The sequence below is a fragment of the Thalassophryne amazonica genome, chromosome 17, assembly GCF_902500255.1.
Source record: "Thalassophryne amazonica chromosome 17, fThaAma1.1, whole genome shotgun sequence".
NCBI lineage: Eukaryota > Metazoa > Chordata > Actinopteri > Batrachoidiformes > Batrachoididae > Thalassophryne > Thalassophryne amazonica.
This window is the reverse complement of record NC_047119.1, coordinates 62,688,948-62,833,126: the sequence shown is the minus strand read 5'-3', so window position 1 is coordinate 62,833,126 and position 144,179 is coordinate 62,688,948. Positions and strand designations below refer to the sequence as shown.

Here is a 144,179-nt window from a genome sequence, read left to right as displayed (position 1 = left end):
TCTCTTTCAGCCATATTTTCACTGCTTATTCTTAATACTAACCTTACTGTTTCGTAATAATTGTCCTCCCTTTATTCTCTCGGTTGCTGAGATTGTCGATTCCACCACTGTCATCTCCTTGACTTCAGCTATGGTCCTTGTCGTCTCGAGTCGTCTGCCTCTCAAAGCCTCTCTTGGCGCCTTGAGTCAGGGATGAGTGACAGACTACTTGGCTATTCAGCGCTAATTCCAGAGAATAATTCCCAATCAGCTGCTCCTTTTCCCGCTTCTCCCCTCAGGAGCCTCACGGTTGATGATCCCATTCTCTCTTGTAGATCACCATTTTGCACGGTATACTCTCATACCTGCTTTCTTGATGATCCGATCCAGCAGGCTCCCTCGCCTGCTTCCCTTCCTCGTCGTTTCGTGACGATCCAGCAGGCTATCCCCGTCTGCTTCTCGTCCCAGTCCAGACGATCCAGCAGTGACACGTCTGCTTCTCGTCCTTGATCCCAGCTCCCTGGGATACTTACTCCTGTTGACTTTACTTCGTCCTTCTGGTGGTCGCCTCCAAATTTTCACACCTCTGGAGGACAGATATGTTTCAAGCCGTTACTGGACCTATACACGCCATCAGCCGACACTCTCCACAACACTGTCTCCTTTGGTGATCCACTGAGGGGCTTTCCACCTACCCAATGGCAAAGACTCTCCTTTGGCCAGGATTCTTCCTCGGACCCGACTACACTTTGTCAGGTCCCTGTTCGGGCGCCACGTGTCAGATCCTGCTTTTTAGATACACGGCACACGCTCACCCTCTGATGAGTGTGTTTGTGTACAAAACCAGCTCTCCGTCTCTGGGGTCCAACCTTCGTGTCTCCATGGGTATTACCCGGCAGGGCTGCACAAAGGCTGTTCAAGCTGGTAGCGAGGAGATTCGTCTAGCTGCTCACACCCCGGTCGAATAGCCTTCTCAGGAACCAGGATACGAACCGGCCACGCCCGTTAACGGCAGCTCTCCTCTTATGTATCAGGGCTCTTGGAATGTTGCTAGATTTTAAATTTAGTGACTCGCACAGCGAGTCCCCAGGATGTGTTTATTTCATTAAAAACCAGACTAACCTTTTAGAGCCTTTTGATGTTGTACACCCAATAAACTTTAACTTTTACACCTTAAGAAGCATCAATAATCCAATGTCCGAGCCTTAACACTTTAACTGCATGCTTGGAAATTTATTGCAGGTTTTGCAAGTGCCAATAACATAATCAAAATAGATTATATGGTGATAATCTTTTATGGCTCCAATCCTCTCACTCCACGATTCCAATTGATGCTCACAAGATGGTCAAGTCTTGTGATTTCTTCGTAGCAGGGGAGTAGTGTCAACAGCACCTCTCCCTGGAAGAATAACCCCGTTTACTGGTATTTCAACAGGTTATATATGTTCTTGACTCCAGTCATCCTCAGATGATCTTGGTTACCATGGGGACACTGTTGACTCAAAACCTCCTCCCTTCTCCTTCCGCTTTACTGGAAATCCCCGCAGCCCCTACCAGTAACTTATTTCTCAAGTTCCTCTTTTCTATTAACAGTTCAGCTTTCTGAGAATTCATTCTTTTAAATCATTTCTTTATAATCACATCAATCATATTCAATCATTTCATTACAACTCTCTTTCACATAAAAACAATTCATATGATCATATACAAACATTTTCATTCCTTATTATTCATTTCATATTTTACCAACATCTTAATCATTTGATCAGTTGTTTAACATCAGCCTTTCTTGCCCTGCTTGCGACATCTTCTTCACTTCCTCTTTTTCTCTGACTCTGCACTCTTTATGAAAAACAACTCATATAATCATTCATTTCACTTATTCGTAAAATACTTTTTCTAATCAACTCTTAATTTTAACACATTAATACTTCATTTGATCATACTTGTCATGTTAGAATCATTCTTAGACATATTCCATCGTCTTCACCACCGAGTTCATTCCGTGGGCCTCCCCATTTGTAATGGAAAAGTCCGGTATGACCTCACTTACTCCTGGAAGGTACCAAACACTGTGCAATTTAATCCAACAGCATGTATATTAATTCCATGTCACGTATTATATTCCAAGATGAAAACAAGCTGAAAGCAAGCTTAAAGTCATCTTTCCTGACAAACTGCAAGTGCAACTTAAAACTCTACCATGCAAAGTGAAAGACAAACATTAACAGCATCCAGAAACTCCACCACCTTCTCTGGGCCTGAGCTCGTTTGAAATGGACAGACGCAAAGTGGAAAAGTGTGCTGTGGTCTGATGAGTCCACATTTCAAATTGTTTTTGGAAATCATGGACGTCGTGTCATCCGGACAACAGGGGAAAAAGACCATCCAGATTGTTACCAGTGCAAAATTCAAAAGCCAGTATCTGTGATAGCACCATCAATGCTGAAAGGTACATCCAGGTTTTGGAGCAACACATGCTGCCATCCAAGCAACGTTTTTTTCAGGGACGTCCCTGCTTATTTCAGCAAGACAATGCCAAGCCACATTCTGCACGTGTTACAACAGCATGGTTTCGTAGTAAAAGAGTGTGGGTACTAGACTGGCCAGCCTGCAGTCCAGACCTGTCGCCCATTGAAAATGTGTGGTGCATTATGAAGCACAAAATATGACAATGGAAACCCTGAATTGTTGAACAACTGAAGTTGTACATCAAGCAAGAATGGGAAAGAATTCCACCTACAAAGCTTCAACAATTAGTGTCCTCAGTTCCCAAACACTTATTGAGTGTTGTTAGAAGGAAAGGTGATGTAACACAGTGGTAAACATACCACTGTCCCAGCTTTGTTGAAACATGTTGCAGGCATCCATTTCAAAATGAACAAATATTTGCACAAAAACAATAAAGTTTATCAGTTTGAACATTAAATATCTTGTCTTTGTGGTGTATTCAATTGAATATAGGTTGAAGAGGATTTGCAAATCATTATATTCTTTTTTTATTTACATTTTACACAACGTCCCAATTTCATTGGAATTGTGGTTGTATTACACTGATCATACGCCTTCTCCAAGTCCACAAAACACATGTACATTGGATGGGCATACTCCCAGGCCCCCTCCAGGGCTCGGTTGAATGAAGAGCTGGTTCAATTGTTCAACGACAAAACCTGCATTGTTCCTCTTCAATCACAGGTTCGACTATCGGCCGAACCCTCCTTTAGACGTAACGAGGGAGGCTGAGTAGTGTGATGCCCTGTAGTTGGCACACACTCTCTGGTTCCTTTTTTTAAATATGGGGGCCGCCATCCCATTTTGCCACTCCTTGGGCACTGTCCCAGACCTCAACACAATGTTGAAGAGATGTCTCCAAGACAGTCCCTCCACACCCATGAAGAAATGGAATTCAATCAACAGATAAGCTAGCATGGTTATTTTATATGAAAAAAGTAAATAAACCAGCATGGTTGTTTTACATGAAAAAGTACTTGTCCCTTACTCATCTTTTTCCAAACAATCGGTTTCCACTTTTTTTTTTTAAGTAAAGTAAACTTGTCAGATTTTACAGTGTGTCACAGTGGGACTTGGGGTGGATGTCTAGCAACTGAGTGAGGTCCCGTGGAAATTTCCTTTCCTAATGCCTCTGACATCATGCCAACACTCCTGTTTTTCCCTGCATTTCTCCTTTTTTTCATACCATCTGGGTATTTGGGTACCAAAATACAGTTTCAATAAAGGTGAAGCTCTCGATCTACTGGTCAATCTTCCTACGCTCACCTGCGGTCATGAGGGTTGGGTCATGATTGAAAGAACTAGATCGCGGGTACAAGCGGCTGAAATGGGTTTCCTTAGGAGGGTGGCTGGTGTCTCCTTTAGAGATAAGGTAAGAAGCTTGGTCATCCGTGGGGAACTCGGTGTAGAGCTGGTGCTCCTTCACGTTGAAAGGAGCCGGCTGAGGTGGTTCATTTTTTTTAACTAAAGCCAGCTTGTCAGGTTTTACAGTGCAGGTTTACTCAGAGGGCTCTGGTTCGATCCTTGGACTGTTGTGAGAAAGCAAAGAACAGCTCTTGCAGCTCGTGCTTCCTTAAATATGGACTTGAATCCAAATTTACTGGAAACACCAAATTCCATCATCAGTTTGGATTCAGTGTGTCCTGTTCTGGATCTCTCTGGGACTGAGGACAAGGTGAGTGGATTATGTGGAGATTATAGCTCTTCATGACATCATAGTGACTTTTTGAAAAAAGAGATTGGAAACTTGTGAGGCTGATTAAAATGTATTTTAAATCTTAAGTCTCAGGGGGACATAAGCATTTAAAATAAATATGTTGGGAAGGTGTCGTAGCACGGACCCACAACAGGGGGCGCAAATGAACGGACAATGAGTAAGCCAAAAGGTAACAATTTAATGTTGTGATATTACACAACGAAACGTGTCTTAATTTCACAGTCAATAAACACCAGGTGAAGTGTGGGCAGGCTCGAAGATAGAAGACGCCCGACGAGAGAGAAGCCGCGTCCCACACGGCTTCCACCACCAACGGCCTGAAGAACACCGGAGCCGCCAAGTCCCGAGTCCCCAGGTGGCCTCTGTCTTCGACTGTCGACCCTGGTACTGCTGGCAGAAAGCAGAAATATGATGTGTGAGTGTGAGTCCGCACACTCAGTAATCTATAGTCCAGATACCGTTAGGAGGGAGCACCTCCACCTCCAAATCACACACACTCGTGCAGCTCCTGTTTGTCCCTCTTCTGGGTCTTCACAGGAATGCGACTGCACACAGAACAAAGTTAGACAGCGTATTAGTCAGCAGAGAAATTACCTTGGTTCTGGTAGTCGATTTCTCGGCGGGGAGGTGGAGTTGCAGTCCGGCTTTTATGGTAGTGATGATAACGAGTGACAGCTGGTGCAGAGGATGAGTGACAGCTGTCACTTCTTCTGGGTCTGGCGCCCTCTCGTGCTTGGAGCCCGCACTCCAAGCAGGGCGCCCTCTGGTGGTGGTGGGCCAGCAGTACCTCCTCTTCAGCGGCCCACACAACAAAATAAATTAATATAAAAAAAAAATGCAAGTCCATGGACTCATAAGGGTTAAGGGCATGTTTGGTTTGTTACAGTGTCAGTGTGTCTGAATTTGTTCTAGATACAACCATGCACAGCAAACTGAATTTGTTTTACAGAATGAATGCAGCATGATAGTCATGTGACACTTTTTTTTTCTTGTTCCTGGTCTGTGGCAGTGAGGTCAACTAAAGTTGGGCATGCTTCAGTTCAAAACAAAATCATTAATGAACAGAAATCTTTAGTATGAGGAATGTGGCTTTTTCATAGACCGTTAAAATCTAACAGTTCCTATAGGATCAGAACCAGACCCAGAGATGCGACCTGTCAGCCAGGATACAGTCATCCACAGTGTTCACAGAGCAGCACCGACATTCTCATGTGGCACCACACATCCAGAATATTTTTTGAGTCTCGCAGTACAGCTGTTTCTAATGAGTGCCAGTGGTGGAATGGAGAATTAAACCTTTTTTTTAAATCAATATATTTTATTGAATGATAGAAATATTATAGACAAATATACAAAACCACACCCCAAAAACAGTGGAGAAAAATGATAAACGGATATGGATTTGAATCACGTGTGATTGCATCGGCCAAGCTTGAACCTTCATGCGCATGCGTGAGTTTTTTCACGCCTGTTGGTTCCGTCATTTGCCTGTGGGCAGGTTTTGAGTGAGCACTGGTCCACCCCCCTTGTCAGATTTTTATTGTCAGAGAAATGGCTAAGAGGCTGCTGCATTGCTCCATGAATTTTTTTTTCAAAAACTGTTAGAGACAGCCGGTTGGAAACCATTCGAAAGATTCAGATGGATTTCGGTGAAGATTCTGTCGGTGTCACATGGATTAAGGCGTGTTAAAACCTTTTTAAAGATATATATATATAGATATATACTGTCCACAATAAAAGGCCACTTTAAAAGGTTCAGTTTTGTTTTATTGGGGGGGGATACCAGTCAGTATCTGGTGTGACCACCATTTGCCTCATGCAGTGCAACACATCTCCTTTGCATAGAGTTGATCAGGTTGTCAATTGTGGCCTGTGGAATGTTGGTCCACTCCTCTTCAATGGCTGTGCAAAGTTGCTGGATATTGGCAGGAACTGGTACACACTGTCGTATATGCCGGTCCAGAGCATCCCAAACATGCTCAATGGGTGACATGTCCAGTGAGTATGCCGGCCATGCAAGAACTGGGACATTTTCAGCTTCCAAGAATTGTGTACAGATCCTTGCAACATGGGGCCGTGCATTATCCTGCTGCAACATGAGGTGATGTTCTTGGATGTATGGCACAACAATGGGCCTCAGGATCTCGTCACGGTATCTCTGTGCATTCAAAATGCCATCAATAAAATGCACCTGTATTCTTCGTCCATAACAGACGCCTGCCCATACCATAACCCCACCGCCACCATGGGCCACTCGATCCACAACATTGACATCAGAAAACCGCTCACCCACACGACGCCACACACGCTGTCTGCCATCTGCCCTGAACAGTGTGAACCGGGATTCATCTGTGAAGAGAACACCTCTCCAACGTGCCAAACGCCAGCGAATGTGAGCATTTGCCCACTCAAGTCGGTTATGACGACGAACTGGAGTCAGGTCGAGACCCCGATGAGGACGACAAGCATGCAGATGAGCTTCCGTGAGACGGTTTCTGACAGTTTGTGCAGAAATTCTTTGGTTATGCAAACCGATTGTTTCAGCAGCTGTCTGAGTGGCTGGTCTCAGACGATCTTGGAGGTGAACATGCTGGATGTGGAGGTCCTGGGCTGGTGTGGTTACACGTGGTCTGCGGTTGTGAGGCTGGTTGGATGACTGCCAAATTCTCTGAAACTCCTTTGGAGACGGCTTATGGTAGAGAAATGAACATTCAATACACGAGCAAGAGCTCTGGATGACATTCCTGCTGTCAGCATGCCAATTGCACGCTCCCTCAAATCTTGCAACATCTGTGGCATTGTGCTGTGTGATAAAACTGCACCTTTCAGAGTGGCCTTTTATTGTGGGCAGTCTAAGGCACACCTGTGCACTAATCATGGTGTCTAATCAGCATCTTGATATGGCACACCTGTGAGGTGGGATGGATTATCTCAGCAAAGGAGAAGTGCTCACTATCACAGATTTAGACTGGTTTGTGAACAATATTTGAGGGAAATGGTGATATTGTGTATGTGGAAAAAGTTTGAGATCTTTGAGTTCATCTCATACAAAATGGGAGCAAAACCAAAAGTGTTGCGTTTATATTTTTGTTGAGTGTATATATATATATATATATATATATATATATATATATATATATATATATATATATATATATATATATATATATATATATAAAACTGCTGCACAACACTGTCTACTCAAAGTCATCCATTAATTGAAACATTTAGGAACAGATCCAGAAGTTAATGAGAGATTTATAATTTCCAGCACAGTCGGTCGGAGAATGTGCCACAGGTCCTTAAACAGTTTTGTTTGTATAGGATCGAATAAACAGGTTGTGCTTTTAGTAGACGTCACAAGCCTCGTCAGCGCGTCTAGCGAGATACCATCAAAATCTGTAAATCTGGGTAATACCTCAGTGGGCGCATCCACCTCAATAGCAGTATGCGGTGGATGGACCAAAGCCTGCTGAGATATGCTCAACCTAATATCCTCGATTTTCTTCTCGAAATAGTCCAAGAAGTCCTGTGCTGAAAAGGGAGAGTGAATAACAGGTGGCTGTCCATGAGAAATGTTACAGTTTCAAACAAAAACTTTGAATTATGCTTGTTTTTATTGATCAAATCAGAATAATAGGCGCGCTTTGTAGTCAGTAGTGCATGCTTATAATCTAAGATAGCATCACGCCATGCAAGGTGGAACACCTCTAATTTAGAACTGGGCCATTTCCGTTCCAAACCTCAAGCCTTCTGCCTAAGGTCACACAAGTAACCATTGAACCAAGGCGACTGTGCCCTGTGAAGGTGTGGCCTTAAAAGAGGAGGCGCAACCTTATCCAGTGTAGCCTTGAGCGCTGAATTCAAGCCATCCGCAAGACTATCCACTGACTGAACATTCTCCAAACCTGAAGCCAAAATTTCAGGCAGTCTGGCTTCGAGTTCAGTCATAGTTGAAGGATTAATGCGTCGCCGCAGAGATAGACAAGGCTTTCGGTCCACTAAACGCAGCAGCATAAATGCACACCTAATAAATCAGGAAAAATGTCAATGTTTGTGACAGCAAGGCCACGTGTGAGAACAAAATCAAGGGTATTTCCACTAATGTGCGTTGAATCCTGAATGCATTGCTGGAATCCCAACGCATCCACAAGTTCCATAAATGATTTGCAAAGAGGATCAGAGGGCTTATTTATATGAATGTTAAAGTCACCAATAATCAAAATGTTGTCCGCACTAACTGACAGACTAGAGATGAACGCACCAAATTCATCTAAGAATTCAGAATATGGGCCAGGAGGCCTATAAACAGTGACAAAATAACATGACTGATTTCCATACTTCTGACCCTGACAATATGTAGCATCATGAGCAGAGCGGAGAGTCAGATGCTCAAACAAATTATATTTATGACCCCCAACAGTCAATAAGGTAAACCTGGATTTATAAATAAAAGCAACACCCCCGCCTTGCTTCACACCACGAGACATGTGACCAAATGTGTACCCTGGTGGGCAGGCCTCATTGAGAGGAAGAGCAGCTGTGGGTTTGAACCAGGTTTCACATAACCCAGTCATGTCCAAGTGATGAGCCATAATTAGATCATTGATCAACAGTGATTTTGAGGACAGTGATCTGATGTTAATGAGACCCAAACTAAAGACTTCTGTCGGTTTGACAGACTGACATCTTTGAATAGGCCTGAGTAGCTTAAAATCTACTCCACGTTTTCCATCCAGCGGCCAGAGAGTGTCAGAATCCGCTGTCGTCATATCTGGACTACAAGTCCCAGAAGCTGCAGCGCTCTGATGACGTGGGCGCTGAGCGCCGATGCGCTCAGCTGACCAGATAACCGGCACAGACGACCCAGTCCGATGGAATGCAAACTTTCTCCGGGAGCCTCTGTGGACGCAGCAACGTCGGCGGAGCAAACCAAGCTCTCTGATTGTTGTGAAAGTGTTGGAACACGGACCCACAACAGGGGGCGTGATGAACGGACAATGGAGAAAGTAAATAACAAGTTTTACTGTCGTGAAAATGCACAACCAATACAACAATTGACAATTTGGGTTTGCACCGAATTCCACTGGTGTCGTGTGGGCAGGCTCGAAGGTAGGAGACGTCCGTCCAAGTCGAGCCGGAACCACCCAGATTTCCCCTGCCACCGAACCCTGGAAATACTGGAACCGCCAAGTCCCGAATTCCCAGGTGGCCACTGCCTCCGCTCGTCGGATCCGGTACTGCTGGCAAGAGAACAAACACACAGGTGTGGATGCGGCTGCACCCAGTACACAGAGAGGGAAGAAGCTGACTCCACCTCACGTCAATACTGCAGAAAGGTGAGTACTTCTCCAAGCAATTTAGCTCACAATAAGCAGCTGTCCTGCAAAGGTTTAACAAATCTTTTAGCCAGTTAATCAGAATATTAGTGCAGAGAACGTTACCTCAACGTAAGGCGATATCTCGGCACTGAGGTGGAGACGCCGTCCTCCTGATATACCTCTGTGCTGAGTGGAACAGCTGAGTCTGGTGATGGGTGACAGCTGTCACCCAGGCTACTCCCATAAGGCGGCAGCGCCCTCTGGTACCTGGAGCCCGCACTCCAGGCAGGGCGCCCTCTGGTGGTTGTGGGCCAGCAGTACCTCCTCTTCAGCGGCCCACACAACAGGACCCCCCCCTCAACGGGCGCCTCCTGGCGCACGACCGGGCTTGTCCGGATGGCGACGGTAGAAGTCGGCCAGGAGGGCCGGGTCCAGGATGAAGCCCCTCTTCACCCAGGAGCGCTCCTCGGGTCCGTACCCCTCCCAGTCCACCAGATACTGAAAACCCCGGCCCATCCGACGGACGTCAAGGAGCCGGCGGACAGTCCAAGCCGGTGCTCCGTCGATGATCCGGGCAGGAGGCGGCGCCGGACCCGGGGTGCAGAGGGGTGAGGTGTGAAGAGGCTTGATCCAGGAAACATGGAAGACTGGATGGATCCGCAGTGAGGCCGGAAGCTGGAGCCTCACTGCGGCGGGGTTGATGACCTTGAGGATCTTATAAGGTCCGATGTACCGTTCTTGGAGTTTTGGAGAGTCAACCTGTAGAGGAATGTCCTTGGTGGACAACCAGACCTCCTGCCCAGGACGATACTTGGGGGCCGGGGCTCGCCGCCGGTCTGCATGTTTCTTCGCCCTCGTCCGGGCCTGCAACAAGGCAGAGCGGGCGGCCCGCCACACCCGACGGCACTTCCGTAGGTGGGCCTGGATCGAGGGCACACCGACCTCTCCCTCAACCACCGGAAACAAGGGGGGCTGATACCCCAAGCACACCTCAAACGGGGAGAGGCCGGTGGCTGATGACACTTGGCTGTTGTGGGCGTACTCGATCCAGGCCAGGTGGGTACTCCAGGCCGTCGGGTGCGCGGCTGTCACACAGCGAAGTGTCTGCTCCAGTTCCTGATTCGCCCGCTCTGCCTGCCCGTTGGTCTGGGGGTGGTACCCAGACGAGAGGCTGACCGTGGCCCCCAGTTCCCGGCAGAAGCTCCTCCAGACATGTGAGGTGAACTGGGGACCGCGATCGGAGACGATGTCTGATGGTATGCCATGCAGACGGACGACGTGGTGGACCAGGAGGTCCGCTGTCTCCTGGCCGTTGGGAGCTTCGGGAGGGCCACGAAGTGGGCCGCCTTGGAGAAACGGTCCACTATCGTGAAGACGACGGTGTTTCCCTGGGACGGCGGGAGACCCGTGACGAAGTCCAGACCGATGTGGGACCAGGGGCGATGAGGCACGGGCAGTGGCTGTAGCTGCCCTGAGGTCTTCCTGTGGTCGGCCTTGCCCCTGGCGCAGGTGGTACAGGCCTGGACGTAGTCCCGGACGTCGGCCTCCAGGGATGCCCACCAGAAGCGTTGCCGGACGACTGTCACGGTCCTTCGCACCCCTGGGTGACAGGAGAGTTTGGAACCGTGACAGAAGTCCAGGACCGCAGCCCTAGCCTCTGGTGGGACGTATAGTCTGTTCTTTGGTCCGTTTCCGGGGTCCGGGACACGGGTCAGGGCCTCCCGGACGGTCTTCTCCACGTCCCAGGTGAGGGCGGCCACGATAGCGGACTCCGGGATGATGGGATCCGGGGGATCCGACGGTTCCGTTTTGACTTCGTCTTCGTGCACCCGGGACAATGCATCCGACCTCTGATTCTTGGTCCCGGGACGGTAGGTAATCCGGAAGTCAAAACGGCCAAAGAACAGTGACCAGCGGGCTTGCCTGGGGTTCAGCCGCTTGGCGGTCCTGATGTACTCCAGGTTCCGATGGTCAGTGAAAACCGTGAATGGCACGGCTGTTCCCTCCAACAGATGTCTCCACTCTTCGAGGGCCTCTTTCACAGCAAGGAGTTCCCGATTGCCGACGTCATAGTTCCGTTCAGCGGGGGTCAACCTGCAAGAAAAATAGGCACACGGGTGAAGGACCTTATCGGTCTTCCCGCTCTGGGAGAGCACCGCTCCTATCCCTGAGTCCGAGGCATCCACTTCAACCACTAACTGGCGGCTAGGATCGGGCTGCACCAGAACTGGTGCAGACGAGAAGCGCCGTTTCATCTCCTTGAACGCAGCTTCGCACCGATCCGACCAGGTGAAGGGAACTTTTGGTGAGGTCAGGGCTGTCAGGGGGCTAACTAGCTGACTATAGCCCTTAATGAACCTCCTATAGAAATTAGCAAAACCGAGGAACTGTTGCAGCTTCCTACGGCTAGTGGGTTGGGGCCAATCTCTCACCGCCGCAACCTTGGCCGGATCAGGGGCGACGGAGTTAGAGGAGATGATAAACCCCAAGAAGAACAAAGAAGTGCGGTGGAATTCACACTTCTCGCCCTTCACAAACAGGCGGTTCTCCAACAACCGCTGCAGAACCTGACGGACATGCCGGACATGAGTCTCAGGATCCGGGGAAAAGATGAGTATATCGTCCAGATACACGAAGATGAACCGGTGCAGGAAGTCCCGCAGGACATCATTTACCAACGCTTGGAAGGTCGCGGGAGCATTAGTGAGACCGAACGGCATGACCAGTTACTCAAAATGGCCCAACGGGGTGTTAAATGCCGTCTTCCATTCGTCTCCCTTCCGGATCCGAACCAAATGATACGCATTCCTAAGATCAAGTTTGGTGAAGATATTGGCTCCATGCAAGGGGGTGAACACCGAATCCAATAGGGGCAACGGGTATCGATTGCGAACCGTGATTTCGTTCAACCCCCTATAATCAATGCATGGACGAAGCCCGCCATCCTTTTTACCCACAAAAAAGAAACCAGCACCCATCGGAGAGGTGGAATTCCGGATCAACCCGGCAGCTAATGAGTCCCGGATGTAGGTCTCCATTGATTCACGCTCCGGCCGTGAGAGGTTGTACAGTCTACTGGACGGGAACTCACTGCCTGGAACCAAATCAATGGCACAATCATACGGGCGGTGGGGAGGAAGCGTGAGAGCCAGATCCTTGCTGAACACGTCAGCGAGGTCATGGTACTCCGCCGGCACCGCCTTCAGATTGGGCGGGACTCGGACCTCCTCCTTAGCTTGGGAGCCGGGAGGAACCGAGGAACCTAGACACTCCCGATGGCAGGTTTCGCTCCACTGAACCACCACCCCGGACGGCCAATCGATCCGGGGATTGTGCTTTAGCATCCATGGAAACCCTAAAACCACACGGGAGGTGGCCTGAGTCACAAAGAACTCGATCACCTCCCGGTGGTTACCTGACACCACCAGAGTTACTGGAGGTGTCTTATGTGTGATTGGTGGGAGTAGGGAGCCATCTAGCGCCCGTACCTGCACAGGCGAGGTAAGAGCCACCAGAGGGAGCCCTATCTCCCTGGCCCATCTACTGTCAAGCAGATTCCCCTCAGAGCCCGTGTCCACCAGTGCTGGGGCCTTCAGGGTTGAATCCTCAAACAGGATCGTGACTGGGAGTCGTGTAGCAATGTGGGTGTGTCCCACGTGAATATTTTGGCCCACCCCTGGCCCAGTCTCTAGCGGCGGGCGTTGGAGTTTAACCGCTCGGGGCAGTCGTTTGCGAGATGCTCACTTGAGCCACAAACATAACAAGCTCCGTGGGCCCGCCTCCTTTGTGCTCCAGGTGCCCTAAATGTTGCCCTGCTCGTGTCCATAGCTTCGTCAGCAGGGGGAGCCATAGGCGCACGGAGCGCAGGAACAGAGGAGCGTGGGGAGGGCGGAGCTCGATCGGACCCGGAAGGGAGAGGGACGACGCGTGCCTGGCCACGCCCTTCGCCTCGTTCCCGACGGCGTTCTTCTAACCGGTTGTCGAGTCGTATAACTAGATCGATGAGCCCATCTAAATCCCGCGGTTCATCCTTAGCCACCAGGTGCTCTTTTAGGACCAGAGACAGTCCGTTTACAAAGGCAGCGCGGAGGGCAGTGCTATTCCAGCCGGATCTCGCCGCCGCGATGCGGAAGGCGACTGCATAGGCAGCTGCGCTCCGACGCCCCTGTCTTATTGACAGTAGTGCGGTTGAAGCGGACTCTCCTCTATTGGGATGATCGAACACCGTTCTGAGCTCCCGTACAAACCCATCGTATTTATGAAGGAGCCGTGAGTTCTGCTCCCAGAGCGCTGTAGCCCAAGCGCGTGCCTCCCCGCGAAGCAGATTTATCACATAAGCTACTCTGCTAGCGTCAGTCGCGTACATCACGGGACGCTGTGCGAAGACGAGCGAACACTGCATCAGAAAGTCCGCGCACGTCTCCACACAGCCTCCGTACGGCTCTGGAGGGCTTATGTATGCTTCTGGGGATGGAGGAAGGGACCGTTGAACGACCAGTGGAACGTCACTTCCGCGCGCAGGGTCCTCGGGAGGGAGAGCCGCAGCGGCGCCCGAAGGGCGCGCCTCCACTTGTGCGGCGAGAGCCTCCACCCTGCGGTTCAGGAGAACATGCTGCTCGGTCATTAAATCGATCCGAGAGGTGAAAGCGGTGAGAATCCGCTGCAACTCACCGATTACCCCTCCCGAAGCCTCCGCCGCGCCTTGGTCTTCCATTGGCCGTTCAACAGCCGGTTGACGCCCCTCGGGGTCCATGACGCTGGCCGAGATATCCTGTTGTGAAAGTGTTGGAACACGGACCCACAACAGGGGGCGCAATGAACGGACAATGGAGAAAGTAAATAACAAGTTTTACTGTCGTGAAAATGCACAACCAATACAACAATTGACAATTTGGGTTTGCACCAAATTCCACTGGTGTCGTGTGGGCAGGCTCAAAGGTAGGAGACGTCCGTCCAAGTCGAGCCGGAACCACCCAGATTTCCCCTGCCACCGAACCCTGGAAATACTGGAACCGCCAAGTCCCGAATTCCCAGGTGGCCACTGCCTCCGCTCGTCGGATCCGGTACTGCTGGCAAGAGAACAAACACACAGGTGTGGATGCGGCTGCACCCAGTACACAGAGAGGGAAGAAGCTGACTCCACCTCACGTCAATACTGCAGAAAGGTGAGTACTTCTCCAAGCAATTTAGCTCACAATAAGCAGCTGTCCTGCAAAGGTTTAACAAATCTTTTAGCCAGTTAATCAGAATATTAGTGCAGAGAATGTTACCTCAACGTAAGGCGATATCTCGGCACTGAGGTGGAGACGCCGTCCTCCTGATATACCTCTGTGCTGAGTGGAACAGCTGAGTCTGGTGATGGGTGACAGCTGTCACCCAGGCTACTCCCATAAGGCGGCAGCGCCCTCTGGTACCTGGAGCCCGCACTCCAGGCAGGGCGCCCTCTGGTGGTTGTGGGCCAGCAGTACCTCCTCTTCAGCGGCCCACACAACACTGATAGCGAGAATGTCCCGAGGGACGTTGTTGTTCAGGCTCCGTAGCTCAGCTGCAGAGTAGCTTAGCATCGCGCGTCAAGTGCATACCCAAAGTTAAAAAAAAAATCAAACTCAAGAGCACTAAAAACCAAGTTACAAACGAGAAAACTGGAGAAAAACCAGAGGAGCGGCTAACACACAACGCCAGTCTCACAGATCTGTAAACTCCATTGTGCTTTCATTTCATTTTACTATACTGTGTGCACAGTTTAATATATTGTGCCCTTGTTTTACTAAATTGTGTGCTTGTTTTACTAAACTGTGGTCTCGTTCTACTATAATATGTTCTTGCTTTACTATAGTGTGTGCACATTTTACTAAATTGTGCTCTCATTTTAAGCATTGTAAAATGAACACACATTTTAGTAAATCGTGCTCATTTTACTAAATTGTGCTCTCATTCTACTATATTATGTTCTTGTTTTACTATCTTGTGCACACGTTGCTAAACTATGCTCTCATTTTAAAATTAAGGCACATTTTACTAAATTGTGCTCTCATTTTACGACATTGTGTGCACAGTTTATTATATTGTGTTCTCATTTACTACAGTGTGCGCACATTTTACTAAATTGTGCTCTCATTTTGCTATATTGTGTGCACAATTTACTATATTGTGTTCTCGTTTTACTATAGTGTGCGCACATTTTACTAAATTGTGCTCTCATTTTAAGCATTGTAAAATGAACGCACAATATAATAAAACGAGGTCACAATTTATTAAAACCAGGGGACGATTTAGTATAATGAGAGAAAAATTTAGTGAACACTGTTATACAACATTGCAATAATGTCTTGACACATGTAAACATGAGCACGTTATAGTATATTCAAGATCTCAATCTACTAACCTGCAGCTGATCCTACTACAGAGTAGACGTCCGCTATAAACCATCACCTGAAAAATAAAAGGCAGCCTACGGTTAGCGTCACTTACCCATATAAACTATAATGTGTATAACTGTAATGCCTATAATATGCTCATGTTTTAAGGAATCCGAGGGCTCAATTAAAGTCTCAGTGACTGATGAATATATAAAAGATTATCATGCACGTCCACGGCTTTACTGTATAAATCTGGCAAAAAGAATGCATATGCATGTGTGGTTGCAGAGGTTTATGCATGAGGGCCCTGGTGTCTTTAAAACAGAACAATCCACACTGGGGACTTTTGCAATTTTACACTAGATGCTCTTCCTAATGGAAGTCCAGCTGTTACAAGGACAAGCATGACTATTTCCTGTCAGGTTTGATCAAAATTGAATTAGGCATTCTGAAGATAGTTTGCTAACATCCATACAGACCTGGCAACACTGGAACTTTGAAATTTGAAAATGGTCTGAGGTCTACCCAAATCTTTAATCTCTTTTTCTCTCTGTATATAAATAAATATATATAAAGCTTAGAATGTGTGTGTGTGTGTGTGTGTGTGTGTGTGTGTGTGTGTGTGTGTGTGTGTGTGTGTGTGTGTGTGTGTGTGTGTGTGTGTGTCTACAGCCCAAAAATATGTGTAAAGAGGTGGTGCATAGGTGACACAGTGGCTTAGTGGTTAACACCGATGCCTCACAATAAGGTTGTGGGATTGCTTCCCGCCCTTTCTGTGTGGAGTTTGCATGTTCTCTCTGTGTCTGTGTGAGTTTCTCTGGATACTCCAGTTTCCTCTCACAATCAAAAACTTGCTTATTTAGGGTCTGATCCTTTCTCCGCTCCCCATGCAAGCGTCTCGATATCTGGAGTTGGTCCCCGTGTGCCAGACTGTGGCTGCTCAATGCTCCTGGCAGGTGGATTGTGTCTAGCTGTTATTAGGATGGGTTAACTGTAGTGTGAACATTGCAACAGCTGAAAGAAGGAGCAACAATTTCCCATTTTGACAACGCACCAGTGTGCTATTTTATTTCTTCTCTTTTCGCACAATTCACAGACATTTTATATCAGCTTGGCCCTGCCCATTAACCTCACAGGAGTTTAAACTCAGTGCTCAAAACTACACTCGACATGATTGTGCCACGTTTGTTAAAACCGCGCTCCCCCAAAACACAGTCACCTTGGTTCAATGATTACCTGCATGACCTCAAGCGTAAGGCTAGAGGTCTAGAATGGAAATGGCGTAGTTAGAAATTAGAAGTATTCCACCTTGCGTGGCGTGATGCTATCTTAGAGTACAAGCATGCGTTACTGGCTACAAAACGGACCTATTACTCTGATCAACAAAAACAAACATAACTCAAAGTTCTTGTTCGACACAGTGGCAATACTTATTCATAGACAACTACCTGTACTTCGCTCTCCTTTTACAGCACAAGATTTCGTGGATTACTTTGAGAAGAAAATAGAAGACATTAGGTTGAGCATATCCCAGCATGCCTCAACACCCTGCTATTGAGGTGGGCGCCATTACTGAGGCATTACCTAGATTTACAGAATTTAATAGTATCTCACTAGGTGTGCTGACAAACTTGTAACGTCTACAAAAAGCACAGTATACTTATTTGATCTGATACCAATAAAACTGTTTAAGGACCTGTGGTCCACTCTTGGGTCGAATGTGCTGGAAATGATTCATTTCTCATTAAACTTCTGGATCTCTTCCTAAATGTTTCAAATCTGCAGCGATTAAACCATTACTTAAGAAATCTAATCTTGACCCTAGTGTATTGAAAAACTAGAGGCTGATATAAAATCTATCATTTTGCTCTAAAATTCTGGAAAAGGTGGTGTCACAACAGCTCATTGACTTTTTGAGCCACTGCAGTCTGCTTTTAGAAAATATTCCACAGAGATGGCTCTCACTAAAGTGGTGAATGATTTTCTGCTTGCAATGGATTGGACACTACTATGATTCTGATATTGTTAGATCTTAGTGCTGTGTTTGATACCATGGATCATCATATTCTACTCGATATGCTGGAGAATCATTTTGGGATTACTGGGAATGCCCTTATATGGTTGACATCATTCCTGACCAGTCGTTCTCACTGTGTTTTGTACAGTAACACTACCTCTAACCTTAGTGACATGAAACGTGGGGTTCCATGGGGTCCATCTTAAGCCCCCTGCTTTTCTCCCTTTATATAGCACCCCTTGGGCACATATTGCGGTGTTTTGGGATTACCTTTCACTGCTATCCTGATGATACTCAGTTATACTGTATATGCTGATAACTGCTGGTAATCTCATCCACATAAAATCCTTAGAAGATTGCCTTGCATCAGTGAGAATTTGGATGTCTAGCAACTTCCTACTTTTAAACTCTGATAAGACTGAAATGATGGTTCTTGGTCCAGTGAGACATCGGCATCAATTTGACCAGTTAACGCTTAGCCTAGGCTTGTGTGTCATACATCACACTGACAAAGTGAGGAACCTTGGAGTAATTTTTGATCCTACATTGTCCTTTACCTCCACATTGGATATATTACGAGGACTGCTTTCTTCCATCTGCGAAATATAGCGATGCTTCATCCCACCTTGTCTATAGCTGATGCTGAGACCCTGATTCATTACAGATTCTTCAGCTCACCACGTTCTTCAGGACGTGGTGGAGGATTTGCTGCGGTTTTTAAGAGCAGTTTGGATTGATAGGTGAGCACAGAGACCTTCTCGTCATTTAAATCTAAGATCTTAAAAGTTGGAAGACTCTGTCATTTTTACTGTTTTATTGTGCTGTCCACCTGGTCCATGCACCTCCTTCTTGAAGGAGTTTAGTGACTTTATACCTGCCACTCTGAAGCTGTCAAGACTTTTTATTTGGAGATTTTAATTTTCAAGTTGATGACACCTCAGATAAATCTGCTGCTAAATTCATTAGTCTGATGGAATCTTTGAATCTGGTCCAGCATGTTCCATCCCCACAGATAACAAAGGACACATCTTAGATCTTGTTTTTACTCTTGGCCTTAATATTGACTCTATTTATTCCAAGGACATTTTTATATCTGATCATGTTTATGCTCTTTTTTATTTGTCTCTTAATTTGGACAGTCTGTCTGCGCCGCTTGTGATCCGCTGTCCTATTTTTAATCATCTTTCTGCAGATGTATTTTCTGCTGCTTTTAGTCTCGATGAGATATTTATTTCAGATGTAAATATTGTAGTTCATCCTTTTAATCATCGTCTGTCTATTTTAGACAGAGTGGCTCCTTTTAAAACCAGACACGCCCCTTTGAATAACTCCTCTCCCCGGATGAATGACAGTATTCCCAGTTTTAAGAGAACCTGTTGGAAAGTGAAGTGTTTGTGGAAATCCGCAAATGCTCCTGGTCCACCTCCTTCATTTAAGGAGCTTTTAATTTCTTTTAACAACATGGTGGAACATGTGAAGGCTGCTTATTTTTCTAAACTAATTTTTAACAGTCGATGGAATCCAAAAATTGTATTTGACATAATTAGAGATATTGCTTCAAAATGGTCTTTTTCCTCCATAATTTTAGAAAAAGTGGTGACCAGGCAGCTTAACTACACTTTGGCTAAACACAATACTTGTATTCTTTCAATATCAATATGGGTTCCATCACTTGCACTCCACCGAAACAGCTCAAATGGTATTTTAATGCACAGAAATGCAGGTGACTATTTGATACTTGTACTTTTGGATTTGTCTGCAGCTTTTCACACTGTTCAACATGGTGTTTTAATTGAGAGACTAAGGACATGGGCGGCCCTTTCTGGGTCAGCCCTAGTTCGGTTTTTATCCTATATCTTTAACAGGAGTTTCTCAGTTGCTGCAGCTAAATGTACACCCTCTTCTTTCATTCTGTCCTGTGGTGTGCCCCAAGGTTCTATTCTGGGAGCTATTTGCATTGCATATTATTTGCATTGTATTTGCTCCTACTTTGACACATCTTGAGTTCTTTTGATGATGTCTCATATTTTTGTTATGCAGATGACATACAGCTGTACATCTCTTTTACGCCACAAAATTGTACTAAGGTATATATCCTTCAAAACTGTGTGAATGCCATAAAAAATTTGGATGGCTGCTGTCACTTAATACAGCAAAAATTGAAGTTCTTGTTTGTGCCCCTGAGGAGTTTGTTCTTTCAGTGATTAAGAACTTTGGCTCTCTGTTTAATTCTGTTCACTCAGCAGCCAGGAAGCTGGGTGTTACATTTGACCAGACTCTCAATTTTGACACACACGCTACCTGCCTTGTACAATCGTGCTTCTTTGATTTACGGAACATTGCCCGCCTTAGAAACATTGTGTTTCAACCTGAGCTGGAAATGCTCCTCCATGCTTTTATTTCATCACGTCTTGACTATTGTGTTATGTGTCGGACACAGCCCGGAGAACCGACCAGCGTTTGAAGGACCCAGTATAAAATAAGCAGAGCACGGTACAAAGGATAACAGAGTTTAATGAACATAACAGTGCTGTGACAAATAGAAAAGTGCGCGGTCTGGCGTGGTGGATTGCGGTGCGCTCCCAGCAGTGCTGACGGTCCGGAGCCAGAACTGGTTCGGACCCAAGGACCCCGCCGACACCCCCCAGGTGGCCGCGACAAACCGAGTCTGTGAAAGAAGGAATCATTATGCGAGTCCACACTCAACACACAGAGAGAACGCTCAAAGGTGTACAAACAGCAAACACTTCCTGGCTTAATTACTAATCAGCTTCCCACCCTGCAGGCATGGAACATCCAGTTCACAAAACTCCACAGCAGTGGAAGCTGATTAAATGACTACATACAGCTCAATATAATAAAGGTGTGAGGGACACCATATTTACTGACTGTATAAATGTTAGTCACAAAACCTAACATACCTCAGGAAGTGTGCTGACGAGCGTGAGACCTCACCCCCTCCTCTTTCACAGACCATGCATCAAACCTGGACGTTCTCTGCATCCACTGATGATGAGATGGCTCTCGAGACGACGATCTCACCCGTCTGGTCACAAGGTCGAGTCTCTGGCAAATACACACTGTGTACTCCAGTCTTAAATGCCACCATGTTCCAATCCATGTAGATGCACCACAGCTGTGAGTCCTGACGAGCCGCAGGTGATCAGCCTCAGGTGATCAGGGTGAGGTCCTGATAAACTCAGCTACACAGCCACTCAGTCCCAAATGCAAGCCACCTGGAAGGAAAAACAAGACAGAAACAAAAAGGCAGCCAGGCCCCCCAGCCATACAACAGTACCCCACCCTCACGGGAAGCCTCCCGGCGACCACACAAACCTGGCCCAGGAGAAACACCCCCCTCCAGGGACCATGGCTGGAAACCGTATCCGCATTCATCTTCCAACAGAATCTTCATCTAACAGAACGGTAGATGTCTTCTCTGGCTGCATCTTTGCCCTTGTTTCTATCAGTCAATTAGCACAGGTGTGGCCAGGAGTTCTTGAACCTGTGCGGTCAGCCTTTGTCCAACCATGTTCACAGTCTGATTAGTCATAAAACAAAAAAGACAAACACAAACAACCAAAACACCCCCCCCCCCCTCCCCAGAGGCCCGTTCCATCAAACCCCGGGAAGGGGAGAAAAGAAAAACCCAAACTTAAGTTTGCAAATAAAACTGCCAACACTACCCCCCCCCCCCCCCCCCCCCCAACAACATGCAGGGACCAACACCCCCAGAGGACATCCCGCCAGCTCCAGGAGTAATAACCACAGCCGAAGTCCCTCTGGGATCCAACGTCACCCACTGGGACTCCCAGCGCCTCCCAGAGGACCATTCCATCAACCCCAGGAGACGCCTCCCCTCATGACCAACGGACCCAGCTCCGGCCGTCCATGGCTAGATGGATCCACAGCCCTTTCCCCCCCAGAGGACACCACAGTCAAACCCTGAGGGCGGAAACTGGGGGAAAAACAAAAGGAGAAAAAAAAAAAAACATACAAACAAAACAACCCCAACCCCACCCCCTTGGCGCAGTGGAAACTGGAAGCACGTCCAGTGTCACCAACCGTGACTATACCCCAGAAGCCAACCGGGAGGAGTGGAACAGCGGTTATGGCAGACAGCACAAAATGGCGCCACTCCTCCGACTTCTAAACCAGCCACTAGCTGCGGGTATATCCCACTGCCCCAAACCTCAGCCACGCCGATGGCAGACGGCCCAAAGGCGTGCTGAAGCCGGAGGTGGAACAGGGAAACAACAAAAAAACATCCCCCCCCCCAGGTGCAGAGGTTACCTGGGAAACGCCCAGCATAACCAAACTGCACCACTCCAGCAACGCCGACACTACGGCTCACACGGCTGGAGCCAGAGGAGAAGAGAGGGAACAAAAAGAAAATACCCCAAACCCCCCCCCCCTCCCCTCCCGGGTGCAGAGGTTACCTGGGAAACGCCCAGCACAACCAAACTGCACCACTCCAGCAACGCCGACACTACGGCTCACACGACTGGAGTCAGAGGAGAAGAGAGGGCATAACAAAAAACAAAACAATATAAAAGAAAAGAAAAAACAACCCAAATACCCCCCCATGACCCCCCAGGGGACCGTCCCATCAAACCTCGGGAGGCGAAACCGAAAGAAACAAAAAGAAAGACCAACAGACTAACACAAAGTTGCTTGGGTCCTTTTTTTTTTTTCAGACAGACTGCAGGGTCACAACCCCAGACCCTAATAGTGAAAAACAAAAAATAAAATCCCACACAAAAACCAACTCAAAAAACACCCACACAAAATGAACACACACAAAACAAATAAGTAATTTATACCATCAAGCTCAAACAAATGGAACACACCTGTTCCAACTTAAGAGCTTGACGGTAATGTGACTCAGTCACCAAAAGAGGGAGCCAAAGTGCTAAAAATGAAAACCCCCCTTTGGTAACTGAGAAAACAAACTCATGCTGCCTTTCTGTGCGCAGCACACAACCAAAAATGTGATTCAACTAAATAACACCGGAGCTGACAACAGACGCAGTAGCTATCATTACCCGGGGAAACGGGGCTACGACTGTAACACAGGAAGCACCGCGACCCGTGCCACAGAGCTCCGCCGTGCGCGTGAACCCATTACAGGCACACTCTTGCAGCTCCCGTTTAAACCTCTTATCCGGTCGGAGCGTGACGCGAAGCCGTCGCCAGTCACACTCCACCACGACCCACGGATAAGGCACAAACACAGGAACACGGCTGCATGAGCGCTCAAATCAGTATTCAGTAATGGGTTCTCCAACGCGCACCATCCGGGCGGAGAGCACCCGCAACTGATCCGGATAACTTCTGAACGTCTGCTGCCGCCTTCCCAGCGCGTTACCGTCTCTGCTACCGCTGGGTCCGTGATGTTTGGCCAGAGACTACTGTTATGTGTCAGACGCAGCCCGGAGAACCGACCAGCGTCTGAAGGACCCAGTATAAAATAAGCAGAGCACGGTACAAAGGATAACAGAGTTTAATGAACATAACAGTGCTGTGACAAATAGAAAAGTGCGCGGTCTGGCGTGGTGGATTGCGGTGTGCTCCCAGCAGCGCTAACGGTCCGGAGCCAGAACTGGTTCGGACCCAAGGACCCCGCCGACACCCCCCAGGTGGCCGCGACAAACAGAGTCTGTGAAAGAAGGAATCATTATGTGAGTCCACACTCAACACACAGAGAGACCACTCAAAGGTGTACAAACAGCAAACACTTCCTGGCTTAATTACTAATCAGCTTCCCACCCTGCAGGCATGGAACATCCAGTTCACAAAACTCCACAGCAGTGGAAGCTGATTAAACGACTACATACAGCTCAATATAATAAAGGTGTGAGGGACACCATATTTACTGACTGTATAAATGTTAGTCACAAAACCTAACGTACCTCAGGAAGTGTGCTGACGAGCGTGAGACCTCACTCCCTCCTCTTTCACAGACCGTGCATCAAACCTGGACGTTCTCTACATCCACTGATGATGAGATGGCTCTCGAGACGACGATCTCACCCGTCTGGTCACAAGGTCGAGTCTCTGGCAAATACACACTGTGTACTCCAGTCTTAAATGCCACCATGTTCCAATCCATGTAGATGCACCACAGCTGTGAGTCCTGACGAGCCGCAGGTGATCAGCCTCAGGTGATCAGGGTGAGGTCCTGATAAACTCAGCTACACAGCCACTCAGTCCCAAATGCAAGCCACCTGGAAGGAAAAACAAAAGACAGAAACAAAAAGGCAGCCAGGCCCCCCAGCCATACAACATATTGTAAGTCACTGTTCCCTAACCTCATTAAGTCTTCTCTTGATTGCTTACAAATGGTCCAGAATGTGGCTGCAAGGCTTCTTATAAGTTAATCTAAGAGGCCTCAGGTAACATCTATTTTGTCCTCTTTGCACTGGCTCCCCATTCAGTTCAGACTACAACTTAAAATACTGGTGATGACTTTTAGAGGTCTGCGTGGTCAAATGCCACTTTCAATCAGTGAACTCTTTCACCCTTATGTAAAACACAGGTCTCTGAGGTCCTCCGACCAGAACCTGGTGGTTGTATCAAGTTCAAGGCTGAAGACCAAAGGAGACTGTGCATTTGAGGTTGTGGCTCCCAAACTGTTGAATGCACTGCCACTGTACCTACGTTCTGTGGACTCTGTTGGAACTTTGAACGAGAAGCTCAAGACCTACTTGTAAAAGCTTGCTTTTAACTAGTTTTATGTTACAGCTGTTTTTAATTTCTGTTTCTATTTAATTTTTTTCGTTGTAATACACTTTGTGATTTTTCATTGGAAGGTGCTATACAAGTAAACTTCACTTACTTACTTAATCTACATTTGAATGACTCCAGAGAAACTGACTGTTTTATCTGAGTAGGCAGATTGTTCCACAGAAAGCCCTGTGACCTGCCAATGTCTTTTTAACCTTAGGGACATATAGTAATCCTACATCCTGAGAATGCAGAACGCAGGATGATAAGTAAGTTTCAATTAGTTCAACCAGACAGAGAGGCGCTAGTCCATGAAATATTTTGTATGTTTAGTAACAAAACCTTAAAATCAGACCTCACAGGGACAGGTAACCAGTGAAGGGAGGCCATAATCGAGCTAATATGGTCAAAGTTCTAGCAGGAGCATTTTGAACCTGTTGGAGACTTCTTATGCTGGACTGTGGTAAGCCAGGGTATAGGACATTGCAGTAATCCTATCTAGAAGGGACAAAAGGATGTATCAGAGTTTCTGTGTTGATATAATTAATTCTGTGTTGAGCCTGGTTCTGCTGGAGGTTTCTTCCTGTTAAAAGGGAGTTTTCCTTCCCACTGTAGCCAAGTGCTTGCTCACAGGGGGTCGTTTTGACCGTTGGGGTTTTACATAATTATTGTATGGCCTTGCCTTACAATATAAAGGGCCTTGGGGCAACTGTTTGTTGTGATTTGGCGCTATATAAAAAACAAATTGAATTGAATTGAATTGAATATAATTATTACATAAAAGGGGACGCAATACAGAAGGTGGTAAAATAACCCTGGTTAAATAAAAAGAAAAAAATGCCACGGGATTCAAACCCACATGCTCTAATTACCAGACGGACACTTTACCACTGTGCTACAATCACTCTTGTAACAGAAACATGAAATGGCTAAAATCAACAAGCAGATAAGCGCATTTTCCAGAAAAAAGAAAAAAAGCAGTGTGATAACTGACCAAACAGAGCTTGGTACAGCGTATTTCTGTTGGTTTGTCCTGGTCGTGCGGCACACCACTCATAGCCCTCACTGCCCGACACGCGTGTCCTGTCAGACATGACATTTGGATCACGTGCTGTGTGTCCTAATGGACTGATGGCCCATTTCTCCTCCCATCGCAAAAGCGATATTTTTTTTATGTATTTCTACACAAGCATGTACACATGCATGTCCATTAAAACAGGACATGCACTGCAGCTGTGAAGCCCAGGACTGGAGTTGTCTCAACGCTGTGGGCAGCCAGCTACGCCTCCTGTCTTGTCAACGCACAGACCAAGATGTCACTCTGTGATCAGATGAGAGATGCCTTGCCTGTGGGTGTGTGCGAACAACACACACAGATGTGTTGGGGGTGAGCATTGGGGAGTGTGCGAAACACACGCACACGTGTTGTGGGGGGACACTCTGGCACGCCACATGTGCACTCGGCAACTTCACAGTGAATGTCTGCTGACTGTTTTCGTGCTAATAGCGCGAATGGCCACACATTTTCTAAGTGCCATGTGACCAGTTTTAGATGTCTGTGCCTCAGTTGGAATTTGGCCGACACCTGCCATGAAAGGGTTTGATGGGCTCGCACAGCGCACGCTCTGTCTTTCAGCCACTGGTGTGTGCAAATAGTTGTAGCAACAGGTGTACAAGGCGTTAGAAACAGCTACAATTCTACACGTTTTGCGTATGATTTCTGCCTCATGCGCACTTTATGTGCAAAATGACCAAATTCGCACAATGTGTGAAGGTTTGCGTTAGATGATCACACTGGTGTCTTTGTCTCACAGGGCCAATGACCATCATCTTGATGTTGTCAGAATTTAAAAGCAAGAAGTTGCTGGACATCCAGTTTTTCACTGAAGCCAGGCAATCCTCTAAAGTCTTAGTGTGTGTGAAATTATCTGCATTTATCGGCATGCACAACTGAGTGTCATCAACATACATACAACATATATTTGACCAAATATCCTCTATTTCTCTTCAAAATTAACAAGGAAATTCAGAGCAGTAAATGGAGGCTGTCCTTGAATAAGTGTGGCCACAGTGTCAAACAGGAACCTTGAGCTATGCTTGTTGTTCATCAAATCAGAGTAACAGGCCCATTTTGTAGCCAGTAGAGCATCCTTATAGGCCAGAATAGCATCACAAGTTCTAATTATGTCTTTTGTGCTCAAGACTCCCAGACTTATGCCTTTTTGTTTGTGTGTGTGTGTGTGTGTGTGTGTGTGTGTGTGTGTGTGTGTGTGTGTGTGTGTGTGTGTGTGTGTGTGTGTGTGTGTGTGTGTGTGTGTGTGTGTTTGTGTGTTTTTTTTGGGGGGGGGGGGGGGGGGGGGTTATAATAGATGGCCCTTAAACCAAGAATGGTGTTCTTTGTTAAATGTGTTAAGATGACCCACAAATAACCAGAAGTCAAGAAAGTGAAAAGTCTCCAATATTGCTAATCCAAGTTGTCAGCCACAACAACCTTTCAAAAATGGAAATATTGTTTTTTGAATTCCCCATTTCATACACTTTATCATTCACCAAATCTCAAAAAAGAAAAAAAAAGTTTAACAATATTACACAAAGAAACTATCTGTGAAACTTAATTCTTAAAATTAAAAGTAAAAAACAAAGAAACAGGCATAGCCTTGAAAACAGTCTGCTAATGGCTAAAAGCTTCACTGCCGCCAAGAATGTGAAGGTCATGAGGGAACAACAATGTCCTATTAAAACAAAATGACAAACTGGCAACAAATATTATACTTCTAACTACTGACCTGTTTACAACAGAAACATAAAGTGTTGTAGCAACACAAATGGTTATTGTAAGGATTGGGGTGGAGGGTAATTACTCATGTTATTGATGCCTCATGCTTGTAACAAACAGATAAAACTGGGTTTGCATATAGCTAAATAACAAACTGTATATACTTTAGGGCCCCTTCACACATAGTGTGAAGTTTGAAAGAAATAAAAATAAGAAAAATACATGCTGTGACAGTTCAGTGCACACAGGAACACAGCAGCTTTTCCCTGCAGCTTTTGCAGCTTTATCGGTTCCCAGCATCACTTCAAGGTGTCGCCAGTGGAACAATAGCTGTAGAAACATGCGCACACCAGCCAGGATTTTGGCGTGGAGCACCACACATTTCCACAGTCATTTCACTTTTGATACATCTGAATGTTAGCGTGGAGACGGACGTATGTCATGTTTTGTGTGTACGCAAAAACCGCGTCATGTGGAACAGAACTCACGTGGGTGACGTAACAGTCAGATCGCCTGCTGCGTGTTATGATCTGACGGTCCGTTTCAACCTGGGGGCAGCCTGTCCATGTGCGCGACATACATTAGTGCGCTCGCTTGCTCGCTGCAGCCCGTCGCCACAGTAATATATGTTTTCATTTATGTCCACTTGCTGACAGCAAACAGGCACACCTGCGTCACAGTGGTCAGTTGTTAGTCCATGTCTGTCCAAACACAGTTCTGTCCAGCTGGGATGTCCAGAATGACATATCTCCAAAGCTGCTTCAGTGGGCGCCCACACCTACTGCCAGTTTTTAGCGCACACACCAAAGCCACACTCGTGGGGCACTTAGAAAAGTTTCCAGTACAAGTTGCCAGTACAACAATGATTGTCTGCAGACTGTTGTCATGCCAAGAGTGCAAATGTCCATACATTTTCAAAGTTGCCATGCAAGCGGTGTTAGATGTTCATGCGTATCCCCTGGAATTTGGCCGACTCCTGTTGCGAGAGGGATCGATGGGCTTGTACAGCGCACACTCTGTCTTTCAGCAGCTGGTGTGCGCAAATAGTTGTAGCAACAGGTGTACGAGCCGTTGAAAGCAGCTACGAAATTAATGGTTAATGGTTGGCTCTCATTGCGGTGTTTTTCTGTATCTGTTAGCTGTTTAATCTGCGCAGTTAGATTGATCTAGTTATCTAGATTACGATTTGTTTCCCAGTGTAATCTTTACGTGCCTTAACTAAAGCACTCCTTCTGCTGAATCACCTCTAAATTATTTACACATTATTCACTTTGCGTGTTTTTAGGAATCCGCTAGCTTAGCGTAGCTACTAGCTCTTAGCCGATTTAGCATGGCGGCTTCTCCTGTCTCTCCTGCACTTTTCTGCTCTGGGTGTGAAATGTTTAGTTATTCCTCGGCCTCCTTTAGCAGTATCGGTACTTGTAATAAGTGTAGCTTATTCGTAGCTTTGGAGGTCAGGCTGGGCGAATTGGAGACTCGGCTCCGCACCGTGGAAAATTCTACAGCTAGCCAGGCCCCTGTAGTCGGTGCGGACCAAGGTAGCTTAGCCGCCGTTAGTTACCCCCTGGCAGATCCCGAGCAGCCGGGAAAGCAGGCTGACTGGGTGACTGTGAGGAGGAAGCGTAGCCCTAAACAGAAGCCCTGTGTACACCGCCAACCCGTTCACATCTCTAACTGTTTTTCCCCACTCGACGACACACCCGCCGAGGATCAAACTCTGGTTATTGGCGACTCTGTTTTGCGAAATGTGAAGTTAGCGACACCAGCAACCATAGTCAATTGTCTTCCGGGGGCCAGAGCAGGCGACATTGAAGGAAATTTGAAACTGCTGGCTAAGGCTAAGCATAAATTAGGTAAGATTGTAATTCACGTCGGCAGTAATGACACCCGGTTACGCCAATCGGAGGTCACTAAAATTAACATTAAATCGGTGTGTAACTTTGCAAAAACAATGTCGGACTCTGTAGTTTTCTCTGGGCCCCTCCCCAATCAGACCGGGAGTGACATGTTTAGCCGCATGTTCTCCTTGAATTGCTGGCTGTCTGAGTGGTGTCCAAAAAATGAGGTGGGCTTCATAGATAATTGGCAAAGCTTCTGGGGAAAACCTGGTCTTGTTAGGAGAGACGGCATCCATCCCACTTTGGATGGAGCAGCTCTCATTTCTAGAAATCTGGCCAATTTTCTTAAATCCTCCAAACCGTGACTATCCAGGGTTGGGACCAGGAAGCAGAGTTGTAGTCTTACACACCTCTCTGCAGCTTCTCTCCCCCTGCCATCCCCTCATTACCCCATCCCCGTAGAGACGGTGCCTGCTCCCAGACTACCAATAACCAGCAAAAATCTAATTAAGCATAAAAATTCAAAAAGAAAAAATAATATAGCACCTTCAACTGCACCACAGACTAAAACAGTTAAATGTAGTCTATTAAACATTAGGTCTCTCTCTTCTAAGTCCCTGTTGGTAAATGATATAATAATTGATCAACATATTGATTTATTCTGCCTTACAGAAACCTGGTTACAGCAGGATGAATATGTTAGTTTAAATGAGTCAACACCCCCGAGTCACACTAACTGTCAGAATGCTCGTAGCACGGGCCGGGGCGGAGGATTAGCAGCAATCTTCCATTCCAGCTTATTAATTAATCAAAAACCCAGACAGAGCTTTAATTCATTTGAAAGCTTGACTCTTAGTCTTGTCCATCCAAATTGGAAGTCCCAAAAACCAGTTTTATTTGTTATTATCTATCGTCCACCTGGTCGTTACTGTGAGTTTCTCTGTGAATTTTCAGACCTTTTGTCTGACTTAGTGCTTAGCTCAGATAAGATAATTATAGTGGGCAATATTAACATCCACACAGATGCTGAGAATGACAGCCTCAACACTGCATTTAATCTATTATTAGACTCTATTGGCTTTGCTCAAAAAGTAAATGAGTCCACCCACCACTTTAATCATATCTTAGATCTTGTTCTGACTTATGGTATGGAAATAGAAGACTTAACAGTATTCCCTGAAAACTCCCTTCTGTCTGATCACTTCTTACTAACATTTACATTTACCCTGATGGACTACCCAGCAGTGGGGAATAAGTTTCATTACACTAGAAGTCTTTCAGAAAGCGCTGTAACTAAGTTTAAGGATATGATTCCTTCTTTATGTTCTCAAATGCCATATACCAACACAGTGCAGAGTAGCTACCTAAACTCTGTAAGTGAGATAGAGTATCTCGTCAATAGTTTTACATCCTCATTGAAGACAACTTTGGATGCTGTAGCTCCTCTAAAAAAGAGAGCTTTAAATCAGAAGTGCCTGACTCCGTGGTATAACTCACAAACTCGTAGCTTAAAGCAGATAACCCGTAAGTTGGAGAGGAAATGGCGTCTCACTAATTTAGAAGATCTTCACTTAGCCTGGAAAAAGAGTCTGTTGCTCTATAAAAAAGCCCTCCGTAAAGCTAGGACATCTTTCTACTCATCACTAATTGAAGAAAATAAGAACAACCCCAGGTTTCTTTTCAGCACTGTAGCCAGGCTGACAAAGAGTCAGAGCTCTATTGAGCTGAGTATTCCATTAACTTTAACTAGTAATGACTTCATGACTTTCTTTGCTAACAAAATTTTAACTATTAGAGAAAAAATTACTCATAACCATCCCAAAGACGTATCGTTATCTTTGGCTGCTTTCAGTGATGCCGGTATTTGGTTAGACTCTTTCTCTCCGATTGTTCTGTCTGAGTTATTTTCATTAGTTACTTCATCCAAACCATCAACATGTTTATTAGACCCCATTCCTACCAGGCTGCTCAAGGAAGCCCTACCATTATTTAATGCTTCGATCTTAAATATGATCAATCTATCTTTGCTAGTTGGCTATGTACCACAGGCTTTTAAGGTGGCAGTAATTAAACCATTACTTAAAAAGCCATCACTTGACCCAGCTATCTTAGCTAATTATAGGCCAATCTCCAACCTTCCTTTTCTCTCAAAAATTCTTGAAAGGGTAGTTGTAAAACAGCTAACTGATCATCTGCAGAGGAATGGTCTATTTGAAGAGTTTCAGTCAGGTTTTAGAATTCATCATAGTACAGAAACAGCATTAGTGAAGGTTACCAATGATCTTCTTATGGCCTCGGACAGTGGACTCATCTCTGTGCTTGTTCTGTTAGACCTCAGTGCTGCTTTTGATACTGTTGACCATAAAATTTTATTACAGAGATTAGAGCATGCCATAGGTATTAAAGGCACTGCGCTGCGGTGGTTTGAATCATATTTGTCTAATAGATTACAATTTGTTCATGTAAATGGGGAATCTTCTTCACAGACTAAAGTTAATTATGGAGTTCCACAAGGTTCTGTGCTAGGACCAATTTTATTCACTTTATACATGCTTCCCTTAGGCAGTATTATTAGACGGTATTGCTTAAATTTTCATTGTTACGCAGATGATACCCAGCTTTATCTATCCATGAAGCCAGAGGACACACACCAATTAGCTAAACTGCAGGATTGTCTTACAGACATAAAGACATGGATGACCTCTAATTTCCTGCTTTTAAACTCAGATAAAACTGAAGTTATTGTACTTGGCCCCACAAATCTTAGAAACATGGTGTCTAACCAGATCCTTACTGTGGATGGCATTACCCTGACCTCTAGTAATACTGTGAGAAATCTTGGAGTCATTTTTGATCAGGATATGTCATTCAAAGCGCATATTAAACAAATATGTAGGACTGCTTTTTTGCATTTACGCAATATCTCTAAAATCAGAAAGGTCTTGTCTCAGAGTGATGCTGAAAAACTAATTCATGCATTTATTTCCTCTAGGCTGGACTATTGTAATTCATTATTATCAGGTTGTCCTAAAAGTTCCCTAAAAAGCCTTCAGTTAATTCAAAATGCTGCAGCTAGAGTACTGACGGGGACTAGAAGGAGAGAGCATATCTCACCCATATTGGCCTCTCTTCATTGGCTTCCTGTTAATTCTAGAATAGAATTTAAAATTCTTCTTCTTACTTATAAGGTTTTGAATAATCAGGTCCCATCTTATCTTAGGGACCTCGTAGTACCATATCACCCCAATAGAGCGCTTCGCTCTCAGACTGCAGGCTTACTTGTAGTTCCTAGGGTTTGTAAGAGTAGAATTGGAGGCAGAGCCTTCAGCTTTCAGGCTCCTCTCCTGCGGAACCAGCTCCCAATTCAGATCAGGGAGACAGACACCCTCTCTACTTTTAAGATTAGGCTTAAAACTTTCCTTTTTGCTAAAGCTTATAGTTAGGGCTGGATCAGGTGACCCTGAACCATCCCTTAGTTATGCTGCTATAGACGTAGACTGCTGGGGGGTTCCCATGATGCACTGTTTCTTTCTCTTTTTGCTCTGTATGCACCACTCTGCATTTAATCATTAGTGATCGATCTCTGCTCCCCTCCACAGCATGTCTTTTTCCTGGTTCTCTCCCTCAACCCCAACCAGTCCCAGCAGAAGACTGCCCCTCTTTGAGCCTGGTTCTGCTGGAGGTTTCTTCCTGTTAAAAGGGAGTTTTTCCTTCCCACTGTAGCCAAGTGCTTGCTCACAGGGGGTCGTTTTGACCGTTGGGGTTTTACATAATTATTGTATGGCCTTGCCTTACAATATAAAGCGCCTTGGGGCAACTGTTTGTTGTGATTTGGCGCTATATAAAAAAAATGATTGATTGATTGATTGATTGATTGATTGATACGATTCCTGCTTCAAACTTTTGCGCACTTAATGCGCAATTTGACCAAATTCGCACTATGTGCGAAGGGGACCTTAAATACACGAATACAAAAACTGGCTTATCAAACAAACATTGGAAAACTTAATTACCATTTTGTATGTTGTTGAAACTTTTTTCTACTGTTTATAGATGAAACACACTGAAGCAAATAAGTAGCAAAAACCCTTAAAAAGCCAAAAATTTAAATAATTGTTGAAAATTGACATTTGCATGAAGATGCAAACTGAAATGTTTGAACTGGCAGTTGAAAGAATAGCAACTGTCTCACTGTTATTGTTATTCAGGATTCAAACTGATGACCTTCTGGTTGCTCATCTCACATTTCTGAAGAATGTATGAAGTTTTGACTCATCTGTGCCATGTTGAGAAATGTTGGTTTGTCAGAATCCAGAAGATGGAGAACCACGCCTTACTTTTTCTGGGCAAGGCTCAAAATGTCTCAGTCGCCCCTCATACATCTCCAGCCTCTGGACCACCTGCCATTTCATTATACTTTAAAGCAAAATTCTGTGATCTGGTCAAGGGGCACATAGCTCTGAAAATCATAAAAAAAAAAGGTGTGCTTAAGCCAAAAACATTTGAGAATGACTGGAATATTGTATACGTTCCAACAGAAACAAACAAAATGATTTTCAGGTTTACAAACTTTATTAGTTTATTTAAACTGTTAAACTTTATTTTTAAAAAATGTTAGCTGATTTAAGTTAGCAGAGCTACATTTAGTGGAAGCTAATTGCCATGCTAATTGTTTCAAAAGTTAGCTGAAAAGCTAACCCTGTGAAGAAAAAGTTAGATAATATCTTGGACATCGCCCGGGTTAACAAGGTCCCCGTCAGTTGTTGAAGAACCAGGACACACTGATGGGACATGGGCTACTGGAACAAGATGTACATGGACAAGGACTGACAACATGGAACAGATGGCATGCTACTATGACAGAAGGCCCAGTGAGAGAGGTTACATACAAAGCATGTATGGACTACGGATGAACAGAAGGCCAACCTCCCACTGACCAAGAAGCACCTGGTAGCTCAGTGCTCTAACATAAATAGAAGAAAGCTGCTATTGAAACTGGAGATCCAGAGGCTATAGCAGTACAATACTGAGCAGTCTGAACACAAGGAGCAGAGCCTGGTAGGAAAGAGTAGTGTTAAGGAAGCAGAGGATCCCCAAATACCTCCCAGACTAAAGCAGACGGCAACATGACTAAGAGTACAACTTAATTAACTCAGCTCTACTCACCATCTCCAGCATTACAGATGCCAGTGAGCTCATAAATGTTACTGCCACAGCAATCCTTGACACACTTGGGTATAAGATTAAGAATACCCCCAAAAGGAGAGAGCCCTCCATAGAGAAGAAGATTGGAGGCCAAAATCCGGAAAGTCCGGAAGGATGTTAGTTAGCTAACAGAGATGCAGAAGGGCATCATGAGACACAGGTCCTGGATGGATAAGAACAACAAGATGTCCATAACAGGGACCCTGGAAACTGCTAAATAAAGGCTCACGGCTCTGGCTACTTGGCTGAAGAGATACACCAGAGAAGCAGAGGCCAAAAGAATAAATGTCCTGTTCTCCAATCCAGGGTGTACTCCCAGCTGAAAGGAGAAAACAGTAACACAAGAATGGACCTGCCCAGAACTGAGACTGAGCAATACTGGAAGAACATCCAGATCCGGGAGAAAGAGGCATCAAACAACACCAATGCCAAGTGGCTGGTGGACCTAAGAGCACATCACAGCCACCTCCCAGAACAATAACAAGTCAACATCATGAAGGCAGACATCCAACAACAAGTCTCAGGAATGAAGAGCTGGACAGCACCAGGACCTGAGATGATCCACACAAGACCAGCACTCCATGTGCACCTGGCAGTGCAAGTGGGTGGGCTACTAAAAGCAGGTACTGAACCACACTGGCTGACACAGGGCAGGGCGATCCTGATCATGAAGGACCCCCACAAGGGTATGACACCCTCAAACTACCAGCCAAATTGAGTAAGCACATGAGTCAACATGAGCACAGCTCAGAAAGTCACTGGAAACAATACCAGAGGGTCGAAGCACCAGCTACTGGTTGACTGAGCAGGACTCAAAGACAAGGCAGACCAACCTGAGCACAGCCTGGATTGACAACAGGAAAGCCTATGACTCAATGCCTCACACATGGATACTGGAGTGCTTGCCACTATACAAGGCTAACAGTGCACTGATAACCTTCATCAGAAACTCAATGGGACTGTGGAAGACATCACTGGAGGCCAACTCCAAGGCACTCGCACAAGTCACCATCAAGTGCAGAATATAAGAAGATGATGCACTGCCCCCACTGCTGTTCTGCATAGGCCTCAACCCCCTCAGCCAACTCATCACAAAGAGTGGCTACGGATATCGATTCAGAAGTGGAGTAACCATCCGCCACCTCCTGTACATGGATAACTTTAAGCTGTATGCCAAGAGTGAGTGAGACATTGACTCACTGAACCACCTCACCAGGATCTGCAGCGAGGATATCAGGATGTCATTAGGATTGGATAAGTGTGGCTGAATGGTGGCAAAGAGAAGGAAGGTCATCCAGACTGAGGGGGTGGAGTTACCAGAAGGCAGGATAGTGGACATATAGGACAGCTACAAGTACATGGGAATCCCACAAGCCAATGGGAATCATGATGACTATGCAAGAAGGTCAGCCACAGCTAAATACCTTCAGAAGGTAAGACAGGTGCTGAGAAGCCTGCTTAGTGGTAGGAATATGATCCGAGCCATTGATACATACATCCTACTACCACTCATCAGATACCCAGCTGGGATAATAAGTTGGCCACAGGAGGAGAAAGATGCCACTGATGTCAAGACATGAAAACTCCTCACAGTTCACGGAGGTTTCCACCCAAAGTCCAGCACCCTGAGGCTTTATGAGCAATGCAAGGAGGGAGGGCAAGGATTAATGAGTGTCAGAGCCACAATCCAGGATGAGACGAGGAGCATCCATGAATACATCAAAGATGGCCCCTCAAGATCAGCTGCTACAAGAACTCCTCAGGCAGCTGAAGAAAGATGGTGATAAGGAACAGGAGGAGGAGATATCATGGAAGACCAAGCCCCTCCATGGGACGTACCATCTACAGATAGAGGAAGTGACCGACATCAAGAAAACCTACCAGTGGCTAGAAAATATCAACACTTTTTTTTTGCATACCTCAGCAACCAAAAAATCTAGATGGATCACACTTGGTAGGAATAGATAGCTATCTAGAGGTGATTAGATTTTGGAGTACTTTAGTCAAAGGTCAAGAAAACCATGGTCTAAAAAAACAAACAAACAAAAAATCTTTTTTTTTTTTTTGTTTGTTTGTATATTTTAACAACCAAGAAGTCTAGATGGATCAAACTTAGTAGGAGGTGATTAGGTGATAAGGAAAATATGGTCCAAAAAAACACTTTTTTGTATAGCTCAGCAACCAAGAAGTTTAGCTGGCTTAAACATAGCTAGAACTTACTTGGGTAGGTGTCTAGACATGATTAGATTTTGAAGTTGTTTGCTTAATAGTCATGGAATCAGTGGTTGTTGTTGTTGCTGTTTTTTTGCAACCAAGAAGCCCAAATGGATGATCTAAAGCATATATGCATCAGCAAAAATATTTGATATTAATAACTTCATAAAGAATTCACACGTAGTCAAAAACACCACTACATTTGCTCATTTTCTGTACTCGTCAACTCCAGTCTAGAGTTACAGGGTGCTGGAGCCTCTCCCGGCAGTCCTAGGGTGAGCGGTGGGATCCACTTTGGACAGGATGCCAGTCTACCACTGGGCCACATATAGACAGACAAACTCATTCATATACACACGCACACTTATGGTCAATTTCCAAGTATCCAGGTCACCAAACCTGCATGTCTTTGGAAGCAGGAGGAAGCCAACACACCTGACAAGGAACCACATGAACATGGTGAGAACATGCAAACTCTACACAGAAAGGACCAGTAAGGAAGTGATCCCAGACAGTATTAACCATTAAACCAAGGTGCCGCCCAACACCATCACAGACGTACATGTACATTTACATTGTGGTGTGTAGTGCGTGCTGCGTATGCATCAACCCTGTGATGTCTTTCATTGTACTTTGTTTTATTTGTGAAATTGTTGTTGGTTTTATGGTCAGAGCAGATGGCCACCCCTCTGAGTCTGATCTGCTTCAGGTTTTTTCCTACAATCAAAAAATTCCTAATGGAATTTTTCCTTACCGCTGTTGCCTCTGTGCTTATTCTGAGGGTGGTGAGTAAGGTCAGATGTCACCCCTGTGAAGCACCTTGGGGTGATTTGTATTGTGATTTGACGCTATATACATAAACTTAAATTGAGTTGAATTGAAATTAATCATTAAAAAAATGCATTAAAAATGAGAAATTAAAAAATGAGAGAGAGAGATTGTGTGTCTCAGCATTGTCAGTGAATTCTCAGTATTAAAAGCCAAGTGGCCTCTGTTTACGTGTGTGTAATTTCGATCATGGAGAAACTGGGGGGAGCTGACATTTGTCGTTTACTATGTTTATGTATTTTGGAACAAGGATGAACACGGTGAAAACGGAAAGTTGAAATGACTAATATTGTTGGAGAAATTAGGGATATTATGCAATAAAAGTGAACAGTGTACGCTGATGTCACCATTAATCAGCCTCTGGTAACCTGACAAGCTCTGAACAAATAATCTCAACCTTGCCAGTTGTAAAACATGACGTCAACTAAATGTGCCAAATAACAAATACAATCATTCACAAAACTTTCTCATTTGAATTTCCTGCACTTTCATTTAAAATTATTATAGAAACTAGAGGTGGGCGATACTGGGAATTTTGGTATTGATACCAAGTAAATACAGGCTCACTATCGCCGATAGCGATACCGATACTTTTTCATATTTAAGCTTCATAGATCCAAAGGATCCAAAAGACCGAGGATAGAATTTCACCAAACATTGTACGTGACAACAAAATACTTTATTATCACAATCAACACTTTTGTTTAAAAATATCACTCAACACAACTTAAAACAAAATCTCCTGAGGTAGAGGGCTGACAAACCACAATACAAGGGGGCGCTGTTCCATGTTGTGTGAAACAGCGCAGCGCTGCTCTTACAGACAGAGAATAGACTTTGATGAATATGCGTGCGCAGCAGTCAATGCGTGTGGGAGAGAAAAAAAGCCTGAGTATTGATCTTTTTACACGAGGATCGTTCAATATCAATACCAGCATTGGTATCGATATTATTGATATTAAGATCGAACCACCCACCTCTAATAGAAACTTTGCATAACTTATTGCCACCCTTGAAAAGTGTCACCTACCTATTTTATAAACACGACCCAATTTTGCCTTAACTTTCTCCTTAACTGCACCATCAGAAACACTGAAGCTTTTTTTTTTTTTAAACCATGAAACCTGAGCTCCGCCCTTCCGGCGCCACCTGTCCACAGGTATCCCCTGGGCTTTTATTGTGAAGGCGGTGTTTCCAGTGTGGGAGGCGCTGGGCTGGGAGTTTTATGGCGCGCCGTGCGTCTGGTTGAAGCGCGCTCATGGCTTTGTGCTGGCTCTCCGCTCTGGCCGCGGGGCTTTTCTGCGCACATGTCCTGCAGAAACTTTGCTTTCCCTTCTTCTGGGCGGACGTGCGCTTCTTGCTGACGGTGATCTGGTACGGACTGATGCTGGAGCGCTTCAGGCTGACGCGCAGCGTGCGCACGGTCCTGGACCGCTTCATCCAGCAGGCACAGCGCATCCCCGACAAGCCGTTCGTGATCTACGACGGATCCGCGTACACGTACCGAGACATCGAGCGACGCAGCAACAGGATCGCCAACGTCTTCCTCCACACGGTGAAGCTGGCGAGAGGAGACTGCGCTGCCTTGCTCATGGGCAACGAGCCGGACTTCCTGTGCGTTTGGTTCGCGCTGGCAAAGATCGGCTGCTCGGCGGCTTTCCTCAACACAAACATCAAGTCCAAGTCCCTGTTCCACTGCATCAAGTGCTGCGGGGCCAAAAGTCTCATCGTGGGCGCAGGTGAGGGTCGCGGACCACACACTGACCCCCAAATATGTCAGGGTTTAAATCCAAATGGATAAATATTAAACAATAATACATTTAGAAAGTTTGAAGTTTGTTTTCATCAGTAATATTTCTGCACAAAAGCCTAAATTTAAGCAGTGGCGGCGCTAGGAAATTTTTGTTGGGCGGGCTGAGGGGGGCTCCACAAAATGTCGTCAAAATGAACAATATATAGTAAATTGCTTCATAAATACCAAGGTATATGTTTTAGTCACCCGTGCTCCTCTAAAATGTGGTATCAATGCACACACACATCACTTAGAATGACTGCATTCATCACTTTGCTCAGTTACGCAATATTGAGACATTCTTAATGCAAAACTGCAGCTGAGATCCACAAATATGTCAGTCGCTATTCACATTATTGGCAGAATTATTGGGGGGCTGAGGGGGGGGGCTTGGCTCATTATTGGGGGGGCTTAAGCTCCACCAAGCCCCCTTGGCGCCGCCACTGAATTTAAGTATAATCAAATAACAGACATAAAATTGTACATTTTTGTGTTATTTACGAGTGTTTATGACGCTTTAAAATGAAAGAGTGTCCCTTTATGACTTTTCTAAATAAAATTCCAAACGTAGGTTTTTGTGCACATGTTCACTTTTTGCATGTGCAAATTAAACCTTCATATGCATTTAATTAAATTATTTGCATTCAACTGCATTATGTTGAATAACATCATGATGCCGACCACTGAGCATTCCACTCAAATGCACCTAAACTCTCTTTCTGAGGACCACATGATGTGAAAACGCAATAAAACTTTCTGACCTGTAAATCTGGTCATGTTTTCTGCATAAATAAATGTTATCCATTCTTTGTGCTCAAACGCCAAAGCAGGGGCGAATCCAGATGGAATGGGAGCGTGGGGTAAGGATGTCCCCCCCCCACAACACCCCTAGATTAAAGGTCCAGTTTTGAAGCCTTTTTTTACTACAACTACTAATACTACTTAAAATAATAATAATTTCGACAAGTAAAATGTTTAGAGAAAATTTAAATGTTTGAAAAATGTTAGAAAGAATTTAATAGTTACATTTATTAACAATGTAGGTTAGAAATGACAAGTTTTACTGTTACAGTGTTGTCAACAGTTAAATATGAGGTCCAGAAAGAGGTTCTTTATTTTACTTTTTATAAAACAAGTATATATTTTCATTGAAGTCAAGAAAGGGTGACTATAAAGTGAGGCGGGGACCACTACGGCCATGACGGTAAGTGAAGGTTAACTTGAGCTATTAATTGATGAACAGCAACCTAACTTGTTCATAAATCAGACATCTGTGTGTGAGACAGACATTCTGATCTTCTGGTCCGAAGTAAAGTGCTGTCTAACTGGGTCACTCGGATATGAATTAAGGTTGGATATTATTTTCGTTTGTTCTAACTCTGCCAGTCACGTAACCTAGCCTACCAATGTAACCTGTGCAAATGGTGTGCATGGCTAGCTACCATGCTGTCGCCGCCAGGTTGTTTCTTTATTCTTTATTCTATTTGTATGATGGTCGTGCGTCGGTCATACAACGTATGCTGTTTTGCACAGTCTGCGGTGCGGTGGCGTGGTATAATGGCGTCCCTGTCTAAAATGTATTTTCCCAAGTCCTGGCATAATTTCACATACCTAACATTTTACTTTAAATTGAGAGTCATTCTCTAAGTTGATTAGCAACACAAATTGGTAATAAAAGAAATCATTGATGTTACTTGTAGCTTGTAGTGAGATAGACAACTGTCTCCATCTTCTGGCCTTTTTGTGTATTGCAGTTTCAAAAGTTCAACCTTTGTATCCAGTCATTGGTCCAGTCATCCAGTCATTTCTTGCTTTATATGATGAATTGTATCACACAAGTAATGATATATTATTTATAGTATAGCCTACAGTATTTCTATAACAAATGTTTTTATATACCGTAATTTCTATTTCTAAATTTAAGTAACAAGGCTGAATGAAATGACGGCTTATTATGTCTAAAAAGTAATGTGACCTACTGTCAATAGATTGTACTTTTGATAAGCCTATGATAACTGTCTTTCGGGAGAACTTTTCATAATGCTTCTTATAGTGTTAAAATGTATGTGTCTCCTGGTGCACATTGATCGGTTAAGGGACCAAAAAAAAAAACACACTGTCACAGCAGGATTAATTTTTTCCCCTTCGATACCTGGTGGTGTCCTGGTCTTGGTTAAAAATGCCCGGCCTGAAAAATTTCCCCATTCCAGCCCTGATGCCGACACATTGTGTTAGTAGTCCATGAGCCAAGCAGGTTTTCGGTACCACTTAAAGAGGACTAAACAACACTTTGAATCCAGCCACAGTGTATCATGGCCTACACAAAAATGTATGATAACCATCCCATTGTGGTAGCTGTAGCCAGGTAGGGCTCAGTGAAGAATTACACAGAGGTCAAACTGTAAAATGCTCCAATCATGTTGAAAACTATATCACATTACTTGTCTGGTCATAACGATTCCAAAAAGGTATAGTTTGGACTATCTGTGATGGAATGGTTTGGAGTTATGGGGTAAAAACAGCAAAAATTGTGACAAAGGTCAGTTTCAGTTTGTACAGGGGTCAAAAGTTAAAGTTGCTCCAATTTCAGTACCAAATGATGCAAATTAGTGGTTGAAATAAAAGGATTAATAAATGGAAAAGTTTTGACTGTGTTGAATGTTTGGTCTCCAAGGTAAAGGTCAAACAAGTTTAACATCTATTGGATTCTATGACATGTGACATATGTTACCCTGTAACATGATAACTAAGCATGACATATGGTGCAAACTATTCCTTATTAGAACCCTATTAACCCAAACAATAATTTGCATCATTCTTTTACTGAATTTTAGCAACTTTGACTTTTGACCCCTATACAAACTGAAATTGACCTTTGTCACCATTTTTGCTGTTTTTACCTCATAACTCCAGACCATTCCATCACAGATAGTCCAAACTATACCTTTTTGGAATCGTTATGATCAGACAAGCAATGTGATATAGTTTTTAGCATGATTGGAGCATTTTTATAGTCTGACCTCTGTGTAATTCTACATTGACCCCAACCTGGCTACAGCTACCACCCTGGGATGGCTATCATACATTTTTGTGTAGGCCATGATACACTGAGGCTGGATTCAAAGTGTTGTTTATTCCCCTTAAATGGTACCCATTTGGTCAAAATTGATGACTGGCTCATGGACTATAGTTGAAATCTAATTCCTGCAGAATTCCAGCCATTCCCAAATTTATGGCCCACTTTGAAATCTGGAAATCTTCTGGGGTGTCTCAAATCTTTAATCATAATTTTGAGCAACTCATCAGACTACGTTGAAGTATTTCCATATATTATGTGGTCTACAAGTCAGCAGGGATGGTGGCCAAGCGAGCACTTGGTTTCAGTGTGGAAGGTTCCTGGTTCAAACCCCTGCCAACCAATATTATATAAAAAAGAACGGCAACCTTATTTACAGCTTTATACACCCACCTGTTGCTCACTCGTCCCATCACCAACACCAACTGCTCCCCCAGAGGCGGATCCAGCCTTTTATAGGGGCCGAGCCCCCCTCCTGGTTTATCCAGACACAACACTGACTTTCTCTTCATGTTGCTGTTTCATTCTGCACACGTTTTGGATTTTACTTTTACTCAATACTTTTACTTAAAGTACATTTCATATGAGAAATTTACTTTTGATACTTAAGTACAGAAAATGTCAGCTACTTTTTAGACTTTTACTCAAGTAAAATTTTTAAAGGAGACTTTAACTTTTACCAAAGTAATTTTATGGTAAGATACTTTTACTTTCACTCAAGTATCACTTTGAGGTACTTTATACAAGACTGGCTGATCCCATGATGCAGTACATTGGTGCTCATGAGAAACCTGCCTCCTACTGGACAGTACTGTGAAATAAGTATTATAGCGACTAAATGTGTGCGTTCTTGTGGTGAACCGTATAATAAAAACGTGAACTTTTGTCTCTGGTAGCTGTTTGCTAATCTTGATAAGGCCGTTAAACATATGGTTAAAAAGACACATGACCCAATTTTCAAAAAGTGCTACAAACTGCACACAAAACTCCAGTTTGTCATCTGACTTTTGAGCAAGGGGAGCTTTGCAGACACTAGTGGGCGCTCTCACAGGCAGAATGTGTTTAGGACTCATGCACAGCCGTGAAGAATGTTTAATATCTGACCTGAAAACATAATATCACACAAATATACTGTGCCAGCGTGCTGCAGCTGCAGCTGCTTTCCAGCCTGCTGCAGCCGCCGCCGGCATGCTGCAGCCACCGCCGGCATGCTGTATCCACGGAATCGCGTGACAGGATAGCAGATGATCACATGATGCTCTGTAGGTGGACTGCACTTACCAGAGTCTTCCAGTGACTGGAGACACATTCATGGAATAACTCCTGGAGTTACTGTGTCTGTACGTCAGGCCTCCTCTTCACGTGTTCTGCAAACTGAAGCACAAGAACAGGAGATTCCTGTTGTCACTTTACAGATGCTTTACAGACTAAAATTATATAAATAAATAAAATAATACTTTCTGTATTTATTCGATGGGAAGACTGAATCCAAACTACAAACATGTTATAAATGCAGATTATTTTTAGTACTGAATGCCACACATTTATAGAGCTTGACAATTTGATCGTAAATTTGGTTTTGCCCTCAGTATTAGGATATTATTATGATACAGCAGTGGGTCATTTTATTGGGGTTAAAGGTCACAACAAGAGTTTGTGGTCATTTTCAGGAAAAATGTTTTTTTTTTTTTTTTTTGACTCAGCCTTGTGGTCTGTGAGTCATTTTTGCCTTAATTCTGCTTTCTAACCTCAGAGTTTACTGAGATCTAAGGAGTGTTTTTTTATTTTTGTTTGTTTTTGACCCTGATAATACTTTAGATCCTGACATGTTCCATTAGTGTCTGTAGAAACCCGGATCTTGTAAATAATGTAACATCAAAACACACACACACACACACACACACACACACACACACACACACACACACACACACACACACACACACACACACACACACACACACACACACACACACACACACACACAGAGCAACAGAAAAGCAGGGCATTGTCTATTACGTATAGTTTGTTTTCATGCTTGTTTGTTTGTTTGTTTTTTAATCAGGTGGTGCGATGTACGTAGAAAAGTCTCCTAAAACAAAGTCCAGTCAGTAGTGACATTATGAAATCCCTGATATAAATGTGACTTGTTGCGCTGGAGGTTGATGTCATCCGCTGGGACTTTGGGTCGTTTTACACACAGATAAAGCTCTTTGCTTGCACAGATTACACTTACAATCCCAAAATATCTGACAGTGAAACACCCCATTCAGTCACCGTGAAACACTGCTAACACGACCGTCCCCGCTTGATGCGTTCTTATCAGTTTGGAGCTCAACTCTGCTGTGACAGAAATAACATATCTATAACAGGCAAATCAGAGATTAATAATCTGAACCACAGTTTAGTAATCCTACATTAAGGTACAATTCCCCATTATGTACTCAGCCTCCAGAAGAAAAATAAAATGCTCACTGGCATAATTTATGTAAGGATTAAACAACGAGAAGCCATGCATTTGCGTCGTGGTGTTTTAGACTCTGTGTCATGCATTCAAACCGTATAATGCATGGCTTTGAATTGTCTCTGGGGTCCGAGGGCATTTTTTGGAGAGTTCACTCGCCTGGCATAAATGTTTTATTATTGCTGTTAACAGCTCTCCCTGCATCCCACAATCAAGCTTTATGTCTTTTTTTTCAGGACAACCTGTGCTTTCAGAATATATATGTTTTTGTTGTGTTTTATAAGTGTAATAAAGGTTTACAATCCAAAACAGGCAAGGAAAAAATAAAGCAAAAAATTATTTTCCACACACATTTATTCAAAACACACAGCAAACTACAATAAACAACTGTTTTGACACTTTATAAAGGTCATTTGAGGTCTTGTGTGAAAGACTGTACAACAAAAAGGTTCAAACAATAAACACAAATGCACATTTTGAACAATATATACAAACTGGTCTATGCGTTTTGTTGTCCATTGATATGGTAAACAGTGCTTTACGCAGAGAAAGCAACAGAGTTATCCAGTAAAATTCACATGCAAACTAGTGGAGCAATCCTGATAGTTACACACTCTTTGTTTGAGCACATGAGATTGTCATTAGAGGCTCTCCATGTGCTCCTGCTTTCACTGATCACTGTGAGTAATGGTGCTGGGCACACTGAGTATGTACTAATAGTATGTACTCATTGGAGCACCCAGGGGGTTATTCAAACGGGCTAACTAGTAACACATCACTCCTGAAAACGATCTTTGGCTTTTCACGTGAGGTAAGTCTGCCCTACGATTGGATTTTGGAAAACCATGTGACGGTGAACCAAATCCAATTGGACACTCACATTACGCATGTCATCACACAGCTTCTATGAGGAGTACAAAGATGGCTGATGGCTGGCTCGAAACTCCGCGGAGTTAACTTTTCAGCAAAAGAAAGAGTAAGTTTCTATCTCATATCATTCAAAAGTTATTTATAATTTACTAAAGCTTGGTCTTAGCTGTTGTATACAACGGCGTTGGCCCCAGAGGGTTAATCCGCTTATACCATGGTCCCACACAGTGAGTTAAGTTAATAGAACTTGATAAAAATGTGTGAGTATTTGGGACTATTTTATGTTTTGTCTCTGATGCGCTTACCGAGTCTGTGGGCTCGCGCCCCAGCGGGCCACTCACACCGCCCCCCTCTCTGCTGTATGGAGCTGTGGCAAACTCTGGCACCAGGTCCAGAAACTACGCTCGCTGTTTTGATGCGGAGCGCGCGGCAGCCCGCAAGGATAGAACCGTTCTCTTCTTCTTTCCCGTCTTCAGTCTTGTCCAGTTTGTCCAATGCTAAATCTTTATGCCGTTGCTTTTGCTGTTCTTCTCGTTTGCTCTCCTCCTCTTTCCATTCCTCAAACATTTTATTTTGACCAAAAATATTAAAATTCAATTGGAAATCCATGTTTTATCACATTTCATTCACCTGTCAAAACACAGCTGATCTGCGTCAACTGAGTTGCGCGTTGCTATGGTGACGACCAGAGTGGAGTGATTATAACAGTGACTTAACTCACCAACCTATGTGTGCGTATACAAAAAGTGCTGATGTCCACGTCTTTTCACAATTCCTGTGCTAGTCAGATGACATACTGGATCAAGACAGCGTCCAGTTTAAAAATCAACGGCACATTTCAGTATTACAGGAGTTTTTGTCATGGAAAGAGAAGCTGCTCCACCGCGTGTCGCGGTGCAGCCGCTCGGCGCAAAGCAACGTTGTGATGAAGCCTCACGGGACATGTTCTGGCATGTCCAGCTCATGCACAATCACAATCGGATATTCACACGACTGGAAAGCAACCGGAATCCGTCTGAAATCCACCTGAAAGCCGTCCTGAGAGACCAACACCAAGGTGGTTTTGTCCCGCGTAATGAACGGAGCCGTGACGCGTCCCTCCGCTTTTCTTTCCATGAAAAAAACTCCTGTAACGATGGAATGTGCCGGACAAAGTGCTGATGTCCACATCTTCTGCCATTTTGTGAAAGTCAGACGAGGTCCCGGATCAACAAAGCTTTCACGTTGGAAATGATCTGGTTGTTCCAGCGGGGTGTCAGCCTGTCGATGGGGGCTGGGAGCGCGCCGCGCTCTCAGCAGTTGTGGGCCGTCCTTAAAGCGGCAGTAACACCCCGTAATCTGTTTAATCCCCATAAAATCGTCCCTGAAAGCCATATTAATTTTTCGGACGGTGTCCACCTGGAGGTCTCTCACAGTTTCTGGAAAAAAATTGATGCAGCAAAGCTCCAAATCGTTCAGACATTTATTCGCAATAAAAAATAGACGAGAGGGGTGGACCACACCTCACTCAAAGCCTGCTCACAGGCGAATGACGCAACCGACAGGCATGAAAAAAGTCACGCATGCGCACGAGGGTTCAAGCTTGTCTGACGCAATCACACGTGATTCAAATCCATATGGTTTTTTAAAAAAAATAATAAGGTCGGATACTTTTCTAACAGACCTCGTGTGTGTATATATATATATATATATATATATATATACAGATTGATCATCCCTGCAATGAAAGGTGCCGTGCATCTGCACACCAATCACATGCTATTGCACAGCCCCATTCCACTATGTTATATTTATTTAACAGTGAACATATTTTTGCCTATTTGACTCCTTTGCTTCTTACAGAAGTATTTTTTCCTTGTTATTGTTGTTTATGCACCAGTAACACCAGATCAAATTCCTTGTATGTGAGAACTTACTTGGCAATAAATTTGATTTTGATATATCTATATATATGTGTTAAATAACTATATTTTTGTAGTTATATAGTTCTATGTGGGTTTTGAACAGCTTTTGCACTGCAAACCAGCAGCTGTATCTGGCAACACTGATGATGGCCATGCCTGAGCATTGCCTGCAAAACATGGGACAGGTTTGTGAGGAAGCATACAATAAAATAAAACTCGATCACATTCAGGGGTAACCGTGATGTTTGCTAGCCACTTTGTCATGGGTATAGACTGTGACTTTCTGGAAGGCATCTGTGAAAGTGAGAACAGAGCTTTATTGTCAGATTTGGTACAGAATATAGTAGAGAAACTTGAATCTTCAACTGGACTGGTTTGCTTGACGCAAGGACGTTTCGCTTCCAATCCAAGCTTCCTCAGCTAAATTTCTTGCTCTGGTAGTCTGACTTCTGTCTTGGCTCTTGTAAAGAAGAATAACAGAAGCCACAAAAGCTGGAGTTTTAATAGGTTTAAAACTACCGAGAGGCAGACTGCTATTGGCTAGTGACTAACAATTGCTCTAGTTAGCACCTGTTGTGCTCTAGTTAGCACCCTCCTAATGACAGGGCAGCTGTCCCTCTTAACGATGGGACTGACGCCTCTCCTGAAGCCTCTCTTGATGATGTGAATGACTCATTATCATGAATATACAGAATATATCTTTTTCAACTTCAGTCAATGTTTGACTAGAAGTAGATGCTTCATCTGCATTATTATTATTATTACCATGAATACATATGTGGCTGATTTACATCCAGTCTGCTCTGTGTGCAGACTCACATCTCAGAAGTTAAGCAGAGTGGGTGCTGATTAGTGCTGCCTGGGAAGACTAGAGGCTGTGTGTGTTTCTCCATGTACAGTTGGAATTATGTCAGGAAGGCTATCTGGTGTCGAAGCCCAATGCAGATCTGTATTGGAGCTGCTGTGGTCACCCCGAACAATCAAGGCCTGCCGTAAGAGTACTTAGGTATGGGTATTGATACTTTTTGGAGAAAAAAGAATCAAATTAAGAATAGAATTAACAATGCACATGCAATGACATACATATAGACAGAGAGCCGAACTAGAGTCAGTGGTAGAGACAAGATGCGATGTGTGACAAGAAGACCTGCCTTCAGTTCTCCACACAATGCTCCAAATGAGAGAGAGATCTAAATGTATTTCCTTAATTTCTCCAGTACCGAAAGCAGTACCATAAAGATGCATATCTTACCGATACTCCGGTCTTTAATAATTTAGCACCATGACTCGTTTCATATTAGCTTTCTGTGCCCATCCTTAAGAATAACAAGAACATATGCTCTCTGTTTGTTTTTCTGTTGTCATATCCGGAGATCTCCAGGTTGTTTTGTGCATAACTGTACATAGAAATATGATTTGTCCAATTATGAAAGTGATATTAGCCTCAAAAACTAGCATGGGTTTCCATGACCTGACCAAATCCTGTATTGTCCTCTTTCACATCAGCATAAGTAGCGTCTTTCTTTGTGCAGCTGTGTGATCACACTGAAGTTGCTATAGAGCTCCCCATGTGATGCATCTTCTGCATCATTTATAGTTGCATAACAGTCGATGATGCACATTGTTATTTTCTTGTGCTGTGGTCTGAACTTAGTGACAAACATGGACTGAAGGGTTCCTGAGATGAACAGGGATTTTTTGCTGTGTGTGGATGATGTTCGTTGTTATTCAGTGCAGGTCAACACCTGCTTTGTGGTCAATCCACACTTCTTGGAAGATGGATTAAATTCCATGTGTTCTGTCAGCCGCTCCCTAGATGCCAGCCATTGTGTGTCACTTAGTTCCAAATTCTTGAGGTTATAACGACATTTCCTTCACTTTGAGCGCCTTGGGGCAACTGTTTGTTGTGATTTGGCGCTATACAAGAAAAAAGTTGATTGATTGATTGATTGATTGACTTTGACTTCTGCTTTCTCATGTCCTCTTAGAAGATAATTCCTTTCACAAGTTTCTGGTTGGAGTCAGTTTTGAATATATTTGTGCTCCTGTAATCCAGTAGTAATCCAATAAATAGGTGATTAGCCCTTCCAGTTTCACCAAAGCCTACTTTGGTTGTTAATAATGATGTAACAGAGCACAGTTGATCCGTAATCACTGTAGAAGGCCCCCGGTGCGGAATATATACGAAACACAGAATAACTGTAAAGTGTACAAAACATTGTGGAATACAAATTTATCTTCATAGTGAGTTGTTTTCAAAGTAACGACTGCATTACCCTGAATACAGAGTTACAGTGAAATCAGAGTGAGTGGGGAAAAGCATGTTCACATGAATGGAGCATGTTCTCAGTGTGTCTTGTACAATAACACTACCTCTAACCTTAGTGACATGAAATATGGGGTTCCACAGGGGTTCGTCTTAGGTCCCCTGCTTTTCTCCCTTTATATAGCACCCCATGGGCACATATTTCAGCGTTTTTGGATTGCCTTTCACTGCTATGCTGATGATTCTCAGTTATACATGCCGATGACTGCTGGTAATCTCACCAACATAAAATTAGAAGATTGCTTTGCATCAGTGAAAAGCTGGATGTCTAGCAATGTCTTACTTTTAAACACAAGACTGAAATGATGGTTCTTGCTCCAGTGAGACATTGGCATCAATTTACCCAGCTAACGCTTAACCTATGCTCGTGTTTCATACATCACACTGACAAATTGAGGAAGCTTGGGATGATTTGATCCCATGTTGTCCTTTTACCTCTACATTTGAGATATTACGAGGACTGCTTTCTTCCACCTGTGAAACATAGCGAAGATTCTGCCCATCCTGTCTATGGCTGATGCAGAGACCCTTATTCATGCATTTGTTTAGTCTCGATTGGATGACTGCAATGTTCTTTTTTTCTGGTTTACCAGTCCAGCATCTCCAATTGGTTCAAAAAGCTTCTGCCAGACTTTTGACAGGAAGCAGAAAGTTTGACCACATTACACCCATTTTGGCATCTCTTCACTGGCTTCCTGTCTCTGTGAGATCAGGTTTTAAGGTTCTTCTGTTATCCTATAAAATTATTCAAGGATTAGCCTCTCCCTACTTGGTTGACCAAGTCAAGCCCTACGTACCGGCCCGGGTTCTGCATTCTCAGGGCGCAGGGCTACTTTGTGTCCCTATGGTGAATAAAACGCCTGTGGGCCACAGAGCTTTGTCTTATTGTGCACCTGCTTTGTGGAATGATTTCCATCCGTCCATCCATCCATTCATTTTCTTCCGCTTTAACCGGAGTCGGGTCATGGGGGCAGCAGCTCAAGCAAAGCCGCCCAGACCTCCCGATCCACACACACCTCCCCCAGCTCCTCTGGGGGACCCCCAAGGTGTTCCCAAGCCAGCCGAGAGACGTAATCCCTCCAGTGTGTCCTGGGTCTTCCCCGGGGCCTCCTCCCGATGGGACGTGCCCGGAAAACCTCTCCAGCGATGCGTCCAGGGGGCATCCGGAAAATATGCCCGAGTCACCTCAACTGGCTCCTTTCGACGTGGAGGAGCAGCAGCTCGACTCCGAGCTTCTCCCGAGTGACCAAGCTCCTCACCCTATCTCTAAGGGAGTGCCCACCCACCCTGCGGAGGAAACTCATCTTGGCCGCTTGTACTCGCGATCTCGTTCTTTCGGTCATGAGCCAAATCTCATGACCATAGGTGAGGATTGGAACGTAGATCTATCGGTAAATCGAGAGCTTTGCCCCCCTACTCAGCTCTCTCTTCACCATGATGGTCTGATACAGCGACCGCATCACTGCAGATGCTGCACCGATCCGTCTATCGATCTCACGCTCCATCTGTCCCTCACTCGTGAACAAGACCCCAAGATACTTAAACTCCTCCACTTGAGGCAAGGACACTCCACCGACCTGAAGAGGGCAAAGCACCTTTTTCTGGTCGAGAACCATGGCCTCGGATTTGTAGGTGCTGATTTTCATCCTGGACACTTCACACTCAGCTGCAAACCGCCCCTGTGCACGCTGAAGGTCCTGATTTGATGAAGCCAACAGAACCACATCGTCCACAAACAGCAGAGATGAGATTCTGTGGTTCCCAAACCAGACCCCCTCTACACCCGGGCTGCGCCTAGAAATTCTGTCCATAAAGATAATGAACAGAACCAGTGACAAAGGGCAGCCCTGGCGGAGGCCAACGTGCACTGGAAACAGGTTTGACTTACTACCGGCAATGCAAACCAAGCTCCTGCTGTAGTTGTACAGGGACCGGATAACCCTTAGCAAAGGACCCCGGACCCCGTACTCCCGGAGCACCCCCCACAGGGTGCCCTGAGGGACACGGTCAAACGCCTTCTCCAGATCCACAAAGCACATGTGGACTGGTTGGGCGAACTCCTATGAGCCGTCGAGCACCCGATGGAGCGTGTAGAGCTGGTCCAGTGTGCCGTGACCAGGACGAAAACCACACTGCTCCTCCTGAATCCGAGGTTTGACTATCGGTCGAATTCTCCTCTCCAGTACTCTGGAATAGACCTTACCGAGGAGGCTGAGGAGTGTGATCCCCCTGTAGTTGGAACACACCCTCCGGTCCCCCTTCTTAAACAGAGGGACCACCACCCTGGTCTGCCAATTTAGAGGCACTGTCCCCGACCGCCACGCAATGTTGCAGAGGCGTGTCAGCCAAGACAGTCCCACAACATCCAGAGACTTAAGGTATTCAGGACGGATTTCATCCACCCCAGGAGCCTTGCCACCGAGGAGCTTTATAACCACCTCGGTGACTTCGGCCTGGGTAATGGATGAGTCTGCCTCTGAGTCCCCAGTCTCTGCTTCCTCTTCGGAAGACGTGACGATGGGATTGAGGAGATCCTTGAAGTATTCCTTCCACCGCCCGACAACATCCCCAGTCAGGGTCAACAGCTCCCCACCCGCACCGTAGACAGTTCTGGTGGAGAGCTGCTTCCGCCTCCTGAGGCGTCAGACAGTTTGCCAGAATTTGTTCGAGGCTGACCGATAGTCCTCCTCCATGGCCTCCCCGAACTCCTCCCAGACCCGGGTTTTTGCCTCTGCGACGGCACGCGCTGTGGCACGCTTGGCCTGCCGGTACCTGTCAGCTGCCTCCGGGGTCCCACCTACCAACAGTGACAAGTAGGACTCCTTCTTCAGCTTGACAGCATCCCTTACTTCCGGCGTCCACCACCGGGTTCGGGCATTGCCGCCGCGACAGGCACCAGAGACCTTGTGACCACAGTTACGAGCGGCCGCATCGACAGTGGAGGTGGAGAACATGGTCCACTCGGACTCCATGTCTCCAACCTCCCCCGGGATCTGGGAGAAGCTCTCCCGGAGGTGGGAGTTGAAGATCTCGCTGACAGAGGGTTCCGCCAGTCATTCCCAGCAGAGCCTCACGATACGTTTGGGCCTGCCAGGTCTGTCCAGCTTCCTCCCATCCCAGTGGATCCAACTCACCACCAGGTGGTGATCGGTCGACAGCTCTGCCCCTCTCTTCACTCGAGTGTCCGAAACACGTGGCCGAAGGTCAGATGATACGACTACAAAGTCGATCATCGACCTCCGGCTCAGGGTGTCCTGGTGCCACGTGCACTTATGGACACCCTTGTGCTCGAACATGGTGTTCGTGATGGCCAAACTGTGACTAGCACAGAAGTCCAACAACTGAACACCACTCGGGTTCAGATCGGGGAGGCTCTGCTTCCTGATTACCCCCCTCCAGGTCTCACTGTCGCCACCCACGTGGGTGTTGAAATCCCCCAGGAGAACAATGGAGTCCCCAGTTGGAGCGCTATCTAGTACCCCTCCCAGGGACTCCAAGAAGGTCGGGTACTCTGCACTGCTGCTCGGCCCGTAGGCCGAGACAACAGTGAGAGACCTGTCCCCGACCCGAAGGCGTAGGGACGTGACCCTCTCATTCACCAGAGTGAACACCAACACATGGTGACTTAGCTGGGGAGCAATAAGCAGTGCGACCCCACCTCTCTGCCTCTCCCCGTGGGCAACGGCAGAAAAGTGGAGCGTCCAGCCCCTCTCCAGGAGTTTGGTACCAGAGCCCAAGCTGTGCTTGGAAGTGAGCCCGACTATCTCTAGTCGGTATTGCTCAACCTCCCGCACAAGCTCAGGCTCTTCCCCCCCCCCAGCGACGTGACATTCCACATCCCAACAGCCAGAGGCTGTGAGCGCTGACCGAGCTGCCGGGCCACCCACCCTCGACCGCCACCCAGTCCTCTCTGCACCCAACCCCCATGGCCCCCTCTGCAGGTGGTGAACCCACAGGAGGGCGGACCCATGTCGCCCTTTCGGGCTGAGCCTGGCCAGGCCCCATGGGCTAAGGCCTGACCAGCAGGCGCTCACGCGCAAGCCCCAGGCCTGGGTCCAGGGTGGGGCCCCGGCTCCACCATACGGGCGACGTCTCGGTCCTTGATTTTTTTACTGGTCATGGGAGCTTCTGAACTGCCCTTAGTCTGACCCATCACCTAGGACCTGTTTGCCTTGGGAGACCCTCCTAGGATCATCCGGGTACGCAAACTCCCCCACCACGATAAGGTGGCAGCTAGAGGGGGAGGAATGATTTCCCTGCGTCAATAAATCAGATTCTGCAGAGCAGGGGTCACCAACCTTTTTCCTGAAGGGCACCTGCCCTGCATGTTTTCTAACGCTCCCTGTTACACTCCCAGGGAGTTAACTCTATCAGGTGTGCTCAGCCAATCAACAGCTGGATGATGCCGCTTTAAAACAAAACAAAACAAAAACAAATAACAGGTGTGACTTGAGTAGTTTGATGTGGAAAACATACAGGGCAGGGGCTCTCCAGGTACAGGATTGGTGACCCCTGCTTTGTGACTTCAAATACTGACCATTATGAGCTTTTGTTCAAATCTGTATCTCAGGGGTCACCAATCCTTTTGGGAGAGTTAGAAAACATGCAGGACAGGTGCCCTCCAGGAACAGGGTTGGTGACCCCTGCTTTGTGACTTCAAATACTGACCATTATGAGCTTTTGTTCAAATCTGTATCTCAGGGGTCACCAATCCTTTTGGGAGAGTTAGAAAACATGCAGGACAGGTGCCCTCCAGGAACAGGGTTGGTGACCCCCGCTGTAGAGACTTTCAAGTCCAAACTTAAGGTACATTTATTCTCCCTCTTGTATGGTTAGCATACTACCATAGTGTGGTACTGTGCTTCCTATCCTTTTAAATAGATTCTATTAGTAAATGGAGCGGGTCTCAGCCTCAACTTTATCTCGATTATGGGTTTGTTAGTGAAGGTAAGGGCTAGTGGCTGGCAATCACCTTAGTGTTTCCTTTGCTTTCCTGTTGCTTAATGCTGATGAATTATACCTTAAGTGTAGTTGTTTTGTTTTGTTTTTTTTGGTTGACTGATTCTGCGTTTTTTTCTCTCTGTCTGAGGTGTGGATGACATCACGGCATCACAGGCTGGATTTAATGACTGCATAATTTCTAAAACGGATGTAGAACGTGGATTGGACTCTGCCATGGGAACAGGCCCACTGAATGGCATGAGCACTGCTGGATGACCCCTGCCTGTGGACTGGACACCTACATGGACTTCTCATTAAATGCATCTTCTTTTGTTGTGTTATGTTCTGTTTTGTAAAACCTTGTAACTGTTGGAAAGGCCTAAGCAGTGGGTCACCCCTCTGAGTCTGGTCTGCTTGAGGGAGTCATCAGAGGGAGTTTTTCCTTACCGCTGTCGCCTGTGTGCTTGCTCTAGGGGTTGGTAAGGTTAGACCTTACTTGTGTGAAGCACCTCGAGGCAGCTTTGTTGTCATTTGGCACTATATAAACTAAATAAATTGAATTGAATTTAATAAATCGAATAAATTAAAAGCAAATAGCCTCTGCCACCCAAATAAGATGAGAAATATTATTTCAAAATGTAATTTTCTTGAAATGCATCTTGTGTTTTGTAGATTTAGAAGAATGTCTCAACGGGATTCTTTCCAACCTTCTGGAAGAAAATATTCAGATCTGGATCATGAAGAACCAGACTGAGCACCAAGACGTGCACACCTTGTTGGATAAGATAGATGCTGCTTCAGATCAGCCGGTACCGGCTTCCTTACGAGCTGCCACCTCCTTAAAAATGCCCATCCTTTACATTTTCACCTCCGGAACAACAGGTGAGTGCCGTTGGATTCATCACTGCATTTTAGAGTCCAGATTGATATCTTCATTTCAGACGGCCCATGTTCAGAATGCACAAGTAGTGTTTTAAAACATAGTACAGCACACACCACAATAAAACGTTGTTACATTGTTTGGTGCATGCGCACTGAGTTCTCTGCAAGTCGCTCATGTAGAACGCCGTGGGGAGTAGCGCCTTTTAATGCGGGCGTGCATCCTCAGTGTAACTACATGGACGTGACTGAATCTATAAATAACACTGCAGCAAATGTCTGTAACTTACCCAAAGAAAGGTGGACAAAGACATTTAAACATGTCCCAGATGTGAAAATCAGAACAATAAGACAAGATTTCGTAGATAACTTTGGTGCCATCAGCTGTAATCTTGTACGCACTGGGCAGACATTTTTGTCATAATTTAATTCATGAACATCATTCAGTATTACAACAGTATATAACCCAATGTTAAAATACCCTCGGCCGTATGAGCATTGTGTTCTTCATATTTTGCAGTTGTTTAATTATTAAGATCCTATTGTCTTGTGTACAATTTGTACATGTTCAATAAAGCCCCTCAATCAATCAAAAACAATATTTATATTTTAACGCTGTCTGCATAAGACTGTGTGTGTGTGTGTGTGTGTGTGTGTGTGTGTGTGTGTGTGTGTGTGTGTGTGTGTGTGTGTGTGTGTGTGTGTGTACATGAGCTTTTGACAAGAACTGAAGTTGTGCAAATCAAGGAATATTTGTAGATCCACTCTGTGCATTTGAAGGTATTAATGAGACAAATGTAACTTCATAAAAAGTTAGATTTGAGTTAGCGGAAGTTAGCATGCGTAGTGATGTCCATGATTTCGCTCCAGAGGTATTATTAGCTTCCAAAAACAGCATTTTCAGTTTTAGAAGTGTTTATTTCTTGCTAGCTTTTACATAATATATGACAAAGAGGTTATATTTACACACAAACAGAACAGAGTTTTGCAGCTAGCTAAACCAGCCTATGACGTCATCACACTAATGTTGGCGAAATGTCTTCTAAATGACTTCAGAGATGTTATTCAGTTCCAAAAACAGCATTTTCAGTTTTAGAAGTGTTTATTTCTCACTAGCTTTTACATAATATATGAGAAACATGTAAATTAAGCGATTTTAAACAGACCTGCCACTGACATCATGGCGCAGCTCTACTCTGATTGGCTGTCACCCCGCCATTCCAAAACGAAATTGGACAGATTCAAACAGAATGTGACATTTTAACCTCTTAAAATAGGTGATCCATCTTTGAAGTTGTCCAAGGTGTCTGTCCCAAGAATGTTCCCTGTGAAACAGCGGGCTTTTCCATCAGGAAGCATCATTAGGCAGATTACAGAACACTATAAAAACGCAGCATTCCAATCATTCATCAAAAACATTAACGTGTACTGTTCCAGTCATCATGAAAAAAAACACCAACTCAGTATTTTTCAAGTGATTGAAAGCAGCTGAACGTCTGGCAGAGGGCGTAGTTTACTTTTGTTTTGAGGCGAGTTGCTAGGCCAGCACTTTATAAACCAGCCTGTTAGGAGGCAAGCCGGATTAAGCCGTTTCATCCTGTTTTAGCACTTTTTTGGAGTGTGGGTGATCATAGTACAACAGCACCCTATGGAATAAGTTGCGAGAGCAGCTACTTGTATGTCTTTTGGATGAATATTCACACCCACACTCCCCCCCGTCGGCCCCCCATGCCGACAGCAGAGATGGGCTTTCACGCTTAAAGCCTGGTCACGCGGCACTAGCGAAGGATACCGAAGCCAAAACGAAACAAAAAATCTGGACTTACGTTGACCTTCGGAGACATCGTTTAACCGTCGTCCAGCTTTCCTTCCTGTAGCTAGCACTTCATCAGAATTTTCAAACTGTTGAAAAATGTGAATGAATCCTGACGACAATCTCAATTCATCCGTATTCTGATTTGCTTTCTATGTTGACGGTTCCTCATTGTTCGTGTAGTTCCCGTACTGCCAGCATTCCATTTAACTGTTGTCCAGCTTCATCCAGCCTCCCAAGTCTGACCCTTGCACAAACATTTACGATATCTGAACGGATCAATAACTAAAGCTCACACAAGCTGAACGTGACTCATCCATATGTGGGACAAAAAGCAACGTTGTCATATAGAAACAATAGCGGCAAGAACGTTTGATCAACTACTTTAACTATTTACGCACGTTACAGCCGTCTTTGTGTGTGTGCACGCGCACACGTTGTTGTAGTGAAGACATATCTGTTGTCAAGACAACCAGATCTTGTAGCTGCAGGTGCCGTGGACGCCACAGATTGGCTGCAGAAATGATCACAGGCTGGCTGCAGAAATGATCACAGGCTGGCGCTCATGTCACCATGAATGTTTCGTTGTGATTTTGTTTAAAGCATCAAGGTCGCCGTTTGCTTTGTTTTTTCTTTTGTTAGTTTCGGTTTTGTTTCGTTCTTTTATGCGCTCGGGACTTGCAGGCTTTTTGGTGATGGGAGAAGTGCAGGCTCATTTGTCCACTTTTTCTCAATGATTTGTGACTTTTTTTCCTTTGTTCAACTATCGTAGTGTGCCGTGTGACCGGGTGTTTAGTCACGCAAAATTCTACACACTACTGAGCATGCACATTGAGAATGTAACAATGGTCTGTTAGGATAATACAGAAAAAGGGGCGACTTCTACTCTGGAAAGTACGGTACACATCAACGTGTCCAAACTGCATCTAGAAATGTGAGCGGCTTTTACAGTCTGTCTTTCTCCTAGCATCTAACCTGACTAAGCATGCCTAAGACGTGCATGGCACCTACACTCAGTCCATGCCCAGGCAGCTTGGACTTATCCAATCAGATTTGTGGACAATATACTGTTAGACTGAATATCATTGGGGGGAAAAGCCATATCTGTAAACCAGGACTGGAATAACACTATGTAACAAATTTTTATTTTTGTTTTGTTCCTGGGTACACAGTGTGTTTTCCTAACCTGTTATGCCTTAAATAAATAGAAAATAGCTGTTATTCCACAGAAACTTTGCTTCTGTGATCAGGACAATGATATTTTGAAATTTGTCTGTTTTCAAGAATATTCTCAATTTGCCTTCACTACTACTGAGTAGTCTTCTAGAATATTCTTTAACTGCTACAACTGTCCAGAATTTTCTAGAAGTTTCCAGAATTATCTAGAAATTTCAAGACACTTTTAGAACTTTCTAGAACGTAAAAAAAATAAAATAAATAAAATCGAAGTTTTTGCTGAATGTAGTCATTTTTCCATAGACTTTAGACATAAACACTTGAAATATAACAGAAGCCAGGAACAAAAATTGTGTTACATAGTGTAATTTGAGGTGGTTTTCATGATCAGCAGCCCAGATCCAAGTTCTGACAATATCCCACAGTTCATATTCACATCATGGGTACCTCATGTGGGGCAGATGGTGCATTGAATTTAGTATCCAACAGCCTGGATGGGATGTGTTGAGAATTATTTTAGTGCGGTTCCAGTATTAGCTTCCACACTGAAAAACCTCAGCAGAAATACCTTAACAAATGTGATATTAGTGCACTTCCTTGGAGAAACCAATGACATTTCAAACATCAGTGTAACTCAGCATCATGATGTAATAGAACCCCCCGCCTCGCTGTTGCAGGGCTCCCAAAGGCTGCAGTCATTACCCACCTGCAGAGCTTGAAGGCAGCAGGTGGGTTTGTGGCACTTGGCGGTACTGCGGATGATGTGATCTACGTTCCTCTGCCACTTTACCACACTGCAGCGTCCTTGGTCGGCATTGGAGGAACCATCGAACTAGGTAGGCCTCAGAATTAACATACATACTTACATCATAACAAATATGAAGCAAATTCACCAAATTATTTCTGGCATCTTGGCTAAAGATTTAGATTAGAACTTTAGTGATCCTTTGGGAAGACTCCTTCAGGGAAATTGTGGTTCCAGCAGCATTGTATAGCAGCACACAGGGTAAGAAGCACACAGAGTATCAAAAGTGAAAGTAAAAAAAAAAAGAGTCTCCATCTCAAAACTTGAGATGGGGACTTGAGAAATTCTGAGTATAATCGCCATAATTTGTTCGAGTGTCAACTATTCAGATATTAACATGCTGGGCCTCATACTGCAAGTATCTTAGGGGGATTGGCATTGAGCTCCCAAAATGCAGACCAGGCTTTGATTCCCACTCACTTTACCTGTCTGTGTCGTTGGACAGAAATTGTTATCTAACAAATACCCCCCTTGTCTACCTCCAGTACCATCATGGGTCCATTTTCTCAGTTACTTAAGCAGCAATATCCATCAAGTCATGTATTTCGCTTCCTCTGAATGATGGTCACAGTGCCCGCAGAAATTAAACACCTTCTTCTGTGAACACGCTTGACTCCAATGCAGTTGCTGGTAGTTTTCATGGTATAGTAGCAAAAATGCTCCCATTTTCCATTCAGGTCATTTGTTGTTCACATCTACAAGTTCTTCACCCAGATTGTGCGGAAACAGCCACAAAACAGTCTGATGTTGATGTGAAGCCGTATTAAGTCTGGAAACCTGAGAAGATGGTGTCAGGTTGGTTATCACAAACTGGACACGTCTGTACAGCCTACAGTCCTGCAGAAACATGAACTCAACCACCTTAGCTACACAACCAACATTTATTGGAGCATACAACAGAAAAATTGTCCTTAATCATTGAAATGTCTTGTTTCGTTCATGCAATATGTCAAATTATCTTTGCCATTGCTGTAGGCAGCCATCTTGGTTTTTTCATTGGATCATCAAATAATTTTGAAGGTCACCCCAGCATGAATGTTGTTCCCAGGTTTTGTGCTTGTTTCATCATTTGAACAATTCTCCTCAAAATCACTTGCTCTACTAATTCGTATGATAACCACAGTTGCATTGAGTGGAGACGAGCAGTGATGCTTGAGTTGGGCTCCTTTTTTTGCCAGGTGGAAAATAGGCTCCTTTAGGTTTCGACAAGTTGGATTATCAATCAGAAGCATAAGGTGCAATGAATCATAAAAATATTCAATGCTATTTGAGGCCAGAGGCAGCTTCTCACTCACTCATCTTCAACGGAACCGGGTCGCAGGGGCAACAGCTCCAGCAGAGGACCCCAAACTTCCCTTTCCTGGGCCACGTTGACCGCCTCTGTTTGGAGGATCTCGAGGCGTTCCCAGTTGATTGTGGAGATGTAATCTCTAGTCCTAGTCCTGGGTCTTCCCCAGGGTCTCCTCCCAGATGGACATGCCTGGAACACCTCCCTAGGGAGGCACCCAGGGGGCAGCCTTACCAGATGCCCAAACCACCTCAGATGGCTCCTTTCAACGTGAAGGAGCAGTGGCTCTACTCCAAGTTCCCCACGGATGACCAAGCTTCTCACCTTATCTATAAGGGAGACACCAGCCACCCTCCTGAGGAAACTTATTTCGGTCGGTTCTACCCGCGATCTAGTTCTTTTGGTCATGACCCAACCCTCATGACCACAGGTGAGAGTAGGAACAAAGACTGACCAGTAGATCAAGAGCTTCACCTTTTGGGTCAGCTCCCTTTTCGTCACAACAGTACAGTAGAGCGAATGCAATGTCATCCCTGCTGCGCTGATTCTCCGGCCAATCTCACGCTCCATTGTCCCCTCACTTGTGAACAAGACCCTGAGGTACTTGAACTCCTTCCCTTGGGGCAAGACCTCATTCCCTACCTGGAGTAGGCAATGCATCGGTTTCCTGCTGAGAACCATGGCCTCAGATTTAGAGGTGCTGATCCTCATCCCAGCCTCTTCACACTCAGCTGTGAACCCATCCAGTGAGTGTTGGATGTCACAGGCCGATAAAGACAACAGGACCACAGCAGTGATGAGATCCTGAGCCCACCAAACTGAAGACCCTCCTCCCCTGACTATGCCTCGATATCCTGTCCGTGAATGTCACAACAAGCTTGGTGACAAGTCGCAGCCCTGACGGAGGCCAACCCCCACTGGAAACAAGTCCGACTTACTGCTGAGCACCCGAACACAGCTCTTGCTTTGTAAAGACAGAGATTGGATGGCCCTGAGAAGAGACCCCCTCACTCCATACTCCCACAACACTTCCCACAGTATCTCCCGGGGTAACCAATCATACAACTTCTCCAAGTCCACAAAACACATGTAGACTGGATGGACATACTCCAGGATCCTTCTGAGAGTGAAGAGCTGGTCGGTTGTTCCACGACCAGAATGGAACCTGCATTGTTCCTCTTCAATCTGAGGTTCGGCTATCGGCCGAACTCTCCTTTCCAGCACCCTGGAGTAGACTTTACCAGGGAGGCCGAGTAGTGTGATGCCCCTGTAGTTGGCACACATTCTCTGATCCCCCTTTTTTTAAATATGAGGACCACCACCACAGTTTGCCACTCCTTGGGCACTGTCCCAGACCCTCAATGCAATGTTGAAGAGACATGTCATCCAAAACAGTCCCTCCACACCCAGGGCCCTCAGCATTTCTGAACGGATCTCATCAACCCCCGGGGCCTTGCCACTGCGAGTTGTTTGACTACTTCAGTGACTTCCACCAGGGAAATTGATGATAATCCTCCGTTAGTTCCAGCTCTGCCCCTACTATAGAGGGCACACCGGTCTGATGCAGCAGCAGCGCTCAGCTGGGGGCTTGTGAGTATCCCCACATCCGCCCGGTGCCTCACACAGTGGGCAACTCCACAGAAGAATAAGGTCCAACTCCTATCAAGAAGAGTGGTTCCGTAGTCAAGGCTGTGCGTAGAGGTGAGGCCCACCAGATCTAACTGGTCATGCTCTACCTCCTGCACAAGCTCCGGCTCCTTCCCCCACAGTGAGGTGATGCACCACACCCTCAGAGCTAGCCTCTGCCATCTGGGTTTGGTCCATCGAGGCCCTCGACTTTTACTGCCATCCATGGGACTGCGCATCCGACCTCAGTGGTTTCACCTGCAGGTGGTGAGCCCACAGGGTTGAGATGGAAAGTCCATGTTGCCTTTTTAGGTTGCACCCTACTGAGCTCCGTGGCAAGCCTCTGTCCGTCTGTCTCGGCCTGGCTCCAGACGGTGGCCTGGCCCGAGTCACGTTTCTTCTGCCTCATTTTTTCATTGGGTCATTGTGAACCATTCTTAGTCTGGCCCCTCAGCTGAGAGCAATTTGCCACGGGAGACCCTACCAGGAGCATGAAGGCTCCAGAAAACACTGCTCTCAGGTTCACAGGGGCACACAAACCTCTCCTCCACGATAAGGCGATGTTTCCAGAGACAGCTAGTCAACGTTAAAATCACCAACGACAAGAATATTGTTGAATAAAGATGATAAAGTCTTAACCTTTGCAGATGGACTCTCTGACATAAAATAGTGCAAAACCAATTCTTTGACAGTTCCATTTGAAGACTTAAACATTCAAATTGCCCTTCACTGAATTTGTTGTATTAATGTTTCTTTTTTCAAAGGAATTGCAAAACCACCTCTGTTTCTTGAATGATCACAGTGAAAAACATAATGAAGGGACATGTTGTGACAGCATGAATGTGAAGACCTTGATACAAAGACCTTCTGCACACTGATGGCAAACATTAAGACCTCTTTAATGAGCCAGTGAGCAGCTTAATGAGCAGCTTAATGAGAAGCTTCTGGACACAAAGTGCAGGACGCTGCAGACTATTATGGACAATATTGGCACCATACATTCTCTCTCTCTCCCTTCACATTCTTGGTTTTTGTCGGTTGGATGCGTCACAGAATCCCCAATTTGTTAGTGCTGGGTGTGGATGGTTACATGGATTTTATCGGTCTGCAGACGCTGCCACAATATACAGTTCTGCTTTAAAGTTCGTGAACCCCTTGAGCTTTTACATGTTTTAATTTTTTAGGACATCAAAAAACAAAACAAAAATTCAGACTTTCTAAATTAGAATTTTCTAAAATTCTGCCCTTTAAACCCATAGTAAAAAAGTAACCTGTGCACCATGAATTAAAAGAAATAAAAATCTAAAAACCAAAATGATGGTGTGAATAAGTAAATGCTTGTTCCTTGGGTTCTGTTTTCATGGATTGGAACCAGCAGATGACCACTCTTACTGAGTCTGGTCTGCTTGAGGTGTTTTCTTTTGGACTAGTTCCAGCATCAATGTGATACAAAATATTTCCACACTTCCATATGACTTTAAATTAGATTAGATAGAACTTTATTTATCCCTTGGGAAGACTCCCTCAGATAAATTGAGGTTCCAGTAGCATTGTATAGAAGCACACAGAGTATCAAAAGTAAAAAAAAAAAAAAAAAATTGCAAAATGTAAATACAAATATAAATACCAGAAATACTGATCGCTACTGGCTTACTGGCTACTACTGTTGCTCTCCTTCCTGTCCCCTGTCTTCCTGTTACTCCTCCCCCCCCCCCCCGAGTGAGGAGTTGTACAGTCTGATGGCCTGAGGGACAAAGGAGTTTTTCAGTCTGTTGGTCCTGCACTTGGGAAGGAGTAGTCTGTGGCTGAAGAGGCTCCTCTGGTTGCTGATGATGGTGTGCAGAGGGTGACTGGCGTCATCCATAATGTCCAGTAGTTTGTCCAGTATTCTTTTCTCTGCCACCATCACCAGGGAGTCCAACTTCATGCCAACCACAGAGTCAGCCTGCCTAATCGGTTTGTCCAGCCTGCATGTGTCCTTCTTGGATGTGCTGCCCCCCCCTCCAGCACACCACGGTGTAAAAGAGGATGCTGGCTACTACGGACTGGTAGAACATCCACAGGAGTTTCCTGCAGATGTTAATGTTTAAAGCATATTGGAGCCAAAACTACAACCTGGTTGTTAATGACTAACAATTCAGAGTTCTAAACATTATATTCAAATGTGTTGGTCATTGTGAGAAGATTTTCCACATCTGTGATATGTCAAATGTTAAAATAGAGTGAAACCATTGATACTGTCCAGGGGCGTCGGACTGGGGGGTAAAGGGTACTATGTACCCAGGGCCCAGAACATAGGGGGCCCACAAAAAACTGGCATTAAATACATTTTTGTGTTGCATGTTATTAATGTCCATACAATTCATGTTGTAAAAAGAATTTAATTTGAATGAATGTATAAATGTTGCAAAACATAATTCTGCTCTAACAATAATATTGAAAGATCTCTGAGGGCCCTTCCACCCCTGCACAGTTGTACAATGGTTTAGTCCAGGCGCACAGGCGGCACTCTGCCACACGCATGCATGCACGCACACACACACACACACACACACACACACACACACACACACACACACACACACACACACACACACATCCCAAATGGGATCTGACAGAAAGAGGAGGTGTTTAGTAGAGCTGAAACAACTAATGGATTTAATTGATTATTAAAATAGTTGTCAAGTAATTTAGTCATCAATTAATTGTTAAATAACTTTATTTTACCGCAAATGTTTCGTTTCTTCCATATAAATCAACTGTTTCTGCAGCGCGGCTTTACTTTGAACCTTGAACCAATCAAAGCAGTGATTCGCAGATCGAAGCAGTGCTTTGATGGGCTGCTTTGTAGATTCATTGTTTCATTTTGCTTTATCTTAATTTTTCCCAACTAAACCCCCAAAAAGCATATGTCTGTGAGTAATATTTACCTTTTTATGTTAATCTGACCTGTTATGGTCTTCTGAAACAGTTTATAGATGTATTTTATAACTTAAAAACAGGACCGATGCTAAGGCGTTAGCGTGTCTATGGCGTTTTCAATGTTAACAGAACAGAAAAGATAAATCCAACTAACAATGAATGTAAATAAAGAAATAAATAAATAACTGTTTCCTGTGAACACCTAGTGACTCTTAACAAACCTCCACTTCACCCCTGTTTTATTTAAGTTTAATGACAATTTGTTTCAGTCAAACCACATCTAAGCTGTATTTTTACACAAGAAAAAAAATGCAGTAAACTGCACATTTGTGTCTTTTTTCATGAAGATAACTTATTAAATATAACATATTACACTTTAGTCAGGCCTTTAAAATAGTTTCATGGACTCTTGCTGTAATATGTTGTCAGTGGTTGAGATAGTTGCTGTAGGCATCTAAAAATGCTCATAATTGGGTGAAACCTGATGGAAATCTCTTTGTGGTGTGTCAGTGATGTATGTATGTGCAAAATAAAACAAAACACTACTCCAGGTATGTTTTTGACAAGAATATAACATAACTTTGTTACAAGCTCAAACGTTGATGTTGCGTGATAAAGGCCTTTTAATAATAACTCACTTAAAGAAATAATGGCAAAACTCACATGCAAGTAAAAAAACAAAACGATTAATTGAAAAAAAATTGACAGATGAATTGATTATTAAAATAATCGTTAGTTGCAGCCCTAGTGTTTAGGCTGAAATAAAATATGGCTTTCCTAAAAACATCAAAGTCTGGATTTCAAAAAAGAAGAGAAAAAAGGACAGGGAAAGAAAACTAAATGAGGAAAGCAGCTGCTAACCAAATTCTTTGTAAAGAGAGGTGAGCTTGAAAGTTAGCAATATATGTTGGGGGGTCTGGGGGACCAAATTGCACCATTTTCTAGAAGAATGGTGCAATTTGGTGCATTCCCGTCTGTTAAAATGCACAGGAATGCACCAAATTCTATGCAATTTGGTCCCCCAGACCCCCCCAACTCAATATTGCTCCCCCAGCTTTAAAAAGGGTTCTGACTCTGAGGTGTGATCTAAGATATACATGATTTAAACCTGGTTTGACTACGCATTAGAAATTTGGTGTTTGCGTTAATAAAAAAGAAGTACCTATGGGGCCCAGAATTTGGTGCTACGCCCCTGATACTCTCTGTTAGAATTTAAAGTTGGATGTCAACAGGTTAGAGAGGAACATCACTAAGGTCCTTTAGCCCTAAATTGTGGTCCAGGTATACAGTTGAGCACCTTACATGTCAGTACAGTGACATCATCTGCATGAGATGAACAAATGTTGTAGAAATGTGGTCCATTTACACCAATCTATCAATACATTTGAAGAAATTCAAAATCAACAAATCCCACCACAGTGCTGCTGCTGGTGGATCTCTGCTTGGGGAAAACCAGTCGGTTTCCTAACTTTCTGAAATAAGTTCAATACGATAACATTTACAGTATAGCAAAAGGGTGTGGCTCACAACAGCGGTCTTTGCATCACACAAGTCTAGGCTTCATGATCTTAAGCCTTGATAATATACGGATGACATTTTGTATTATTTACAGTCACTACTTAAAATTTAGCAACAATAATGATGTGAGGAAGAGGGATCACTAAAATGGTACGACACAGGCGCACAGTCATAACATGCAAACCACAGAAAGAACTGCAGGACATAGCACGGGTGACTGTCTGGCAGGTCTTACTTCAACTGCTGCCAGTATGACCTGGACTTGGAAAATGGATGCATGGATTGCTGATAATTGTATGTCTATGTACAGTAGGTCAATGAATGTACATCTTGAGCTAAAGCATTGCTACAAAACCTCTCTGTGCAAAATCATTTTTGGAAAAGTGATTATTTTATTGTGCATCTGTAGCATTTGTTCTAGCTGCTGGCACAGGTAGGAGCCCACTCTCTTTTTTTTTGAACTGCAGAGATCACACTCATGTTGCTCTAATAAACTCTGGAGAGATCATTGGCCCAATAATAATTTTTGAAATGGTTCATCAAACAGCTGGACTTCTAAAACTTTTAGGAGTGCAGTATCAAAGAATTGTACACAGTAAAATCACCAGTGTAAAACTAACACTGACAGTGTTAAATTAACACTGCCAGTGAACATATGGTCCCAGTCTGGCCCAGAGTGGGACCATATGTTCACGGTCAGTGTTAATTTAACACTGGTGATTTTACTGTGTGTGTATATCATGGCAAGAAAAGCCATCTTATCTCACTGTCTCTCCACAGGCGTGTCCCAAGGCTTGCTGCTTGGCACCTCCCTCATTTTTTTTTGCCAGATACAGTGCTGCCAAAATGCTTGTGCACCATCTTGTCTGATTTTTTTTAATGACAGCTTATTTTTATTTATTTTAATAGGTAAGGCTTCTTTATATTAAAATTTCTAAAATGGCCTCATAGTGTCGATTCTAAAATGATGCTACAGAACCGTCTTGGGTCCTGCAGAACACTGGTCTGACACAACCAGTTGAAATGTGGGCGTTACTAAATATTTTTGGTAAACTCCTTGAATTGAAGCTGAAAGTCTGCACTTCAGCCCCATCTTGATGGGTTCTTTTCATCTCCACTGTTGTGGTCCACAGAGACTATGTATTTCCTTTTCATCAGCGGATGAGCAAAGGGATTTTTTTTCCAAACAGGATCTTTTGTAGTTCATTCTGTCAAGGACTGGGTAGGCGTGGCACAGAAGGTGGTTGAACACAAATGCAGACTCACAACACTGAGGTATAAGTACAAGGCTTTATCTCAAAAATCAGGCAGGGGTACGGTACACAAGAAGGCAGTCTGAGAAGCAGTGGTACAGGCAGGGATCAAGCAGAGGCGTGGTCCAAAACACACACAGTCCCAAAATACCAGGAGACAAAGTGCATGGGCTGAGGCAGGAGCAAGATCAAAAACAAAATACGGTCAAAAAACGACAAGGCAAAACAGAGCAAGAACAAAGGCTGGAGAGTGAAGGAGAAATCACAACGAACTGGCAGTGAAGTGGTGAACTCAAAAGGCTTATATAGGCAGGAGGTGATTAGGGGAACAAGACACAGGTGTGGAGGAACAATCTGGAAGGGGGGTGTGGCAAACAAAAGGGAGAAGACACACCCATACCAAACCCTGAACACCAGACAAGAGAGTGCAGTAAGACAAAAAGCAAAGTGAACAGGACCCTACTAAAAGATGAACCTGAAGCCATAGTGATCTAAATAAAATACCAAAACCAAAGGTGAACAAAACCCAAGACCTAATAAATAAGGAATAAAATAAAGACCTAACACCAAAGACTTAAATCAGGAACTAAATGCAAGAACTGAAAAGGGGAACAACAAGAAAATACATGCTAAGAAAAAACTTGAACAGAACTCACATGTGACAAAAGTAATAATAAACAGATAATTCAACATAAGACAAAGGAAACTGCTGGTAATCTCATCCACATAAATCCTTAGAAGATTGCCTTGCATCAGTGAGAACCTGGATGTCTAGCAACTTCCTACTTTTAAACTCTGATAAGACTGGAATGATGGATCTTGGGCCAGTGAGACATCGGCATCAATTTGACCAGCTAACGCTTAGCCTAGGCTCGTGTGTCATACATCACACTGACAAAGTGGGGAACCTTGGGGTAATTTTTGATCCTACGTTGTCCATTGACTTCCACATTAGAGATATTACAAGGACTGCTTTCTTCCACCTGCGAAATATAGCAAAGATTCATCCCATTCTGTCTGTGGCTGATGCTGAGACCCTGATTCATGCATTTGTTTCTTCTAGATTGGACTACTGCAATGTTCTATTTTATCGTTTACTGCAGTCCAGCATTAGGACTCTCCAATTGGTTCAAAATGCTGCTGCCAGACTTTTGACATGAAGCAGAAAGTTTGACCACATTACACCCATTTTGGCATCCCTTCACTGGCTTCCTGTTCCAGTGAGATCAGATTTTAAGGTTCTGCTACTAGTCTATAAAATTGTTCACGGACTGGCACCTGCCTACCTAGCTGACCTAATTAAACCTTACGTACCATCCCGGGCTCTGTGTTCTCAGGGTGCAGGACTACTTTGTGTCCCTACTGTGAATAAAAAGTCTGCGGGTCATAGAGCTTTCTCTTATCGTGCCCCTGTTCTGTGGAATGATCTCCCTGCATCAAAAAACAATCAAATTCTGTAGAGACTTTCAAGTCCAGACTTAAGACGCACTTATTTTCCCTTTCGTATGGCTATCATACTGGCATAGTATGTTACTATGCTATTCACTCTTAATTCATTTTATTAGGAAACGGAGCGTGCCACGGCCTCAACTTGATCTAAATTCTGGGTCTTTTACTGAAGCTTAGGGCTAGTGGCCGGTGATCACCTTGGTATTTCTTTTGTTTTTCTTGTTGTTTAATGCTGATATAGTACACTGTATTTGTTGTCTTTCTGATGCCTGATTCTGTTTTTTTTTTTTTTCCTCTCTCTCTGTTTGAGGTGTGGCTCCATCCAGAGATGGGTGTGGTGTCTGTTTCTGAATCCCCCCTGCCCTGTGCACGGCAACATTTCCTGTATATTTGTGAATTGTTTTGTAATTTGTGTCGGTAGCATGGCCCAAGCAGAGGGTCACCCCTTTGAGTCTGGTCTGGCATGGACTTCTCATCAAATGCATCTTCTTTTGTTGTGTTATGTTCTGTTTTGTAAAACTTTGCAAAACCTTGTAACTGTTAGAAAGGCCTAAGCAGTGGGTCACCCCTTTGAGTCTGGTCTGCTTGAGGTTTCTTCCTCAGAGGGAATTTTTCCGTACCACTGATACCTGTGTGCTTGCTCTGGGGGTTGGTAAGGTTAGACCTTACTTGTACGAAGCGCCTCGAGGCAGCTTTATTGTGATTTTGTGCTATGTAAATTAAATAAATTTAAATTAAATTGAAATTGAAAAGCAAACAGGAGATAAAACTAATGAAAATACAGTGGCAGGACTGAAACTAGACACATGACTAAAGTATGATGAACAGGAAATTACTGATGACCAAAAATAAAACTATTGACAAAAGTATTCCCAAAGAAAAGAGATCAACAGAAACAAACTATGATGAGAGTTAAACTAATGACTAAAATATCATGACCAGGTAAAAACAATAGGGGACAAAACATTACCGGGCCAGACTGGGGCCGAAACATGACACATTCAGTTTTTCAGGAATCCGGGAAGATGTTTTATTTGCAGCAAATATTTTCACTTCAAGCATATCAGCTGTGAAGTGCAATTATTTGCAGCAAATATTTGCACTTCAAGCACATCAGCTGTGCCTGCACAAAGTTATCAAACATAAAACCTTGATTTCAAAGTGAATTTTTGGTTAATGCATAGAAAAGAAGTGCCTTACACCAGTGCACCTTGCGCCAGTGATTTGTCTCATGTTTTTATTCCTCCATAATGCATAATGCAACATGAGTGGCTGCAAAAGGTTGAAGGACACTGACTGAACCATAACACCCTTCTGTGTTTGAGTCACTGTGAGCATTAGTGTAATGCAACCTTGAGACTAGAATGCTCTAATCAGGACCATCCAGATGTTTGCCATACAGTGCCCTTCAAAAGTATTGAAACACTTATTACACACATTTTAATTTGTTTATGGCATTTCAAATACAAAAAAATAAAATTATCTTCCTTAAATGCAAACTGAAAGCAAATCTGTACAACTTAATATAAATTAAATCAAAATATCAAAAGCTAAGTTGATGGGTTGCATAAGTAATGGAATGCTTTGGTATAATACCTGTAAATAATCGGTTTTATTGCCATTTTCTTAAGACAAATCAGGGGATGGATACATGAACATTTCCAAGTCACTGAATATGTCTTGAACTTTATTTACATCAACCATGAAGAAATACAAACAGTATGGTACTCTGTGGTAAATCTGTGTGGAGTAGACAGTTCTCAAAACCTGAGTGGCTGTGGAAGAAGAAGAAGAGTGAGGAAAGCCACCAAGACACCCAGACAATCCAGAAGAAGTTATAGGCTTCTGTGGTTGTGATTGGAGAAATTGCACATAGTGCATGTTTTGCATTTTGTATCCCCAGTTATACAGCTTCATGATGAAGTGGTACAGAGGAGGGTTTTCTTTCACCAAAACATCAGATCTAGGCTTATATCTCAGATGCACCTTCTGGCAAATTGTGGCTGAACTTTCAGGTTGTCTTTTTAAGGAAATCCTCTGACCTGTCATAGAAATCAATTCTATTTCAGGGTAAAATCAACTCTATCATGCTGTGAATGACTCTTATTGGAGTGGAAAAATATGATTTGACAAGACAGTAGAGCTGATTTCTATATATAATAGAGTGTATTTAATCCTATTTGGACTGGGACCAAAATTTATCCTGGCAGAGTATATTTTACTCTGCAAAATTTACTCTGCACCAACCGGTGGTGTTAATGATGGTTTACGATTCCCCCTGGATGGAACACCAGTTTCTTTCCCAGCCAAGGCCAATATAAATTTACAGCTGGGTGGACTGGGACAGCACAGAAGTGTCTTGTCTGAGGACACATGCAGGTAGCATGACTGGGAGTCTAACCCAAGCGGGCGTATTGGTAACCCAACTCTAATACCACTGATTTATCTGCTATCCTTTCCGATGACTTCATAATGTTCAAAATGCTTCTAAATATCCACCTTCTCTAAAGAAATGGTTGATGTCTTGATGTCCGTGTTTACAACTGTGCATTTACGAGGTCTGTTAGAAAAGTATCCGACCTTATTATTTTTTTCAAAAACTATATGGATTTGAATCACGTGTGATTACATCAGACATGCTTGAACCCTCGTGGGCATGCGAGAGTTTTTTCCGCCTGTCGGTTACGTCATTCGCCTGTGGGCAGTCTTTGAGTGAGGACTCGCCCACCCTCTCGTCGATTTTTTTTCATTGTTTAGGAATGGCTCAGAGACTGCTGCTTTGTTTGATCAAAATTTTTTCAAAACTGTAAGGCGCAACTGAGTGGACACCATTCGATAAATTCAGCTGGTTTTCGGTAAAAATTTTAACGGCTGATGAGAGATTTTGGTCTGGTAGAGTCGCCGTAAGGACGGCCCACGGTGCCTGACGGCGATCTGCGCTTCGAGGCGGCAGCGTCTCACCGTTTCAAGTTGAAAACTTCCACATTTCAGGCTCTGTTGACCCAGGAAGTCGTCAGAGAACAGAGAACTTTTAGAAGAAGTCGGCATGAGGAGTTTATTCGGACATTCCATTGTTAACGGACATTTTGTAATGAAAGAACATACGGGCAGAGTCGCATGTCGGGCCGGACCCGACCGCGGGGGGTCACGACAGGAAAAACACCTCCGTTGGAAACCTTAACGGGCAAGTTGGAACATGCCCAAGCTGTTAAACAATTTCTCAGTTACTCACTTGTTGAAAGCCATCAAAAGCCGCCTGAATTTTACAAATGGTTTTCAACACAGAGGTGTTTTTCCTGTCGCGGCGCACACAGATTCGTCGAGTCGTCACGGAAACGACTCGGCGAATTTGCGCACACGTCTTTCATTAAAAAATGTCCTTAAACAGTGGAATGTCCGCATAAAGTCCTCATGCCGGCCTCTTCTGAATCTTCTCTGTTCTCTCACGACGTCCTGGGTGAATTAAGCCTTAAATTAGGATGTTTTCAGGTCGAAACAGGCCGACAACGGCGCCTGGAAGCGCTGTGCGACATCCCGCTCTGTGGGAAGTCCTTACAGCGACAGAAACACCCCATAATCTCTCATCAGCCGTTAAACTTTTCACCGAAAACCAGCTTAATTTCTCGAATAGTGTCCACTCGGATATTCCTCACAGGTCCAGAAAAAATTTTGATAAAGCAACACGCGCAGTGTGTGAAACAAAGGAATTCAGCCGAGAGGGCTGGACCACATCTCACTCAAGGCCTGCCCACAGGGAAATGACGTCACCGACACGCATGAAAAAACTCACGCATGCGCACGAGGGTTCAAGCATGATTGGTGTAATTGCACGTCATTCAAATCCATATAGTTAAAAAAAAAATAAAAGTGTCGGTTTCTTATCTAATAGACCTCGTATGTTGTCCAGACAGACTTATCATAAAATGAGAAAACTTGAACTTTGAATTATGAAGTCTGTTGTGCTGTTTGTTCCATTTGCAGGTGCAACCGTCATCCTGAAAAAGAAGTTTTCAACCTCACAGTTCTGGAATGACTGTCGGAAATACAATGTGACCATTTTCCAATATATTGGTGAATTATGCAGATACCTCTGCAACCAGCCAAAGGTAATCTCACTTTTTTCCCCAAATATTTTATATATATATATATATATATATATATATATATATATATATATATATATATATATATATATATACAGTGTTGCCAAAGTAACTTTGAAAAGTTACTTCATTAGTTACTTTATATAGTTATTTCATTAGCAGCTGCGGTCAAATTGTCGGCAGCTGCAGAATTAATAAAGTAACTCATAATCTAACTTGGTTATTTTTAAGATTTAGTACTCAGAAGAGTAACTATTAGTTACTTTTAATTAAGCCTTTGTTGTCATTGTATACTGGACACAACAAAACTGCACAGCAAATGTTCAGGAACTGTTTCAAGTTTGGCGTAACGGATTTGTAGTATTTATCCCCAGCCACGCTTTCTATCTGTTCTTTGATTCCAGTTTTACTTTCAAATTGTGTTGTATTTCTTTTCTTTCACGTTCTGTTGTCCTCCTGTGGTTTCTTGCATAAGTTGTTAGCTGATGCTCACATGAAGGTAGGTGTTGGTGGGCAGAGTGCACCCACGACCACACAAAACACGCCCGATCTCGGCGAGTGACAGGCAAACCCCATGTGAGTTCAGCCACAGCTGAGAAATAGGTTTTGAGGGGGGTTTTTTTTGTTGTTGTTTTGTCAAGATATGGAAATTGTAGCGAGGATTTGCCACCTCAGTGTTTGTTTTGTTGTCTGGGTTGTTTTTTTGTTTTTTTTTGGGGGGGGGGGGGTAGAATTTTGAATATTTGTATTGTAGACACTGGGTGACCTGTATTAGCTTGTTGTAACATGGTTATATGACCGCTGTAAACCCCGTGTTATACAGTCGACAGACCGTCTTTATGGCAACTGGTCAGTTATGTTGTTCTCAGCTGTGGCGTGAAAACAAGCAGAGCTTTGTTTGACGTTGGCATCCTCCTGTACACATCCAAGTGCACGCACTCGCACATTCTGACGGCAGAGCTCATCTCTAATTGAGTCTGGACTCAAAGTCATCTTTGTCCACTCTCCCTCTGTTCAGTGTTGCCAGGTACAGCTGATGATTTCCAACCCAGTTGCTTAGACGAGTGAATCATAAAAAGTAATGCAGCTGAAGTGGACATGAAAAATTCTATCTCACCAAATGGGCAGAAGCACTCTACTCTACTCTACTCTTTAGAAAGTAGAAGCTTGGACAGAGATATGGATTGAATTCAGATGCTGCTGTATCTGCTGATATATACATAAACAATTGGCAATATTCCAAACATTTCATTATGAAACCCTTATGACAAAGAAATGCTGTTGAAGCTTGATGCTTTACAGTTTAAATGTGAACTTTATTATAAATCATTATAAATATAACCAACTGCCTTCAGGCGGATTGGCAGTCGCCATGTTGCATCACTCAACATTGACATAAAATAGACTCCTCGTCGTGCGTTACCTGTGCTGCTCCACAGCCTGTCCAGTGGATTTTGATTTTATTTTTTTGGGCGCTGTTGTCGTGCGTTACCTGTGCTGCTCCACAGCCTGTCCAGTGGATTTTTATTTTGTTTTAGCACTGTTGTCGTGCGTTACCTGTGCTGCTCCACAGCCTGTCCAGTGGATTTTTATTTTGTTTTAGCACTGTCGTGCGTTACCTGTGCTGCTCCACAGCCTGTCCAGTGGATTTTTATTTAGCGCTGTTGTCGTGCGTTACCTGTGCTGCTCCACAGCCTGTCTAGTGGATTTTTATTTTGTTTTAGCACTGTTGTCGTGCGTTACCTGTGCTGCTCCACAGCCTGTCCAGTGGATTTTTATTTTGTTTTAGCACTGTTGTTGTGCGTTACCTGTGCTGCTCCACAGCCTGTCCAGTGGATTTTTATTTTGTTTTAGCACTGTTGTTGTGCGTTACCTGTGCTGCTCCACAGCCTGTCCAGTGGATTTTTATTTTGTTTTAGCACTGTTGTCGTGCGTTACCTGTGCTGCTCCACAGCCTGTCCAGTGGATTTTTATTTTGTTTTAGCACTGTTGTCGTGCGTTACCTGTGCTGCTCCACAGCCTGTCCAGTGGATTTTTATTTTGTTTTAGCACTGTTGTTGTGCGTTACCTGTGCTGCTCCACAGCCTGTCCAGTGGATTTTTATTTTGTTTTAGCACTGTTGTCGTGCGTTACCTGTGCTGCTCCACAGCCTGTCCAGTGGATTTTTATTTTGTTTTAGCACTGTTGTCGTGCGTTACCTGTGCTGCTCCACAGCCTGTCCAGTGGATTTTTATTTAGCGCTGTTGTCGTGCGTTACCTGTGCTGCTCCACAGCCTGTCTAGTGGATTTTTATTTTGTTTTAGCACTGTTGTCGTGCGTTACCTGTGCTGCTCCACAGCCTGTCCAGTGGATTTTTATTTTGTTTTAGCACTGTTGTTGTGCGTTACCTGTGCTGCTCCACAGCCTGTCCAGTGGATTTTTATTTTGTTTTAGCACTGTTGTTGTGCGTTACCTGTGCTGCTCCACAGCCTGTCCAGTGGATTTTTATTTAGCGCTGTTGTCGTGCGTTACCTGTGCTGCTCCACAGCCTGTCTAGTGGATTTTTATTTTGTTTTAGCACTGTTGTCGTGCGTTACCTGTGCTGCTCCACAGCCTGTCTAGTGGATTTTTATTTTGTTTTAGCACTGTTGTTGTGCGTTACCTGTGCTGCTCCACAGCCTGTCTAGTGGATTTTTATTTTGTTTTAGCACTGTTGTCGTGCGTTACCTGTGCTGCTCCACAGCCTGTCTAGTGGATTTTTATTTTGTTTTAGCACTGTTGTCGTGCGTTACCTGTGCTGCTCCACAGCCTGTCTAGTGGATTTTTATTTTGTTTTAGCACTGTTGTTGTGCGTTACCTGTGCTGCTCCACAGCCTGTCTAGTGGATTTCTATTTTGTTTTAGCACTGTTGTCGTGCGTTACCTGTGCTGCTCCACAGCCTGTCTAGTGGATTTTTATTTTGTTTTAGCACTGTTGTCGTGCGTTACCTGTGCTGCTCCACAGCCTGTCTAGTGGATTTTTATTTTGTTTTAGCACTGTTGTCGTGCGTTACCTGTGCTGCTCCACAGCCTGTCTAGTGGATTTTTATTTTGTTTTAGCACTGTTGTTGTGCGTTACCTGTGCTGCTCCACAGCCTGTCTAGTGGATTTCTATTTTGTTTTAGCACTGTTGTCGTGCGTTACCTGTGCTGCTCCACAGCCTGTCTAGTGGATTTTTATTTTGTTTTAGCACTGTTGTCGTGCGTTGCCTGTGCTGCTCCACAGCCTGTCCAGTGGATTTTTATTTTTATTTTATTTTATTTTTTAGCACTGTTGTTGTGCGTTACCTGTGCTGCTCCACAGCCTGTCCAGTGGATTTTTATTTTTATTTTATTTTATTTTTTAGCACTGTTGTTGTGCGTTACCTGTGCTGCTCCACAGCCTGTCTAGTGGATTTTTATTTTATTTTAGCACTGTTGTCGTGCGTTACCTGTGCTGCTCCACAGCCTGTCTAGTGTCGGATTCCCTGTTTGGGAATCCGCTAGCTTAGCGTAGCTACTAGCTCTTAGCCGTTTTAGCATGGCGGCTTCTCCTGTCTCTCCCGTACTTTTCTGCTCTGGGTGTGAAATGTTTAGTTATTCCTCGGCCTCTTTTAGCAGTAACGGTACATGTAATAAGTGCAGCTTATTCGTAGCTTTGGAGGCCAGGCTGGGCGAATTGGAGGCTCGGCTCCGCACCGTGGAAAATTCTACAGCTAGCCAGGCCCCTGTAGTCGGTGCGGACCAAGGTAGCTTAGCCGCCGTTAGTTCCCCCCTGGCAGACCCCGTGCAGTCGGGAAGGCAGGCTGACTGGGTGACTGTGAGGAGGAAGCGTAGCCCTAAACAGAAGCCCCGTGTACACCGTCAACCCGTTCACATCTCTAACCGTTTTTCCCCACTCGACGATACACTCGCCGAGGATCAAACTCTGGTTATTGGCGACTCTGTTTTGAGAAATGTGAAGTTAGCGACACCAGCAACCATTGTCAATTGTCTTCCGGGGGCCAGAGCAGGCGACATCGAAGGACATTTGAAATTGCTGGCTAAGGCTAAGCGTAAATTTGGTAAGATTGTAATTCACGTCGGCAGTAATGACACTCGGTTACGCCAATCGGAGGTCACTAAAATTAACATTGAATCGGTGTGTAACTTTGCAAAAACAATGTCGGACTCTGTTGTTTTCTCTGGGCCCCTCCCCAATCAGACCGGGAGTGACATGTTTAGCCGCATGTTCTCCTTGAATTGCTGGCTGTCTGAGTGGTGTCCAAAAAATGAGGTGGGCTTCATTGATAATTGGCAAAGCTTCTGGGGAAAACCTGGTCTTGTTAGGAGAGACGGCATCCATCCCACTTTAGAGGGAGCAGCTCTCATTTCTAGAAATCTGGCCAATTTTTTGGGATCCTCCAAACTGTGACTGTCTAGCGTTGGGACCAGGAGGCAGAGCTGTGGTCTTATACACCTCTCTGCAGCTTCTCTCCCCCTGCCATCCCCTCATTACCCCATCCCCGTAGAGACGGTGCCTGCTCCCAGACCACCAATAACCAGCAAAAATCTATTTAAGCATAAAAATTCAAAAAGAAAAAATAATATAGCACCTTCAATTGCACCACAGACTAAAACAGTTAAATGTGGTCTATTAAACATTAGGTCTCTTTCTTCTAAGTCCCTGTTGGTAAATGATATAATAATTGATCAACGTATTGATTTATTCTGCCTAACAGAAACTTGGTTACAGCAGGATGAATATGTTAGTTTAAATGAGTCAACACCCCCGAGTCACACTAACTGTCAGAATGCTCGTAGCACGGGCCGGGGCGGAGGATTAGCAGCAATCTTCCATTCCAGCTTATTAATTAATCAAAAACCTAGACAGAGCTTTAATTCATTTGAAAGCTTGTATCTTAGTCTTGTCCATCCAAATTGGAAGTCCCAAAAACCAGTTTTATTTGTTATTATCTATCGTCCACCTGGTCGTTACTGTGAGTTTCTCTGTGAATTTTCAGACCTTTTGTCTGACTTAGTGCTTAGCTCAGATAAGATAATTATAGTGGGCGATTTTAACATCCACACAGATGCTGAGAATGACAGCCTCAACACTTCATTTAATCTATTATTAGACTCTATCGGCTTTGCTCAAAAAGTAAATGAGTCCACCCACCACTTTAATCATATTTTAGATCTTGTTCTGACTTATGGTATGGAAATAGAAGACTTAACAGTATTCCCTGAAAACTCCCTTTTGTCTGATCATTTTTTAATAACATTTACATTTACCCTGATGGACTACCCTGCAGTGGGGAATAAGTTTCATTACACTAGAAGTCTTTCAGAAAGCGCTGTAACTAGGTTTAAGGATATGATTCCTTCTTTATGTTCTCTAATGTCATATACCAACACAGAGCAGAGTAGCTACCTAAACTCTGTAAGGGAGTTAGAGTATCTTGTCAATAGTTTTACATCCTCATTGAAGACAACTTTGGATGCTGTAGCTCCTCTGAAAAAGAGAGCTTTAAATCAGAAGTGTCTGACTCTGTGGTATAACTCACAAACTCGTAGCTTAAAGCAGATAACCCGTAAGTTGGAGAGGAAATGGCGTCTCACTAATTTAGAAGATCTTCACTTAGCCTGGAAAAAGAGTTTGTTGCTCTATAAGAAAGCCCTTCGTGAAGCTAGGACATCTTTCTACTCATCACTAATTGAAGAAAATAAGAACAACCCCAGGTTTCTTTTCAGCACTGTAGCCAGGCTGACAAAGAGTCAGAGCTCTATTGAGCTGAGTATTCCATTAACTTTAACTAGTAATGACTTCATGACTTTCTTTGCTAACAAAATTTTGACTATTAGAGAAAAAATTACTCATAACCATCCCAAAGATGTATCGTTATCTTTGGCTGCTTTCAGTGATGCCGGTATTTGGTTAGACTCTTTCTCTCCGATTGTTCTGTCTGAGTTATTTTCATTAGTTACTTCATCCAAACCATCAACATGCTTATTAGACCCCATTCCTGCCAGGCTGCTCAAGGAAGTCCTACCATTATTTAATGCTTCAATCTTAAATATGATCAATCTATCTTTGTTAGTTGGTTATGTACCACAGGCCTTTAAGGTGGCAGTAATTAAACCATTACTTAAAAAGCCATCACTTGACCCAGCTATCTTAGCTAATTATAGGCCAATCTCCAACCTTCCTTTTCTCTCAAAGATTCTTGAGAGGGTAGTTGTAAAACAGCTAACTGATCACCTGCAGAGGAATGGTCTATTTGAAGAGTTTCAGTCAGGTTTTAGAATTCATCATAGTACAGAAACAGCATTAGTGAAGGTTACAAATGATCTTCTTATGGCTTCGGACAGTGGACTTATCTCTCTGCTTGTTCTGTTGGACCTCAGTGCTGCTTTTGATACTGTTGACCATAAAATTTTATTACAGAGATTAGAGCATGTCATAGGTATTAAAGGCATTGCGCTGCGGTGGTTTGAATCATATTTGTCTAATAGATTACAGTTTGTTCATGTAAATGGGGAATCTTCTTCACAGACTAAAGTTAATTATGGAGTTCCACAAGGTTCTGTGCTAGGACCAATTTTATTCACTTTATACATGCTTCCCTTGGGCAGTATTATTAGACGGTATTGCTTAAATTTTCATTGTTACGCAGATGATACCCAGCTTTATCTATCCATGAAGCCAGAGGATACGCACCAATTAGCTAAACTGCAGGATTGTCTTACAGACATAAAGACATGGATGACCTCTAATTTCCTGCTTTTAAACTCAGATAAAACTGAAGTTATTGTACTTGGCCCCACAAATCTTAGAAGCATGGTGTCTAACCAGATCGTTACTCTGGATGGCATTTCCCTGATCTCTAGTAATACTGTGAGAAATCTTGGAGTTATTTTGATCAGGATATGTCATTCAAAGCGCATATTAAACAAATATGTAGGACTGCCTTTTTGCATTTACGCAATATCTCTAAAATCAGAAAGGTCTTGTCTCAGAGTGATGCTGAAAAACTAATTCATGCATTTGTTTCCTCTAGGCTGGACTATTGTAATTCATTATTATCAGGTTGTCCTAAAAGTTCCCTAAAAAGCCTTCAGTTGGTTCAGAATGCTGCAGCTAGAGTACTGACGGGGACTAGCAGGAGAGAGCATATCTCACCCGTGTTGGCCTCCCTTCATTGGCTTCCTGTTAATGCTAGAATAGAATTTAAAATTCTTCTTCTTACTTATAAGGTTTTGAATAATCAGGTCCCATCTTATCTTAGGGACCTCATAGTACCATATTACCCCATTAGAGCGCTTCGCTCTCAGACTGCGGGCTCACTTGTAGTTCCTAGGGTTTGTAAGAGTAGAATGGGAGGCAGAGCCTTCAGCTTTCAGGCTCCTCTCCTGTGGAACCAGCTCCCAATTCAGATCAGGGAGACAGATACCCTCTCTACTTTTAAGATTAGGCTTAAAACTTTCCTTTTCGCTAAGGCTTATAGTTAGGGCTGGATCGGGTGACCCTGGACCATCCCTTGGTTATGTTGCTTTAGACGTAGACTGTGTTTCATAATTATTGTATGGCCTTGCCTTGCAATGTGGAGCGCCTTGGGGCAACTGTTTGTTGTGATTTGGCGCTATACAAGAAAAAAGTTGATTGATTGATTGATCTATTTTGGCCCCATTTAGCTGGCCGCATAGCAACCGCTTGTCTCTTGTCACTGTCAAACGCTCACTCTGACTGAAAAGTGATTGGCAGCTGGTCTCTTTGCCTCTGTCTCTTGTAGCTAATGTGACCAAGAGTTGATGGGGGTCCCAGCCATGCTTCATAGCATTGCAAGCCATGCAGTCGGACCACCACCTGCTGGACATACTACATAATGACACCATTTCCAACAGCCAGAGTGTTGTTCTGCATTGTTTGTTCAATAAAATAAAAGTTTTCATATCTGCAGAAATAATGCTGATACTGATAAGTGTGTGAAAGGCTCATATCAGCTGATATATTGATCAGATTCCAGCAAACATGGTCTAGTGATTAAGTGTTGGGCTTGAGACCACAGGCTCTTCTGTTCAAATCCCAGCCTGACCGGAAAATCACTAAGGGTCCTCGAGCAAGGTCCTTAATCCACTAGTTGCTCCCAGTGTATAGTGAGTATCTTTTATGTAACCAACTGCCTTCAGTCGGATTGGCAGTCGCCATGTTGCATAACTCAACGTTGACATAAAATAGACTCCTCATCTATTTTGGCCCCATTTAGCTGGCCGCATAGCAATGACTTGTCTCTTGTCACTGTCAAACGCTCACTCTGATTGAAAAATGATTGGCAGCTGCTCTCTTTGCCTCTGTCTCTTGTAGCTAATGTGACCAAGAGTTGATGGGGGTCCCATCCATACTTCATAGCATTGCAAGCCATGCAGTCGGACCACCACCTGCTGGACATACTACATAATGACACCATTTCCAACAGCTAGAGTGTTGTTCTGCATTGTTTGTTCAATAAAATAAAAGTTTTCATATCTGCAGAAATAATGCTGATACTGATAAGTGTGTGAAAGGCTCATGTCAGCTGATATATCAGTCGCCCACATTTTTTTCACCCTACCAATTTTATTACTTTCTGACAAAATAAAATTCAAAACTGCCCAGTTAGGCTGGAAACCACCCAATCTGGCAACACTGCCTTTGTCATGCCGTCATGATCATAGACTGTATATGGCTGTGATGTGCGTGGGTGGAAGGGTCGCCATGGCACCGTCATCACAGATGTCTGCGTGTACTTACTGCATGTACGTGCAGCAGGAGCTCAGTGTGTGATCACGAGTGCGGGAACTAATCACTGTCTGCGTGCCAGCAAAGGGCATGAACTGTAAATAACTTTCTTCTCATCTCTTTGAACACAACATGCAACATCCAGACACGTACACATCTACTTATCTTATTTCAACAGACGCAGATTCACCGATGTATGTAAAATTCATTTTTTACATGACATCCTTCCATGACATCTTGTTTGTAGGATGGATGGATGGATAGAAGGGAACTTGAACAAACTTTGCTGGTTCATATACCAAAAGAATGCATTGTATGCAGTTGCAGTATATATGTACATATTGAACAAATACAACACAGATGTTTGCTGTTTTTTGTTCTATCTTTCTTATCTGTTCATGTACACAACTGTTTTATGGGAGATTTACTGCTCAGTGAGTAACAAAGATAATCTCTGACCGGCTGGTTTGGGTTGCATGTTGTACCAAATCATCAAAGAATTGCTTCAGTATGGAGGACAATCCCCTGAATTGAAAGACAGAGAGTAAAACATTGTTAAACTTGTGATTGAGAGAGTCAAGGGCATCCAGAAAGTATTCACAGCGATTCACTTTTTCCACACTTTGTTACAGCCAAAATGGAGTTGATTCATTTTCCCCTCAAAATTCTACTCACAACACCCCATAATGACAACATGAAAAACGTTTTTTGTAATTTTCGCAAATTTATTAAAAATATAAAACTAACAAATCACGTGTACATAAGTATTCATACCCTTTGCTCAAAAATTTGTTGATGTACCTTTGGCAACAATTGCAGCCTCAAGTCTTCTTGAATATGATGCCAAAAACTTGGTGCATTTTTCTTTGGCAGTTTTGCCCATTTCTCTTTGCAGCACCTCGCAAGCTCCATCAGGTTGGATGAGGAGCATCAGTGCACAGCCATTTTCAGATCTCTCCAGAGATGTTCAGTCGGATTCAGGTCTGGGCTCTGGCTGGGCCACTCAAGGACATACACAGAGTTGTCCTGAAGCCACTCCTTTGATATCTTGGCTGTGTGCTTAGGATCATTATCCTGCTGAAAGATGAACAGTCACTCCAGTCTGAGGTCAGGAGCGCTCTGGAGCAGGTTTTCATCCAGGATGTCTCTGTACATTGCCACACTGATCTTTACCTCAATCTTGACTAGTCTCCCGGTTCCTGCCGCTGAAAAACATCCCCACAGCATGATGCTGCCACCACCAGGCTTCACCGTGTTTGTAAGGATGGTGCCTGTTTTCCTCCAAACATTCACATCCAAGATTTCAGTCTTTGTCTCATCAGACCAGAGAATTTTGTTTTTCATGGTCTGAGAGTTCTTCAGGTGCCTTTTGGCAAACTCCATGCGGGCTGCCATGTACCTTTTACTGCTTCCATCTGTGGCTTCCGTCTGACTGCTCTACCATACAGAGGAATGCTGGAGCTGTGACAGAGTGACATTTGGGTTCTTGGTCACCTCCCTGACTAAGGCCCTTCTCCCCCGATCACTCAGGTTAGATGGGTGGCCAGCTCTAGGAAGAGTCTGGTGGATCCAACGTCTTCCATTTATGGATGATGTAAGCCACTGTGCTCATTGGGACCTTCAAAGCAGCAGAAATGTTTCTGTACTCTTCCCCAGATTTCTGCCTCGGAGGTCAGACAATTCCACTGACTTCATGCTTGGTTTGTGCTCTGACATGCACTGTCAACTGTGGGACCTTATATGTGGACAGGTCTGTGCCTTTCCAAATCATGTCAATTCATCAGAATTTCTCCCAGGTGGACTCCAATTAAGCTGTAGAAACATCTCAAGGATGATCAGTTGAAACAGGATGCATCTATCTCAATTTTGAGCTTCATGGCAAAGACTGTGAATACTTATGTACATGTGATTTCTTAGATTTTTTTATTTGTAATAAATTTGCAAAAATGTCAAACTTTTTTCACTTTGTCATTATGGGGTATTGTGTTTAGAATTTTGAGAGGAAAAAACAACTTCATTTTGGAAAAAAGCTGTAACATAACAAAATGTGGAAACCGTCTATATGCACTGTCCAATGTGTTGTCAAAGACTGGTTTTGAAGGTCACTACATTTGTGACATTTGTCATGTATTCCACCGGATCATCTGTGTATTCACACACATTTCATGCAGGTCCTTTGCGATAATCATTCATGTCTTTGAGGAATGATCAGCTCTCTTTTTCCTCAGGCAGAGAACGATAAGGTGCACAAAGTGAGGATGGGTGTTGGGAACGGGCTGCGACCAGATGTCTGGCGGGAGTTTCACAGTCGCTTTGGCAGCATTCGTATGGTTGAAATCTACGGCTCCACTGAGGGAAACCTGTGTTTCCTTAACCACATCGGGGTGATTGGCGCCGTAGGCCGCTCAAACTTCTTCTACAAGGTGAGCGTCTGCTGTCCTGAAACTGAAGCACATTTGAAGATGCTGAAAATGCACCGTTAATTACGCAGTGTTAAATAAACACTGCAGCGACTACAAATGAACCCATTTAAAATAGTGGGTAATAAATTCGATATGGTAATATGAAATCAACTCTATTAGAGTGTCGGTGTTGATCAATTAAGTCAGTCGACACTCAGTAGAGTTAATTTCCAGTGATTGCACTGGACTTGAGGGTACCATTGTAACAGAGATAATGAAATGTGAAACAGATAACGGAGGAGAGATGCAGACATGACATTCTTGTTCAACTTCTCTGGTGGTATAAAAACCAACAAAGAAGCCACAAACCCAGGAGCCAGCCTGGGAGAAGTCAGTCTCACTCACCCCCAACTGGCTGGGAGTAAGTACTGCAGTCAGCAGTACTCATAATAGGTTTTCAGGATTACATTATAAATGTCGACAGTTATTCTGCTGTAAATAAAACAAAACTGAAGTAGTCTTCAATGCACATTTAGGGAAACAAAAACAGAAACTCATACAAACTCATATGTCCACACAATTGACACAAATGTGACCACTCTGGCATGCTGTGGGTGTGGGTGTGGTAGTGTGGGCGTCACACATGCATAAGCATCATGCGAACAGACAGTGATTCTGGATGTGGGTCTGAAAAATTTTGGTCAGGAACTTCATAAAAACGACTGCATTTTCAGCTTTCAAATTATGCATCCTGGTAGTAGTTTAAATAGTAATGTTAGCAAAGTGGGGTATGTCCGTGCTCCCTCATGTCAAGTAGGAATTTTGATTGAACATTCGATCTATGAAGCCTTGCTGTAAATGGACCACAAAGGCCACCATAGCTTGTTTACACTATGATGCTTTATTTAACACTATTTTGAATGGAACCATATGCATTTTCTGCCATGTTAATTTGGTCCTGCAAAAATTACAGAGTGCCTGCTGCAAGAATTTAAATATGTTCATGAACTTATTTTGTAATATATATTACTTGCCAATTACCCACCCCGGGGTGGGTTTGAATCAGAGACTGAAATGAAAACTTCATCATTACCAACAAAGCTATCACCTCCCACCTATCCTGGATTCCAGAGAACTGTTAGGGCACAACTGGAGCTGCCCCAAGAAGAGTCATTTACAGCACCTTGTGGTACGCCACATTTCTTGTCTGTGCATTTGTTGTGGACTCGGAGGAAGATTTTCTCAGGGGTTCCATTTCGTGAGGCTGCCACGTAGAACATGCCATGTGAAGAAGGCAGCTCAGAGAGATCCACGCCAATGGCTTTGAGAGTCTGTCTCTGAGCCTTGTTGATGGTCATGGCAAAGCGCGGCTTGACAGGACACTACGCTACTGCTACTGTTATTTGCACAAATGAAGAGGTAAAACATTCAAAGGAAAAAGAAGAGCATAGAAAAGTATGACACCAACCTTTTAGCGTACTTGCCGATGATGATGCAGCACAAAAGTGTCTCTCCCCTTATGCCAGTATGACTCCCCCCACCCCCACCCCATGGCAATATGCACAGAAGTGCTCAGTAGCCTATGTCACTCCCCATATGTCATAGTATATGTGTGCCAAGTTTGGCTCAATTTCGATGTGCCGTTTGGACAGGAGAGGGACACACACACACACACACACACACACACACACACAGTTTCTCTTAGTATATATATATATACACTAACAGTGTATCCAGTTGTCAACGCCCCGGTGTGGTGGTATACACCAAACTCCAACCTCCCCTGTCAAAAATGAAGCTTACTTGGAAATGGAAAAATTTGCAGTTCTTTGATTGGCTGCTTGAGGCTGACCCCCAAAAATGACACATTGCCATAGAAGCCCATGTTAAAATGTCCAAAAAGAGAAATTAACATTTGTACAGCCTAGTGCAAAAAACAGTTTTGGTCTGTATAGTGAGTTTCCTTCTCTTTGACAACTGTACAGGGGGTGAATTTTATAACTATTTAGTTTAAGGCATTTTTAGCCATAAGGTTATGCATAATTAGGGGTGTGATTGCTTTGAATGCTTCAGTCTGTCTGTCCTTTCCTAGTATTTTATTGGAAATATCTGGAATAATTTGGCTGGTTGTGTGTTTAACTGCCTGAACGGATAATCTAAGAAGTCTGTGCTCCAGTATTTCAGTCAAGTGAAATTCTTGTATTACTTAATTTGGTATGTTAGCAGCTTTAACACTTTTAACAGCTATCCGTAGTTTGATGACATTAGGTCCACGAAATCATTGAGTCCTGACGAAATAATTTGGTTAGAATTTTTAACACCCACACACAAGTTATCACAGCTATCAGCGCTCACTGTTGTGATATTTTCTGTCTCTTAACTCCTGAAGCTGATCTTCAAGTATGATCTGGTTAAGTATGACCTGGTGAATGATGAACCAGTGAAAGATCAGTATGGGTTCTGCCAGCGAGTGGAAAAGGGTAAGATCAGAACTCTCAAACCTAAGAATGACAACGGTGAACTTTCTGTTTTAACGTGGTCAGTTTTGTGGAAGAGTGTTCAGAGTTCTATACGTATCTGCTTTCAGGTGAGACGGGGCTTTTGCTCGCGAAAATCAACATCACCTGTCCGTTCTTCGGCTATGCAGGAAGCAAACAGTTGACTGAGAAGAAGTTAATGAAAAACGTGTTCGTGAAAGGTGACTCGTACTTCAACACGGGCGACCTCATGGCTGAAACGCACGAAGGCTTCATCTGTTTCAGGGACAGAGTGGGAGACACCTTCAGGTACAGCTGTCAAACTACTTTGTGACATCATCTCAGAACCACAGACACTTAGAATTCAACCGTATCAAAGAAAAGGAGCCATTTCTTGATTCTTGTCATCTCAGTTAAAAAAAAACTCTGAAAGCAAGACAGTTATAGTCTGAAAATGCTGTTCCAACGTTAAATACACTCAGTATTGCCACAGTTACTTTGAAAAAGTAATCCAATTACTGACTACTCCTTGAAAAAAATAACTTACCGTATTTTCCGGACTATAAGTCGCACTTTTTTACATGTTTTGGCCGGGGGTGCGACCTATACTCCGGTGCGACTTATAAATGAAAAATATACCGGTAGGATCTCAATTAATTTACTGTAACAAAACAATTTTACGTGACAGAGTCGATCTATGTTTTAAAATGGCCACCGGAAAAGGAAATGCAATGCATCATGGGCACTGTAGTATGACGGCCATCCTATAGTTCACGCTGGTCGCGATAACCAATCAGAGAACAGAACTTTGGATGCGTATTCCTCACCTCACCCACAGCGTGTGAAGCTGACGAACACGGTGCTTGCTGTTATTCCGGCATGGCGAACAGAACAGCTTCAACCCTTGGATATCAATGTGAGCAGAGTGTTTAAGTTGACGCTGAGAGCTGCGTGGGAGCATTGGGTGAGCGACGGCGGAGGATTAGCATGTGCACTTGGAAGGAGCTGGCGTTGATGATTGTGAAAAGCGTTTGAAGCAGACGAACATGGTGTTTATTCCGGGACGGCTAACAAGACAGCTTCAACCCTTGGATATCAGTGTGAGCAGAGTTGACGCTGAGAGCTGCATGGGAGCACTGAGCGACGACGGAGGATTAGCGTCTGCACTTGGAAGGAGCTGGATCGACACCGCTGGGTGGTGAGCTGCGCAGGTAGGCGCTGCATGGTTCGGCTCGCAATGTGGTCCGCAAAATACAAACATATCCGTAGGTAAAATGCAGCTCACGAGAGGGCACTCGAGGCTTGTGTGACTGTTCCTGCGACTTCTGACTACCATAGAAAAATAAAAATTTTAACGTTACTGATAACATAACAAGACAACGGAGAAGGCCCGAAAAAATGCCACCAAAAAGAAAATCATACTCTGCAGATTACAAGTTGCGACTGGTGAAATATGCATCCGAAAACGGTAGCCGTCACAATATTATCATCTGAACTTTTCATGTTAACATACCTGTATGTCCATGGGACTTATAGTCCAGTGGACCTTATTTATGGTTTATTTTTCTTTATAATGGATAAAGTGGCTGGTGCGACTTATACTCCGGTGCGACTTATTTATGGTTTGTTTTTCTTTATAATGGATAAAGTGGCTGGTGCAACTTATACTCCGGTGCGACTTATAGTCCGGAAAATACGGTAGTTACTTTACTGATTACTCAATTTTAAAAGAAACTAAGTTAGATTACTAGTTATTTTATTGGTTACTTTCAGCAGTTGCCCGCCCCCCACCACCTCAACATGAAAATGATAACCCGTTTTGCCAATACTCACTTTACTGGAAGTGAATTTTTAACAGTAACGTAAACAATGTATGTCCTGACATTTTAAGTTGAACTTAAATACTCTTTCCTGAAAAAAAAAAAAGTTTTTGTAAAACATGAAATAAAGTCAGTCTTTCTTGACTTCACTGAACATAAATACTTGTTTTATAAAGAACAAAATAAAGACATCTTTCTTAACTTCATATTTAACTGGTGACAGTACTGTAATGGTAAAACTTACAATTTATAATCTACATTGTTTTCCAATATTTTTCTAACATTTTAGTTATTGAAATGATTATTATTATTATTATTATTATTATTATTATTATTATCATCACAAGTATTATGAAAAAATATCTTCAAAAGTGGACCTTTAATCTAGGGGTGTTGTGGGCGGCCACCCCCCCCCACACCCCCTTTCCGATAGTCGGCCGCCATCTGAACACGTCCGGGATCATCCGCAGAGGCACGCATGTCCGCAGCCAGGATGTTTGAGCAGCTCAAAAATCCTGCCGCGGATGAGATCCGCATCAGGGCCCTGTCCCACTGCCGTTTGGGAGGATTCGCACATGAAATGAGGAGACAAAAGCTGAGCGTCCGCAACAAAGGTGGGCGGAAATGACATATGTCCCGGGGTCGATCAGTGAATACATGAGGAGGAAAAGCAGATATAACAGGGAACAGAAGCGAAGGCGACCGCAGAGGCGCCCCCATGAGGGGCACAGGACGTGATGCACTCCCATTCACTCTCAGCTCCCGGTCCCGTTCACACGCGCGCATGTAAGCAATAATAATAAAAAAAAAGAACCTCAGCTGCCCTCTGTGGTACTGCTCCTTGCTCTTCCCCCCAAAACTCTGTCATAATTGTGTTTATAAACCAGTCACCATTTGTTTTATTATACATCTGTGTAGTTAATTAATAAAATATTCTCCACAGACGAACTCGCTCGCACGCATGTAGAAAAAAACCTCCTCTCCCCCTTCTGTGGTGCTGCTGCTCACTCCAAAAACTCTCTCACAATTGTGAAATAAAGGATAAAAGAGACATACGTCTGCATGCGCGACATACCATTTGCGACCGTGACGTGGCCGTGCTGGGCACGCGTCATATCTGTTTTGTACGCTGTTCCGGTCCGCCGCCAAGCTGCGCCGACCCTGTCGGTTGCGTATATCAGCGGATGACAGGAGATATGCGGCGTGTTGGTTGTGTATGTCCTGCGTATGTCTTCAGGCACTGATGCGGATCTCATCCGCAGCAGGATTTTTGAGCAGCTCAAAAATCCTGCTGCGGACATGCGTGCCTCTGCGGATGATCCCGGACGTGTTCAGATGGTGGCCAACTCATACCGGACTGTTACACGGTTATCGCGGTTGTTTGGCGGATGTGGGCCACTTTTGTGCGCATTCCATCCATAAATCCTCCTAAACGCCAGTGGGACAGGGCCCACGCCAGTGGGACAGGGCCCTATGTCTCTTTTGTCCTTTATTTCACAATTATGAGAGAGTTTTTGGAGTGAGCGGCAGCACCACAGCAGGGGGAGAGGAGTTTTTTTTTTTACATGCACGCGAGAGCGAGTTCGTCTGAGGAGAATATTTTAGTAATTAACTACACAGATGTATAACAACACAAATGGTGACTGGTTTATAAACACAATTATGACAGAGTTTTGGGGGGAAGAGCGAGGAGCAGTACCACAGCAGGCAGCAGAGTTTCATTTTTTATTATTATTATTGCTTACAATCGCGCGCGTGAATAGGACTCGGGAGCCGAGAGTGAACGGGAGTGCATTGCGGCCGCTGTGCCCCTCATGTGGGTGCCTCCTTGGTCGCCTTTGCTTCTGTTCCCTGTTATATCTGCTTTTCTTCCTCATGTAGTCGCTGACCCACCCCGGGACATCTGTCATTTCCGCCCACCTTTGTTGCGGACGCTCAGCTCTCCTCATTTCATGCGCGAATTCTCCTACACAGCAGTGGGACAGGGCCCTAACGTGTATTTATGCAGAAAGTACGACCAGACTGACAGGTAACAAAGTTTGATCGGCATTGTGTACGTCATGTCGTCCTCAGAAAGAGACTTTAGGCACATTTTGGTGGAAAAAGAGTGTTAGTATTTGTTGTTAACGCATTGTGAGTCTTCAGCTGTTTTTAGCGAGGACACTCACAGAGCAGCTCAGAGTTTTAAAGAAGAAAAGCATACAAATGCCTTCAGTTCAGGTGTGCTGCCGTCACCACGCTTTGAGAGACGACACCTGTTTTTTCAACATATCGCTGTGATCGGCCGGCTGATCGCAATCAACATATTTGGCACCCCTGATTCATTTTGTTTAAAAATACAAAAATAATAGTAACATGGACGACGATTAAACATCGTCCATGGACACATTGTTTAATTTCAAAAAGGTTTTTCATGTTGTCATTATGGGGTATTGTGGATAGAATTTTGAGGGGAAAAATGAATTCCATTTTGGAATAAAGCTGTAACATAACAAAATGTGGAAATATGAAGCGCTGTAAATACTTTGTGGATGCACAGTGTGTGACTCTGTTTTAAACGCCATTGTGGGTTTGTACAGATGCAAAATTACAAAACTTGTGTGACTTGTCCAATTAATTATGGACCAGATTACTTGTGTGCAGTCCATCATTTGTATGGAACCAAAAGGAAATTGGCAACTAGTTGCTGAGCTCTGAAACATGAAACCGTGGGTTACTTGTAATAAATAATTATTATTTGATTTGAATAGTACTTCCCACCAAACACTACAAAGTGCTTTATAATATCAGTAAACAAAGTAGTACACATAACACCAGCAAATAGAAAGAAAATATCACACAGTAATAAAGCCATCAACAATACATAATGCATATCTAATAATCACAAAGTAATTGAAACCCCAAACTGCCATCAGATCATATCTCAAAAACTTTATAAGTGGAGAGCAGATGCATCTTTAGAGTTTATAAAACTCTGCAGAATCAGACTGTGTGAACTCAACAGTCAGACTGTTGCTTAACAACAAAGAGCAATATGGATATTCCTGATGACCTCTTTGACCTTCAGGGCATTGATCCAGACAGCTCACTGATACAAAGTAGAGCTGCAAACAGTTCAAGAAAAGGTTCATCGGGTTCAAGCAAAAAGGCACACAGACATTAAAACATGTACATGTCAACAACACATCTTCAAGTCTGGTGTCACATGTGCAGTTTAAAGAGAGTAATACTGCAGTTCTGTGGTCACATTTGTATTTTTTAGACAGAACTACAGCTGCATTTTGGACTGTTTAAAAACACTGGATGCGGGTTTGAGGACCTCAAGCATCCATCAATGATGTTAACTTATCATACTCATATGTATGATTAGGACCAAATGACCATCTGACAGGATTCTCAGAATCCATATGTTGTATTAAAAAATGATGACATCTGGATCAGCAAACTTTACACAAGCTTCAGCATGCTTTTTCTTCAGCAGTGAGTCTTGAGTCTTACAGGTCATGGTGGTTGAGTGCATTACTTATTGTTTTCTTTGAAACAATTGTACCAGGTATTTCTGAAGTGTCCTTGGCTCTTGGACAACTTTTCCTATAATTCCTTTCACCCCTCACCTGGTCGTGACCGGTTTATGGTGAAATGATGTTCTTTCCACTTCCGGATTATGGCCCCACAGTGCTCACTGGAACATTCAGAAGTATAGAAATCCTTCTGTAACCAAAGTCATCAGTATGTTTTGCAACAATATGATTGTGAAGACCTTGAGAGAGCTCTTTGCTTTTACCCATCATGAGATGTTTATTGTGTGACACCTTGGTGATGAGACACCTTTTTATAGGCCATCAGTTGGGACTGAATCAGCCGATATTAATTTGCACTGACAAGGGACAGGACTGCTTTCTAATTACAGATAGATTTCAGCTTTCCATGTCTTTTTGCACCTCCCTTTCTTCAGGTGTTTAACACTTTGTCCCTGTTATTTCACATTATTACACATAATTTATGGATGCTATGGTTTAATTTCTGTGTATGTGTGGATTACTGGGGTTGTTACCAACTTCTGGTGAAAAGTTCATGTGAACAGCACCTTTAGAAATATATTTACTGAGAAAAATGGTAATGTGTTCAATATTCATTTTACCTGCTATGTGTCTGTGTAAGGATTTATATATATATATATATATATATATATATATATATATATATATATATATATATATATATATATATATATATATATATATATATATATATATATATATATATATATATATATATATATATATATATATAATGTGTACATAAGTATTCACAGTCTTTGCCATGAAGCACAAAATTGAGCTCAGGTGCGTCTTGCTTCCACTGATCATCCTTCAGATGTTTCTACAGTTTAATTGGAGTCCACCTGGGTAAATTCAGTTGATTAGACATGATTTGTCTACATATAAGGTCCCACAGTTGACAGTGCATGTCAGAGCACAAACCGAGCATGAATTCAAAGGAATTGTCTGTACACCACCGAGATAGGCTTGTCTCGAGGCACAAATCTGGGGAAGAGTACAGGGCTCCAGTATTCCTCTGTGGAGAGAGGAGAACCTCCCAGAAGGACAAGCATCTCTGCAGCAATCCACCAATCAGGCCTGTGTGACTGAGTGGCCAGATGGAAGCCACTCCTTAGTAAAAGCTGCATGGCAGCCCTTCTGGAGTTTGTCAAAAGGTATCTGAAGGTCTCTCAGACCATGAGAAACAACATTCTCTGGTCTGATGAGACAAAGATTGAACTGTTTGGTGTGCATGCCAGGCGTCATATTTAGAGGAACCCAGGCACCATCCCCACAGTGAAACATAGTGGTGGCAGCATCATGCTGTGGAGATGTTTTTCAGCAGCAGGAATTGGGAGACCAGTCAGGATTGAAGGACAGATGAATGCAGCAATGTACAGAAACATCCTGGATGAAAACCTGCTCCAGAATGCTCTTGCTCTCAGAGTGGGGCGACGGTTCATCTTTCAGCAGGACAGTGACCCTAAGCACACAGCCAAGATATCAAAGGAATGGCTTCAGGACAACTCTGTGAATGTCCTTGAGTGATCCAGCCAGAGCCCAGTTCTGAATCTGATTGAACATCTCTGGAGAGATCTGAAAGTCTGTGCACCGACGCTCCCCATCCAACCTTATGGAGCTTGAGAGGTGCTGCAAAGAGGAATAGACAAAACTGCCCAAAGATAGATGTGCCAAACTTGTAGTATCACATTCAAGAAGACTTGAGGCTGTAATTGCTGCCAAAGGTGCATCAACAACGCATTGAGCAAAGACTGTGAATACTTATGTACCTGTGATTTCTTAGTTTTTATTTTTAATAAATTTGCAAAAATTTCAAAAAGGTTTTTCATGTTGTCATTATGGGGTGTTGTGGATAGTATTTTGAGGGGAAAAATTAATTGCATTTTGGAATAAAGCTGTAACATAACAAAATGTGGAAAATGTGAAGTGCTGTGAATACTCTGTGGATGCACCGTGTGTGCCTCAGTGTGTGTGTGTGTATATATATATATATATATATATATATATATATATATATATATATATATAAAATTGTATGTGTGTATTTGATAAACACTTTGTATCAAAACTGCAGGTCTACACTACAAGTACTGCTTTATTGTTTCATTTAAACTCCATTGTGGGTTTGTACAGATGCAAAATTATAAAACTTGTGTCACTTACCCAATTAATTATGGACCCGATTACATGTGTGCAGTCCATCATTTGTATGGAACCAAAAGGAAATTGGCAACTAGCTGCTGATCTGTGAAACATGAAAGTGTGTGTTGCTTGTAATAAATAATTATTATTTGATTTGAATAGTACTGTATTTCCCACCAAACACTACAAAGTGCTTTATAACATCAGTAAACAAAGTAGTACACATGAAATCACCAGCAAATAGAAAGAAAATATCACACAGTAATAAAGCCATCAACAATACATAATGCATATCTAATAATCACAAAGTAAATGAAACCCCAAACTGCCATCAGATCATATCTCAAAAACTTTAGAAGTGGAGAGCAGATGCGTCTTTAGAGTTTATAAAACTCTGCAGAATCTGTGTGAACTCAACTGTCAGACTGTTGCTTAACAACAAAGAACAATGTAGACATTTCTGATGACCTCTTTGACGTTCAGGGCATTGATCCGGACAGCTCGCTGATACAAAGTAGAGCTGCAAACACTTCAACAAAAGGTTCATTGGGTTCAAGCAAAAAGGCACACAGACATTAAAACATGTACATGTCAACAACACATCTTCAAGTCTGGTGTCACATGTGCAGTTTAAAGAGAGTAATACTGCAGTTCTGTGGTCACATTTGTATTTTTTAGACAGAACTACAGCTGCATTTTGGACTGAAAACACTGGATGCGGGTTTGAGGACCTCAAGCATCCATCAATGATGTTAACTTATCATACTCATATGTATGTTTAGGACCAAATGACCATCTGACAGGATTCTCAGAATCCATATGTTGTATTAAAAAATGATGACATCTGGATTTTAGAAACATTCAAACGTTCCTTCAGCTTCACAGTATGAGAGACTTCACCTTCACTGACAGAGAAATAAAACATACATACAAAGAAATTAAACCAAATAAGTACAGAAATTGTGTAATAAAATAGAATGACACCAGGAAAAAGTATTGAACACGTTTCCTAAAATTTATTTAATACTTTGTACAAAAGTCCTTGTTGGTAATGAAGCTTCAGAACTCATCCTGTTTGGAGAAACTAGTCACATGCATTGTTCAGGTGTGATTTTGGCTCAAACAGTCTTCAAATCTTGAAGGTTCTGTGGACCTCCTCTATGAACTCTGATCTTCAGTTCTTTCCATGGATTTTCTGTCAGAGTGAAGTCATTTTATTGACTGGCCCATTCTAGCAGCTTTATTTTTTTTCTCTGAAACCAATAGAGACCTTCCTTGGAAGTGTGTTTGGAATCACTGTCTTGCTGAAATGTCCACACTCGTCTCATCTTCATCATTCTGGTTGATGGCCGCAGATTTTTATCAATAATGTCTTAGTACATTTTTCCATTCATCCTTCAGTTATATGAAGCTTTCCAGTGCCGTCTGCTGAAAAACAGCCCCACACCGTGATGTTCCCACCTCCAGACTTCACTGTTGGTTTGGTGTTTTTGGGCTGATGTGCAGTGATATTTATGGTATGTATTATGGCATCCAAAGAATTCAGTTTTCTGTCAGTATTTCACAAGCTGGTCAAAATGTTGTGCAGCAAACTTTACACAAGCTTCAGCATGCTTTTTCTTCAGCAGTGAGTCTTGAGTCTTACAGGTCATGGTGGTTGAGTGCATTACTTATTGTTTTCTTTGAAACAATTGTACCAAGTATTTCTGAAGTGTCCTTGGCTCTTGGACAACTTTTCCTATAATTCCTTTCAATCCTCACCTGGTCGTGGCCGGTTTATGGTGAAATGATGTTCTTTCCACTTCCGGATTATGTCCCCACAGTGCTCACTGGAACATTCAGAAGTATAGAAATCCTTCTGTAACCAAAGTCATCAGTATGTTTTGCAACAATATGATTGTGAAGACCTTGAGAGAGCTCTTTGCTTTTACCCATCATGAGATGTTTGTTGTGTAACACCTTGGTGATGAGACACCTTTTTATAGGCCATCAGTTGGGACTGAATCAGCCAATATTACTTTGCACTGACAAGGAACAGGACTGCTTTCTAATTACAGATATATTTCAGCTTCCATGTCTTTTTGCACTTCCCTTTCTTCAGGTATTTAACACTTTGTCCCTGTGTTATTTCACATTATTACACATAATTTATGGATGCTATGGTTTAATTTCTGTGTATGTGTGGATTACTGGGGTTGTTACTGACTTCTGGTGAAAAGTTCATGTGAACAGCACCTTTAGAAATATATTTACTGAGAAAAATGGTAACGTGTTCAATATTCATTTTACCTGCTATGTGTCTGTGTAAGGATTTATATATATAAATCACGTGTACATAAGTATTCACAGTCTTTGCCATGAAGCAAATGGTTTTTTGGAAGTCCCAAAAACCAGTTTTATTTGTTATTATCTATCGTCCACCTGGTCGTTACTGTGAGTTTCTCTGTGAATTTTCAGACCTTTTGTCTGACTTAGTGCTTAGCTCAGATAAGATAATTATAGTGGGCGATTTTAACATCCACACAGATGCTGAGAATGACAGCCTCAACACTGCATTTAATCTATTATTAGACTCTATTGGCTTTGCTCAAAAAGTAAATGAGTCCACCCACCACTTTAATCATATCTTAGATCTTGTTCTGACTTATGGTATGGAAATTGAAGACTTAACAGTATTCCCTGAAAACTCCCTTCTGTCTGATCATTTCTTAATAACATTTACATTTACTCTGATGGACTACCCAGCAGTGGGGAATAAGTTTCATTACACTAGAAGTCTTTCAGAAAGCGCTGTAACTAGGTTTAAGGATATGATTCCTTCTTTATGTTCTCTAATGCCATATACCAACACAGTGCAGAGTAGCTACCTAAACTCTGTAAGTGAGATAGAGTATCTCGTCAATAGTTTTACATCCTCATTGAAGACAACTTTGGATGCTGTAGCTCCTCTAAAAAAGAGAGCTTTAAGTCAGAAGTGCCTGACTCCGTGGTATAACTCACAAACTCGTAGCTTAAAGCAGATAACCCGTAAGTTGGAGAGGAAATGGCGTCTCACTAATTTAGAAGATCTTCACTTAGCCTGGAAAAAGAGTCTGTTGCTCTATAAAAAAAAAAGCCCTCCGTAAAGCTAGGACATCTTTCTACTCATCACTAATTGAAGAAAATAAGAACAACCCCAGGTTTCTTTTCAGCACTGTAGCCAGGCTGACAAAGAGTCAGAGCTCTATTGAGCTCAGTATTCCTTTAACTTTAACTAGTAATGAATTTCTTTGCTAACAAAATTTTAACTATTAGAGAAAAAATTACTCATAACCATCCCAAAGACGTATCGTTATCTTTGGCTGCTTTCAGTGATGCCGGTATTTGGTTAGACTCTTTCTCTCCGATTGTTCTGTCTGAGTTATTTTCATTAGTTACTTCATCCAAACCATCAACATGTTTATTAGACCCCATTCCTACCAGGCTGCTCAAGGAAGCCCTACCATTATTTAATGCTTCGATCTTAAATATGATCAATCTATCTTTGTTAGTTGGCTATGTACCACAGGCTTTTAAGGTGGCAGTAATTAAACCATTACTTAAAAACTGTGGATGGCATTACCCTGACCTCTAGTAATACTGTGAGAAATCTTGGAGTCATTTTTGATCAGGATATGTCATTCAAAGCGCATATTAAACAAATATGTAGGACTGCTTTTTTGCATTTACGCAATATCTCTAAAATCAGAAAGGTCTTGTCTCAGAGTGATGCTGAAAAACTAATTCATGCATTTATTTCCTCTAGGCTGGACTATTGTAATTCATTATTATCAGGTTGTCCTAAAAGTTCCCTAAAAAGCCTTCAGTTAATTCAAAATGCTGCAGCTAGAGTACTGACGGGGACTAGAAGGAGAGAGCATATCTCACCCATATTGGCCTCTCTTCATTGGCTTCCTGTTAATTCTAGAATAGAATTTAATCATTAGTGATCGATCTCTGCTCCCCTCCACAGCATGTCTTTTTCCTGGTTCTCTCCCTCAGCCCCAACCAGTCCCAGCAGAAGACTGCCCCTCCCTGAGCCTGGTTCTGCTGGAGGTTTCTTCCTGTTAAAAGGGAGTTTTTCCTTCCCACTGTAGCCAAGTGCTTGCTCACAGGGGGTCGTTTTGACCGTTGGGGTTTTACATAATTATTGTATGGCCTTGCCTTACAATATAAAGCGCCTTGGGGTAACTGTTTGTTGTGATTTGGCGCTATATAAAAAAAATTGATTGATTGATTGAAGCACAAAATTGAGCTCAGGTGCATCTTGTTTCCACTGATCATCCTTCAGATGTTTCTACAGTTTAATTGGAGTCCACCTGGGTAAATTCAGTTGTTTAAACATGATTTGTCTACATATAAGGTCCCACAGTTGACAGTGCATGTCAGAGCACAAACCGAGCATGAATTCAAAGGAATTGTCTGTACACCACCGAGACAGGCTTGTCTCGAGGCACAAATCTGGGGAAGAGTACAGGGCTCCAGTATTCCTCTGTGGAGAGAGGAGAACCTCCCAGAAGGACAAGCATCTCTGCAGCAATCCACCAATCAGGCCTGTGTGACTGAGTGGCCAGATGGAAGCCACTCCTTAGTAAAAGCTGCATGGCAGCCCTTCTGGAGTTTGTCAAAAGGTATCTGAAGGACTCTCAGACCATGAGAAACAACATTCTCTGGTATGATGAGACAAAGATTGAACTGTTTGGTGTGCATGCCAGGCGTCATATTTAGAGGAACCCAGGCACCATCCCCACAGTGAAACATAGTGGTGGCAGCATCATGCTGTGGGGATGTTTTTCAGCGGCAGCAACTGGGAGACGAGTCAGGATTGAGGGAAAGATGAATGCAGCAATGTACAGAGACATCCTGGATGAAAACCTGCTCCAGAATGCTCTTGACCTCAGACTAGGGCAACAGTTCATCTTTCAGCAGGACAATGACCCTAAGCACACAGCCAAGATATCAAAGGAGTGGCTTCAGGACAACTCTGTGAATGTCCTTGAGTGGCCCAGTCCGAGCTCAGACCTAAATCCGATTGAACATCTCTGGAGAGATCTGAAAATGACTGTGCACCGATGCTCCCCATCCAACTTGATGAAGCTTGAGAGGTGCTGCAAAGAGGAATGGACCAAACTGGCCAAAGATAGATGTGCCAAATGTTTGGCATCATATTCAAGAAGACCTGAGCCTGTAATTGCTGCCACAGGTGCATCAACAAAGTACTGAGCAAAGACTGTGAATACTTATGTACAACCCTAATTCCATTGAAGTTGGGACATTGTGTAAAATGTAAATAAAAACAGAATACAATGATTTGCAAATCCTCTTCAACCTATATTCAACTGAATACACCAAAAAGACAAGATATTTAATGTTCAAACTGATAAACTTTATTGTTTTTGTGCAAATATTTGCTCATTTTGAAATGGATGCCTGCAACACGTTGCAAAAAAGCTGGCACAGTGGTAAGTTTACCACTGTGTTACAGCACCTTTCCTTCTAACAACACTCAATAAGCATTTGGGAACTGAGGACACTCATGATTGGGTATAAACTCAGCTCAGGAACACTTCAGAAAACCATTGTCAGTTAACAGAGTTCATGTCTACGTCTACAAGTGCAAGTTAAAACTCTACCATGCAAAGTGAAAACCATACATCAACAACATTTGAACTGGACAGATGCAAAGTGGAAAAGGGTGCTGTGGTCTGATGAGTCCACATTTCAAATTGTTTTTGGAAATCATGGACATCGTGTCCTCTGGACAAAAGAGGACAAATACCATCCAGATTGTTACCAGTGCTAAGTTCACAAGCCAGCATCTGTGATGGTATGGAGGTGTGTTAGTGCCCATGACATGGGCAGCTTCACAACTGTGATGGCACCATCAGTGTCTAAAGGTACATCCAGGTTTTGGAGCAACACATGCTGCCATCCAAGCAACGTCTTTTTCAGGGATGTTCCTGTTTATTTTAGCAAGACGATGCCAGGCCACATTCTGCACGTGTTACAACAGTGTGGCTTCGTAGTCAAAGAGTGCGGGTACTAGACTGGCCTGCCTGCAGTCCAGACCTGTCACCCATTGAAATGTGGTGCATTATGAAGTGCAAAATATGACAACAGAGACCCCGGACTGTTGAACAACTGAAGTCGTACATCAATAATGGGGAAGAATTCCACCTACAAAGCTTCAACAATGAGTGTCCTCAGTTCCCAAATGCTTATTGAGTGTTGTTAGAAGGAAAGGTGATGTAACACAGTGGTAAACATACCACTGTCCCAACTTTTTTGAAACGTGTTGCAGGCATCCATTTCAAAATGAGCAAATATTTGCACATAAACAAAGTTTAACAGTTTGAACATTAAATATCTTGTCTTTGTGGTGTATTCAATTGAATATAGGTTGAAGAGAATTTGCAAATCATTGTATTCTGTTTTTATTTACATTTTACACGACATCTCAACATTGAAATTAGGGTTATACATGTGATTTCTTAGTTTTTATTTTTAATAAATTTGCAAAAAATTCAAAAACGTTTTTTCATGTTGTCTTTATGAGGTGTTGTGGATAGAATTTTCAGGGGGAAAATTAATCCCATTTTGGAATAAAGCTGTAACATAACAAAATGTGGAAAATGGAAGCGCTGTGAATACTTTCCGGATGCAGAGCGTGTGTGTGTGTGTGTGTGTGTGTGTGTGTGTGTGTGTGTGTGTGTGTGTGTGTGTGTGTGTGTGTGTGTGTGTGTGTGTGTGTGTGTGTGTGTGTGTGTGTATTCATACAGTGGGGTAAAAAGTACAGTATTTAGTCAGCCCCTGATTGTGCAAGTTCTCCTACTTAGAAAGATGAGAGAGGTCTGTAATTTTCATCATAGTTACGCTTCAACTGTGAGAGACAAAATGAGGGGGAAAAAATCCAGGAAATCACATTGTAGGATTTTTAAAGAATTTATTTGTAAAAAGGAAAAAAATCTGCACACTTCAGGTCTGTGCAAAATAGCTTTACTGAAGCTGCAAGCTTTCGGTCTGTAAGACCTTCATCAGGCAGAGTGCATGTTACAAACAGTGCTTGAAGTTAATACACTTGATTAGTGGCACCTGTAATCAGTGGTGAAGCACTCTGAGTCAGTAGAGCATCATGGGAAATGTAGTGAAGGACAGACATGAAACACACAAACAGAGAAAAAAAGGAAAAAAAAAAACAAGTCCATGCTGTGTACACATCAGGCATCGGCCATCATAAAACAAAGCACAAACAGTTCAAAATTAAATCAATACTTCAGAATTATATAAACACACTCATGTCAAAATCCTCATTTAGACCTGATGGTTGTAGTGCATCATTATTTGTTCTATACCCCGGATTCTAAGGGAAGAAAGAGGGTGTGACAGATCATTAAAATGACAGGCAACAGGATATTTTTCATCTTTTCTCCTAATAGAGCTCTTATGTTCACTTATTCTTTGTTTCAGAGGGCGGGTGGTTTTACCAATGTAAATTTTGTCACATGGGCATGTTAACATATAGATAACATTTTTCGTATTGCATGTGATTATTCCCCTGATTCCAAAAGTTTTACCGGTTCTAGGATGCTTAAAGGTATTTGTTCTCACTGAATTATGACAATGGGCACAATTTCCACAGGGATAATTCCCTTCTTTGATAGGAGTTAACAGTGTTTGTTTTGGAGGGGGTAAGATGTTAGCTCTAATCAATTTATTACAGAGGTTTGGTCCTCTTTTGTGAACAAAGAGAGGAGGGTCCTGAAAAAGTTCAGACAGGGTTGGATCTGTGGTTAGAATGTGTTTCTTAATAGTTTTTTTGATAATGTGGGCCTGGGGAGTGCAGGTGGTAATAAAAGAGACTGAAAAATGTTTTTCTTTTTTTACACTTTTTTTCAAAAGGTCAACTCTGGACTTAGAAAGAGCATTCTGATATGCCGTATCCACACGCTGAGCTGCATAGCCCCGTTCTAAAAAACGCTGTTTCATTTCTACTGCCTTCTCAATGAAGTCATTGTCAGAGTGACAGAGTCTTCTTAATCTATAGAATTGGCTTTTCAGTAGGCTATTCTTTAAAGCTCTAGGGTGGGCGCTGGTGGTATCTATAATAAGTATTTCGTCAGTAACAAAAGTTCAACTCAATACTTTGTAACATAATCTTTGCTGGCAATGACAGAGGTCAAACATTTCCTGTAAGTTTTCACCAGGTTTGCACACACTGTAGCTGGTATTTTGGCCCATTCCTCCATGCAGATCTCTAGAGCAGTGATGTTTTGTGGCTGTCGCTGGGTAACATGGACTTTCAACTCCCTCAACAAATTTTCTATGGGGTTGAGGTCTGGACACTGGCTTGGTTACTCCAGGACCTTGAAATGCTTTTTACGGAGCCACTCCTTCATTGCCCGAGCAGTGTGTTTGGGATCATTGTCATGCTGGAAGACCCAGCCATGTTGCATCTTTAATGCTCTCACTGATGGAAGGAGGTTTTGGCTTAAAATCTCACAATACATGGCCACATTCATTCTTCCCTTAACACGGATCAATCGTCCTGTCCCCTTTGCAGAAAACAGCCCCAAAGCATGATGTTTCCACCCCCATGCTTCACAGTAGGTATGGTGTTCTTGGGATGCAACTCAGCATTCTTCTTCCTTCAAACATGACTAGTTGAGTTTTTACGAAAATGTTCTATTTTGGTTTCATCTGACCACATGATATTCTCCTAATCCTCTTCTGGATCATCTATATGCTCTCTGGGAAGCTTCAGATGGGCCTGGACACGTACTGGCTTAAGCAGGGTCCCGCCTGGCACTGCAGGATTTGAGTCCCTCTCTCCATAGTGTGTAGCCTTTGTTACTTTGGTCCCAGCTCTCTGCAGGTCCTTCATCAGGTCCCTCCGTGTAGTTCTGGGATTTTTGTTCACTGTTCTCACGATTATTTTGACCCCACGGGATGAGATCTTGCATGGAGCCCCAGATCGAGGGAGATTATCAATGGTCTTGTATGTCTTCCATTTTCTTACAATTGCTCCCACAGTTGATTTATTCACACCAACTTGCTTGACTATTGTAGATTCACTCTTCCCAGCCTGCTGCACATCTACAATTTTCTTCCTGGTGTCCTTTCACAGCTCTTTGGTCTTGGCCATAGTTGAGTTTGGAGTCTGACTGTTTGAGGCTGTGGACAGGTGTCTTTTATACAGATAACGAGTTCCAACAGATGCCAATAATACAGATAACAGGTGGAGGACAGAAGAGCTTCTTAAAGAATAAGTTACAGGTCTGTGAGAGCCAGAAATCTTGCTTGTTTGTGGGTGACCAAATATTTATTTTCCACCATAATTTACAAATCAATTCTTTAAAAATCCTACAATGTGATTTCCTGGATTTTTTTTTTTTTTTGCTCATTTTGTCTCTCACAGTTGAAGTGTACCTATGATGAAAATTACAGACCTCTCTCATCTTTCTAAGTAGGAGAACTTGCAGAATTAGGAGCTGACTAAATACTTTTTTACCCCAGTGTGTGTGTGTGTGTGTGTGTGTGTGTGTGTGTATATATATATATATATATATATATATATATATATATATATATATATATATAAAATTGTAAACATGTATTTGTTAAACACTTTGTATCTAAACTGCAAGTCGACACTACAAGTACTGCTTTATTGTTTCATTTAAATGCCATTGTGGGTTTGTACAGATGCAAAATTACAAAACGTGTCACTTGCCCAATTAATTATGGACCCGATTACATGTGTGCAGTCCATCATTTTTATGAAACCAAAAGGAAATTGGCAACTAGCTGCTGAGCTCTGAAACATGAAAGGGTGTGTTACTTGTAATAAATAATTATTATTTGATTTGAATAGTACTGTATTTCCCACCAAACACTACAAAGTGCTTTATAACATCAGTAAACAAAGTAGTACACATGATAACACCAGCAAATAGAAAGAAAATATCACACAGTAATAAAGCCATCAACAATACATAATGCATATCTAATAATCACAAAGTAAGTGAAACCCCAAACTGCCATCAGATCATATCTCAAAAACTTTAGAAGTGGAGAGCAGATGCATCTTTAGAGTTTATAAAACTCTGCAGAATCAGACTGTGAACTCGACAGCCAGACTGTTGCTTAACAACAAAGAACAATGTATAGGCACTTGGACATTTTTTCAAAGTTGTTTAAATGGCCTTCTGCCTGCAATCAGACGAAAGGGCACCAAAAATGCAACAAAATGACACCTAATTTGTCAAAATCGGATAAATAACACCAGAGATATTGAGATTTGAAGGGGTCATTTTTGTGCCCTATTTTCTAAGTTTATTTACATTACAATAGAGGAAAAAATTGTGTCAAATAATAGGAATTGCTGGCTGAAAGGAAAGGTAGATTAGTATGGACACCATTTCTAAGTGCTAAAAGATATTCCAATCAAATTTTAAGGGGGGGGGGGGGGGGGGGGGGGTCACTGGATATCTGGAAATTATTTTGCTTTGATCTTTGGGTCAACAAGTGACCCTGATGACCCCAAGGTCAAGGTCAAATTAGTGGAATGTCGACACTAACGGAAATGGTTACCTGAACTAAAATTGAACAGAAACACATTCTGAGTTTACATTCAAAGCACCATTCTCTACAACTATGGATGTAGGAATTCACTAAGACATCATTTCAAGTATTAATTATGCACCATATGGCGGCCATATTGGAGGAAAGAACGGCAAATTTTAGCTTGGACCAAAGTATATCATGTAGGGTATCAAAATGGAGCTTAGAATGAGATGAAACTAAAACTTCACAATCTAACCTGATTTGAAGCTTCTGCTGGGTTATTTTTCAGTCATACTGTATCTAATTCAAACGAGATCACCCAGGCTGTAGTCTGTCAGGAATTTGAAGAGGGGCATGTGATGGTCCTCAGACTCCTCCTCAGCCTCATCATGGTCTCTCCAGTATGACAAACAAACTGTTATCACGCCTCTCTTTTCCCACACTCTCAACACCCTTCCACAATAAAGCACATTGCATGCGTCCTCCTCAGAAAACCAGAAATGGTCAACACAGCAATCAACCAGACCCTTGGGATTTTTCAAAATGTCACAAAGAACCTTTCTCTGCTCTTCACTCAAACTCAGTTCTAATGCCAGTTCACCACGTTCTACAGCTGCTTTCAATTTCTTCTCCACTGCATTCCTCTGTTTGGTTTCCTTCTTTTGCTTCTTCTTCTCTTGTCTGGCATGGTATTCCTTTTCACGTAGTCTTTCCCTTTCCCTTCTTATTCTCCTCACTTGCTTTGCTCTCCTCACAGCAAACATGACAATACGGTTCTGCTCAATAAAGTCTTTCTTCTTTAACCATTCAAGGGTCTTGTTCTGCTTTGTACGCACCTTCCCGTCAATGTACCCCATAGTAGCATTTGGGGCACGGTGATGTTGGCTGTCAACCATGGCAAGGACTCTTTAGGGGTGCTGTGTCTATCTCATTGACATTTAATAGGTGTTCTGTGTGTTATGACCTGAAGGGGGCAGCAATGCACTGACAATGCCTAGCTTGCCAACAACCAAGAAGAAGAAGAAGAAAAAGAAGAAGAATCAGAGGGTATCACTTTAATACGTCATAGTTCCGCTCGACCAATCAGAAAGCAGTAACCATACCAGTGCGCCAGCCTGCCCAAAATAAATATGCTCGACAAAATAAATCCCCAATCAATCCTTCATAATGAAGCAAAACTGAAATAAAATCCTCGCGAAAATAACATTTTAAGATATCGATAAACTTATCTGAAGCATTTATCGGCTGAAAAATGTGCAGATGTTCATGTATAGAACAATTATTTTCCGGGCATGGCGAGTAGACGACAACTATTTTCAGAGCGGGACGTCGCTACCATGGCTCCCGGCGGGGATCCAAAATATTAGTGCGGAGGCACAGATTCATATGATACTTCGCTAAAATGATGTTTATTACATGAACTAGACCAAGCAAAGGTATTTACTCACCTACGAAGTCACGCAGGTGGTGAATTTAACATGGGAAATCCACGTTAAATTTGAAAATCAGGCACACTTCAAAAATCTGAATGGATTTTTACCAGACAAAGTGTGTAAGAATTCGCAGGTCTCCTACATCAAAATAGCGGCATTTCTGGTAGAATTCATGCAGAACCAGCCTCTCCAATCCGCATTTTAGGAACGATATGAACCGCAAGCTTGAAAATTTGATGACGTCATCTTGCGAGGCTACGTTGCCGGCTGACGCGGCTGATGTCCAAGTGCCTACAATGTAGACATTTCTGATGACCTCTTTGACCTTCAGGGCATTGATCCGGACAGCTCGCTGATACAAAGTAGAGCTGCAAACACTTCAACAAAAGGTTCATTGGGTTCAAGCAAAAAGGCACACAGACATTAAAACATGTACATGTCAACAACACAATTTCAAGTCTGGTGTCACATGTGCAGTTTAAAGAGAGTAATACTGCAGTTCTGTGGTCACATTTGTATTTTTTAGATAGAACTACTTCAGCTGCATTTTGGACTGTTTGAAAACACTGGATGTGGGTTTGAGGACCTCAAGCATCCATCGATGGTGTTAACTTATCATACTCATATGTATGTTTAGGACCAAATGACCATCTGACAGGATTCTCAGAATCCATATATTTAAAAAAAAAATGATGACATCTGGATTTTAGCAGCATTCAAACATTCCTCCAGCTTCACAATATGAGAGACTTCTCCTTCACTGACATAGAAGAAATAAAGCTGGTAGTTTATCACAAAGATGCAGAGCAAATGCTGCTTTACATTACAGACTCTCATCACACACCACCCTGAACATTAAACAACAGCTCACTCAGCCGTTGTGAGAAAAAACTTGTCACAATGTGCACGACATGTTGCATGGCCCCTGAAAAACAGGAAAGTCACTGCTGTGCACTCTAATGACAGGTATGTGTCTCACCACCATGAAGCTGTATAACTTGTGATTCTACAGACAGAAGGTGCACTGTGCATTCCTCTAATCATAGCAACAGAAGCCTAGAACACCTTTAGAGTCTTCATAGGTGTCTTGGTGACTTCCCTCACTCGTCTCCTTCTTCTAAACTCACCCAGTTTTTGAGAAATACTAACTCCAGAAAGACTGTCCCTATGGTACCCTACTGTTTGTATTTCTTACTGTCAGGATCCGAATAGGCATGGTACAGAAGGTGGATGGACACAAATGCAAAACTCGCAGAGACTGGCCTGAGAGTAAAAAGGCTTTACCTCAAAAAGGCAGCCAGGGATTCGGTACACAAGTAGACAGTCAGAGAGGCGGCGGTGCAGGCAGGCGTTAGGCTAAGGCGAGGTCAAAAAACATGCACTGGTCAAAACACAAGGCAGCAATGGTCATGGGCTGAGGTAGGAGCAAGGTCAAAGGCAGAACACGGTCAAAAATACATCAGAGCAAAACAGAGCAAGTCAAAGGGCTGGAACGTGAACTCGAAAGCACAATGAACTGGCAGGGAGTGGAGAAAGTGAGGGGCTTAAATAACAGGTGCAGTAATTAGGAAAACAAGACACAGGTGTCAGGGAATGTGCTGGAAGGGGCGTGGTCAGACAAGACAGAGGTGAGGCAAGAGTAGAGTGACAGGTGGGCATGATTAACAGAAGCAGATCCAGAGTGACTGAAAATCAAACCCCAACCAACTGTGATAAAACTGAAATGCCTAACGCAGAGAAGAAGTAAATATCACAGACAAGAAAAGAGTACCAACATAAGACAGTGATCAACAAGAACTAAACAAGTGGCAACAGTATAACAGAAAATACAACTAATGACTACCCAGAAACTAAATGATAAACAGAGCATAAAACCAATGACAAAAGTAATATGCACAGAAAAGAGATAATCTGAACAAAACCAAAACAAGACGTAACAATTGACTAAAATACAATGACCAGATACATATAACCAGTAACGGAAGTCATGATAAACAGAAAAGCAAGGACAAAATTCTCACAGAAACAGGACATGAGCCCAGATTCAAGGCAAATCATGACAGTACCCCCACCCAATGTCGGACACCGAAGGCCGACAGAAACCAAACCCCCAAAGAGGCAACACCCCACAATCCCGGGCAGAAGGCAGGGGACCGACAGGCGGGCAAGAGCCCCCCTGGAGCCAGGCAGGAATCGCAGAGGGCCACTCCCACCCAGGGCACATGGGGCAGGTAGGCGTCTTCTATCCTCGAGCCTGCCCACACGTCACCTTTGTATCATTGACTTTGATCCAAATCTGCATTTGTCTGTATACCGTTGTGCACATTCCACAACATTAAATTGTTATACTTTTGACTTTCCATTGTCCGTTCATTTACGCCCCCTATTGTTGGTCCGTGTCACTACACTTTCCCAACAGGATTTCTGGGCCAATCGTCATGGATCCCGAGGGACGTCAACCATCGAGTAAACCACCAATGGATACGCAAGGTGCACAGGCACCACCAGGAGGCGTGTTGGGTGAGCTGCAGCAAATCTTAACCGCCTTCACTGCTCGGTTGGACTTGGTAACCGAGGTGAACGTTATACTCAATTGGAGGATGGAGGCTCTCACCGCTCAGGTGGAAGCGCACGCGCAGGGCGCTGCTGCAGCACCTCCTCCTGCTGACCGAGTGCCACATACAGATATTCCAGTGGTCGTTCAACAAACCCCCCCGTCCCCTGAAGCATACATAAGCCCTCCGGAGCCGTACGGAGGTTGTGTCGAGACGTGCGCAGACTTCCTGATGCAGTGTTCGCTCGTCTTTGCACAGCGTCCCGTCATGTACGCGTCTGATGCCAGCCGGGTGGCTTATGTAATAAACCTGCTTCGAGGAGAGGTACGCGCCTGGGCTACGGTGCTCTGGGAGCAGAATTCACGGCTCCTAACAACATATGCTGGGTTTGTGCGGGAGTTCAAACAAGTGTTTGATCACCCCAATAGAGGCGAGACCGCTTCGACTGTGCTGCTGTCAATGAGACAGGGGCGTCGGAGTGCAGCCGGGTATGCAGTCGACTTCCGCATTGCGGCAGCGAGGTCCGGCTGGAATACTGTTGCACTCCGCACCGCCTTCATAAACGGACTGTCTCCAGTCCTGAAGGAGCATCTGCTGGCTAAGGGCGAGCCGCAGGATTTTGACGGGCTTATCGACCTGGTTATACGGTTAGACAACCGACTAGAAGAACATCGTCGGGAGCGAGGCGAAGGGCATGGCCGAGCACGAGCCGTCCCTCTTCCTTCCGGGTCCGAAAGGGTGCCACCGTCCCCACGCTCCACAGCCAGAGAGCTCCGTGTGGCTACAGCTCCCCCTGCTGACGAAGCTATGGACACGAGCAGGGCCAAAGAGAAATCAAATAACAGACAACAGAGGCTGGCCCGCGGGGAGTGTTTTTTCTGTGGCTCGAGAACTGCCCCAAGCGGTTAAACGACAACGCCCGTCCTTAGAGACTGGGCTGAGGGTGGGCCATAATACTCACACGGGGAAACCCCATAAATCCGCACGCATCCCAGTTACGATCCTGAGTGGGGATCTAACCCTTCACACCCCAGCACTGGTGGACACGGGGTCTGAGGGGAATCTGCTGGACAGCAGATGGGCAAAGGAAGTTGGGCTCCCTCTAGTGGCCTTACCGTCACCATTGTCTGTACGGGCACTAGATGGCACCCTCATCCCATTAATCACACACCAGACACAGCCAGTGACATTGGTTGTGTCTGGGAATCACAGGGAGGAGATTGTGTTTTATGTTACACCTTCCACCTCCTGAGTGATTTTGGGTTTTCCATGGATGTTAAAGCACAATACCCGGATTGATTGGCCGTCTGGGGTTGTGACGCAGTGGAGCGAAACCTGCCACCGGGAGTGTTTAGGATCCTTGGTTCCACCCGGTGTGACAGCTAAGGAGGAGGTTCTAGTCACCCCCAATCTGGCGGCGGTGCCAGCCGAGTACCATGACCTTGCTGACGTCTTCAGCAAGGATCTGGCACTCACACTGCCCCCGCACCGTCCGTACGATTGTGCCATTGATTTGATACCGGGCACTGAGTACCCGTCCAGCAGGCTGTACAACCTCTCACGTCCAGAACGCAAATTAATGGAGACCTACATCCGGGACTCGTTAGCTGCCGGGTTGATCCGGAACTCCACCTCCTCGATGGGTGCTGGTTTCTTTTTTGTGGGCAAGAAAGACCGCAGACTCCGTCCATGCATTGATTACAGGGGGCTGAACGAGATCACGGTTCGCAACCGATACCCGTTACCTCTGTTAGATTCAGTGTTCATGCCTTTGCATGGAGCCCAAATTTTCACAAAACTGGATCTTAGGAATGCTTATCACCTGGTTCGGATCCGGGAGGGAGACGAATGGAAGACGGCATTTAACACCCCATTAGGTCACTTTGAGTACGTGATCATGCCGTTCGGCCTCACTAACGCCCCCGCGACATTCCAAGCTTTGGTTAATGACGTCTTGCAGGACTTCCTGCATCAGTTCGTCTTTGTATACCTGGACGATATTCTAATCTTCTCCACAGATCCTGAGACTCATGTCAGGCATGTACGTCAGGTCCTGCAGCGGTTATTGGAAAACTGAGCTGTCAGATCCACCGGAACCTATCATCCCCGAGTCCACTATCGTGGCCACCCTCACCTGGGACATGGAGAAGACCGTCCGGGAGGCCCTGGCACGGAACCCGGACCCGGGGACCGGCCCTAAGAACAGACTTTATGTCCCACCAGAGGCCAGAGCTGCAGTCCTGGACTTCTGTCACGGTTCCAAGCTCTCCTGTCACCCAGGGGTGCGAAGAACCGTGGCAGTGGTCCGGCAGCGCTTCTGGTGGGCATCCATGGAGGCCGACGTCCGGGAGTACATCCAGGCCTGTACCACCTGTGCCAGGGGCAAGGCTGACCACCAGAAAACTCAAGGACTTCTCCAGCCGCTTCGTCACAGGCCTCCCGCCGACCCAGGGCATGACTACTATCCTCACGATAGTGGACCGATTCTCCAAGGCAGCCCACTTCGTGGCCCCCCGAAGCTCCCCATGGCCCAGGAGACAGCAGACCTCCTGGTCCACCATGTTGTACGTCTGCATGGGATACCGACCAACATCGTCTCCGACCATGGTCCTCAGTACTCCTCACAAGTCTGGAGGAGTTTCTGCAGAGAACTGGGGGCCACTGTGAGCATCTCGTCCGGGTATCATCCTCAGACGAATGGACAGGCAGAGCGGGTAAACCAGGAACTGGAGCAGGCCCTCCGCTGCATAACCTCCGCGCACCCGCAGGCCTGGAGTAACCATCTGGCCTGGATCGAGTATGCGCATAACAGCCAAGTGTCTTCTGCTACCGACCTCTCCCCGTTTGAGATATGCCTGGGGTACCAGCCCCCATTGTTCCCGATCACGGAGGGAAAGGTCGGAGTCCCCTCGGTCCAGGCCCACCTACGGAGATGCCGTCGGGTGTGGCGCTCCGCCCGCTCTGCCCTGCTGATGGCCCGGACGAGGGCCAAGGCCCATGCAGACCACCGGCGTGCCCCAGCCCCTGCATACCAGCCCGGGCAGGAGGTGTGGCTTTCGACCAAAAACATACCCCTACAGGTGGACTCCCCTAAGCTGAAAGACCGCTTCATCGGACCCTTCAAGATCGTCAAAGTCCTCAGTCCGGCTGCAGTGAAGCTGCAGCTCCCCGCTTCACTGCGGATCCACCCCGTTTTCCACATGTCACGTCTCAAACCGCACCACTCCTCTGCTCTCTGCACCCCCCGGACCATCGCTGCCTCCTGCCCGGATCATCGATGGGGAGCCTGCTTGGATGGTTCGCAGGCTCCTGGACGTCCGTCGAAAGGGCCGGGGGTTCCAGTATTTGGTGGACTGGGAGGGTTATGGACCCGAAGAACGCTCCTGGGTGAAGAGGAGCTTCATCCTGGACCCGGCCCTCCTGACCGACTTCTACGCCCGTCACCCCGACAAGCCTGGTTGAGGGGGGGGGGGTCCTGTTGTGTGGGCCGCTGAAGAGGAGGTACTGCTGGCCCACCACCAGAGGGCGCCCTGCCTGAAGTGCGGGCTTCAGGCACGAGAGGGCGCAGCTGCCTCCCAGGAGCAGCTTGAGGTGACAGATGTCACTCATTATTCATCTACCACCACATCCCATAAAAGCCGGGCAGCAACTCCACCTCCCTGCCTAGAAATCTTCTTACCTACAAGGTAAACCTCTCAGCTGTTTTTCTGTGCCGAACGCACGTGTTTGTCTCTGAGTTTTTACAGGAGTACCTGTTAACTACAGTCAGCTAGGAGCTGGGTTTGTGGTTAGTGGAGGAGTGACGTCTTCACCCCTCACTCCAAACCGGATAAGTAGTACTTTCAGGCTCTGCATGAACTGTGTTCCTGTGTAGGAGGTGGAGATTTTCCTACTGAAAGAAACTGAACTGTTTTGCTGATTGTTGTTGCTGGGTGTGCACACACCCACCATAAACTTCTACTACTACTACTTCCTGCCAGCAGTACCAGATCTGACAGCTGGAGACGGTGGCCACCTGGGGACTCGGGACTTGGTGGCTCCGGTGTGCTCCAGATCCGTTGGCAGGGGAAATCGTGTGGGACCCGGCTCTTCTCTGGACAGGCGTCTTCTATCCTCGAGCCTGCCCACATGTCACCTTTGTATCATTGACTTTGTTTCAAATCTGCATTTGTCTGTATACCGTGGTGCACATTCCACAACATTAAATTGTTATACTTTTGACTTTCCATTGTCCGTTCATTTACGCCCCCTGTTGTGGGTCCGTTTCACTAGACTTTCCCAATAGTTAAATTGTATTTAAATAACAAAAAATTTCTTTATTCTTTAAAATATTCAAACATTCAAAAATTACAAATACAGAAAGTACAAGTAAATAATACAAAAAATACAAGCTTTTACAATAACATTTGTCATCTTAAAATGTTAAATGGCGAATACCGATCAGTTGATTGCACTTAATTAAAATAATTGCATGTTTTTTTTTTGTTGTTGTTGTTTTCTGGGGTGGGCAATGGTGGCGCCAATGAAATTTTTGTTGGGGGGGCTGGGGTAAACGTTGGAGGGGCTTCACAAAATGTTGTTGAAATGAACAATATATAGTAAATTGCTTTATAAATACCAAGGTATATGTTTTAGTCACATGTGCTCCTCTAAAATGTGATATCAATGCACACACACATCACTTAGAATAATTGCAAGTTCAGTGAACTTGCACATAGGTATAAATAAAGATAAGTGAAATTTTAAGAGTGGTTATAATAAATATTTAGGAAACCTAAATTTTTAGAGTATGGAGTTAAATTTGTCTCATTAATACTTGCAAATGCACAGAGGGTGATTTACAAATATCCTTAGATTTGTACACGTGCTTTGTGATCCACAAACACAAATTTCTCATTTGGAACTTGTGTGTGGGTTTTTACAAATAAATGTTTATTTGCAAAACTGGAAATTCTGTTTGTGAAGGGTAATTCAGCATTGGTAGATCACCGAACACACATTCATCACTTTGCTCAGTTACACAATATTGAGACATTCTCAGCGCAAAACTGCAGTTGAGATCCACAAATATGTCAGTCACTATTCACATTATTGGCAGAATTATTGGGTGGGCTGAGGGGGAGCTTGGCTCATTTTTGGGTGGGCTTAAGCTCCCCCAAGCCCCCCCTTGGCACCGCCACTGGGGGTGGGGGGTGGGGTTGTTTCTTTGTTTTTGAGACAAACTTGCTTCATTTTTTTTTTATATTTACGAGTCGAGGACAACACATCATCCCACTGTCAGCAAGTAAACACTTAAACTTGTGACTTTTTTGCTTTTTTTCTGCATGCTTCATATGTCATAACTTTACTAAAAATCCTAAACTAATTTCTCACTGATTCCAGGTGGAAGGGTGAAAACGTGGCAACCACAGAGGTGGCAGAAATTTTTGGACTGGTGGACTTTATCCAAGAAGTCAATGTGTACGGAGTCAAAGTACCAGGTACTCGTCTGTTTGTCCGCTTCTGCTGTCTGACATCTTCCACCTTCTGTTGCTCATTTAACCTGGAAGCCCGGTGGCAGCACTCCAGCGCACACAACAGTCCTCAGTTTATGTGACAAACAGTGTCATTGGTCAAACATACATCAGCCTTGTATGAATTTACATTTCACTGCAACACATCAGATCTGCACATGTTGGTGGTCTGACAGGTGAAAAAAATCAATCCCCAAACTAAAATCAAACTGAATGGAAATAAATGAAACTAGCGTGTTTCCCGTGGGGATCCATGCTCTAGATTGGGTAGTCTTTATAAAATAGGTCACTGACATTTTTCAAGGCTGGTGATAAATTATGCAAAGTTTTTATAATGACTTGTAATAGTGTGTGAGTCCAGAATGTAATTATCAAGGTCCATTGTTCACTGTTGTTCCATTTTCTTCCGCTTTATCCGGAGTCGGGTCGCGGGGGCAGCAGCTCAAGCAAAGCCGTCCAGACCTCCCGATCCACACACACCTCCCCCAGCTCCTCCGGGGGAACCCCAAGGCGTTCCCAAGCCAGCCAAGAGATGTAGTCCCTCCAGCATGTCCTGGGTCTTCCCTGGGGCCTCCTCCCAATGGGACGTGCCCAGAACACCTCTCCAGCGAGGCGTCCAGGGGGCATCCGGAAAAGATGCCCAAGCCACCTCAACTGACTCCTTTCGACGTGGAGGAGCAGTGGCTCGACTCCGAGCTCCTCCCGAGTGACCGAGCTCCTCACCCTATCTCTAAGGGAGCGCCCAGCCACCCTGTGGAGGAAACTCATCTCAGCTGCTTGTACTCGCAATCTCGTTCTTTCGGTCATGAGCCAAATCTCATGACCATAGGTGAGGATCGGAACATAGATCGATTGGTAAATCGAGAGCTTTGCCCCCCTACTCAGCTCTCTCTTCACCACGACGGTCCGATACAGCGACCGCATCACTGCAGATGCTGCACCGATCCGTCTATCGATCTCACGCTCCATCTGTCCCTCACTTGTGAACAAGACCCCGAGATACTTAAACTCCTCCACTTGAGGCAAGGACACTCCACCGACCTGAAGAGGGCAAAGCACCTTTTTCCGGTCGAGAACCATGGCCTCGGATTTGGAGGTGCTGATCTTCATCCCGGACGCTTCACACTCGGCTGCAAACCACCCCAGTGCACGCTGAAGGTCCTGATTTGACGAAGCCAACAGAACCACATCGTCCGCAAACAGCAGAGACGACATTCTGTGGTTCCCAAACCAGACCCCCTCTACACCCTGGCTGCGCCTAGAAATTCTGTCCATAAAAATAATGAACAGAACCGGTGACAAAGGGCAGCCCTGGCAGAGGCCAACGTGCACTGGAAACAGGTTTGACTTACTACCGGCAATGCGAACCAAGCTCCTGCTGCGGTTGGACAGGGACCGGATAGCCCTTAGCAAAGGACCCCGGACCCCGTACTCCTGGAGCACTCCCCACAGGGTGCACCGAGTGACACGGTCGAATGCCTTCTCCAGATCCACAAAATACATGTGGACTGGTTGGCCAAACTCCCATGAACCCTCGAGCACCCGATGGAGCGTGTAGAGCTGGTCCAGTGTGCCGCGACCAGGACGAAAACCACACTGCTCCTCCTGAATCCGAGGTTCGACCATCGGTCGAATTCTCCTCTCCAGTACTCTGGAATAGACCTTACCAGGGAGGCTGAGGAGTGTGATCCCCCTATAGTTGGAACACACCCTCCGGTCCCCCTTCTTAAACAGAGGGACCACCAGCCCAGTCTGCCAATCCAGAGGCACTGTCCCCGATCGCCACGCGATGTTGCAGAGGCGTGTCAGCCAAGACAGCCCCACAACATCCAGAGACTTAAGGTACTCAGGACGGATTTCATCCACCCTAGGAGCATTGCCACCGAGGAGCTTTCTAACCACCTCGGTGACTTCGGCCTGGGTAATGGATGAGTCCGCCTCCGAGTCCCCAGTCTCTGCTTCTGTTGGGTATTTTCTCCTCCAAACATTTTTAAAACCTTTAACAAGACAAACAGAGTCAAGAAACACCAGTGAGACAGAAAATCAAATATTACGCGCGGAGTGCGGCCAGGCTGTACACCAAGGCTACACTAAAGTCTGGCCTGCTTTTCCGCTCTTTTTATTAAGAGACGCCCTCATCACATAAACAAGAAACTTGTCCTAAGGGTGGGGGTAATGACGCAAGACAAGTTTCTTCCCATAACATAAACGCATACGTCAAGTGCAGCTGTAAGGAAGAACACTTCAGGTCAGCACATCTCGTTCGTCTGTTGCAGGTATCAGCTGTTCTGCATCTGCCTGAAGTGTCCTGTCTTCCACACTCCTTCACACTAAACACCACATCACAATAGTCAAAACGTTCTCTTGCTCCCAGTCGTTAGAGGCTGCGAAAACAAAGTTATGTTATAACAATAAGTACATCCAGTCCTTCATTCCCAGCTCAGATTGACCCCAGAGTGCTAAAACAAAATTGAATTCTCAGGATTGCATTAAGACAGGTGCAAAACAGCACATCTCCGTTCTCATGAGAAAGAAGACAAAGCTAAAACAAGGTTGAATAACACGTACGTTCTCAGGGTGAAGTGCAAAACAGCACAACACCGTTCTCATGAGAAAGAAGACAAATGTACAAACGTTTAACAGTGATAACATATATACAAAATCTTTAACATTCCCCTCCTGTTTATCGCCTGTTAAACATACAGTAGGCATCACTCAGCTTAGCACTTCTTTTTGAGATTTTCACTAAGAGGTTCATCATGGTATGTTTTCTCTATAGGCTTACACCCCAGAGGTGATGTCATCATTGTCACCATCATCGGTGTCTGGGTCATCATACTTCCATTGGTCTGGGTACAGGTCAGGAGAGCCATCGTCCTCCTTGTCGTCATCTGTCCCCAGAAGTGGATATGATGCTGGACCCCCTCCTGGTCCTGGACTTATTGCTGTGGTTATCATTCTATTTACAAGGCCTCGGAGACATGGAATACAACAACATCCACACAATGTTAGAATTGCAGCAAATACTGCTATAGACACTAATAGTGAAGAAATCAAAGACCTCCATTTTCCCATCCCTTCCAGCCACCAATCCCAGCCTTCGGTGTTTACTCCACTGTGCTCTTTCATCTTCCTGTTCAACGTTCTCAGCCCGTCAATGGCTTGAGTGAGACTGCCGTCTGCAGCTGTGTTGTTGGGAATGAATGTGCAGCATTGTTCTCCGAACATGGCACAAACACCTCCTTTCTCTGCCAACAACATATCCAGAGCAATGCGATTCTGGAAGGCCATAAGGGACGTGGCTTCTAACTGTGAATGGACAGCCTTAAATCCTTCCTCAGTCCAATTTCCTAATTTCTGTACATTGTAGTGGATGTAGTTTATTCTGTCCACGTTTTTATTAATGGAGCACCACCAACAGATGGAAGATTCGAATCCAGCTGCTATTTGATTAACCAGTTTATACTCGTCAGGCACTCCCCTGGGGACTCCTATTGCGTCAATATATGTTGGATTTCCCACTCCTTTCCAATCTCTTTTCACTCTATGTCTGGCTACGTCTTTCTGCCAATCTTCAGGAATAAGAGAGGCTGCATATGTCGTAACGTCTTCGGGGGTCATGGGTATGGCTTCAACTGGTAACAATAATGATATTAATGCACAATAACCTGACACATTTCGTGGCAGTCTGTCAAAGATTCTGTTATCCCCACACCACCACCATACGTCACTCCTCCCGACAGGTTTGAATGTGGGAGTACTATGGACCACATTCTTACACCAGGCGGTGTGGTTTAAGCTACCCAAAGTCTTACTTGTCCCTGTCAAGTGTACACATGTATGGTTAGCATGCCCAACTTTGCTTGAGAATAAAGGTTTAATCTTAGTCAATTTGGTCACTGGATAGATCTTGTCCCACTTAGAACATTTGTTGTTTGCCGCAATGTATGTCTGTGTCATAGCAGTCAGTAGACAGTCTTTGGGTAATGCTGCCGGTATTACCTGTAATATAGGTCTGGGTCCCATACACACAACACAGTCCTTCTTTGCTGCTAGTCCTGCTTGTTAAAAGCCAATTGTTATTTTGTCCACTAATTCCTGTAGTTACTAGGAACCAGTCATCTGCCTTCATGTCTTTTGTGCCTTGTACAGACACCCCCTTTGCTTGTATGGGCACCCCCTTTGCTTGTATGGACACCCCCTTTGACGTACTTAAGTCGGTCAATATTGGTTGCTGTACTCTATCTGTTTCACAGAGGAAGAAATGGAAATACGGATCTTTTCCTTGTTTGTATACCCAAAGGAGGAACAACCAACAGTCTCCCTCTATATCAGGTGGGAATATGGTTCCTTTTTCTGTGGTATTCACCACTATAGACAGCTTATCATCTGTTTGATACATTTTGAGACTTTGACTCTGGTACTTAGCCCACTCGGTTTGTGCCCATCTTGGTGTCCATCTACTCCATTCATCGGCTACCAACGTTTCCCATCTCCTATCTTGTTGATCGTTGGTCATATACCATGAGAAACTATTTCCGTAATTAGTCCCTCTGTCACCATCCGGCATTCCATGGATAAGAGCACTATATGGTACAGAGATGATCACAGAAGTATTTCTAGGAATGCAGGCCTGTACACCAAATCGGTATGCATTATTCCCATCACAGCTATGTACTGTGGCATTGATTATCGGACTGGGGTCTTTGTTACTTCTTTTTGGTCTCTGCAATCTGCGGATGTGATCCTTATTATCATGTCCCGTGCTCATGGCTTTTAATAATAATACCAATTCAAAAAAGAAAAGTAGCATAACAAGGACTGTCCGTGGGGTCCAGAAACCCCCTTTCTTTTTATCTTTTTCTTTCGCCATTTCTGCACACTACAGCACACCTATGTTCAGAACAGTGGCTTCTTAATGTCTTCTGCTAGCTTTCGTGTCTAACCTGGATCTTAACACCAAGCTCACACACTATTACTAGTCTTGTCCTACTGTTCTTACTGTTTGTCTGTGTCTGCAGAAATGACTTTCTTACAGTGAGTTAAATGAATCCATGTACTTCTTTCCCCAATTTTCAAAGCTGTGGGTGTTGTGAGTAGTACTTGATAGGGCCCTTCCCATTTAGGTGAATGCCAGTGTTTTCTCTTGATGCTTCTTATCAACACCCAGTCTCCAGGTACCACTTTAGGGTCCTCCTGTGGAGAAATGGGATCATCAGTGTTTGGAACTCTCCCTCGTTGTCCTTCTAACATTTTTCTCATGTAATCCGCCAAATTGGCTTCCTCAGGTACATCCCAAATTTGTCCATAATATGGCAATCGATATTTTCTGCCAAACAATGTTTCATACGGTGTCAACCCCATGGTACTAGTTATGTTTATATACATTTTTACCAAATCTACACAATGTGTCCATGGTCTGCCTGTTTCCTCCATTGTCTTTCTAAGTCTGTTTTTTACTGTTCCATTCATCCTTTCCACTAATCCGGCGCTTTGTGGATGATAAGCACAATGATTTTTGAGATTAACCTGTAGTGCTTCTCCTACGTATTGCACTATTGCATTAACAAAATGCGCTCCGTTATCTGAATAGACTGTTTCTGGTATTCCAAATCGTGGGATGATGTCTTTGCATAATGCTTTAGCCACTGTAAGTGAATCTGCATGTTTTGTAGGGAACAATTCTACCCATTTTGAGAAGGCATCAATTATGACTAAACAAAATTCCTTCCCTTCATGTTTACTCAGCTGTATATAATCCATATGAATCACTTGAAAGGGATATTGTGGTGTTGGAAATTTACCTCTTTGGGGTCTCAAATTGCCTTGTGAGTTGTGTTTTGCACATATCATGCATGCTCTACAATGCTGTTTTGCATATGCATCGAACCCATAAAGACAAAAAATAGATTGCAATTGCGATATCATACCCCCTGATGAGACATGCGTCACGCCATGGCTCATAATAGCTGCCCATTTAAACATATTTTTTGGCAATATGGGTTTCTTTTGTGGTCATACGTACAAGTCATTTGCATACGTAGCGCCTTTAGCTATCCACATTTGTTTTTCTCTGTCTGTTGCCTGCTGTTGCATATCAGCAAGCAGTGTACGACCTATATACAAATCTGGAGTTGTTTCCTGTATAACAAAAATAGAAGAAGCTGCTGCTGCCTCTTTTGCTACTCTGTCAGCAAAATCATTTCCTTTTGAAACACTGTCAGAGCCTTTAGCGTGAGCCGCACATTTGCATATAGCAATTTGTTGAGGCAACTTCACAGCTTGCAGTAGGGCAGTTAGGAGAGTGGCATGAGTCACTGGCTTTCCAGATGATGTCACCATTCCACGCTCCTCCCACAGTTTTGCAAACACATGCACTGTGCTGAAAGCGTACTGGCTGTCTGTATAAATTGATACGGCCGTACCTTGAAACAGATAGCAAGCTGCAGTTAAAGCAACTAATTCAGCTGCTTGTGCTGAAAATGACGATGGCAATGAAGCAGAATCTAATACTTCTGAATTTGTGACGACAGCATATCCAGATTGTGTTTGTCCATAAGCATTTTTGGTGGAAGAACCATCCACATACACGATTGTACTGTTTGGGATGGGTGTGTCCCGGAGGTCTGGGCGTGCTTTTGTACAAACTGTTGCTACATCAAGACAATTGTGCGGCTCACCATCCTCAGGTAAAGGTATCAATGTGGAGGGATTCAATGTTGTACAGCGCTCTATCGTAAGGTGTGGCTGTGATAATAGCAAGGACATGCACGAAAGATGTCTTGCTGGGGACAAAAGGCTCATGTTTGTCTGCAACAAAAGTGCAGAGACTGCATGTGGAACTTTCAATGTCAACTGATGGAATAGAACAACATTACTGCTACTTTGAACAGCCATAGAGGCTGCAACAACAGCCTGTACGCATGGTGGTAAAGCACTTGCTACTGCATCCAATTTAGATGAGTAGTAGGCAACTGGCCTCAATTTTGAGCCATACACTTGAACCAAAACACTAGTCATGAACTTATTCTTACAATCAACTGTTTGAGTAAATGGTTTACTATAATCTGGTAGTGCCAAAACTGTGGATGACACTAATGTTTGTTTTACTTTTACAAAGGCTTCCTCAGCATCTTTGTTCCATTCCAACACGGTTGACATTGAAATATCATCTTTGTACATCAAATCAGAAAGTGGACTAGTCAACTCTGCATAGCAAGGAATCCATGCCCTGCAGTAATTTGTCAATCCAAGAAATGACATCATCTGCTTTTTGGTTTGTGGTTTTGGAGCGTGCAAAATTGCTTCCTTCCTGTCAGACAGGATCGTGCGCCCTGTGGCTGATAACTCATGTCCTAAATATTTTACTTTATCCCTACACAACTGAACTTTGTTTCTACTCACTCTGTGGCCATTGTCAAATAAGAAACATAATAATGCTACTGTGTCAGTTATGCAGTTTTCTCGTGTGTCAGAGGCAATCAAAATGTCATCAACATACACTAATAGTTGGCTATCTGCCGGTGGAACGAAATTGGCTAAACATGCTGACATGACTTGAGAATAAATAGTTGGACTCTCTGCGTAACCCTGCGGTAATCTGGTGAATGTATATCGTTGTCCTTTAAAGGTAAAAGCAAACCAGAATTGACTATCTGGGTGTACTGGCACAGAGAAAATGCATTACTTATGTCAATTACTGAGAAACTATTAGAATTTGGTCTCAGCGAATTTAACAAGGTGTGTGGATCTGGGACACATGGTGCTCTTTTAATCACAGCAGCATTTACTGCCTGCAGATCTTGAATCATTCTCCACCCCACTGAGGGCGGAGCCTTTTTCACAGGAAATATGGGTGTGTTACATGGTGAATCTGGACATGGCACTATTACTCCTGCTGTTAATAAATCCTCTATTACTGGCCTGATTCCTTCAATTGCATCAGGTTTCAATGGATACTGTCTTACACATGGTCTGTATTCTGTTTTTGGCCTTATAACTACAGGTTGTGCATTTTTAATCAGTCCTACGTCTGAAGGACCTGTTGTCCACAATCCTGACGGTACTGAAGAGAGAAGAGCATCCTCTTCAGGACTCAACTGAAACACTCAGGATTGTGAAGTGGACGCATCAATGTGTGTTCCAGCTGTCAGCACCAATGAGACATTAACTAGCACTTTATACAACTTGGTTGATGGACTGAACTCCGTTCGTGGGCCAACTCTACTCCAATCAGAGGCTGACAAAGCTGTTATGACTGTCAGTCCCAATTCTTGCCATTCTGTCAAATATGGCTTACAAAGTGACATATGTAATGGCATACCTGTGAATTTCAATTTTGATACATCTTCAGTGGCGCCTGTTACTGTTATGACGGCTATTGAGTTGCCATCATGAATCAAATCGGTCATTGTCAGTTTCACAGGTGAAACATTTTTCAATTTAGTTTCATAGTCACCATCCGGACCTGGAGGATCTTTATGCCACATTGTGACATGCAGGTCAGGTGGTGACATCTGTTGTTCAGGATTTTTTAGTAGGGCTGTCGCTTGCAAGACGACATCTTTACCCCATCCTGCAGCATCTTCTTCTGAGATGTCAAATGTATAGTAATAGTGGAATGTGGGGTCAGCGCTTTCTTCTCTTACCATGTTAACGCCTCCTGTGCGTTCAACAACTAATTTCCCTTGTTCCACAATTATGGACAAGCCCAATGCAGTCAATCCGTCTCGTCCTAGGAGGTTAACTGGACATTGTGGCATGCTTAACACTGACATAGTACACGTCAGGCCAAATGGATCTGTCAACGTTATGGGTTTGGTGATAGGGACGTCTGATGTTTGTCCATTTGCAGAGCGAACCCTAAAGAGTTCGTTGCTTAATTGATGGACAGGTATGTTGTCATTACATGTGGTTCTACATGCTCCTGTATCACAAAGGAATGTCACTGGTCGTCCATTTACCAACAAAGTCACTTCTGGTTTTGGTACCGGATTTCCCAGCAAGGCACACAGATCCATATCGCAATCAGACTGCCTATATGATGTGGAATCATGGATTATGGATTCTAGTCATTGTGGATACTGTGGCTGAGGAGGATTATTCCGTTGTGGAATTCCTCCTGCTGCTCCCTCAGTAGGTGGATTCGGACAATTTCTATACATATGTCCCTCTCTTCCACAGTTCCAACAAATCAGGGGACCACGTGGTGGCCCTCCCTGTCTGGGCTGCTGTTGTGGTTGCCATGGTCCTTGACGTTGTGGCTGTCCACCTTGTCTATTTTGCCATGGCTTTTTGGGGCGTTTGCACTGCTTCTGCTGTCTTAAGTTACCCTGCTGGTAATATATTTCGTCATCTCCATGTGCTACATACACTCCTTTGTCGCTGTTTCTTGTCTTTTTCTGCTTTAAGACTTCTTCTGCATGACAGCAGTGTGTATGTGTGTCTTCCAATGTGCCTGTAGGCAATCCAATCCAATGTTTCTGTATCCAAGCTTTTATATCCTTATTGGAATGTTGGATCAGAGCGTTTTTCAATTGTTGTTCATACACAGGTGTTTCTGGCAATATGCCACTATGGACCCTAAACACATTCTCAAATCTGCACCTAAACTCTGTCCATGGCTCTCCTTCTTTCTGAGTTGTCCTGGTAATTTCAGTATAATTTATCTTTGGTCCTAACACTCCTTTTGCACGTGTAATCATAGCTTCCACTCTTGTTTTCAAGACTAGATCATCATGTGTCAGTGGCACGCCTTGTTGATCTGCAGGATTCCAGTCTCCGCGTACCTGACTCCATTTAGGGCCACATGCTTTCATCCACACCTGTTGGACTTCAGGTCCATTAAGGTGGTAAGATGTTCTAATGTTTTCTATATCCTGCATAAATCCCTCAATATCGACATGTGGCGATGGTATCATGTCGACTGCTGCTTTGATATCATCAGCATTCCATGTCCGATAAACGAGCATGGTTGGTAGCTGTCCTGCTGTTCCTGCACGAGGATTTGGTACTTCTATCATAGGATAGGCACCTCCCTGATCACTATGTTCCACCATGGGAGGGGCTGTAGGCACTTTCGCTTGACTGCGTGTTTGTGGTTTTTCTGGTTTTTCTCTTTTTACCTTAGGTTTTACCGCCAAATCATACTGTGGTGGCGGTACATCGTCATCCTCTGGTAGAGGAGATAAAGGTCTCTTTGTCACAGACGATCCAGCCGGCGGTGGTTGTTGAGGCTGTTCTGGCTCTCTGTGCTGAATTATCACATCTTCTTCTGCCTTACCTACAGCTTTCTTTTTCCTTGCTTTCTCTAATCGTCGCTTCTCTGCTCCTTTCTGTCTGTTCTCTGCTTCTTCCTCCCAAAATGCCACTAAATCTGCCCCTACTTTCTGCATCTTTTTCTCATCACCTTTATGTTCCCGTTCTAACTCCTTCTTTAGCTTCTGTATACTGATCAGGTTCAGTCGTCCGTCAAAGTCATGTTTATTTATCCAGGTCTCCAATTTCTTTGTTGCTTTTGGATTTTTTGCCTCCATAACTTTCCAGTCGTCAGTTGATAAATTTTCCTTATTTTTAGACGTCTTACCCCCCATTTTTATTATCCCTTGTTATAATTTGGACTTCAGACGGGGGCACACCTAGGGTGTTCTAAATCTGAAGTTTTCACACTTTCTTTGGACGTGACAATTAATTTGCCGTCGTGTGGTTGATTCCTTTCACCTCCCCGTAGGAAGCGGAATCACTTGCCTCTGCTTCCACACGCACGGTTGTCACTAACGTTGTCCAAAGTATTACACTTTCACACAGTTATTTACACTTGCGCAAAACACTATTTACACATAGAAACACTCCTAATAATCGTACGCGTATTCTTATGTCAGGGGAGCTCGCCCTCCCGTGAAATTTAACTAATGTCCTGCCTTAGGGGACTCCGCCGTCCCTGCCAAATTTAACTACTTTTTTACAGTGCACGTATTTCTACCCGGGATTTCCTTTACGTATTAAAACAGAGGAGTCCGTATCCTCCTTCCGGAATTTAACTACTTGCGTCCCTCGCAACCGTAGAGGAGTCCGCCCTCCTTACAGAGTTTAACTGTGTTTCATTAACAGACGATTCTGTATCATCGCTTACGGAGTTTAACTGTTTTATGTGATCACTTTTATCCCCTACCGGTACACGTATATAAACAGAGGAGTCCGCACCCTCCTTACAGAGTTTAACTGCTTTGCATTAACAGGCGATTCTGTATCATCGCTTGCGGAATTTAACTGTTTTATGTGATCTGATCACCACTCACTCAGTACTGTTTACAAAGAAATTTTACTCACTGACTCGACTTCCTGTCTGTCTTCTTCGGGAAAATCTCGTCAACCAGACGATGCCAACGGTGGTCGACAATTGCAGACACGATCAATCGATCGATCAGACCTTGGCCAAGGATTTACGTCTGGACTTGACGACCTCCGCCGGACACCTCCGGTGTTGTTGAGATCCCGGACCAGCCCCCAGTCAATGTTGGGTATTTTCTCCTCCAAACATTTTTAAAACCTTTAACAAGACAAACAGAGTCAAGAAACACCAGTGAGACAGAAAATCAAATATTACGCGCGGAGTGCGGCCAGGCTGTACACCAAGGCTACACTAAAGTCTGGCCTGCTTTTCCGCTCTTTTTATTAAGAGACGCCCTCATCACATAAACAAGAAACTTGTCCTAAGGGTGGGGGTAATGACGCAAGACAAGTTTCTTCCCATAACATAAACGCATACGTCAAGTGCAGCTGTAAGGAAGAACACTTCAGGTCAGCACATCTCGTTCGTCTGTTGCAGGTATCAGCTGTTCTGCATCTGCCTGAAGTGTCCTGTCTTCCACACTCCTTCACACTAAACACCACATCACAATAGTCAAAACGTTCTCTTGCTCCCAGTCGTTAGAGGCTGCGAAAACAAAGTTATGTTATAACAATAAGTACATCCAGTCCTTCATTCCCAGCTCAGATTGACCCCAGAGTGCTAAAACAAAATTGAATTCTCAGGATTGCATTAAGACAGGTGCAAAACAGCACATCTCCGTTCTCATGAGAAAGAAGACAAAGCTAAAACAAGGTTGAATAACACGTACGTTCTCAGGGTGAAGTGCAAAACAGCACAACACCGTTCTCATGAGAAAGAAGACAAATGTACAAACGTTTAACAGTGATAACATATATACAAAATCTTTAACAGCTTCCTCTCCGGAAGACGTGACGATGGGATTGAGGAGATCCTCGAAGTACTCCTTCCACCGCTCAACAACATCCCCAGTCAGGGTCAACAGCTCCCCACCAGCACCGTAAACAGTGCTGGTGGAGAGCTGCTTTCGCCTCCTGAGACGTCGGACGGTTTGCCAGAATCTCTTCGAGGCCGACCGATAGTCCTCCTCCATAGCCTCCCCGAACTCCTCCCAGACCCGAGTTTTTGCCTCTGCGACTGCACGGGCTGCGACACGCTTGGCCTGCCGGTACCTGTCAGCTGCCTCTGGGGTCCCACCTACCAACAAAGATAAGTAGGACTCCTTCTTCAGCTTGATGGCATCCCTTACTTCCGGTGTCCACCACCGGGTTCGGGGATTGCCGCCGCAACAGGCACCAGAGACCTTGCGACCACAGCTATGAGCAGCCGCATCGACAATGGAGGTGGAGAACATGGTCCACTCGGACTCCATGTCTCCAACCTCCCCCGGGATCTGGGAGAAGCTCTCGCGGAGGTGGGAGTTGAAGACCTCGCTGACAGAGGGTTCCGCCAGTCGTTCCCAGCAGCCCTCACGATACGTTTGGGCCTGCCAGGTCTTACCGGCTTCCTACCCTCCCAGCGGCTCCAACTCACCACCAGGTGGTGATCAGTCGACAGCTCTGCCCCTCTATTTACTTGAGTGTCCGAGACACGTGGCCGAAGGTCAGATGATACGACTACAAAGTCGATCATCGACCTCCGGCTCAGGGTGTCCTGGTGCCACGTGCACTTATGGACACCCTTGTGCTCGAACATGGTGTTCGTGATGGACAAACTGTGACTAGCACAGAAGTCCAACAACTGAACACCACTCGGGTTCAGATCGGGGAGGCCGTGCTTCCCGATCACCCCCCTCCAGGTCTCAATGTTGCCGCCCACGTGGGTGTTGAAATCCCCCAGGAGAACAATGGAGTCCCCAGTCAGAGCGCTATCTGGTACCCCTCCCAGGGACTCCAGGAAGGTCGGGTACTATGCACTGCTGCTCGGCCCGTAGGCCGAGACAACGGTGAGAGACCTGTCCCTGACCCGAAGGCGTAGGGACGTGACCCTCTCATTCACCGGAGTGAACTCCAACACTTGGCGACTGAGCTGGGGAGCAATAAGCAATGCGACCCCAGCTCTCCGCCTCTCCCCGTGGGCGACGCCAGAAAAATGAAGTGTCCAGCCCCTCTCCAGGAGTTGGGTACCAGAGCCCAAGCTGTGCGTGGAGGTGAGCCCGACTATCTCTAGTCGGTATCTCTCAACCTCCCGCACAAGCTCAGGCTCCTTCCCCCCCTAGCGAGGTGACATTCCACGTCCCAACAGCCAGAGGCTGTGAGCATGGACCGGGCCGCCGGGCCACCCGCCCTCGACCGCCACCCAATCCTCTCTGCACCCGACCCCCATGGCCCCCTCTGCAGGTGGTGAACTCACAGGAGGGCGGGCCCACATCACTCTTTCGGGCTGAGCCCGGCCGGGCCTCATGGGCTAAGGCCCAACCACCAGGCGCTCGCGCGCGAGCCCCAACCCCAGGCCTGGCTCCAGGGTGGGACCCCGGCTCCACCATACCGGGCGACGTCACGGTCCTTGATCTTTTACTGGTCATGGAGGTTCTGAACTGCCCTTAGTCTGACCCGTCACCTAGGACCTGTTTGCCTTGGGAGAGCCTACAGGGAGCACAAAGCCCCCGACAACATAGCTCCTAGGATCATCCGGGTATGCAAACTCCCCCACCACGATAAGGTGGCAGCTAGAGGGGGAGGCGGTGTTCATCCTTGACTCAAAATGCATAAACATACCAAACGGTAAATGTCAGCTCTCCCCAGTTTGTCCGTGATCGAAGGTACACACACACACACTTACACAGACGCCACTTCGTTTTTAATATATAGATGATTTACCGCCCCCTGCTGGAATGGTGTGTGAGTCCAGAATGTAATTATCAATGTCCATTGTTCACTGTTGTTAGCTAATATCTGTAATTTGTCCAAAAATATTAGTCCTATCTACATTCTGTTTTGGCAATGTTCATCCTTGACTTAAAATACATAAACATACCAAATGGCAAATGTCAGCTCTCCCCAGTTTGTCCGTGATTGAAGCCATACACATGTACACAGAAGCCACTAGGCTTTTAATATATAGATAAAAGTAAAAACTAACGGGAAAAATGCAAAACTTTAGTAACTCTGGTTTGTCCATTTTTATGGTGTTTTTCTTCCTCCCTGGTTTCACAAAAGGAGAGGCACCAAGGCGGGGCTGACCACAGTAGGGTCTAGGTGTAATGATCTGTCTGAAGGGATATGGAGGAGGTGAGTGGACGGGGATGGAGGAGACGGAGGAGGTGTTGCAGAAATGAGGCACTCTGTTGCTTCACTTCGTGCGGTTCTGTTGGCTGATTGCTGCTTCTGGAAATGATCTTTGCTTGTGCCTCCATTTCTTCACTAGAAATCTCCTCCTGTGAGTCCACCATCTAAACAGCAGCACACCAGCTTCAAACACAAACTGCACCTAAAGACGGCCTGGATGGTTGCCATCCAGGACACGTGGCCGTTCTGTAGTGTGGTGGATGTTGGTGGTATGTGCCACCACTTGTTTTGACATTCATAATCCCATTGGCATGTTAGAGTATAATCCGATTAATGACTCATGTCCACATTATGTCCCCCTACACTGTATGTGTTAAAAGGACATTTACATGTCAATGATATACTTTGATACTCCATCTAAATTCAAAATGCTCCGTGTATCTGCATTAAATTATTGCTTAGTCTTACTGTGAATTTATTTGGGTAAAGATAATCATCGAACTGATATCAGAATCTATTGACAGATTATAATCTGATTAATTAAAGTCAAGTTATACTAAAACACACCCATGACTAGTTAAATGAGGACATGTAAACCCTTTCCCCCTGCACCTTACTTTGCACTCAGATTGTGCATAATTTAAGTAAACACATCCCAAATGCACTGGAACTCATCAAGGGTGTTCTTAAAAAAGAACGTGAACTTTCAGCAGCAGTTTGTCAGGAGGCTGAGATTTCATCACATTTCTTGTGTTAAAATCCTTTTCTGTCTCACATCATCATGAAGCTGCAAAACTGGTGGTGCAACAGACAGAAATTGCACCATCCACATTTTCTCCAATCACAGCCACATAAGCCTATAAGTCCTTCAGAGCTGTCTGGGTGGCTTCCCTCACTAGTAGCGTCCTTGCTCGGTCGTTCAGTTTTTGAGAACTACCTGCTGCAGACAGATTTACCACACAGTACCATACTGTTTGTTTAAATGAAATAAATGAAGTCCAAGTCATATAGAGTGACTTAGAAATGTTTATGTATCCATCCCCTGACTTGTTGAAAGACTTTGATGTCGATAATGAATGATGCGTACTGGAAAAATTAAATTTACATTAGAGACATTGTCCCAGCTGCGGCAGCGACGACTGTGGTTACTCAGTCCAATATGGGACTGAATAGGTCATGGTTACAGATATCCTTGTGTGTACTGATGATGCATACACTGCCATCTTTGTTGTCACTGTCAGCTTGGGATTCTCCCAGACAAAGGTCGTAAACCGGTTGTCACTGATGGTGTACCCAAGATAGGTGAACCGGTTGACTATGTCTAGGATATGACTGTGGATGGAGATGACAGGTGGGGTGTCCACATCCTGGCTCAGCACATTGTCTTTCTCAAGCTGATGGTGAGCCCAACATCTCAGCAGGCTTGGGAGAAATCGTCCATGAGACACTGGAGCTGTTGCTCAGTGTGTGAGATGACTGCAGCATCATCAGCGAAGAGCATGTCCCCGATGAGGGCCTTATGCACATGGTCTTTGCTCTTTGTCTTGCAAGGCTTGTCTGGTGCAATGGTTGCATCCTGCTTGTCGGAAGGAAGGCTTTGGTGGGATAGCATCTATCTGGCTTGGGGCTGCCCAGGTTGATGTGGGTGGAAGCTATCCAGTGAGATCCAAAAATCCGTCCCACCATGAGAAGCAACCCCTGGCACCATGCTCTACGCCAGTCGAACACTGTGGCTTAGACTGATGCCCAAATAGTAGATCTCCCCTCTCCACACTGATGGTGGATCCAAAGGAACAGCAATCTGATACAGTTTGGCACCAGCTGTGCCACAGGAGTTGCCAGAACAATGCTGAACCAGCCGAACCGCCTTAGGGACTCCATCTCTGGATTTATCCTCGGGGTTGTCTCCCAAAAACACACCCAGCGGAGTGTTTTGGCAGCGGAGGTTTGTAATCAGAGTTTTCCTTCACCTACATGAGTTACCACCCAAGCCCGACGAGCCCCATAGGCCCAAAGCAACTGGTTTTGAGGCGCCAGATATCCGCCTTTGCCCCCTCTCCTGTCAGTGAGAGCAGGTCCGACACAAGCAGACCAGGAGCTGGGCTTAGCTCTCAGAAGCTCTTGCTGCTCCATGCCATATGGAAGCACGTTATAGGGAATGGACGTTTATCCCCACCCCCGGCAATGACAACCCATTAGACCCAAGAAAGAAAATTGGCTGTAAAAGTAGTGATTTGTACCAACGGTAATACTTACATGTAGTCTGTCCACTTACTTTTGACCTCTGAAAATGGTGAGATTGTCTATATAGTAAGCCCCTTCAGCTGCTCCTTTGGTTTCACTTGGGGTCACCACAGCAGATCCAAGGTGGATTTGCATATTGTTTGGCACTTTTTATGTCGGATGCTGTTCCTGATGCAACTCCACATTACATGGAGAAATGTGGTAGGGGTGGGGTTTGAACCAGGAACCTTCTGCACTTAAACCAAGCACACTAACCACTTGGACACAGCCCCTGCTACAGATTGTCTACGCAAATGTTTGTAAGCCCTAAATGGCTAATGTAATATTTTGTCAAACACCTTGAATCAAAGCTGAAGACTTACACAAGTACATCCAGATTAATTTCAAATCCAATTTGATGGATTACAAATGCACAAGTACCCCCCCCCCCCCCCCCAAAAAAGTGTCAGTGTCCAAATACTTATGGACCTTACTGTATAATTTTCTTAACTGGACAGATTATCTGAAACTGAAAACACGTTATCCTGCCAACACACAGACGAATGCTAATTTAAATAATAACCTACTTGCTGTGAGTCCTTGAGTGCGTCCAAATGTTTTTTCAGAATAATCACTTTTATCTGTGTGTTCCAATGTTGTACAATAAAGGTGACTGAGATGAAAGTGGTAGTAACAAGAGCATTTTTTTCCACAGGTCATGAGGGCAGAGCAGGAATGGCCGCCATGATCGTGAAACCGGGCTCCTCATTTGATGGGGAAAAGCTGTTTGAGCACGTGGTGAGGGATCTGCCAGCGTACGCTCGTCCTCTCTTCATCAGGCTTCAGGTAAATCAGCACACTGACTCTCTTCTTAATGAGTGTTGCAGTCAAGACCCAAACCCTCAAGGTCCAGGCCTTGACTGTCCTCTCTAGGCCCAACTTGAAACCTCAAGGCCCAGGCTTTTGACCCGTCAAGGCCAAGGCTTTTCATTGTTTACCTAGACAACCTAGGTAAACTAATTGTTTGTCTAGGTAACTAGGTTTGTCTAGGTTGTCTAGGTAAACATCAAGCCGAAGGCCAAGTCACCCAAGGCCGAGGCATCCCAAGTCCTAGAACAAATGGATCTCAAGGTGCCTTAATAGTGGTGCATCTTAGATAAAATTTCCATAACAATTTTTCATTTGGTGACTAAAACTCCAAATTTGGCACACATATTCTAAATTAAGTAATGTTTATTTTCAGATGTGGAGGCACCCTGGAGCTGACCTCTAATGACCTACAGGGGGTCAGTGAAGAATTACACAAAATTCAAGTTCAAAATTTATAAATGTTCCAATCATATTGAAAGGTATATCATATTATTTGTCTGATCATAAAGAGTCCAAAAAGGTATAGTTTGGACTATCTATGAATGAATGTTCTGGAGTTATGGGGTAAAAACAGCAAAAACATTGACAAAGGTCAATTTCAGTTTGTGCAGGGGTCAAAAGTTAAACTTGCTTCACTTTTGGTAAAAAGCGATACAAATTATTGGTTAATTTCATAACAATATATGAAAATTTGTGGGCTCCAGGCTGTTCACAAACAAACAAACGGGTGAAAACATAACCGCCTCCAACTTCGTTGGCAGAGGTAATAAAAACCAATACATGCACAGCATAAATGTGTGATTGTATATCAAGAATTGGCATCATCTACTTATCAATGATAATAAATTATCCGAATTTATAGTTCAATAACGGTCAGTCATTAGACTGACCGTTATTGAAGTGCCTCCTTTGAACATTAAGAAGAGTCTGACGGATTCTGTTCTGTCTGGAACAAGGTGCTATCAAGTCAGGGAGATCAGGTTCAGTTGTCACACTTCTTATTACAGCTACAGTAGAGGGTGCTGTGACATTATGTTGATGTCAGATATTTGGCCTGATGTCATACTAATTTTGCATTGGTCATTTTGTGGAGATAATCTTTATGGGTCAGACTAATTTTTCACGTTATTGTTGTATTAAAAGCTTGCACATTATTAGTCCTTTAAAAATCAAACACTTGTTAAAACGTCAAAGGAAATAGTTTTGATTCAAGTCCATTTTAGCAGCCAGAAGTGATTCTTCTTAAAAATTTCAAATTGATAGTTTTTATGTCTATGACTTTTTGGACAAAGCGTGCATGCATTTTTAGAGTTGGCAAGTCAGATTTTACTCCTTGGTTAAGTGCACTTGTTTCCAGTGTGGAAGGTTCTGGGTTCAAACTCCACCACTGCCCAATCTCCATCTTAATGTGGAGCTGCATCAGGAAGAACATCATGCATAAAACTGCTGCCAATTCAACATGCAGATCCACCTCAGATCTACTGTAGTGGCCCCGAGTGAAAACAAGGGAGCAGCCAAAGGGTCTTACTTTATTCTTAAAATATCCAGATTGCAGAGTACGTACACTTTGTGGAACAATCCACTGGACATAATATGTTTGCAGCACATTTCCATGGTTACTGACCTAGTCCGGGGTTTTTGGAACTGAAGATCTGAGTTTACTACTTTCTCTGAGTTGATATAAGATAAGTGACTAAAGCTCTTTCTTAAATGTTTGTCTCCCCAGGAGGTGATGGAAATAACCAGCACCTTCAAGCAGCAGAAGTTCCAGCTCGTCCTGAGCGGCTTCAATCCATCAACCATCTGTGATCCCGTCTACGTGCTGGACTACCAGCAGAGGAGCTACATTCCTCTAACAGACGCCATCTACCGGAACATCGTGTGCGGAGAACGCAAGCTGTAGACGCCAGCGGGTCTCAGACACATGAGGACGTCTACGGTGTTTGTTAGATAGTGAGAGGGTCACCATCAGCTTCACTGTGTGTTTTTAAACACTCAAAAGCTGAAAGAACAAAATGACATTTTCTATTCACATCCATGTGTGTAGTCGAAACCGTTCCAGGCTTTTGGTTTCACAAAACATTTAAAAAATAATAATAATAATATGAACCAAATTTATAAAGTTAACGAATGATAAAATTTCTTACAGAAGAAGTGAAGGAGAACCATCGTCCCATGAGACTGACGGCACATCACGTGTCATGTGTGCTTCACGTTCAGTTTGTCATCAGTATCAGCTCCGCCGCTGTGATGAGGTCACAGCTTATTAACCAGTCTGCATTCACCGCTTTGTTTTACACTTTATGTTTGACAGATACTGTACTGGATAACTGTTCGGCTGAGTGATGTCATAAATGATTAAAATCATTCATATTTACAGCTGCAAGGTCAGCAGAGTGACAGCATCCACTCGTAGATATTCATCAGTTCAAAGGCCTTTCTTTATTTCACGTGTGTGTGTGTGTGTGTGTGTAGTGTAGCAGATAACATAACATTTACAGAGGAATCTTTCGAATGGTGAAACAGTCACCAAATTCAGCACAAATACTCCTTAGACATGATTGTTTAAATGACTGGCCACCGGAATTTTCAATACGCAGCGGAGGGTTCAATTAAAGAATTACACAGTCAAAATTAAAAGATGCTCCAATCATATTAAAAACTATAGCACATTATTTGTCAGATCATAAATATTCCAAAAAGGTATAGTTTGGATTATCTGTGACTGAATGTTCAGGAGTTATGGGGTAAAAACAGCAAAAATGGTGACAAAGGTCAATTTCAGTTTATACAGGGGTCAAAAGTTAAAGTTTGCTCCAGTTTTGGTAAAAAAAAGAACAACAACAAAGTGGTGCAAATGACTGGTTTTGACTGTGTTGAATGTTTGGTCTCCAAAGTAAAGGTCAAACTATGTCAACGTCCATTGGATTCTATGACATGTGACATATGTTACCCCGTAACCAGTGGTGGGCACAGCTAACCAGAAAGTTAGCTTTGATAACCACTAATCTGCTAACTGAAAAGTTACCTTTTATAACGCTAAACCGATGAATTTACAGCTAACTGCTAACTTTTAGTATTGATTACGGTACACTGTCAACTACTGACAAGTCACTTTTGAGTTTAAGCACCACTGACGCTTCTGAGTATAATCAAAGGCGATCACAAACCCAACACAAACAACAATTCAGCACTTCTGTCTTTTGCACCCTGCCCACTGTTGTTAGGAAAAGTCATTTGCATTCAAAATACAATGTCCAGATGTGTGGCCAAAGACATCAAACACAAAACAGTTTTCACTTACGGTTTTGATTTATAAACAAAACTAAGTGTATCTACATTAATGTCAACTCTGTCATTTTTACAAAGTGAAAATATAACATATATCTTTCAAAGTAATGCACTAATTGTGAAGGTTTGAACATTAACACACGCAGATGCCAAAAGGCATTATGGGAAAATGAGCCTCCGCTTATCACTGGTTGGTTGGTTTATTTATTTGTAAAAACCAACACACAGGTTACTGTAACATGTGTGTTGGTTTTTACAAATAAATTCATATTTTTAAATATGTCATTTTTTTCCAGCCTAGTCTCACGTTTTTTTGTTTGTTTTGTTTTTTGTGCTCCCACCACGAAATGATTCAAATTTTCATGACGGGGTTTTTATAATCTCACTGTAACTAACCCTACGCCTACCCCCAACCTTAACTATAACCTAACCCTACTCCTTCCCCTAACCTTAACCATAACCACCCCTGACTCCCCCCCCCCCCCCGCTTCACTTTTAATTACGTGCAGCTGTCAATGTATTAGAATAAATTTGTGCTCCCATGAGGAACATTTTGCACTTTTCATGACAATATCACAAGAATAATGTATATTTCGTGCTGCTGACATCCAGTAGATGGCAGTGTAATATGCATTTTGACCCATCTGCTATCTAGACCCATCTAGATGGGTCGAAATGCATAGAACACATGTAAAAACTGATCAGGAAATTGAATATCTGTCTCTGGACCACACTACATTTCATGAGCACCGTCTGCAAGATCCAAATGCAGTTTGTCAGAAATGACCTTGGAAATGCTGCAGCAGGAATGAAGAAACGTGAACCAGGGTCTCCTCATGCAGCTCATGTCCAGACCCAGGCTTTGAACTGGTTCAAGGGCCAACAATGAAACCAGAAACTTTCCCGAGGCCAAAATATGGCCATCTGGTATTGTGTCTGTCCATCTGTCTGTATCTCTGTGCTTAACTCCAGTCCTATTACTGCCAGGATCTTCAAATTCACAGGGGACATTCTTGGGACACAGACCTTGGACTATTTCAGAGATGGTTAACCTTGGCAAGTTTTTATAAGTCAAAAGGTCACATTCTGTTTCCTATTTTTATGCTCATGCGGCTGAGGGTATTTTAGCATTGCATTATTTTTAATGTTCCAGAACAGAAATGTTTATCTGAAATGATGGTAACCAGCAATATATGTGTGTGTGTGTGTATGTATATATATATATATATATATATATATATATATGTGTGTGTGTGTATGTATAGTGGTTATTTGACTACAACCTTTTTTTTCTACTTGCAATAACTTCATGCTAAGTTAATTTTCCGTCTTCCTCTGATCTTCATGTGACCAAGTGGTTAGTGCACTTGGTTTCAGTGCGGAAGTTTCCTGGTTCAAACCCCACCCCTGCCACGTGGAGTTGTGCCAGGAAGGGCATCCGGTGTAAATATTGTGCCAAATCAACATGTAGACCCACCTTGGCTCTGCTGTGGCGACCCCGAGTGAAAACAAACAGCCCTTTCAGAACAGCCGAAAGGTCTCACTCTGATGATCATCCATGTCTTTGAATGTTGGCAGGTGTTTGAAGATGTCATACCGAGGACTGGTACGAGATCTTTTTGAAAGATCCTTGGACACCACTGGAATATTTTAGCCCAGTCCCAACATCCTCCCTTCACGCCACCACTTCATCCTTTCCCTTCAGTGTGCACAACACGCCGTTAGCTGTCCCCCAGCAGATCCCGAGCAGCCGGGAAAGCAGGCCGGCTGGGTGACTGTGAGGAGTTCTAAACAGAAGCCCCCTGTACACCACCAACCCGTTCACATCTCTAACCGTTTTTCCCCACTCGGCGACACACCCGAGGATCAAACTGTGGTTATTGGCGACTATGTTTTGAGAAATGTGAAGTTAGCGACAGCAGCACCCATAGTCAAATGTCTTCCGGGGGCCAGAGAAGGTGACATTGAAGGAAATTTGAAACTGCTGGCTAAGGCTAAGCGTAAATTTGGTAAGATTGTAATTCATGTCGGCAGTAATGACACCCGGTTACGCCACTCAGAGATCACTAAAATTATCGGTGTGTAACTTTGCAAAAACAATGTCGGATTCTGTAGTTTTCTCTGGGCCCCTCCCCAATCGGACCGGGAGTGACATGTTTAGCCGCATGTTCTCCTTGAATTGCTGGCTGTCTGAGTGGTGTCCAAAAAATGAGGTGGGCTTCATAGATAATTGGCAAAGCTTCTGGGGAAAACCTGGTCTTGTTAGGAGAGACGGCATCCATCCCACTTTGGATGGAGCAGCTCTCATCTCTAGAAATCTGGCCAATTTTATTAAACCCTCCAAATCGTGACTATCCAGGGTTGGAACCAGGAAGCAGAGTTGTAGTCTTACACACCTCTCTGCAGCTTCTCTCCCCCTGCCATCCCCCCAATACCCCATCCCCGTAGAGACGGTGCCTGCTCCCAGACCACCAATAACCAGCAAAAATCTATTTATGCATAAAAATTCAAAAAGAAAAAGTAATATAGCACCTTCAACTGCACCACAGACTAAAACAGTTAAATGTGGTCTATTAAACATTAGGTCTCTCTCTTCTAAGTCCCTGTTAGTAAATGATATAATAATTGATCAACATATTGATTTATTCTGCCTTACAGAAACCTGGTTACAGCAGGATGAATATGTTAGTTTAAATGAGTCAACACCCCCGAGTCACACTAACTGACAGAATGCTCGAAGCACGGGTCGAGGTGGAGGATTAGCAGCAATCTTCCACTCCAGCTTATTAATTAATCAAAAACCCAGACAGAGCTTTAATTCATTTGAAAGCTTGACTCTTAGTCTTGTCCATCCAAATTGGAAGTCCCAAAAACCAGTTTTATTTGTTATTATCTATCGTCCACCTGGTCGTTACTGTGAGTTTCTCTGAATTTTCAGACCATTTGTCTGACTTAGTGCTTAGCTCAGATAAGATAATTATAGTGGGTGATTTTAACATCCACACAGATGCTGAGAATGACAGCCTCAACACTGCATTTCATCTGTTATTAGATTCAGTTGGCTTCGCTCAAAATGTAAATGAGTCCACCCACCATTTTAACCGCACTTTAGATCTTGTTCTGACATATGGCATAGAAATTGAAGACTTAACAGTATTCCCTGAAAACCCCCTGTTGTCTGATCATTTCTTAAGAACATTTACATTTACTCTGATGGACTACCCAGCAGTAGGGAATAAGTTGCATTACACTAGAAGTCTTTCAGAAAGCGCTGTAACTAGGTTTAAGGATATGATTCCTTCTTTATGTTCTCTAATGGCATATACCAACACAGTGCAGAGTAGCTACCTAAACTCTGTGAGTGAGATAGAGTATCTCGTCAATAGCTTTACATCCTCATTGAGCACAACTTTGGATGCTGTAGCTCCTCTGAAAAACAGAGCCTTAAATCAGAAATGCTTGACTCCGTGGTATAACCCACAAAATCGCATATTAAAGCAGATAACCCGTAAGCTGGAGAGGAAATGGCGTGTCACTAATTTAGAAGATCTTCATTTAGCCTGGAAAAAGAGCATAGCCAGCGCCACGAGGGGGTGTTTGGGGCGACGCCCCCTCACGTCATCAACCTCGCCCCCTCGGATGTTAGAGTTATCAAAAAAAGAAAGAAAAAGAAATATTGGAAAATATAGCAAAATATGAGTTATTCAATAATATCACATGTTTAACAAATAAACCAAATTAATTAACTAAAGTAATTTTAAAACAAACGGATATGGTACGTGTCTGTGTTCAAGGGATTTGATAGGTTGAGGGTTGCGCTTGTCAGTGCGGCAGAGGGCGGTGCGTTTCCAACGCATCGTGACGTCAGACGCGTCGCTTCGGAAGCGGCAAGGGGGCATAGATTGCTACGTCACACTCTGGCTGTTTCCACAATCTGAAAAAAGTTCAGTGATCGCCATCTTGAACTTCGGTCACCTGAACCACAAAAAAACCCTTTAAAAAACAGCAGTAGAACGATTCTCCCATCACCCTGCTGGGAGAAGCTTATTTCAGCTACTTTTCGGCGTGACACCGACCGAGGATTGTTGACTTGGTGGGATATCGCTGGAACCGTGACAGCGGGCCGACCCGCACGGAGAAGCCGGGCTTCAGGCATCATAACTGGGCAGAGCGATCCAGGCCGCCGGGGTGATGGAGCAAACCCACTCAGTCCGAAATCCAGAAAACCTCTCTGCTTTTCAGCAACATCACCGGAGTTCAAAGCTGCAGAAGAGACCATCTGGTCCCGAGAATCCAGCAGAACACCTGCTTCTAAATAAAAGGTTCTTTGAACAGCAACTATTTTATTATTTTTTAAAAAAGCTGTTTCATTTTATATTTTAACAATAAATGAACGGATCATTAAAAATGTCCATGAATCAAAGTCAAAAGTCATTTGCACAAGTAGAAACTCTCCACTTATTGTGCTCAAATTCATATTTTAGAAATGACTCTGTCCTGATAACATTAAAGGCAATTACAAGTTTAAATGACTATAAAAATATTCATCATGAGGTTTATGTCACAGAAATCCTACTTTACAATCACACTGCAGTCATTGTTAAATTATTTCCTTTTGCATTTATAATAAACATTTGTATTTATTTAGTGTTTGTTTTTCTGGTTGGAATGAGATATAAATAATCTACCAGACTTAAAAAATATACAAGTTTCAATGTTATTTTATTTGTCTAAAAATAAATGTCTGAGGTTCCTTATGTTAAACAAGAAATTATCTAATATGAAATAACAGGTGGTTTTAATTTACAGATGAAAGGTTTCTAAAGAACCATTTATTGATTTATTTAGCTATTTTAATTACAAGTGTTCTAAACTTTTTTTTAACAGTAATCAGAAATTTTGAGGTAACAAACAACAACAAAAAACATTTCCAATGATTTTTCTTCAGAAAACTGCTCTCTAAATGAGCAGTCCTGTCACACGTTAATGTTTTGTACAGATCAGTGGTTTCTGCACCAATCGGATTGGTCCAATCCATTTTGTAGAGATCAGTGGTTTCTGCTATTGGACAACACAAAGGTACGTCACAGCTCAGAGTGTCAAAAGTTGGCGCACCTCATCTCGACAGAACACCAGCTCTGTGTGATATGCAGGAGATCACTTGACCGAGGGTCTATACATTCAAATAATAATTAAAAAAATACTGTCATCACTCTTTACTCTTACTCAGTCAGTCTCTTACAACGGTGTAGCCTAAATACACAACCTTTCTAGGAGCGCACCCAATTCATTACGCACGCTCAGAGGCACGTAAGACTCTGGTGTACACTTTTTTTGGGGGGGGAGAGCAACTAAGCCCCCTGTGATAAACTCATCGCCCCCTTAATATTTTTTTTCTGCCGCCGGGACTGAAAAAGAGTCTGTTGCTCTATAAAAAAAAGCCCTCCGTAAAGTTAGGACATCTTACTATTCATCACTAATTGAAGAAAATAAGAACAACCCCAGGTTTCTTTTCAGCACTGTAGCCAGGCTGACAAAGAGTCAGAGCTCTACTGAGCTGAGTATTCCTTTAACTTTAACTAGTAATGACTTCATGACTTTCTTTAAAATTTTTAAATTATTCATAACCATCCCAAAGACATATCCTTATGTTCGGCTGCCTTCAGTAATGCTGGTATTTGGCTAGACTCTTTCTCTTCGATTGTTCTGTCTGTTATTTTCATTAGTTACTTCCTGCAAACCATCAACATATCTATTAGACCCCATTCCTACCAGGCTGCTCAAGGAAGCCCTACCATTAGTTAATGCTTCAATCTTAAATATGATCAATCTGTCTTTATTAGTTGGCTATGTACCACGGGCTTTTAAGGTGGCAGTAATTAAACCATTACTTAAAAAGCCATCACTTGACCCTGCTATCTTAGCTAATTATAGGCCAATCTCCAACCTTCCTTTTCTCTCAAAAATTCTTGAAAGGGTAGTTGTAAAACAGCTAACTTCATCTGCAGAGGAATGGTCTATTTGAAGAGTTTCAGTCAGGTTTTAGAATTCATCATAGTACAGAAACAGCATTAGTGAAGGTTACAAATGATCTTCTTATGGCCTCAGACAGTGGACTCATCTCTGTGCTTGTCCTGTTAGACCTCAGTGCTGCTTTTGATACTGTTGACCATAAAATTTTATTACAGTGATTAGAGCATGCCATAGGTATTAAAGGCACTGCGCTGCAGTGGTTTGAATCATATTTATCTAATAGATTACAATTTGTTCATGTAAATGGGGAGTCTTCTTCACAGACTAAGGTTAATTATGGAGTTCCACAAGGTTCTGTGCTAGGACCAATTTTATTCACTTTATACATGCTTCCCTTAGGCACTGTTATTAGAAAGCATTGCTTAAATTTTCATTGTTACACAGATGATACCCAGCTTTATCTATCCATGAAGCCAGAGGACACACACCAATTAGTTAAACTGCAGGAATGTCTTTCAGACATAAAGACAGGGATGACCTCTAATTTCCTGCTTTTAAATTCAGATCAAACTGACGTTATTGTACTTGGCCCCACAAATCTTAGAAACATGGTGTCTAACCAGATCCTTAGTCTGGATGGCATTACCCTGACCTCTAGTAATACTGTGAGAAATCTTGGAGTCATTTTTGATCAGGATATGTCCTTCAGTGCGCATATTAAGCAAATATGTAGGACTGCTTTTTTGCATTTGCGCAATATCTCTAAAATTAGAAAGGTCTTGTCTCAGAGTGATGCTGAAAAGCTAATTCATGCATTTATTTCTTCTAGGCTGGACTATTGTAATTCATTATTATCAGGTTGTCCGAAAAGTTCCCTGAAAAGCCTTTAGTTAATTCAAAATGCTGCAGCTAGAGTGCTGACAGGGACTAGAAGGAGAGAGCATGTTTCACCCATATTGGCCTCTCTTCATTGGCTCCCTGTTAATTCCAGAATAGAATTTAAAATTCTTCTTCTTACTTATAAGGTTTTGAATAATCAGGTCCCATCTTATCTTAGGGACCTCTTAGTACCATATCACCCCAATAGAGCACTTTGCTCTCAGACTGCAGGCTTACTTGTAGTTCCTAGGGTTTTTAAGAGTAGAATGGGAGGCAGAGCCTTCAGCTTTCAGGCTCCTCTCCTGTGGAACCAGCTCCAAATTCGGATTAGGGAGACAGACACCCTCTCTACTTTTAAGATTAAGCTTAAAACTTTCCTTTTTGTTAAAGCTTATAGTTAGGGCTGGATCAGGTGACCCTGAACCATCCCTTAGTTATGCTGCTATAGACTTAGACTGCTGGGGGGTTCCCATGATGCACTGAGTGTTTCTTTTTATTCACCTCTTTTTGCTCTGTATGCACCACTCTGCATTTAATCATGAGTGATTGATCTCTGCTCTCTTCCACAGCATGTCTTTTTCCTGATTCTCTCCCCTCAGCCCCAACCAGTCCCAGCAGAAGACTGCCCCTCCCTGAGCCTGGTTCTGCTGGAGGTTTCTTCCTGTTAAAACAGAGTTTTGCTTGCTCATAGGGGGTCGTTTTGACCGTTGGGGTTTTTCTGTAATTATTGTATGGCTTTTGCCTTACAATATAAAGCGCCTTGGGGGCAACTGTTTGTTGTGATTTGGCGCTATATAAATAAAATTGATTTTGATTTTTTTTTTTTTTTTTTTTTTTTTTGATACCAATGTGTCACTCTCTGTTACGTGATCATTATTTTTTTAGTTATTTGTTATGTAATTGTGTATGTAGGTAGTGTAGTACTTATTAATATACCTGTCCTGGCTGTGGTCTCTGTTTGTACTGTGACAGGTCATGTGCACTGAGCCGTCATTTCTGTGTCTGGTCAACAGCTGGGAGGCACCTCCCCATGCTGTGTACGTTCAAACATGGCTGTCCACCCCGCATGTGGTCACGTTTGTACATACATATAAGCAGGGGTTCACATAACTGGTATACTCATGGTGCTCATGTGTGGTCAAAATCATTGATGCACAGCAGACAGAGGGAAAAACTTTTCCTGCAATCTGTCAATGCTTTCCTCCTCTGAAGTGTTTCCTTTGTGTTTTCTGCTGTGGATCATTTATTTTTAGCACGCACAAGCACCATGAGTACCAGTTATGTGCATGCCTGCATATAAGCATTTCATGCAAGTGTGCTCCCTCCTCCCCACACCACATGTGTAGGGGGGAGTGGGAACACGAAACACACATACGCCACATGTGTCTCGGGGTGGGGCAGCGCAACACACGCGCACACGTACGAGACACATGCAGGCCACATGTGTTGCTT

The 144,179-nt window shown here is 43.9% G+C and overlaps 1 protein-coding gene across 1 annotated transcript; it reads left to right on the top strand.

Moving 5' to 3' along the window:
- Positions 1 to 38,719: 38,719 nt before the first annotated feature.
- On the top strand, positions 38,720 to 134,595 carry slc27a6 (solute carrier family 27 member 6). Its single transcript, XM_034192666.1, has 10 exons — positions 38,720 to 39,230; positions 55,537 to 55,746; positions 59,410 to 59,568; positions 73,575 to 73,699; positions 84,678 to 84,872; positions 87,241 to 87,331; positions 87,439 to 87,637; positions 114,805 to 114,902; positions 132,430 to 132,560; positions 134,311 to 134,595. The coding sequence occupies exons 1-10, from the start codon at positions 38,750 to 38,752 to the stop codon at positions 134,485 to 134,487; spliced, it is 1,866 nt and encodes a 621-aa protein (XP_034048557.1). The 5' UTR covers positions 38,720 to 38,749; the 3' UTR covers positions 134,488 to 134,595.
- Positions 134,596 to 144,179: the final 9,584 nt, after the last annotated feature.

Excerpts from the sequence above, each read along its gene's own strand:
- slc27a6 (XM_034192666.1), top strand. The coding sequence starts at position 38,750 with ATGGCTTTGTGCTGGCTCTCCGCTCTGGCCGCGGGGCTTTTCTGCGCA. Across the intron at positions 73,700-84,677 it reads ACCTCTGCAACCAGCCAAAG|GCAGAGAACGATAAGGTGCA; the intron begins GTAATCTCACTT and ends CTTTTTCCTCAG. Across the intron at positions 114,903-132,429 it reads GTACGGAGTCAAAGTACCAG|GTCATGAGGGCAGAGCAGGA; the intron begins GTACTCGTCTGT and ends TTTTTTCCACAG.